At 42.0% G+C, this 111,781-nt stretch overlaps 2 protein-coding genes across 27 annotated transcripts in view; both read left to right on the top strand.

Moving 5' to 3' along the window:
* Positions 1-20,125, top strand: part of SRRM1 (serine and arginine repetitive matrix 1) — a 28,690-nt gene extending 8,565 nt beyond the window's left edge. For 5 of the 25 annotated variants that reach the window (XM_024107663.3, XM_065576809.1, XM_065576797.1 and 2 more), the window contains 15 exons: positions 10-180; positions 1,081-1,193; positions 1,875-2,075; positions 2,920-3,120; positions 3,805-3,924; positions 6,064-6,335; positions 7,568-7,648; positions 8,032-8,118; positions 9,131-9,269; positions 9,719-9,760; positions 11,857-11,961; positions 12,430-12,891; positions 14,027-14,219; positions 14,550-14,744; positions 19,160-20,125. In XM_024107663.3, the coding sequence (XP_023963431.1) occupies positions 10-180; positions 1,081-1,193; positions 1,875-2,075; positions 2,920-3,120; positions 3,805-3,924; positions 6,064-6,335; positions 7,568-7,648; positions 8,032-8,118; positions 9,131-9,269; positions 9,719-9,760; positions 11,857-11,961; positions 12,430-12,891; positions 14,027-14,219; positions 14,550-14,744; positions 19,160-19,264 (2,487 nt within the window). In that variant the 3' untranslated portion in view covers positions 19,265-20,125. The remainder of the gene's footprint in view (positions 1-9; positions 181-1,080; positions 1,194-1,874; positions 2,076-2,919; positions 3,121-3,804; positions 3,925-6,063; positions 6,336-7,567; positions 7,649-8,031; positions 8,119-9,130; positions 9,270-9,718; positions 9,761-11,856; positions 11,962-12,429; positions 12,892-14,026; positions 14,220-14,549; positions 14,745-19,159) is intronic. The other 20 variants (XM_008171002.4, XM_065576812.1, XM_065576804.1 and 17 more) reach the window with 13 other exon arrangements.
* Positions 20,126-50,954: 30,829 nt separating this feature from the next.
* CLIC4 (chloride intracellular channel 4) lies at positions 50,955-108,995 on the top strand. 2 transcript variants are annotated; one of them, XM_005302063.5, is made up of 6 exons: positions 50,955-51,165; positions 81,388-81,497; positions 90,789-90,914; positions 95,741-95,847; positions 103,836-104,017; positions 104,890-108,995. In XM_005302063.5, the coding sequence occupies exons 1-6, from the start codon at positions 51,094-51,096 to the stop codon at positions 105,052-105,054; spliced, it is 762 nt and encodes a 253-aa protein (XP_005302120.1). In that variant the 5' UTR covers positions 50,955-51,093; the 3' UTR covers positions 105,055-108,995. The 2 variants fall into 2 exon arrangements, with proteins under 2 accessions (XP_005302120.1, XP_042700634.1); XM_042844700.2 differs by lacking the exon at positions 50,955-51,165 and adding an exon at positions 80,354-80,470.
* Positions 108,996-111,781: the final 2,786 nt, after the last annotated feature.

Genomic DNA, 111,781 nt, shown 5'->3' with positions numbered 1-111,781 from the left:
TCTTTGCAGAATCCAGATTCCAAAATGATGCAAATCAACCTGACTGGGTTTTTGAATGGGAAAAATGCTAGAGAGTTCATGGGTGAACTGTGGCCACTGCTGCTAAGTGCACAAGAAAACATTGCTGGTATTCCCTCTGCTTTCCTGGAGCTCAAGAAAGAAGAAATAAAACAAAGACAGGTAGGATTTTAATATAGCTGTTTAAGAGAATCACAGGTAAATTACTTAGAGTGCTGTGTGGTTATTTACTAGCTGCAATCACAAGAAATGTGTGCTAAGGACTCTTCTAGTTGAGTGGGGAAATGTTCACTTCTGCCAGTTATGAAGGAGTTAGCTTTAGAGTGGGTGAAACAGATACTTGCATCAATCTTCATTAACTAGTTCTTGTAAATTGTGTGAAATGCTGACATAATTCATCCAGTTTTTAAAGTGAAATGTTTCGTCACAAACTGAAACCTCATTTTTTGTGGTTGAAAAATGAAGAGTTTATCACACTTTAGCCTGTACTTCAGGGTGGGTAGGGGAGAGATTGATACGGCTTAAGAATTGGAGTCTTGCAAAATATAAGTTAGTTATTTTACTTAGTGTCATTGTTATAGGAGTCATTTTTATGATGATTATTCCATTAGAGTAGCCTTCAAATTGGTTTTTTTTTTTTTTTTAAACTAGTTGGCATTAACGTAGATTTTGCAAATTTGGATGAAACTGTTATTGAGGTAAAGAGGAGATGATATAATTTTGACTTACTGCTAAAATGTAATAACTTTTGTTCAGACTTGCCTTCTGAACTGAGACACACAACAGATTTTTTTAAATTTTACAGCATAAAAAATTAAGTGGCTTTTAAAATGTGGTCCTTTTTTTTTTTTTTAAGTTAGGTGCATCTCAATAAATGGTCTCTTTTTTTTTTTTATTCCCTATTTTGACTACTCCGTTTTAATTCACACATGAAGTTGTGCTTGGATAAAGGTTTTAAAAAAATATGGCTTACGCTGGTTAAGGTTCTCGTCTTAAAAAATCTGTCAAACATTTATTGCTTTCTAGTTCTATAATTAATTTTAACAATGTACTGTATTTTAGATTGAGCAAGAAAAGTTGGCTTCTATGAAGAAACAAGATGAAGACAAGGACAAGAGAGACAAAGAGGACAAAGACAGCAGAGAAAAAAGGGACAGATCCAGAAGTCCAAGAAGGTATTACTAATATACTCTGAATATAAATATGTACTTACAATTCCTGTGGTCTTCGGGGCAATGGGGACATGGCAATGGAGATTTCTAAAGATTCAGCAAACTTTGGAATGGACCCTACAGAATTTTTTTAGGGGAAGACCAGTCTAGCTTGTTACTGAACATTAATGGCAGATAAACTAGTGGTATATAAGGGAACAGGCATTGCTTATAATGGTAAATATATTACATTGAGAGCACAAAAGATTTTCCAGAGATCCCAGCAGATTTTATTGAGATCCCCATAACTGAACTTCTGAGCTATCTTGTGAAAGTGTTTCTGCTAATATAGGCATTATTTTAGATTTAGTTTTGTTTGTGCAGCTATAACAGTTTAGTGTACAGGTGGTGGTGAATTTTAGTTTATCTAAGGCAAACATTAGGCTGAATTCCCAAACAACACAGTTTCCCTAGAATTGTTAATGACAGTCCTGAAGTCTGAAGCCAGTCTTGCTAACTGATGGATTCTTTTGAAAAATCTAAAATAGCTCTCTGTTTTTTACCTTTTCCAGTTAGCAGTGGGGAAAGAGGATGTCTGATTTTTTTTAGATGAAGTTTCTTAGCCGTAAATATACGTGGCTTAAGTTTTTTTTAATCTGCTCCTAACATAGTACATCATTTGAACAGAAATTCTCTCTTTCCTAGACGCAAGTCAAGGTCTCCTTCCCCTAGAAGGAGGTCATCTCCTGTCAGAAGAGAGAGAAAGCGTAGCCACTCTCGATCTCCTCGTCACAGAACCAAGAGCCGTAGTGTTACTCCTGCACCAGAAAAGAAAGAGGAGACTCCAGAGCCAGAGCCTTCAGTGCAAGCAAAGGAAACGTTGATACAAGAGGCAACATCAACTAGGCAAGTACCAGAGTTGACTCCTCCCCCCCCCCCCCCCCCCCGCGCCCTGAAATTAGCTTCTTATAAGGGATTATCATTCCCTTTAGTATAATGGAATTATTTTAATTCCTGGTGCTATTAGAGCTTTATAGAAAACAGCCCCACTTCCTTCTGAAAAAATGTGCTATTATTTTTTTGTCTGGCAGATCACTTTACATGTGTCACCATGGTCTTCAATAAAACATGTTTCCACGTGGAGAAATTAGAGTAAATCTTTGAGTGCATACGGCTGTTTCACTAATGCTTTTTTTTGTTGTATTACTCTAGTTAAGTCCTTTCCTTTGGCAGTGTTAAGTTTAGTTTCATTAAGAAATGCATATTAAGGCTAGTTTGGCTTGATTTTCCCTGTATTCGTTGAGAACTTTAGAAGCGCCACCTTCAGTTTCTGACTTCAGACGGGATAAAGGCAGAACACTTCCTAAAGTACTGATTCAGCACTTGGAACTGGACAGCCTCAGCATTATCTTAAATAATGGCAGCCTGGAACTTTTGACAAATCAATTTTTCACTGATCCTACTTGATTAATAACTTCCACTGTCCTGCATTGTCAGGTCAATCTATGGAAAGTTAACACGGGGCCTGTTAGTATACTTTTAATTATCTGTTACAGGAAGTTGAAGACCTAAATCTTCTTGACCATGAGTAGAATTTTAATAGGATTTGCAGCTATGAACACCTTAATTGGGTGTTACTCACCACAGTCTTTTTTTTAGTGAAAGCACGGTCATAGGTTCTTTCTAAAATATAATCCAGGTAGCTACAGATGGGATATGCTTATATTTTAAGGTTTGTTTATTTTAACAGTGATATCCTGAAAGTTCCCAAACCTGAACCTGTACCAGATACTAAAGAAACTTCCCCAGAACGAAATTCAAAGAAAGAGAGAGAGAAAGAAAAAGAGAAGACTCGTCAAAGATCACCATCCCGTTCGAAATCAAGGTCAAGGTCTCGCTCACATTCCCCTTCTCATTCTAGACCAAGAAGGCGCCATAGATCACGGTCAAGGTAAGAAGATGAGTTTTTACTTTATCTTGAGGATAAAGGCCAGGAACTGAATGATCTGCTCTGAAGTGGCCATTCAGAGCCATAAAACACTCAATTAGCTGTGTACATTGGAAATTCTGAAAAAAAAAAAACTAATTATATGATGTGAGATAAAGGCCAAGGCATTAATGCCACTCTGTACAGTAATAATTCTCCTCAGCCAGAGATGAGCCTGCAGTGGGTTAGGCCGAGTATGAGGGAGGGGAGAAGAAGAGTGGAAAACACCACCTAAGCATGTTCACTAATCTTCATCCTCTACCTCATCTGGGGAAAATGCTTGATATGAATGGCAGTTGGGCTGGGAGAAGGTACTGAATCCTGAATATGGTATTTGGCAGCTCCAAGTGATACCCCACAACCTCCTTTAAGAGCTAGGTTTGGTCCTGAAAACACTTAGAAATTTAGGTTTAATCCTTTTGTGTGTGTGTGTGTGTATTAGTACAGAGGTTTTGGTTGATTTGAAATCTTGTTTGCTTGTAGCTTAATGGTAACACGTTCCAGTAAAACAGAAATGCTGATTTAGTGTGATATACTTGCGACAAAGCAGCTTTTCACTTGGTTTCTGGTGTCTAAATCTACCTCCATCCTGTGAAATTTAGGAGGTCGCTGTTCATTCTTCGAATTTTCATTGATTGATTGTGACAGGTCTTACTCCCCTAGAAGGCGGCCAAGCCCAAGACGACGACCATCTCCTAGGAGAAGGAGTCCTCCAAGGCGCATGCCTCCCCCGCCCAGACACAGAAGAAGTAGATCCCCTCTGAGGCGGTAAGATTCCTTTATGGTAAATTTGAAACTGCTGATATTTGAAAGACATCACAAGGTTTTAAAAACTTTTAAAGTTAGCTTGAAAAATAGTTATGAAGAGTGATTGTAGTATCAAAGGTAACTTAACCACAGGTGACTTTGATAGTGTATAGTATACAAACTAAGGGCAGGTCTACACTACAGCGGGGATCGACACTTTGAGATCGATCTACTGGTGGTCGATTTAGCGGGTCTAATAAAGACCCACCAAATTGATTGCAGATCGCTCTCCAGTCGACTCCTCCACTCTACCCCGATGAGAAGAGCAAGGTAAGTCGACAGCAGATTTTCTCCTGTCGGCCTCCCACGGTGTAGACCCTGCGATAACTCGACCTAACGTACGTTGATGCCAGCTATGTTATTGACTTAGCTGGAGTTGCGTAGCGTGGGTCGATTTACCGTGGCAGTGTAGACATAGCCTAAGTAATTTAAAAGTTGCTCTGTCTTGGTTCATGCCTATGTCCCTTAAGAGCAGGGAAACAAAGCCCTTTGGATTGGTGGGAGTATTGCAATATTACTTAACGCTTTCTTTTTGAAGCTAATAACTTCTGTTCCAGAATCCAGGTGTCTGATATACTATCAAAAGGTCATAAAATGTTTTAAAGTACCTCTAATGCATGTTTTCTAACATTCATAAATGGTGATGGTTTGTGTTAACTGCTCAGTTTGTTATTCTGATACTTTCTTTAGTGGATAGTGGTGGCATTGGTTATGTCATGACTTTACAAATTAAGACTGGCTTTTTAAACTTTGTTTTAGAAGTCTGTCCTTTTGTGGTGGTTTTTGCTTGGGGACTTACAGCTTTGCCATAATTTAAACAATTTTGGTGGCAGAGGAGCAAGTTGTTCCAGCTGCTTTGAAGTCAGAGACCATGTGACTTCAGTGCACTGTTGAAATAGGAAACTTGGAACAGCTTTCACAAGAAAAAGGGGCTATAATCAGTGGCGTAGCCAGATGGAGGGAACAGGGGGAGCATAAAAAAAAAGGGCACCACCCCCTGTGGCGCTTTTACTGACGGGGCGGTGCTTTTACTCACCTGGCGGTGCTCCGGGTCTTCGGCGGCGGGGCCTTCACTCGCTCCGCGGGTCTTCGGCGGCATTTCCTTCGTTGCCGCCGAAGACACCCGCTCTAGAGCGAGTGAGGGCCCGCTGCCAAAGTGCCGCCGAAGACCCAGAGCACCGCCGGTGAGTTAAAATTTAAAAAGGCGCCAAGATGCCCTGTGGGGGAGCGGCTGCTGCCCCGCTCTCTCTCTTCTCTCCCCCCCCCCCTCCCCCCAGATACGCTACTGGCTATAATAATTTTGGGTGCTTGAGGCTTACTATAACTGGATGGTGACTATTTTTTGAGGTTTGTAAAGATTTGTTCATTTTTGAGACAAAATACTGTGAAAAGTATCAAGTGTATTTTGGCAAGATATGTAAGAATTCCCTTTTAGCAAATATTTATCTCACTCAAGGTAGGGTTTCTTTTTTCCAGGTTCTCAGGAATTCTGCAGCCAAAGGTGGATTCTGCAGGTACACAATTGCAACAGAACTTACCACAAATTTTGCCGCAGAATTCTAGAGGCCCTCTTTTAAGTTTATAAAGTAAAGACAAGCTTCAAAATAAATCTTACAAAATATTGCTAAGATGTATTCAGAATGGTTACATGTCTGATATTTGTGCAGTTTTCAGCCTCCTGGTATAAAATTTTTGTTCCTTAAAGGCTCATTTCTGCCCACCAGTCTTTAATAGATCCTTTTTGAGGTTCAGTAAACAAGGTGCTGTAGAGTGAAAAATTCTCTTAACCATCTAAATACTAAACAACTCAAAATCACACACACACACACGCCATTTTCTTGGATCCTTTAGGGTTAGTAATATTTTGTTTTCCTTCTGTTTTAGATTATAAAAGGTTTCAGACAAATTGTTCGGTTACAGTTTGAAAATAATTGAAACATTAATTTGTGTTAGTCTCCTCTTGTATGAAATGCTAAAGCATTTGAGGCTAACATATGCCAGTTTTTTGGAAGTGCTACTGTATGTGGCTGTATAGATATGCTTGCAGATGAGTCAACTGTGCTTAATCAGACCCAATTAATGTTAACTTTGTATCTACAGGAGAAGACGGTCTTCGGCATCTTTATCTGGAAGTAGCTCTTCTTCCTCCTCTTCACGCTCTCGATCACCGCCAAAAAAACCCCCTAAAAGAATTGTATCCAGTCCTCCTCGCAAAACACGTAAACTGTCTCCTTCTGCAAGCCCTCCTAGGCGGAGGCACAGGCCTTCCCCACCAGCAAGTCCACCTCCAAAGCCACGCAGGTCTCCAACGCCTCAGCAGTCAAATCGTGGAAGAAAAGTCCGTGGCTCTATTTCTCCAAGCAGAGCCTCAGGTATAGTCAGCCAAATGTGTGCTTTCCCCCAATCGCTTTATCCATTTGAACCTTTACAGTCTCATAGTTCTGTACTCTTTGCTAGCCAACGGCAGGACTGCCTCAAAACCAAAGTTGTTTAATAGACATTTTATTGAACCTGGTCTTAAATATTAACAATATAGAGATTCATAGTACAAAACACTTAAATGTCAGCAACAAAAAATAAAGATTATAGTGGTAGACATTTAAAAAAACAAACAAACAAACCATAGTGCTGAGTTGACCTCCCTGCAATATTTCATTGTAAGAATAGGAAGATCTTAGTTATGAAATCTAATACTTTAAGGCAAACACTAATTGGTAACAACCAGTGTAAGAATTTTTCTGCAATGTTTTGAGGCTTGTTTCTAAATCAGTTTATTTCCAACTCTGTGAAGACCTAGATGTGATTTCATGTTTGCGTTTGAGGCAGTCGGCAAGGTTTTTAATTTTGTCACTGCATATTTCTCTTGCACTCAGTTTTACTTAAATCACTTTAAAGAATCAAGCTGCAGTTTTCTCTTTTCAAGTGGTTGTGGTATCAAATTTCTATTCCAGAGAGATGGTACAGTTGTGGGTTGGGATATCAAACACTTCTCAGACATAGGAAAAAGTTTAGGCAGTTAAAATATAATTCAAAAGTAAGTACGTCTCCAACTGTAGTCAGCCCTGAACTTTAGTCTCGGTTTTTAATACTGAAATTTTTAATAAATCATAAATCGCATGCTCTCACCTCTTTTCTGTAACTACGTTTCAGTTGTATCATAGTTGAATTGAATAGTTTATTAAAATAAGTTTATTAAATAAAATGTATGTTACTGGCTTTTCAGGAAACATGTACCTACATGGAATTAGTAGGAATTAAATTACCATATAATTTTAAGACTCTATTTTTCGTAACCTTGTGCAGTTTAAAAAAAAAAAAACCAAAATTTCTACTCCGTGTACATACTATAATTTCAAAGTAAAATAGCAGTATACCAGCCAAATGTTATCTAAAAGTGCAACATTCTTTTCTGTATAGAAAAATATGCTAGGAAGCTGAAGTCTAAAAAGTATACTACAAAAATTCATATGAAGGAGATGTAAACTGACATCATTCATGAAAAGCTTTCACTTATTTTGTATCGATAAGTGTGCAAGATCATATTAAATTTCATTTAAAATCATATTCAGCTTTTTCTTAGATTTGTCTAACTTTTGTCTTTTAGCACCTAAACATAAAAGTATTGAAAAAAGAGAGTCTCCCTCACCAGCGCCAAAACCTAGAAAAGTAGAATTGTCTGAATCAGGTAAGTTTGTCATTTACAATGCCTTTCCTTTAAATGGTATGAAAACAAACAAGGGGCACTCTTCTCCAGTGTGTTTCTTGAGATCCAGTGGCTTTGACAGCAGTATTGGAGGTATGGTTTGCAGAGAGATGTGCATAGAGAACATAAAGCATCCCATTCACATTAACTCTCCCTTATGCTTCTTTTGAAAACCCTAGCCAAAATGTACACTCCAAAGAAAGGATGCCTTTAATTAAAGATGTAGCACAAAAAAATTAAATAAAACACCTGATCAGTTTTAACACTGCTTCACAAACAAACTGTCTTTATTCATAAAGCAACATAAAATGACTGAAGATACAAAAGTAAAAATTAAATGTTCCTTAATTGTGCATATCTTTCAGAAGAAGACAAAGGTGGCAAAATGGCTGCAGCAGATTCTGTGCAACAGAGACGTCAGTACAGAAGGCAAAACCAGCAGTCTTCATCTGGTACAGTAATATTTTTGTAATTCTAATAAGATATTTTACTTAATTAAATATTTGTTTAGCATATTGGCTACTTTTGTACTGCTAAATTCAAATTGTGCTTAGTTTTACACATTTCATTAATGTATGCTACAATACTATTGCAAAATTAATCACACTTACCATAATGAAAATCTTTTATTCACTGACCAAAAAATACTCCAGGGGAGCAGGCAAGTAGAATTTTGCATCCTCGGGCATAACTAGCTAGCCCAGAATTGGCAACAGGTTTCATAGGAGCTGAAAAGGAATGTTGTAACATTCCTCTTCTCCTGACCAGTGCCTGTAGATTACTTGGAATATTTCTGCACATACTCAGTTTTGCTTCTGGTTTCATACTTCACCTTGTAAATTATTTTGCTGGTCAGAATTGCTTTTGCAGTTCTGCTGCTACATATAATTGATTCGGGGCTTTTATTAATGCTCTTGAAGTCAGTATCTTTCGGTTTGTCCTCTAGCTACTTTTGTTCGGTATTTTGCAGTTGCGTATCTTGAGAAGATTCTGCAACATGTACCTGAAATTCAGGCTTTATATGCACACAAACTTACACCAATTTAAAGTTGTGTTTTTTGAAGCAGTTGTTAAACCAGTTCAAGTTTGTGTATAGACTCTTATATCTGTTTAAGAAATAATCCACTCTTAAACAGAAATAAACATCTGCACACAAACATGGACAAGTGTAACAGTTGCATCAGAAACAAACTTTTAGTTAAACTGGTGCAATCATGTGTAAGCAAGGCTTAAAGTTGCTTCACACGTTAGAAGTTTGTCTTGAAATGTATCTAAACAAGTTAATCTAACTAATCGTGTTAATATAACTTGATTTACACTCTGTAAATATTTTTAAAAACAGAAATCACAACTTGCCAAAAGATGTCTTTTGCATGAAGACAGAGCAATATGACTCTCAATAATTGCACAAGAATACAGTGTCTGTATACCACTTTTCAGCAACTAATTATTTTGTATTTATAGACTCTGGTTCATCATCTTCCTCTGAAGAGGAACGACCAAAAAGATCAAATGTGAAGAATGGTGAAGTGGGTAGGCGCAGACGACACTCGCATAGTCCATCACCTTCTCCACGGAAACGACAAAAGGACTCTTCCCCTCGGTAATTACTTTCTTCAGTTCAGCACAACTGATGTATTTAACAGTGACAAAATATATAACTTGCAAATGGACTAACTTCTCATCTCTTGATTTGCATTACATTATTGCCTACAGGCCCCCAGCAAAACCAGTTGGGATTACCCTTGACCAAGTGCTATACAAATGCCATAGAAGATGGTCTGTGCACCAAAATTTAGATTTTAGAGGTGAAAGTGAACAACTTGATACCAGCACTAGATTTTTTTATTAATTCTATTGGGACTTTGGGACCAGGTCCTTACAGTTTATAACAGGAGGGTTTTTTTCAAGCTAATGCAAGGAGATTAATTTGGCTTCTGCTCAGGTGTTGAGAATTACTTCATGAATCTTGTGCAAACATGTGCATCTTTGCATCAAGTAAATCTTTAACAAATGGGATTTTTGACTTTGTTTTCTCTCCACTGCTGTCAGGATGCAGATTGGAAAGAGGTGGCAATCACCAATGATTAAAAGGTTGGTTAGAAATTAATCCGTTAATTAAGATTAAAATTAAAGTTCCTCTAGAAACACTATACTTTTGTAGTAGATCGTGAGCATGGGTGCCCTTTCTTCTGCTTCACCCACACAGAAGACAATTCAAATAGCAAGATAATGGGACAAGAAATCCAAATTGTTCATTTCATTGCCTTTTTTCTTCCAACGGTGAAATTGTTTCAGATCTGCCTTATGTCCATAGATAATGACAGTTTGGGTAACTGGTTGAAATAAAAACCTGATATTGTACCTTAGAAGCTTAACTGCATTACTGTATACAACACTTATCAAAATTATGCTCTCCAGGCAAGGTTTTGCTTGAGTGTTTTTATTTCTCAAATATAATTCTGAAACAGAGGTGAGCAGTATGTGAAGATATTTCACATTTGCCGACCAGCTGTTTTTGTGCTAGGAAAATAAAATGGGCTAATGGGGGAACTCAGTGTTCAAAAATCAAGCTATTTAACTCCTCAAATACCAAGAGGAGAGGGAGGTTCTAAAATTCCCATTCTGTCTTCTCTCCCTTTTACATACATATTCACTGTGTGTCCTGGAACAATCTGATTTAGTAGTGGGACTGAAGTTAACAGCTCCTGCAAACTTCACAGGCTGAGTGCTTCATCATTTTGTCACAAATCTTACCTTTCATAGGTAGCTTTATAGGCAGTTCCTTAGAAACTTGATTTTAGACTGAGCTTAATATAATGCAGAAAGCCATTGATGACTTGGCAAAGATATGGCCAGAATAGCAGATTCTATCATGGTCTCTGCCACTAGACTGCTCATTGAAGTCAGCTGAAAACAAGAGTAGGTGCCTCACTACTATTAGGAAAAGTGCTAATTTTAAACTTAAGAGGCTGGATCTATGAGATTAATCATTCAGACTTAATGACTGGTGTGAATAATCTATAATGATTAAAACCTAACCAGAACATAGGTGCCACATATGATTTGCTAAATTTGAGCCAGATGAAATGTGACTAACTTCCTCAGACTTTGAGCACATTTATTACTGAATTTGTCAGTCTTCAAAAAGTGGCATATAACAGTTGTTTTAATTGAATTTCAGGACAGCATACTTTACTTTACAAAAGAATAAATTCAGCTAAATCCTTCTATATCAATGTGTAACACATTTTCTCCTAGTCTGTTACCTTATTCATTTAATATGAAAACTATTATTACTGAATATTTTTAGTGGGTCTTATTGTGATATTTGAAGATGACCTGGTATTTTTTCAGCTCACAAAATCGTGTTTAGCTCTTGAGGAACAATCTTTAGCTGCAAATCTAGTTTCTTGCTATGGAAAAATATAGCAAGGCTATTTGGAATTAAATATTAATTAGCTGACTGTTTCTATTGACTAAAAGTGCAGGGCAGCCTTTAAAAAGCAAAAAAGATATTTAATCTTTTGTCACTAAGTTTTGTATATTGTCACTAAAAAGCTACATTTTTTTTCCCCCCTCACAGAATTTAAACCCGTTGAGCTTTTCAGAAGTTATGGGGAAACACATTAGGTCCAAATTTCCTTATATAAGTTAACTGCAAATTTTTGTCTTCGGTGGGAGTAGTGTCTGGACCCCCTGTGCTCTGAATATTTTAAATGCAGTATAGCAGTATCTTAGCACCAACTCTGGTTTTCTTAGCCTGTGCTCTCGGTGAAGTGTTAAAATCTACCAGTGGTAAAGAGTAAGTCTGCTTAGAATCAATTTCTGTTTGTCTACCTGAAGTCAGCAGCCATTAAGATATATCCCCACTAGGGTGATAAATATCTCCTTGGTCTAGTGAGCTTTAAGAATTTCTTTTCCTTGGAAAACTGAAATGTGGTAAGGTTGAAGACTCCTTATCGCTTCTATATCCCATACACTCAGAGAAAACAAACTTTGCTATATCTTTTTTGTCTCTTGGACATAATCACTGTCTGATAGTGTTTGCATCTAATGGAATCTCATTTGGAAGACGAAGTATCTGAACCAGCTTAGCTTTATGTAGTGGAGATGACATGGCAGAAAAAAATGTAAGCATTTGGCATGAGGTGTTTTTTTTAATAAAGCAACTCTTCTGTTTCCTCTAGTAGGAGGAGGAGGAGTCCATCACCACCACCTGCCAGAAGACGGCGCTCTCCTTCTCCTGCCCCTCCTCCAAGGCGGCGCAGATCGCCTTCATTGCCTCGCCGAAGGTAACTGTTTTATTCTATTGCTTTTTATTAATCCCTAAGGGCAGTTCTGCAAATCAAGAGTTGTAACACTGTCCAATAAAAAGCAAATGTCATGATTAATGGAACTGATGCCCTTTGCCAATAAGTCTCTTGTTGGGAAATCTTTTTTTTATTAATTAAAATCATAATTTTGTTTTCTGAAACGTTTTCGGTGGGGGATATGTTCAATTGTTGAACCATTGAAGGGCTGAGTGTAGCAAGCAATCCCCATTTCACTTATCTAATATTGAAATGGCTATTGGGCAGGGTATATGGTAATACTCTGCTGTAGTTCCTTGAGATTGCTGTAAGAATTTTAAAAGTGGAACACATCAGTGTAAAATCTTTCCTCTTTGCCAAAGTGCGTATCTTTAGCCATTGGCAGCTAACTAGTGTGAGAACTTTGTCCTGTATACATGACGTTTCAAATTCTTTCTGTTGGTTTTGTAGGTCTCCATCACCACCTCCACGCAGGCGCTCACCTACTCCCAGACGATATTCTCCTCCAATACAGAGACGATACTCTCCTTCCCCACCTCCTAAACGAAGAACAGCAACTCCCCCTCCTCCTCCAAAACGAAGGGCATCACCTTCTCCACAACCCAAGCGCAGAGTCTCGCATTCTCCCCCACCAAAACAAAGAAGTTCTCCCGTGGCAAAGAGGCGTTCCCCATCGATATCTTCCAAGCATAGGAAAAGTTCTCCTACCAGCAGGTCTAATCGTGAAACCCGATCTCCTCTACAAAACAAACGGCATTCACCATCTCCACGGCCTAGAGCTTCACATACTTCTGCAAGTCCACCGCCTCTGCGAAGGGGAACTTCATCTTCACCCAAACGGAGACAGTCTCCATCGCCAAGCAGTAGACCCATCAGGAGAGTGTCAAGGACCCCGGAACCCAAAAAGACAAAGTAAGGGACTTATTAACTTATAGCTACAGGCAAATGGGAATAGATAAAGCAAGGGTTTGCACTAAAATTAAAGGGTGTCAGTATTCTGCCTTCATGCCACCCTAGTTCCTGTGGGCCTGCTGACATGCTGCTTTCATTCTGCTAACTTCTATAACATGGCTTTTCAGAAATGACTGTTAGAGGCATTTCCTGTCATATGAAAATTCAAGATTGGGAATAGCTTCAGAGGCACTACAAAGGTTCATCTTGGACAAAGTGTGATAGTGAGAAGGCAGAATAGAGGCAAACTTCAAACACTGATAGTTGTGAAACAGATTACAAAATAAGACTTCAAAGGGATTTGTAGCTTTGTTTAGAGCCTAGTGAACTATGTGTCAAAGTTCACTATGGAACAGGGCTAACCCAAGACACATTCTTATTAAATGAATATTTGACAAGCTTTTAATATTGGGAGATGTACCTGAACATCTAGTGAAAGTATGGCAGTGCTGGCTTAATCCGCTCTTTCAGGAAAGGTAGGTAGCTGCATGCAATATCCTGTCTGAACTGATGATAAAACAGTAGCTGTGCCATGTTGAATTTTTATCAGATGTGAAGAGAAGACAGCCACTCATGAACAGGAGAACACTATTGTCTGTCCAAGATACTAATATGTAGTAAACCTATAGTATCTTTTTGGCTTGCCAATCTGCAGTGCGTAGTTAGATCTTGGCTTTTCCTTTTACTGTCATTCTTTTGAAGAAATTCCGGTCTAAATGTATAGAATTTAGCTCCATAGTAAAGGGATTAATATGAACAGATTTGTAGATCAGCAGGAACTCTAAGGGTACATCTGCACTGCAGTTAAACACCAGTGGCTGGCCTGTGTCGGCTGACTCAGGCTAAGGGGCTGTTTAATTGCAATGTAGACATTTGGGCTGGAGTCCAGGCTCTGGGACTCTGAGCCTAGACATCTGTACCTCAATTAAACAGCCCCTTAGCCAGAGTCAGTTGGTACAGGCCAGACACTGGTGTCTAATTGCAGTGTAGACCTACACTGTGACACCATGGTTAGTTACATAATAATAAAGTTACCTTGTTTGCACGTACTGTATAAGGCACAAGGAGTCCTAAATGTTAATCTTTTCTTTTTAAGGGCTTCCACACCAAGTCCACAGTCTGTGAGAAGGGTGTCTTCATCCAGGTCTGCATCAGGATCGCCTGAGCCAGCACCTAAGAAACACCAAGCACCTCCATCCCCTACTGGGTCTCGATCCCCCTCCACTAACTGGTCACCGCCACATGTGAAAAAGGCTCAAAGTCCTACGCAGAGTCCATCCCCTGCAAGGGTATGTTTTCTAATCCTAGTAGTACTTAATTGGAATATACCTACAGAACTTTCATCATGTGGCATATTGCTCTTACCTAGTTTTGCTTATGATGATCAAACAATTCTAGCTCATTTACTAGTGTATTTAAGTGCAATTCCTTTTAAATGATGGGATGGCAATAGCCGCTCCATAGGCAAACACACACACGGGTTATTCAGCAAATGTGCTTAACATCTAGGCCACGTGATCTTTGTAAGGAGAGAGGGTTTGTTTGTGCATCATCACCCTAGACACACATCTGGCCTACCTAGCTCCAACTGTGAAATAAGGAATTTCTTTTCATTACAGAATTCTGACCAGGAAGGTGGCGGGAAGAAGAAGAAGAAGAAGAAAGATAAGAAGCATAAAAAGGACAAAAAGCACAAGAAACACAAAAAACACAAGAAAGAGAAGGCTGCGGCTGCTGCAGCAGCGGCTGCTGCTACTTCAGCTGCTACTTCATCAGCCCAGGAAGACCCAGAAGCAGAGACCGAGCCCAAAAAGGTTGGCTAAATAAATCTGATTTCAAAAGCCAAAGAGTGAAATGAGAGAACATATTTGCAAGCGTAATTGATACTAATGTATGATTTTGAAAATATCTCCTCTAACTCCAATATATTTGAAGGCAGGGCTTGAATTGTGCTACAAGTGGGTAAATTGTAAAATGTAGTTCAAGTCGCCTCTGCGTGTTCCCTTCTTGGGGTGGCAGAGGCCACTGGAGTAACTCCAGTTAGAGGTTAGCTACCTCCATTTCTCTTCCTTTCCATCATCCCCCTCCCAAGAATCAGTTCTATTTTCTGCTTCTGAGAGGCTATTAATGAGCATTGTCTACATTGCCTTTCCATTTCTACAAAGTGGTAAATAGGTAACACTTTTGAGCAACAGTGTAAAAAAAAAAAAAAAAAAAAAAAAGCCCACTTTGTACAGTGAAATACATCCATGGCAAGCTAACATCAAGCTTTCATTTTATTTTAAATGTAACTATTAAATTGATCATATTTTTTTAAAGTGAAATATACAAAGAACTAAAAATCTACAGACCCATCGAGATTTTTCCATTAATGCTTTTACAACAGTATTCACTACAATTATAAATATTTCATGCCAAGTTTGCAACCCAGGTTTTGAAGTACTGAGATCCTGAATGCAGGATTGACTTGTCCACACTGAGAGAAAAATGGAAAGTACACAAATGGCATAAGTAGTGGGTATTTATAATTTTTTGTTTCAGCAACCTGACATGTTAAAATCATATTGTAAATATACAAACTTACGTTTGAATGTCCCTTTAAAAAATCCACACCAAATAGCAAATCTCATGGGGCAAATGAAATTGTATTTTTGCTAAAAATCTATTTTGTTGTATTTCAGCCTTCTGTATGATGTGACTGCTTGTTAGATACAGGCAGAAAACTAGAGACATTCTGTGCTATATTTGTATGAAGTTATAGTAGAAATGGTACCCAAGTGAAAAGTGTATATAACCTAGGTAAAATTTCTAATGTATAAAACCTCTGCTTTTGACATTTCTGAATGATCATCTCTAGTTCTTCAAGTATATGTACCTATTGGTACTCCACTACAGGATGTGCATGTGCTTGCACGCTCTTGATTGGGGATTGTAAAGCAGTGCTCACAGTCCTGCGCGGAACAACACCTTCTGCTCTGAACTAGGGGATATAGACAGGTGCGAACCCACCACCACTGAGTTCCTTCTCAGCTGCCTGTGGTTTGAGACGGTGTCCCCAAGGGAAGGTTGCTTTACTCATTAGTGAGTCATTACTGTCCCCTACATGTACACTGTGTCAAACGCCAACCACAGTTCCACCCACCTGTAAGAGATCTAACACAAAGTACTACATCCCATCAAAGAGGATGGAACGCTTCCCCTCCTCCCCCCAATCCATAACTCCATAGTGGTTTATGCAGCCAGTGGAAGGTGCCACAAGCTCAGTTTAGACCCTCTCCAATAGACAGGGAATCCAAGAGTCTGGACTTACTGGGCAGAAGAGCTGTTCATCAGCTGCTCTTCAGTTTTCTGTTGCTAATTATCAGGCCTTGATGGTGAATGACGCATTTACCGTGTATTCAGTATTTACACACTTAACTGAATATGTGCCACAAGATCAGAGAGACCAGTTTCAGTCCAGCATTGCAGGGGGGCAGTTGGTCCCAAAAACCTCCCTCCAAGCTGCCCTAGATGCTGCTGACAGAGTGTTAAGATTCATGGCAGTGATCGTGAGAAGAGTTTCCTGGCTCCAGCCCTTAGGTCTTCCAAGAGAAGTACAGTCCACAGTCGAGGATCTTCCCTTTGAAGGACTCAAGCTCTTCAGTGATCATATGGACTCCTCTCTCCACACTCTCAGGGATTCCAGGGCTACGCTGCATTCACTGGCATTCTCTGCGTGCCTGCAATAAAAAGACAACTTAGTTTACACAGCCTGTCCAGAGATCTAGGCCATTCCAGTACCATCAGCAGTCCACCCTCCCTATATCTGAGTAGGCCTTCAGGAGAAGGAGCAAGCTGAGAGAGACTACTGACCCCTTCTTCTTAATTGGCTCCCTCCTTCTAAAAAGCACTTTTGACACCTTGACTGAGGGCATAAATCATCCCAGTTCACTGGATTTCCCCATTGTGCAATTCTTCCTCCCCCCCCCCCCCCCCGCTTTATTTTTTTTAATTATTATTAAGATTGACTGTCCCACTATTTACCTGCATGGGAACTCCTTATCTCAGACAAGTGGATACTGGAAGTCCTTAGAGTGGATTACTCTGTCCACTTCCACTCTATTCCTCCCTATCCCTCTTCAGGGACCCCTCACACAAAAAGCTCTTAAGGCAAAAGGTTCTGTCCCCCCTCCTTCTTGGGCAGTACAGCGGGTTTCAACAGAGTTCATTGGGAAAGGATTCTATTCCAGCTACTTGGTTTCCAAGGGAAATGGAGGGTGGAGACTGACTGTCAACCTCAGGAACTTGAACTACTATTTTTTTTAGCAGAACACTTCAGAATGGTGACACGAGTTCAAATTCTCCCACCCTTTGATCCAGAAGACTGGTTTGTTACCCTTGACCAACAAGGCACCTACTTTCATATAGCCATCCACTCATCGCACAAGCATTTCCTGTGGTTTGTAATAGGAACAGACCACTATCAATACTGAGTTCTTCCTTTCAAACTCTCTATATCTCCAAGGGTGTTGGGAAAGGTCCTTTCGGTAGTGGCAGCTTCCGTCCGTCCATGGGAGATCTCCGTATCCCCAGATTTGGACAACATGTTGATCTGGGTGAATCATACTGAGGTCCACACAGCTACAACAAAGGCATTAAGCTTGTTCCAATTGCTAAGATAAACTTCACAGGAGCTGTTTTGGACTCTACAGTAGCAAAAGCCTACCTTCCCATTGAGCGATTTCACACCTTGTCTGGCCTAATCTCGGTGCTGCAGTTAGGCTCACGTATGACCATGACATACACGGCCACTCGGTCAGGGTAATGATGTACATCTCTGCCCTGTGGTCTAGCAAGTGCCAGAGCAGAGCAATAGCCTAGTCCTTGTGCACAGAGTATTTCCCATCGAAAAGCCACATCAGTGGTTGGTCTGTCATGGAGGAAATACGGGCATCTCTATCAAACTGCGGTCAGTTCCAGAATGTTGATCTGAAGCATCAGTTTTTGCAGAGACCATTTGTCCTGAGCTGTATTTCCCTGCAAATGAGCTCCCCTTCCTAACAGAAAAGCATCTGTTACAACTACAGACTTCCTGAGCAGACGCTTTCTGGCAAGATGGCGAATGGGAGCTCAAACTCTTGCAAACCTGGGGTCTACCACAAGTAAATCTCTTCAGCACCCTGACCAACTCCAAATGTCACCTGTTTTGCTCAAGGGGAGTTTATGGCCTCAGTTCTATGGGAGATGCACGGATATCTCCTTGGCCTCATGCCCTACTGTATGCTTTACCCACAGGTACCATTAATCTTCACAACTCTTCTCAAGCTACATATGGAAAGAATTAGAGCTATTCTTATAGCACTAGCCTGGCCAAGGCCGGTGCGGTACTCAAACCTCATCCACCTCTGAGGGGCACCTCTGTGACTTCCTACCACTGAGGACCGATTGAGATAGAACTTGGGGTCCCTCATCCACCCCAACCCTTCCTCTCTGAACCTCGGCGTAGCTGCTGAATGGCTCTCAACCGTGGAATTGGCCTGTTTAGATGCAGTTTAGTCAGTTCTTTAGTCCAGCTGAAAGCCCGTTTACCCACAAGACTTAACTCCAGAAGTGGAAATGCTTTCACTCTTGGTGCTTTTTTTCCATCTTCCCAAGCCTTGAAAGTTCCCCTTCTCAAGATAGTGGGCTAGATACTAAAATTAAAAGCGAGAGGTCTGTCAGTGAGCTCTTAGGGTACATTTGGCTACTATCACAGCTTTCCACTTACCCATGCAGGGGTTCTCGGTTTTTGCCCGCTTGTCACAGCCAGATTCCTCAAAGGTCTGTACAATTTGCATCCTCCTGTCTGACCCCCAACCCCCAGTGGGACCTAACGTTCTAAGGAGATCCCCCTTAGAACCGATGGTCACCTGTTCTCTTCTCCACCCTTCCTTTAAAACTTTGTTCCTAGTCGCCATCACTTCAGCAAGAAGAATGTGAAGCTGGGTGCACTCCTGGCCTACCCATCGTAAACCACCTTTTTTATAGGGACCACCCTTTTACTACACCCTCATGCCTGTTTTCTCCCACATGTCTCATCAGCATATCACATTAATCAAATATTTGCCTTCCTGTATTCTACCCTTCCAGAAATGTAGCAACTTTGCATCCCACGATTTTACATTTGCCATATTGCGGTATCAGAATGGCTATTACCTGGTCTAGCTCTTCATGCCTGCAGAAATAATCACTTCTGTATCTTTGTTTTAAGGAGACAGAGAGCGAAGCAGAAGATAACCTGGATGATTTAGAAAAACATCTGCGAGAGAAGGCACTGAGGTCGATGAGGAAGGCACAAGTGTCACCACCATCTTAGGCTGAAACCTTTGATATAATGTACATTTTATTTGGTTTGTACTCAGAATTCAATTTCAAATTGCTAAAATGTGTTTGAGCTTTAGAATATAACATTTGTTGTAATAATTGCTAGGTTGAGGTTCACCATGTAAAAAAGGCATGGATTTACATTACAAAAAACATCCACAGTGTACTAGTGACATTCTTTCATTGACAGTAGAGTGAAACTTTTTAGAAGCAGTAAGATGGGTCAAGGTTTTTAAAAATGACTGGCAACCTCAGTTTCTTTAAAATGTACCGAAACCTATACAATTTTTTACAAAGTTCTCATTTTTTTTTGTTTTTTTATCCACTTACATTGCTACTAACCTTTGTGATTTATAAGCTTGCCCAGAAATGAAACCACTTCAGTTGCAAGGGAAGTACATATGATATTTTAATGCCATAATCGCTCTATTGTTACCTGTGTAGTTGCCACTAAAGTGAATCAAAAACAGAAATCTAGAATGGTATGTAAATGAAAGCATGTCGTTTGCCAGGACACTGTGGGTTTATATTGATGTAATAAGATGATTTGGAACACTGGAATTTCATTTGTATTTTTGTTCTTTTTTTTAAAAGGGCAGTTTCCTTATCAGCAGTCCCAGAGAAGTTCCACACTTACATAAATTTTGTTTGTGAAAAGATGTTGTAGCCCCATTCATGATTCTTGTCTGGTTGCGGTTCTTCTTAATGGTATACGTAACTTTCAGAGATGATGTCTTTGAAAGCCCGAAGGACCTGAACTTTGGATATTGTCATGTTTTCACTGTTTTTCTGTTTTTTTAACTAAAGCTATATAAAGCTTGTGGATTAAACAAAATAAATTTCTAAATTTAAAGAGTTGTTGGCTATTGTTATATGAACACACTTGTTCAACCTTTTCTTCTCAAACAGGGTAAACAAATAACATAGATGTTAAAAACTGATGTCTAAAATGCTGGATTATGCAAAAGATTTTTTGTTGTTGTGTTTGTTTGTTTTTTTGTTAAAAATGACTTTCCCACTGGCAGAAGTAGCCCGGACTTTAATACAATGATGTTCCTGATGTGCTGTGCTAGCCTTGCAAAAATACCGGCCCAGGCATAAAATCCACCTGCTAGATGATGATTTGTTTTGCTTTGATGATTTTTAATGGAAAAAGTCTTCAGTTGCTTGTCATAATTCCTTGCTGCAGCAAATAGAATTTTGCAAGGTGCTGCTGTATTGTATGGTTACAAAACGGAGATTTGGCGGAAACTTATTTCGTTTCCTTATTTACCATTTATATGGGAGCGTTCAGTTAACCAAATACTGAGCTCAGGTAATGTGAACATACTGATGGGACAGGTTTGCCTTCAAAATAATATATTTTGAGACTGATTAGATTGCAGGCAAAATTTTCACAAGTGCCTAGTTCCATTTTTCAGAAGTGATTTAGGAACTAAAAAAAGGAACAAAAATCCAATGGGACTTAGACTAGGTGACTAAGATACTTTTGAAAAATTTGTTGTCCATCTTAACTGTGAAAAACACATCTACTTAGGTGTAAATATTTGATTAGACTGGAACATAAGAGGCTAATCAAGTCACTATTAAGATGAGTGCAGGATGTTCTGTATGCTGACTTGCATAATTGAATTCCTTTGTAGGTATCTTATAACTGAGATCACTTCATCTCCTTTGTTTGAGCCCAGGCTTGTCTGACCTATAATTCACAGCTCTGAATCCTCTTGCTTCCCCTCCAACCTCTACTCTTTAATCCATGGATTTGTAATGGTGCAGCGTTTTGTTCAAGAAGTGATCACTTGAAATATCTTGGCCCTGCCATTTCTTACCACTATATATGAGACTTGACCGCTCTGTATGTATTGAGTCTGACTGCAAACAGTGTGTGATTACGTGGGAATCTTGTTGATTAATGCTACCTTTCTGGAAAGGCAGATCAATTGATTTATATAAGCTTCAGTTGCTGGAGTAATCAGAATTCGTCACACACAAATCTATTCCAAGTTATATCGAATTCTGTTAGAATGAAAATGCACCCCTTGAGGGATGAAATGCAAGTCATCGGGAGTTAAATATTCTATTTAGCAGTTCAGACAACAGAAGGAAGGAGCAACGTTCTGTGCCAAAAGATAAGGTGGTAGCAGGTATGTTGGGGGGATGGCTTGAAACAAAGTAACTGGAGGGAAATCTTCAATAAACCTTATTGGTAGGAGTATTTTAAGTTCTAGCCTTGCAGCCTTAGACGCTTCTCCAGTATGTTCTTACACAGATCCAAGTTCTTGAGTTTGGCCACTGCCATGTTTAGATCTTTATTTCCTGAAGCTAATTTGTTAGGTACTTTGCTTTTTTGGACAAGAACTGCCCTACCCCTGCGTTTGGAACGTGTCTAGCACGCTTTGGGTGCTGCTGTAATCAAAATAACCACACCAATGCAGAGTTCTGTGCTCAAAGCCATTAGTATAAGATTTTTTGCACATTAAAACGTATTCTTAGTTCCACGTAGTTGCACACCAATCAGTCTGCTAAGCAGAGGCCCAGGACTGGAGTATCAGGGCTGATCTAGACTGTGATGGAGGGAGATGAGGACACTTGCACATCATCTGCCTGCAGTATGCCGCTCAAACTCCTGCTTCTTCACTTTCACAAACACCAAATTCACTCACATCTTGGATGTGGATTTTGTTACACTTCAATAGAGCTCCTTTTTACAAGACCGTTCCAGTGGGTCCATAGTAAACCTCCCTTTGATTTGAGTGGGAGCAGAGTGAGGTCAACACTGAGCATACTTGGAAAATTCCAGGTTCCCATTTCTAGCAATATGAGTTCACTTCCTTGCTTCAAAGCCCCATGTCCTGGGAGACCATCAGCACATCAATTCTGTAGTAGGTTCCCGTGTTGCTGAATTCTGTAGTGTAGTGAAATGGTTTGAAAAACATTGACATTAGGATTTCATTGAATTTAAAATGCATAGCAACGATCAATACCCAGTTGAAGTTGGTATCATATAGTTCATGCTGCTGCAATTAGTGCACACGGGATACAGCACTGGCAATACATAGTTGGTAATTTAGAAGACTGGGTGAGTGAGCTGGAGGCTTTAGCAGCTACATAAAGAATGTGGGGATTTTGCATATAGGCAAGTCCCTGTTTTGTGCATATGCTGAGTGGACTTTTGTCATTGGGTCAAGGTGTCAGACTTTGGACACATGTTTGGGGCTGTTGGTGCTTTTTGTGAGGAATGTTTTTTCTGCCTTGTTAAGGTTTTCTCTTATCTGACACTTCTCATTCCCCCGCATGCCTGTCCCCCTGTGAGAATAATGGAGAAGGCTTCTTTCCTGCAGGGATGAGTGTGCTGGCCAGTCAGTAGTGTAGTGCCTGTTCCTTCCCGATTCCAGTATCTTTCCTGCTATGAGGGGAGAGGCAAAAGCCTCCCTTTGCTCCTGCTCCATGCCCTGTATCTCTTGGGGTTGGCTGGAGAGAAACATGGCTTCTACAAATTCCCAGTATTTGAAATTAAGCTCTGTTCGGCTGGCTGTGTCTGTCTGTGTTTCCTGCTTAAACCCCAGGGCAGATTAAGGATTGGTGATTTCCTGAGGGCTGCTCATGTATTTGGTGACCATTCTTCAGCGGTGGAGTGTGTAATATAGATGGCTCATGTTGCCATGTTTAATAGCTTTGTCTTTTGTGGACAAGTTATAGTAATGGATGCAGAGCTGACGAGAGGGGGAGGAAAGCAGGGAAAATTGTACTGGGGCCTTGAGATCAGGGGCTCTCCAAATGTCTGTAACTGAAGTGAAATGGGAGGGAGTGGGGCCATAGCAAACATAATATACAGGGGCCCAAAATTTCTCTGGATGGGCCTTAATGGACGATGTCTCCTGTTGATAGCTTCGAAGAATGAGGTGAGAGTGTAACCAGTCACACTAGCCAAGATCTGTGGTAATACAGATTGCACTTGCAACTGAAATTCACCAGGTGGTGCAAAGAACTGAATAGTATAACTGATCCCATGAATATTCTTGATCTGTGCTCATTGTGGGAGCTAGAATTTAATTAAGGGCTAATGACAGGGTGGGTAAAAATAGACTTTATATATAAATAATGGGATTTTTATTTAAATCAGAGGTTTTGAATTCATTTAAATGCATTTTTCCTTTTAAAAATAAACCATAACTAAAATTTAACTTGAAATTGACCGCCTATGTTAAGGCCAAAACTTATTCAAATTATTTAAATAAATTATAGTAAAAAAATACTGAAACTAATCTGAGAAAACTAAAAGATGAATGAAATCAACCTGAATCTTTTAACGTGAGTGCAGTCAGTGCTCTGTTGATGCCTTTGTTAACCAAAGACTTAGATACTCCCGGAATAAAGAAAAATATTGAGATTGTAATATACTTCCCTAACAATCACTTTGCTTCAGTTTCACTAAAGAGAGAAGGGAGGTCAAATTTAAGGCTCAGTCTACACTTGAAAGTTATATGGGTGTATGGAAGAAATCACACCCCTGACTAGTGTAGTTATGCTGACGTAACCTCCAGCGTATACGCAGCTGTGCTGACAGAAGAGGGTTTCCATTGATGTCACTAATATTGTTTTGGGAGGGTTATTCCCACACCAATAGAAAAACTTCTTCTGTCGGTGTAAGCTCCAGCTACACTAGGGAGCTATTCCAATATAGCTCTGCTGGTATGGTCCCAGTAGTATAGATATACCCTAATTCTCCCCCAAGAAATAGGAAGAAATTCAGTGGCTGGCTCTGGAGCTAGTTACTAAAAACTGACCTATATTCCTGATGACTAGTAGGCCACCTATCACAGCTGAAGCATTCAACATCAAACTAAAGATAGCTGTTCTATTGCTGAGACTGCTAAAATTTGGAATGAACTTGAAATACACAACAATAAGCGTGTATTTCAGGCAGTGGAGAAGCAGATGGATAAAGCTCTTTGACATCTCATTTTCTTGCCAATATTCTCAACACACAGTACCACGGTAGATGCCTAACTGCTGAAGGGGAAGATGCTGCTATAATATGGGCGTATAATAATCATGCCAACCATAATTTACAGGGCTGAAGGTGAACCATTCAAGTGCAACGTTTGCTGCTGATGTTCTAAAGGCAAACCACTGAACTGGCTAAGCACCTGGCCCCAGAGTTTGTTGAAGTGCTAAACCAGCTTTCCATGTAGCAAGCTCTTTTGCAGGTGCAAAGAATACTTTCTTCATTTTGATTGAGTCATTTAAAGTTTAAATTGAGGTGAAAAAGCAGGAAAACTTGTTTTTCCTCTTCCAATCTCTGAATAAAAACAAGGTGGAAGAGGATGAGATCTACTAGTTATAAAAGCTTGGAAGGACCTGGTGACATGAAACAATCCATTTCATTCATTGTTGTTAATAGTTCCTTTGTTTAATAAATCAGTTTTAAATGTTTTGACAAACCTACTCTTTTCTTGTGTATTCAGCACATTTAAAGTCGTTTTATTGAACTGATCAGAATTATTTTAAAAATCTTTTTGGGAATTTTTAATTTAATTTCAATCTCCATCCAAATGCAGCTTGACACAAATCACAAAAAACTTTAATTGATAGAATATGAATTCTTAACATAAAAGTAGAAATTAATCTGAATAAATAGACAGATACAGTGCATCCTCTAGGTTGGCAAAGATGTACCAAATTTAGTGTAAAAGCTACGTTTAGTTGCAAATCAACATTTTAATGGTTATGCTAGTCAATGAGACTGAACCTTTAGGAAAATAAAAAGTACGAATGCTAAACAAGATTAAAATATTATTTAAACCATCAAAATAAATAACTTGTTTAAATTACTCCACCCTTTCTAATGATTAATACTGTGTCTAGTCTCATGCCTATACCTTGTTTCATCATGTGCAAGACCAGTGCCAGGAACTCTAGGGCCTTGACTACACTAGGAGGGGAGATTGATCTAAGTTATGCAACTTCAGCTATGTGAATAACGTACCTGAAATCAATGTACTTAGATCTACTTACTGCGGGGTCCGCCCTACGCTTTGTCGACTGGAGATGCTCGTTGATCCCCCAGTAAGTGTAGACAAGCCCATGGCCTCTTGCTTCAGGGTTTAAGCCAAACTCCTAATTTCTGGCGATTTTTAAAAGGTTTCTTACATCTTCCTCTGTAGCATCTGATGCTGGCCACTGTTGGAGACCAGATACTAAACTAGATGGACCAGAGATTTGATCCATTACGGCAATTGCAATGTTCCTAGTGCTATTGCAAGCTCTGACATGATCTCTGTCTGGGAGCCTGCAGTAGCCTTTGTACCTCCATTTATCAGCTAGAAATGAGATTGCCAGTACTTCATCAGGGTGTGAATGAAAATTATAAATCAATTTGAATGTGGAAAGCACTGCTTAAGGGAGAAGTACTGAGGTTTGTCACAGAGCAAGTAGTACAACTGCAGGGAAGCTATTTTCTTTTTCTCCATAATATTTAATTTAAAACCACCAACCGTGCAATGTGCTAGATGCAAAGTTTGCTGACGTGCTATATAAATCAGGGCTGTAGCCAAATAACAAATGCACATCATGCAGAGCCACAGAGAACATATTGTGGGGGAAAATGTTTTTCTCCAGCTGGGAATGCTGTACTTTTCTTTATAATGGAACATAACTGATTCCTGGGTGCAGATGGAATCATCTGGTTGACTAATCTGGCTGAGATGAAACTGGCATTACTGGGCATGATCACTCAAGCCAAAAGATCATAGAATAATAGCAATGTAGGGCTGGAACAGACCTTGAGAGGTCATTTAGTCCACCCCCCTGTACTAAAGCAAGACCAAGTAAATCTAGCCCTGTCCTGACAGCTGTTTGTCCACTCAATGAGGGGAATTCCACAACCTCCCTTAAAAGCCTATTCCAGTACTTAATTATCCTTTCTAGATAGACATTTTTTCCTGATATCTAATGTAAACCTCCCTTGTAGATTAATCTTACTATTTGTCCTTCCGTCTGTGGCAGTGGAGAGCAATTGATCACCATCCTGTCAATAAGAGCCCTTAACATATTTGAAGACTCTTTTCAGGTCCTTTCTCGGTCTTCTTTTCTCAAGAGTAAATATGCCCAGTTTTAACTTTTCCTGATAGGTCAGGTTTTCGAAACCTCTTCTCATTTTTGCTGATCTCCTCTGGACTCTCTCCAGCTTGTCCACGTGTTTCTTAGTGTGGTGCTGAGAATTGGACACGGTACTCCAGCTGAGGCCTCACCAGTGGCAAGTAGAAGTGAACAATTACCCTCTGTCTTACATGCAGCGCTCCTGTTAATACGCCCCAGAATGTCAGCCTTTTTTGCAACTGCATCACATTGTTGACTCTCAATTTGTGATCCCCCCGAATCCTTTTCGGCTGTACTGCCGCCTACCCAGTTATTCCCCATTTTGTATTTGTGGATTTGATTTTTTCCTTCCCAAGTGTAGCACTTTGCACTTGTCTGTATTGAATTTCATCCTGTTGATTTCGGACCAATTTTCAATTCGTCAAGGTTATTTTGAATTCAAATCTTGTCCTCCAAAGTGCATATAACATCTTCCAGCTTCCTTCCATTAATTAGGCCAGTAAGGCTGTCAGAAATTAGATAGGTTTGGCATCATTTTGTTTTGAGAAATCCATGTTGGCTATTGCTTGTAACTAAGGCTATGATTTTTTCCACAGAGGTTGTGGAAGTCACGGAATCCGTGACTTCTAGCAACCTCTGTGACTTCAGCCCATGGCAGCCGGGAGCTGCAGGGGTACCCCGCAGCCTAATGGGGATACCCTATAGTTCCCGGGCGGCGGGGCTTCCCTGGAGCTCCAAGCTGCTGCGGGGGCCTCCCTGGAGCTCCCGGCTGGCTGAGAGTGGCTGGGGGGCCCCCAGAGCTCCAAGCGGGCCTCCGCAGTTGCCTATCCACTGCAGGCACTGTGGGGACCCCACAGATGAGCTTCCCATTTTGTCATGGATATTTTTAGTAAAAGTCACCAACAGGTCATGGGCTCCCATGAGTTTTTCTTTATTGCCTGTGACCTCTAGGTGACTTTTAATAAAAATATCCGTGACAAAAGCTTAGCCTTACTTATAACCCTGTTATCCACTAGGTGCTTACAAATTAATTGCTTGACCATTTGTTCCAGTACCTTTCCAGGTATCGAAGTTAAGCTGTCTGATCAATAATTCCCTAGGTTCCATTTCTTCCCTTTTTTAAAGATAGGCATTATATTGCCCTTCTCCAGTCCTTTGGGACCTCACCTGATCTCGGAGTTCTTGGAGATAATTGCTAATGGTTCTGAGATTGCTTCAGCTAGTTGCTTAAATACCCTAGGGGAATTTTGTCAGGCCCTGCCAGTTTGAATATAACTTATCTAAATATTCTTTAACCTGTTCTTTCCCTATTTTGCCTTGTGTTCTTCCCTGGTTGTTAATATTATTTGTGTTAAGCATCTGGTCACAATTACCTTTTTTTAGTGAAGTCAGAAACAAACATTACCTATACCTATCTCATAGAACAGGAAGGGACCCCGAAAGGCCATTGAGTCCAGCCCCCTGCCTTCACTAGCAGGACCAAGTACTGATTTTGCCCCAGATCCCTAAGTGGCCCCATCAAGGATTAAACTCACAACCCTGGGTTTAGCAGGCCAATGCTCAAACCACTGAGCTATCCCCCCCCGTTAAACATGTCTGCCTTCTTTTTGTTGTCTGTTACTAGCCTTCTCCTTCTCTGCTAAGTAGTGGACCTATGCTTTCCTTTGTCTTTTGTTCCTAATTGTATTTATAAAACATTGTCTTTTTGCTTTTTATGTCCCTGGCTAGGTGTATCTCATTTTGTGCCTTAGCCTTTCTAACTTTGTGTCCACATCCTTGCACTACTCTTATGTACTCCTCTTTAGTCCATGTTTGCACTTTTTGTATGATTCCTTTTTGATTTTCAGGTCATAAAAGAACTCCGGATGCAGCCATATTGGGTTCTTGCTAATCTTCCTATCTTTCCTTCGCATTAGGATAGCGAAGATTCTGGGCCACACAGGTTTGTACAGCATCAGTTTGCTTTCAGTTTTCTATCATGTTTAGGTCTCTGTTCATCAAAAAGTCAGTGCTGCAGGCAAAAATCTCTGGTCCACATTCAGGATTCCGAGTCAGTGCTTGGGGGAGACAGTGTGAAAGCATCTCCCTACAAGTGCCAAACCAACTGAAATGACCATGAGCAAAGGGGTAGTCTGATATCAGTGCCGCTAATGCAGCGGTTCTCAAACTGGGGGTCGTGACCCCTCGGGGTCACAAAGTTATTACTAGGGGGATCGCGAGCTGTCAGCCTCCACCCCAAACTCTGCTTCGCCTCCAGCATTTATAATAGTGTTAAATATTAAAAAATGTGTTTTTTAATTTATAAGGGGGGGGGGGTCACACTCATATGCTTGCTGTGTGAAAGGGTTTACCAATACAAAAGTTGGAGAACCACTGCTCTAATGAATGTCCGTTGGAAGTTGATGTGTTTCTAGTCACCAAGTGATTATCTTTGGCGCACTTATTTTTGCAGATTCCTCAAGATTCAGGAGTTTCTCATCCAGAATGGAACTTTCTTCATGAGACTGCATCATATATGAACTTGCAGTGAGCAGTTATTTATAAGCTGATGTGAGTTAACTTGTAAGTTACTTTATGGTTTAGGAAGAGACTGCACAATAAGTGTGAATTAAAAACTATTACTGTTCTTCCCCCCCCTCCCCCCCCCGCCTTAGGACATCTTGGGATATACAGTATCACAAGCATTACGTGATAGAAGGGATATGTGGGACCACTGAGTCCATCTGTCTGCACAAATGCAGTGGAGTTCCTCAGATAGAGGGCGCATTGAGTATTCGTTACTGGCTAAATCATTCTTACCTTAGTGTGTGTAATGTGTTCCGTCAACTTGACGCAGCTGTACTTATCCAATAGTTGGACAGAGCACACTGCTTCTTCCCAGGCTGAGAAGAGAGAAATTAGCACAAGATCATTAAACAGTCATGGGGCTGGAGTCTTGAAGTAACAATGCAAAAAAATATATAGATCAGTTTGGAACAAGATCTTGCTGCTGTACTAAGGTAATAAAAAGGAGTGCCGAAGAGCTCAACTAGAAATTGAGAAGGGGATTTTCTCTGGATAACAAATCTTTGTATTTGATTAAAAAAACCCAATACTTTAATGTTGTGGAGGAAGGAATCCTGTAACAGTCCATCCTTCTGTAAAGCTTTATGTTAAAGGCCTACAGTCAGATTCTCAACTTGTGTCAATTGTCAGAACTCAATTGAAGTAACTGGAGCTGTGACAGTTTGCGCCAGCTCAGGATCTGATCCCCAGAGATTAGTTTCACCCTGTGCAGCAGACTTACTGAAACACAGGTATCACTGATCTGCTACTTTGGACATGGACTTCCGCTTACCGCCATTGTTTTGCGCTCCTGATTTTACAGTTGTGCATCCCCCACGTCAGTAGAAAAGCACAACCTCTGCGCACTCAGTGACATTTTACCAAAATCCACCCAGTTTTGCTAAAGCCATGTTACCGATTCCCTAGCATAACCTAGAGCACAGTCCAGATAGAGTTCTGCTTGGAAAGTGAAAGAAGGCTATTTTGTTATGTCCTTTGGCTGTTCCTAATAATCTTTTGGCTGTCATAATTGGTTTTATGCTTCCAGAGGCTACACGTGGCTCTGAGGTTATAATAACCATTTTTAAAACTTCAGATAATTTTCATGAATAATCTACACAGACACACACACACATCAGAAAGAGGAGTCAACTCCCATTAAAGACAGTCTGTCAGTTGGGTTGTAATTCAGAGAGCGAATTGACTGCTGATGTGAAAAAAATCACCTTTGTCACTGGGATGATTTTTTTTTAATGAGACAGAAATGGGTTTGGCACCTTTCCAGCTTATTAAAGTCTTTGTGAACCACCATGCACCAGCACAAGGAGACGAGAGACGAAAATTACATTAAGTGCATGATTGGCAAAACAAAATTGGGCTGGTTTTTATTTCTTTCTTTTATTGTCTTATGAGCATGTGAATGAATCCTTCCATTATTTATGCTAAAGAATAAAGGGGACTCTGTCCTCCCTGCTTCTGAAAAAATTGTCCATGGTTTTCAATTTTTCAGCTCCTTTCCAAACAGCAAAAGTGGACACCTCTCAGTTATACATAGTGGGGATGGGTGTTCAGGGGTCCGCAGGGAGTGGGTGAATGTAAGTGTAGCTATTTGAAAACAGAGGACTCTTAGCTCGTGTGTGTGTGCGCAAGAGATATTCTTGGGGGAACAGGTAAAGAGAGAGAGGCTAGAAATAATTGGAGTAGCTTTAGGACAAGGGTAACAGAACAGTCATGCTCAGAAACTTGGTTACTGTGGAATCCAAGGAATCCTGTAGGGGTAAAACTGGTCATGCCGCACCCTGAGAGAAGGACTTGCTCATTCATCCTCTCAAGGGCTAAGAAAAGGTTTAGACCCAGGCTTTCTGTGATTTAATTAACTATAGAATCAGTTACTCTGGACCCTCTAACACATCTTGCCATATCCATCAGCCTGAAATGGAATTGCTGGCACTTGTTCTTTAACTTCACAGCTTTGCTATGTAATGTACCTCATTTATGCTGCATGCACGGAACACCTTGTCTCAAGGTCAGAAGTGTGACTAACATGGAATTGGTCCTTTCACAGCCACTGCTTACTTGCCAATATCTCATAGACAGCATTAAATGCTTAGTAGTATGCTTTCAGTGCTGGGTGACATACTCAACTTGGAAAAATGTGGATCTAGCCTGCTATTCAGTTTCAGTCCTAAATGATTTTTTTTAGTTTACTAAGGAAGGGAGAGAGCCCTAAAAAAAACTATCCTAAGGTGCAGAACTGGGAGCCAGAAGATTTGGGACCTACTCCTGCCTCTTCCACTGATTCACTGTGTGAACCTGGGAAAGTCATTTCACCTCTGTCTGTTTTCCCATCTATAAAATGGGGATAATATCGTGTGGAGGTGACAATATTTGTAAAGCGCTTTGAAATCGGTGGAGGAGTTAGGATCCTTTTGCCATAACCAAGGAGACTCGAGAATAATTATTCTGTTTGCTTCGAGGGCAATTTTAGTTGCTACACAGATGGTAAAGTGCTTTGTGCTCTGACCTTCGCAAGCCAAAGTACTGCCAGCATTAGCTAATGAACAAGCGGCCTCTTGAGCATTCCTGATGAGGTTTCATTAGCGAGACAGGTCTTCAGGAACCATTCATGTCAACAAAGCTTTTCATAGTGTACGCAGTATAGAGCCCTGGAAAGCTGGTATATGGACCAATGAATCTGGATCTAATCCAAATTAACAAAAAATGGAGCTTCATATTCATTCAAGAGAAGGCGGCCTGGTGGTTAAGAGCGATCTACAAAGCAAATATTATATTGCTTTTGCTCTTTGCAGTGGAGAAAAGGAAATGTTGCTTGCTCTTTGACATGAGCAATAAAGTCACGCTTTGCTGCCGGTGCTTGGCTAGACCTCCAGCACACCTGACCTCCTGTCAGAGCTCATAGACTCGTAGACTTCAAGGTCAGAAGGGACCATTATGATCATCTAGTCTGACCCCCCCCCGCATGATGCAGGCCACAAAAGCTGACCCAACCCCTTTCCCTTGACTCAGCTGTTGAAGTCCCCAAAGTCTGTGATTTAAAGACTTCAAGTTGCAGAGAATCCTCCAACTAGCGACCCCTGCCCCATGCTGCGGAGGAAGGCGAAAAACCTCCAGGGCCTCTGCCAATCTACCCTGGAGGAAAATTCCTTCCCGACCCCAAATATGGTGATCAGTAGAACCCCAAGCATGTAGGCAAGACTCTCCAGCCAGACCCTCATTGGCCATTGATACTATTTACCAGCGATGGCACGCTGTTGATTTGACTAAAATCACGTTATCCCATTAAACCATTCCCTCCATAAACTTATCTAGTTTAATCTTAAAGCCTGAGCTGCAGCCTTCCCTCCCCTTAGTTGAGGAAAAGGGATGAACTTTGGGCCTTTCTGTTGTGACCTCAGTGGCTTGTTGTTGTAGGATGGTTGGTGAGTGCTGAACTGTGCTCCCTGGCTAGTCATAAGAGGATTGCGCGAATGTACTAGTTTACTGTAGGGTTGCTCAGGAACCCTTGTGTTGTGCACTCCAACGCGATTATTCATGGGTTGCTCACAAGCCCTAGGTTATGTATAGTAATTTGAGTCCTAGGTTGTTGCTTTGGCGTATTAACTGGATTACTGAAGTGTGGTGATTGACTTGTGTGTTGAGCCGTGTGCACTAGATTTATTTATAGGGCTGCTCTATTGTGACTGGATGGCTGCTGCTACAGATTTATTTTTAGGGGGTGGAATAAAGACTGTAAACATTGATTGGGGGGAAGTGTTAAAAATATACACAAAGGATAACAGGGATTGATGAACTGATATAGGTCAAACCTGAGACGTGTCCCTTTCTCTTCAAACTTTTGTTCACGTTCTCTCCGGTGTGCTGATTTCCATATTCAGTATTTGTCTTTAACATTTAAATCCCACATCTCACTGCCCTCCTCTGCCTTGGCTTTGTCTGCCAGCTCCTTGGTAATTGCTTACTGTAGGCCTGGCCTGTGACATTACGCTGCACTGCTCTGGTAAATACAACGACCTCCGCTTGTGAATGCAGCTATTGTGAGACCGGCCTAGTGGCGGGCTGGCAGTGAAAAGTCCCCACAAGAAATGTCTGCTCGGCTAGGATCAAGGGAGGGGAATTCCCAAGAACGTGCTGGTGGTGAACGACAATGGGGAAAGCAGAGGGATAGAACACGTACCTAGAAGCAACTCGCTCTCACTTTTGTGCTGTTACCCTGTTGAGGACACCAATGATCAGTGCAATCCTGGGCCCCTTTGAATTTTCCCTGTTTTGTATTGTAAAAGCAGTGGATTGGAAATAAATAAAGGCAATGTGTGCCTTGATCTGGGCTAGCCTGATCAAAGTAACCCACTAAGCAGGGGCAGCTTTATCGTCCCCACAACAGTTCATCGTGATTAGCAGCTTGTGAGCCAAGGCTGGCTGGCGTGGGGAATGGGTTATGTGGACTTTGTTGTGTAGGACCTGGGGCATTGCATGATTGTACTCTCCGTGGAATTCCACAGCCTCGTCATGCATGATGTACCCAGACACTCTGACTTAAAGCTACGCTAAGGGATTCCAGCATGCATCTCTGTCTTAGTGTAAGAGAACTAATAAGAGAGTCTGTTTCAGGCTCTTGCCTCAGGGCACAATATATTCGTTGCACTGAAAGTGTAGGCCAAATACCAAAATAAAGTCATTCCTCTGCCCAACATGGGCTACAGTCCCAGTGCTTTTCCCTCACCTCGCTGCCCTTCTGAGTCCTTGCTCTAAGCCAGATCCTCCTGTGGGAGTCACTTTCTACTCCCTGCAGTTCCCAACTCCCCAGGCCACCTGCGCTGGATTTGCCTAATAGCCAGGTTCTTTTCCCCGGCACATTTCCACCTCAGCTTGATCTGCTTGCTGGCCTTTATGAGGATCAGGTGCTCTGCAGGCCACCACGGGACTCTTAGCCCCCCCAGCCTCAGCTGATTAATCCCAGGTCAGACTGGGTCCATCTCCCCTTAAAGGGGCCAGTCACCCCGTGACCAGAACCTTAGTATAAAACATGCCTAATTGAATATCGCTCAGATCAGGGTTTCCACGCTGAATTAACTTGCAGTTTTCCAAGTGAAATCTCCCTTTGCTGTTCTCTGCCCATGCCCCTTAACCTCTCCATGTCCTTTGTATAAGCGCATTCCTGGCATGTGTTCCTAAACCCACCCAATTTAGCATCATCTTTTGATTTGATTTGAGTTGTGCTTTTGCTAGCTTGAAACTGGATATTTTGATAGCACTGTGTGGTTGGGGCTTGGACAGCGATGGCCTAAAGGGGAAAGAGTGATTGATGGATACTTGTTCCTTAAGTGGAATGTGGGACGTTACGGTAATTTGTAACCAAGCTAACAATTCTTTCTTTCTAGCAGTGACAGCAAATTGGAGAGGTCAAAGGTTCTAAAAGATTACAGGAGAGCATCTACCAGTGACAAATGTACGTTCATTGCAGCCGACACCCTGTCCTGCACCGTTGAATGCCAAGTTGTTATGCCTTGTAAGGCAAATATTGATTGCCTTGGGTTTCACTCTGATTATCATACATGAATAATGGAGCCCCCACCTTTAGGAATCATTGTTCTAGCCCTGTGATGAGTGTGTTACATGCGCCGGCTATCAATGGCAGTTAATTTTGTTGACGGCTTGAATTGCTGTTGCTGGAAGCTGGGTCCCTGACGGAAGAAAAATGTTCAAAGTTTGGTGTCAATAATGAGCGTATGTGTATGGCGTAACTTCCAAAGCACCTTACAGCTTTCACTGATGGATTTTCAGGTTGTGTATAGTTGTTGCCAGGGTGAGAAGCAGATAGACGAGACTCCCTGTGCTCACCACTTAGCAAACGTTCCCCTGTCTAAGTCCAGCAGATCCCTTCGATCCCTCTTCCACCCTGCCCTCCTTATCCCACTGATCGCTTTTCTCTGCAGTGTCAACGGCTCCTCCACTTTCCCCGGGTGCTCCGATTCTGCCCTTTTCCATGCCATTGAAATTCAAGGTAGCCAAGGCCTGGGTCCTGTGAACCCCTTTGTGGTTCTGGGCTTGTTCCTTCCTTGCATTCTGAGCGACTCTCTTCAGTTGAGTTTGTTAGCCTTTCAGATGAGCGGGTTAGGGACAGCGGGCTGCCAAACAGAACTAGCAGAGAGGCTGAATTCAGTCTCATAAGGGCTGACTTGCTTCTTTGCCCAAACTGCAGGAAAACCAGACACACATGGACAAATTCTCAATTGGCTTTTTTCAGTTTGCCGTTGGCCATGAATACAACTGCTGAGCCAGATTCTCTCCCCTGGGTCCAGCCCCTTTGCATTGCCTGAGGGGTGCAAAGGGGCCAGCACCTGGCCTTACTTTCCCAGCTGAGAATTCCCTGGGTTTGGGGGGGAGCAATCAGAGCTGGCTTCTAAGCCAATTGTTCCTTCCCAGGGGGCTTGATCATATGTTGGGGGGGAGGTAGAGGTAGGAAGTGGATTGTGCTGTCAATTCTCAGCTCAGGTCCAGTCCCTGATTATGATGTTTATTACAGTGGTGCCCAGGAACCAACCAAGAATGGGCCCCATTGCGATAAGCGTGGTACAGACACAGATAAGAAGCAGGGACTGTCTACGCGGGGACCACAGTCAGCTGTCAAGTTAGAGCAGCCTTGGGGTTCTGTAACTTACGTTGGGGTTGGAACCCCTGAAGCCTGAGAATCAGTGAGCTGGAGCCAGCAGGAAGGAAGCCAATTACATCTCCCCTCCCAGTGCAGCTGGAGAGAATCCGGCCCATTGTGGAAAATGGATGTGCAGATGCAATTGCAAACGTGGCCTCCATTGTCAGTCAGATTTAAAATAACACTGTGCAGCCATGGGGGTGTACTATGGCAGGCCTGTGTGCTGGCTAACCGTTTTTATGTTGCTCATCCAGCCAGTCTATCTGCATCTGACAAGGGCAGTGTGTTTATATGGCAGGTTGTCATAAGTCCTATAAGGTTTGCAGTTCACCCCAGCAGAAAGGGGCTGTCCCAAAGTCCTTTACACCACTTAAATCCTAGAATGGGTCTACCCTGGAAATCTGCAGCAGAACACGCACCCTGCGGGTCATGGAAGGGTTCTCCCGGCCAGTCCCAAATAGGCCAGTGCATGGCGGGAGGGAGGGTTCAGGGTAAGACTATGGGTCTGCATTTGCATGGAGCAAGAAACCCTACACAGTATTCTGACCTATAGATACTAATAGCATCCAGGAAAGGGTCTTGTTGCACTTCACCCGGTGAATTACATCCACCCACAATCCCTATGGACTCCCAGCACAAAGTCGTAAGTAATCATGTGTGCATGTGAATTTCACCCACAATCACAATAGCATCCGGGTAATGGAGATGGGGGCGGGGGGAAGAGGATGAGAGGGGCAGAGGTTATAGCTGAACCATGAAAGGTTCATAAAACATAACTGCATAACTCTAGGGCTGATGACCTGAACGGGGCCCAGCTTTCATAATGATATTTAACCAAGTGCATGATGTTCAGGGAGCCCTAACTCGCTAGTCTCCCAGGGACCAATCCTGTCTTAAATGAGCTCAGTGTAGTTGAATACACAAGCACCTAATCTGGACTTTGCACCTGGGGGAGCTGCAGCTCAGGTAGATTCTGTTCTTTGCCTGATGCTAATATGTGCGTTGTCACAGAATACACACATTCATTATTAATGAGCAAGCAATAGGTCATTTGAATTTAAATGGCATCACAGGTGCATACCTTCTAATTGCTCATTTACATAAACCAAATAATCTTTTAAGGTTAAAATCTGAGCCACAAAAACCTCCTGCATATCTACTTATGTAGATTTATGGGAAAGTACAAAGTGTTTTATCATCATCTGAGCAGTATTGAGCCAATGAAGTTTGTAAACAGCTGTACAGACTAATTTGTTGGAACACCTACCCGCTGTTTATAGCATTTAAACGAGGTACAAATTGTCTAGAAATATTGCGATTTACAGATTGAAAGTAACAACTTGCCAGGGGGAAAAACAACCCAAAGTATTAAAACCTTCTTCCAAACCTCTTTTCTAGATTCCCTTTCCTAGAGCGATAGCCAGAACCTGCCACTTTGTGCCAAGAGGGCCACACTGGTAGCTTACTACCAGCCTCACGACTGCCTTCTATGTATTATTACATGCACGACAACTACATTATTCATATTAAGGTTGCAAAGTCAAGCACTGGGAAGTTAGGAAATGGCAGAAGTAAGGGGGTCTGTGGCACCTTAAATCAGCCCCTTGGTATGTGTGCATTAAGATGATCCATGCTTCCCTCTTTCATGCTCTAGGAATAACTCACAGCATCCCTTCCACGGTGACTCAGATCGCAGGAAATAAAATCCACACTCTTAATTTAACCGTTCTTTAGTCCAACGTACAACTAAACCGTTAGTCCTGAGCCGGTTGGCTCTGAGAGGGGTGTTTGTTTAATGCCTTGTGTTAAACATATTTAACCTCAGACGTGACTTTATCGGAAGAACTGGCCGGAGAGCTCCATGGAAGTCAGTCGCCTCGTTTGTGGTGAACAGCGTCACCCTGGAGACTTGTGAGTGAGTAATGGAGGAAGTGAGGAGTTTCTGGAGCTGTTTGCAGAGCCAGCCCTGGAAAGTCATTTTGTGACAAATTATCACATTCTAGGATTTAAAAAAAAAAACACCTGTTTTATTTCTTCCTAACTTTAAATCCGCCATCCCCGCTTTCCCTCCCTCCGCTGGCAAAGCTGAATCCCTGGCCACCTCCCTGCTCTCACTGGAGATTTTGTACAGATGTGCCTTGGTGCTTGCAAACTGGCAGGCAGGGGGTCGGCACTAGAAGTGAAGCATGACTCTCCGGCGCTATTTCTCCAATAAGGGAAGTATCTAGACATCCCGTTGAAACTTGGACTGGGAACTTCTGAATCTATTTAAGCTGGGGGCAGATTCACTGGCTGGGGCAGGAAAACAAAGTCCCACCCACAAATGTTTTACGTCCTTGTGTTCAGGGCTCACTTTATTGTCAAGCAATAGGGCCCCAAAGCAAGATCAAGTAAACTCTAACTAGGGGTACCTAAGCACCCAAAGGCTTTCCAAGCTTTCAGCACCTGGAAAAGTATATTGTCTTGCCTCCCCTTTCAGTAGCCCTTCTGGCTACTATGGAGAGACCCTGTAAAAACACCCCTGATCCTGGGGCTACATTAAAATGCCACAGCTGCAATGCTTCAGCCTAGCCACTCACTACAGTGGGTTTCCTACTGGTTCCCTAGGGTTCACTACAGGTTTCCTAGGGTTCATCCTAGGTTCACTACTGGTTCCCCAGGATTCACTACAGAAGGGTTTCCCTATTGCTGTAATTAATCCACCTCCCTGAGAGGTGGCAGCGAGGTGGACGGAATAATTTTTCCATTGACCTAGCACTGCCTACGGTAGGGGTTAGGTCGACTTAACTATGTTTGTCGGGGTGTGGATTTTTCACACACCCCCGAGCGACGTAGCTGCGTCAACCTAACTTTTCAGTGTAGACCAGCTCTGAGTCTCTCCGGGCTGCTTCTCCTGCCTCAAAGTCAGGAAGTTTTATATCTGATTTCCTGTAGGGCCTGTTCTTGTGCCTAGTCTTGTGCTCAACAGCACCTAGTTTATAGGGCCCATGGGCCATACCAGGCACACTGCGATGTGCGCATATGCTCCAAGGCCAAGTGCCATGTTACAGACCCATCTGATACTTGGCATTTTACCTGCTGAGTTGCAGCAGAAGGCAGGTCAGAGGTTGTGATCATGGGATGAAAGAAGCAGCAGCAGAGAGATGGGGAGAAGCTTTGAATATAATTGTCACTGGCAGGAATAGCAGGAACTGTAAAGGCTACTGCACATTCTCCTGCCTGTAAGCAGGACTAGCAGCAATTAATCTGCTTGTCTCCTGCAGAACAAAGAGATTCCTCTCATTCTACTGCCAGCCGTATCAGTTGCTTTCCCTTATTACCCTGCCCAGTATACGGCAGCTCCTTGCACGTTCACCTTAAGGTCAATAGCACTGATAGCTGGAGACTTGGGGAGGGCCCCACTAATGCGTCATTGATTCTGAGTCATCCTCAGCCCCTGCCCCACTGCTGACTCATATACAGTGGTGAGGAGAACTGTTTCCTGGCACGAGTATGGAGTGGCTAGAGCTGGGGTTGTCGGATGGGGTCTTCACAAGGGGCTCAGGGGAGATAGACCCACAGCTCCCATTGAATGGCATTGGGCTCTTAACTCCCATAGGCACTTTTGAAAATCCCATCTTCCAAACCCCATAGTGAGCAGGCGAATGGACATTTAAGGAAGTATGAAGGGAGTCAAGTGGTGACTCAGCACCAGGGGTGGTCACCCTGATCTGACTGCTGCTTATGTTGAAGATATATTAGACACTCTGTGTGGGCGGAATAGATGGGTTAGAGATCACAGAGGACTCCCCTCATCCTTATGTGCCTTGGATATGACGTCTGTGGGGAAACGTGCACAGGGGAATGGTCATGTTTCCTGCAAGTGAGGGTGTGGCCAGTGTATCTGTGTGCTGCATAGATCCTCCCCATGACCAAAACCCCCATGTAGGAGCCAGATATGGGGCCAGAGCCAGATGTGGGGCCAGAGCCAAGAGATCAGACTAAAGCCCCATATCTGTTGCTTGCCCTCCTCACAACCAACAGCACTCTGAGACCCTCTGATGGAAGCTGCTATATTGCTGCTATTATTTGTACGTGGTAGCATCTAGAAGCCCCATTCAGGGATCAGGCCCCATTGTGTTAGGTACTGTACATGTATAATAATAAGAAGAAAAAGGCAATCCCAGCTTCAAAGAGCTTACAGTCTAACCAGGCTTAGAAATGCCAAGTATAATTAATTGTCCCTATTATTTTATCAGAGCTGCCAGTTATAATCACCAGCATCCAGATGTGGATAGGGGTTCATCCTCCTGGAAACAGCAGCTGTAGTGAGAGTTCTTATCAAAGCAGCGGCGTTCTGTAAGTCTGCCTAGCGAACAAAATCCATCAGGGTGTGGGACACAGACTGACTTGCCTCCCAGACGTGACAATACCTCAGCACCTTTGGGGATGGCTGTGTGATTTATAGCCTTGAAAGGCAGATCTTTGCTATACCAGCGGTAATCTGTCTGGCCTCGTGTGCTAAAACCGCAAAATAATCACGTTAATACCCAGCAATCCACTGGGCCTCGGGGGTCCAATACATTCAGAAAGACAATTTTGGTTCTGTATTTGCGTTAGGTGTCTGTCTAGGGATTTAGACTGCACTCATCTGACATTCCCTGGCTTAGTGTCACAGTAACGGTCATAAAACGCTGCTTGGGGAAACCCAGGGGGAGAACTGACTGGCCTGGTCTTGTCCTACTTACTAGTTGATTAAGACAGTAAAACATTTGTTCCAGTGGTTAGCAGCTCATGAGTTCATTTCTGCCTATCCAATAGGAATCAAAGGCATATATTTGATGCATAGATGGTTTTGGGGTTTATAGAATCATAGCGATGCTATATGGCAGCAAAACATGGTCACCGAGGAAGACTGAAGAACATCAACTGTCTGTCACACAGAGGGCGATGGAACGAACATTTTTGGGCATTTCGCTCCGCGATCGCATCCCCAATGAAATAATTAGGCAGCAGTCTGGAGTCCGAGATGTTGGTGTCAAAAGCAGGCTCAGCAAAATGCGTTGGGCGGGACACGTGACCCGACTCAGTGACAACAGATGGACCGCAGCTATATCGGAGTGGTATCCGCGAGAACTGAAACGGCCACGCGGTCGGCCTCCAAAGAGGTGGGATGATTTCTTAACAAGGAGATATGGACAAACATGGCGAAGGATGGCCAGAGCGAGAGAAGATTGGAAGACGTGTTGTGATCGGCTCAGTCTTAACTGATGAAGGACCGACAGTCTATGCAGAATCATAGACTATCAGGGGGTTGGAAGAGACCTCAGGAGGTCATCTAGTCCAACCCCCTGCTCAAAGCAGGACCAACACCAGTTAAATCAAGGGTTAAGGTGCTGGACTTGGGTTCAGCTCTAGGTGCAGTTCCTAGCTCTGCACACAGACTTTTTCTGTGCTCTTGCGTCAGTCACTGGAGCCTGAGTGAGGACAGCATGTGCTACCAGCCCTCTGAAGACTTAGGTGCTGTTCTGAGTAGGAGTCTGTTCCTGAATCAGCCTCTTTGGCCCAGATCCTCCACGGTATTTAGGTGTCTAGCTCCCATTGATGTAAATGGGAGGTAGGTGCCTAAATACGTGTGAGGCTCTGGGCCTATGTGCCTCAGTTCCCCATCTGTAAAATAGAGATCATAATCCTTCTGTTCTGTCTCTTCTCCATTTAGCCTGGGAGTTCTTCAGGGCAGGGACTGTCTCTTCCAATGTGTATCCAACACCCGGCACGACGGGGCCCCAAACTCAGCTGGGCACTCCAGGAGCTAGCATTATACAGCTCATAATAACACACCACAATGCAATTATGGTTATTTTAACCCCAAATTTGGACTGCCACAGAGTACTACCCATAATGGGCTAAATCCACACTCTACCTAAGTCAATGGAGTTCCGTTAGGAACGAATTCAGCGCAACGCCTCGATCTTTAAATGGGTCTTTTCCTCCACGTGTGCCTAGATTGTAAAAGGAAATGAAACTCAGAGGAAAGATGATCTTGTGCAGGGCGCTGGAAGATTTATGAGCCCTCTCACATTTAAAGGGCCAGATTCTGATCTCATTTATAACCTGCGTCATTGAGATCATAATTTCATGCTTTCCTGGTCACCTTGGTAAGTCACTTAACCTCTCTCAGCCATCATCTGTAAAAGGGAGATGAATGAATGTCAACTAAATTAATATGTTTAGCTGTCACTACTGTACAAAGTTAATCTTTCTTCTCCATGCTTCACTGATCCTGAGCTACTGTAACGCACCCTAGGCAGAAGTCTTTTCTAAGCTGCACCAGGGGAATAGACCAGTGCAGAGCAGCCCAGAACTGGGGAAGTGCAGTGGGCACCTTTATGAGCTGGGAGCGATTTGGCTGCAGCGTAAGGTCTGCACCTTTGGTCCAAATTCATGTTGTCAGTTACCAGCTGCAAAGCCATTGACTTCAGTGGGGTTGCACCTAGGTAAATACGAGCAGGAACAGGACCCAGCCCTATTTCTGTGCGATGCTCTTTCTGCTATGCCTGAAGCTTTGCTATGGTTGGGGTAAAGAACATGGGCGATAAAGCTGCTGAAGGCAACAGCATTGACTGGCACTTGTAATTTTAGACATGGCAGTCCTGTAATGAAGCCGGATGGCTTAGCCAGAGTCTGCGGTGGAGCTGTACAGTTTTGTATCAAGCAAGCATGGCTTCATGGGTCCCCGTCCCCCCCCCAGTGTTAGCTAACATCCTGGAGAGAAAATGTATTGATTCCCTGCCATTACTCTAATTGGATTGATCCTCTCCAGATGCCGTTAGCATGCTGATGAAAGAGGGCAAGTGGGACTGCGTTTCCACATTCTGGTCACATACAATAGAGAGCATGGTACAAGATGGGTTGATGTTAGTGTGTGTATTTGTATTCTGCACAGGACCATCCTCCGGGGCCTTTTACAGAACTCGGAGGCTATTAAAAGGCAACATCAAACAGCGTTTCTTCAATTTAGACGTCGAGCCAGAAACTGGTCCATGGAAGCTGCTCCCCTGAGAGCTGCTTAGACTTTACGTAAAGTGCTCATTAGGGAAGCCATTGGTCTAACAGCATCTTTCAGCTATTTCCTGTGGCTCCAAAGAGGGTAGAAAAATAAGAGGAACGCTCTTGTTCATGGTGTTTGATTTGTTGTACTTCCGTGTACGGTAACTGACACATCTCAGTCAAGTTCAAATCGTTCATTGGGTTTAAACAAGTCCATTTTCAATATTTCTTTTTCTCTTTTGGAAGAGCACTGTGAGTCTGTTTTAGCACCGTTTTGTCACCAGGTCCCGTGTTTGCATTTTAGTGTTAAACTCACTGGATTTAAGTAAAACAAAAAACAGCTCGTGAGATTGATGTGGATCTAACAGTTGCTAACTTTCAAATGACACTATTTGCATAAAAATAGATGGAGAAATAGCAGAGCCTTTCACTGGAAATTCATTAACTAATTTACTCAGACATACCCGGGAAACACTATTTTAGATATAAGGAACAAAAAAGCATACAATAGATTTTGGATTATTCTTAGAGCCCTTTCTAGTGGTAGCTCCTCTCCATAGAAGCATCAAAGGGATGTGTCTTGTAATAGAGTCCACACCAAAGCCTTGCATCTCTCCCTCCTTCAGGCTGTGGGGTGGGGTTTAAAATCAAAACCCAAATCTGTGTATGGTCCCTGTCGGTACAAAGGGTGCAGCTGAGACCTGTGATCTGAATGCTCCCCACTGTGGCCTATTCAAATGGCAGACTTTGTAAGCTCGGGCCAATCTCTGATCTTAAGGGAAGTAAGAAGGGCAGCGTCTGCAAGGGGTGCAGAAATGCACCCCTCTCCCAATTGTTGCTGCCCGTTTTTCTACTAACACAAAAGTATCTCCAGCAGGGGTGGCCAACCTCTGGCTCCGGAGCCACATGCGGCTCTTCAGAAGTTAATATGCGGCTCCTTGTGTAGGCACCGACTCCGGGGCTGGAGCTACAGGCGCCAACTTTCCAATGTGCCGGGGGGTGTTCACTGCTCAACCCCTGGCTCTGCCACAGATCCTGGCCCCAGTTCACCCCTTCCCGCCCCCTCCCCTGAGCCTCCTGAATGCCACGAAACAGCTGCTCGGGAAGTGCGGGGAGGGAGGTGGAGGTGCTGATGGGCGGGGCTGCCGGTGGGCAGGAGGTGCTGGGAGCAGTGGAGGGGGAAGCTGATGGGGGGCTGCTGACATATTACTGTGGCTCTTTGGCAATGTACCTGTACATTGGTAAATTCTGGCTCCTTCTCAGGCTGGCCACCCCTGACCTATCCAGCATTAAGAGCTGCAAGGCCCCAAGCTGCCAGAAGGGGAGAATCAGGCAATGAATTAACTGCCCCATGGAGAGGAGGTGATACTGGGGAGGATCTGACAGCAAGTTGCCCACTCAACCTTCCACTCCTGTTGCCCATGAGATACAGGGCCTCTGAATGAGTGGGGATTCTTCCCAGGTGGATATTTGTGCTGTTTAAAGGCAGCCTGCCCCTCCACCCCCTTCTACATCCTCCAAACGACTGAAGTTTCCAAATCAATTGCAGGGCCTAGACTGGCTTTTGCAGTGTTTCATCCGCACAGAGATGGAAGCAAGGTGAAAACTGGAGCCCGGTCTTCATTCCTGCAGGCCTGAGCCATACTGTGCCTTTATTTAGGGACCTAACACAGGAGAGAGAACCTGCAGACAATCCATGCTTTGTTTGTGTCTCTGAACCCTGGGCACAAACAGAGGCTGAGCCCAAACATTTAACTACTAAATGCATTAATTACCATCTCTGGGGTAGGCAACACATGCCAGTAACCATGTTGCTACTTGGAAACGACATGGATTGTTAAATGATCCTTAAATTGCAATTGCTGCTACTCGACGTTGCTGATTTCAATTTCCTAGAAATATTTGTCCTTGAAGCTCTACTTGAAGAGTGTTAACTTGAGATGTGCAAGCTAAGCAGCTGCACAGGGGCACAAAAATTATGAACTGAAGTCCGCTTCAGCATGAATTAATATTATAGGCTAGATGCTCATTAGCTCCATGGACTAAATCACTAGCTCCATGGACTTCAGCCAAGCTATGCTGATGGACATTTTCAGCAGTATCAGGTGCTAACGTTGGCCCCAATTCTGCACGGTGCAGACTGCCCTCAGCTCCTTTAACTTCAGCACCTCATAGGATCAGGCCCCTTCAGAACTTGAAGTTAATGCTAAAGTCTGGCATTCATTCACTCCCGATGAAAATAAGCTATCTAGGAACAGCTGGTTGTGAGCTGTAGCAAATGCAAACCCATTTGTCCCAAACAAAAGGTTGATTTTTCCCTGCACCACCCGTAAAACTGACAGGCTAACATCCTCTGATGAGATTTCATAAACAAATATACTGCTTGACAAGGGGGTAATAAAATAATAAAGAGCAATATCATTGTAGCAAAATACTAGATGATAGATAGGAGGTAATAGATAGGATCTAGCTGAGCTCCATTCAGTTTAGCAAACATGCCTGGGTGGGAATTTCTAGGGCTACATTCCTGAAGGGGGGGGATTTTAAATGATAAGGAGGAAACCACTGGAACAGGATGGAAGGGCACAAGGATTTAACCTGAGCTTTCCCTTCCTTTTGGACAGATTCTCACAGGAAGGACCCTTGAAGTACCAAGGTCCAGCTGGGATGTGTTAAGCTCAGACCGAGAGCCCCAAGTCTGAATTTCCCTGTATGTAGCAGTTGAGTAAGAATGTTAATAGTTTTTGATCATGAGAGGCTGTGTGGTTCAGTGCAGGGGATTGTGAGTCAGGGTCCTGGCTCCCTTTCCCATCTCTACCTTTCTGGATGGCCTTGGGCAAGTTACTCTGTCTCTCTTGCTCTCTCTGCTTCAGTATGCTCTAGTTTAAAGTGGATCTAAGAATCCTTGCCTAGTTTCCAGGAATGCTATGATATTGTAGGAACGTAAAAAGTGCCACACCAGACCAGATCGGTGAGCCAGCATTTCCTCTTCATGTAGAAGAAGATGCAAAAAAACCTTTGCAAATAAGCAGTTACGGAACAATGTGGCCATAGAGTCTCTTTGCCAGTTAGTGGTTGGCTTATACCGTGAAGCATGAGGTTTGTAGCCCTGCCAACCTTTTGTTTGATAGGATTAAAAAGAAAACACATTCTTGGATAGTCTCATTATCCACAAAGGCAGGGATTTTCAAAGGAGTCTAAGCACGCACATCCTATTTAATTTCAGTGAGATTGAGTTCCTAATTCCTATAAGTGCCTCTGAAAAGTCCATCCATAAATACTGATCCTTTTGGAATCTTTGGCTCAGGGGCATCATGGGGCAATGAGTTCCAGAGGCTAATTGTACAAGGGGAGGGGAAAAGAATTTCTTTTTATAAGTAATGTACTGCCTTTCATTTTCAAAAGCATTTTAAGATTTGGGGGTGAAAAGTGGCTGCACAAATACCAAGATGCTAGAAATGCAAAATCATAATATATTGCATAACTGTTCTGTAGAATGGAAGCCATGAATGCAATACAATACAATTAACAGAAAGAGCATAGCTTCGTGTTCTGAGCATAGGAGAGAGAGAGGCAGGAATCCCTGTGTTCTAATTCCCTAGCTCTGATACCAGTTCCCTCTTTAGCTTTGGACATACCACTTAACTTTTCTGACTCATTTCCAACCAGTGCAAAATGTGGACAATGCTTATTCCTCCATAAAGGTGCCATGAGGATTGGTTATTTATTTTGCAAAGCATTTAGAATTTAAGTACTAAGTATTAATTATTATGATTATGGAAACCTTCCAAAATAGCACATCTCTCAATCACAGAAATAGGAAACATCTGAAAGCTTTCACCATTCAAAACCACTGTGAACCTCATTAAAGAAAGAAACTTCCTTCAAATGGAAAAGATGAGAGGTCAAGAAGGAGTCCATTGAACTAGAGGAAAAGGTCACCCACAAGTGAAAGAGCTTAAAGAATGTTAGAAAGTAGGCAAGGCTAACGCAGCTGGCTAGAAATAAACTGGTCATTAACTACCCTGCAAGCCAACACCATATGCTGCCTTTTAATAGAGAAGAAACTCAGGGGTGATTAATGGTAATAGACTTGGCACACTTTGGAGCTCATTTATATTGCCGATAAAAATGTAACATAGCACAAAGGGGACTGCAGCCCAGAACCAGTGGCTGAGCATCCGCACCTCTCAGCTTCCAAAATGTGGACATCAGCGTAGAGCTGTGCAGGCCAACTGTTTCTGTACATGAGAAATATTGCCCTCTCCTGCTGTGCTCCTTGAGGGAGAAGTGGGCATCACCTTGTTTACCAGTAAGGTAAGTTTCACAGTAGTTTTGACTTTTACAGAAATCTGCAATTTTAACATCTTCGCCTGTTGAAAGATGGTGAATTTATATACCCAAAGGCTTCTGAAATCCAAATACTGGAAGCTGAAGCTAGACAAATTCAGAGTGGAAATAAGATGTAGTATTTTAACAGTGAAGGTGATTAAGCATTGGAACAATGTACCAAGAGTTGTGGTGGATTCTCCATCCCGGCAATTTTAAAATCAAGACTGGATGCTTCTCTAAAAGATGCTCTAGTTCAAACAGGAATTATTCTGGGGAAGTTCTGTGGCCTCCGTTATGCAGGAGGTCGGACACTGGTCTCCTCTGGCCTTGGAATCTATGAAGCTATTTAGTCAACGAATAGGTACAACAGGGGCAGTAGGAGCTTTCTGTGCGCTCCCCTTCGCAGTGTGTCCTAGTCCTGATTCAGAGGAACCACCTCTGGAATGAGAGTTTGTCAGTCCTTGGCCTCTGAGCTGAAGCCACCAATAGAGATGGTGGTTTTGTGACGTGGGTGAGTTTGCCAACTCAGTTCACCGGGGGCCACCACGCGGTCAGCAGATGGTAATGACGTTCAGCCACTACCAACCTGGGATTCACATGAAGTGCAAGGAAAGGCTCCAAATCCTGTTACCAAGTCCCTGACTCCCCTTGTCCTCCACTGGTTAGTGGCATGAATCACTTGCTCAGCGTTATTGTTGAAGTGTTAGTTCATAAAGATATAGCTTTGTAAACTGGCAATGCTGGTGTGTCTCAGTTCCAATCTTCACGAGGGGAGTAAACTTTGTCCCCCCTCAACATCTGCCTACAGGGTCTATTGCAGTATAGGGAGATGAGAAGTGATTGCAGTTAACACAAAAGAGAACATAAGAACGGCCATACTAGCTCAGACCAAAGGTCCATCCAGCCCAGTATGCTTCTACTGACAGTGGCCAATGCCAGGTGCCCCAGAGGGGGTGAATCTAACAGGTAATGATCAAGTGATCTCTCTCCTGCCATCCACCTCCACCCTCTGACAACCAGAGGCTAGGGACACCATTCCTTACCCATCCTGGCTAATAGCCATTAATGGACTTAACCTCCATGAATTTATCTAGTTCTCTTTTAAATCCTGTTATAGTCCTAGCCTTCACAACCTCCTCAGGCAAGGAGTTCCACAGGTTGACTGTGTGCTGTGTGAAGAACAACTTCCTTTTATTTGTTTTAAACCTGCTGCCCATTCTTCACTGAGGCCCCTAGACACAGCTAGACCCTGTGGTTCCCTCTAGCTGCCAGACTGACAATACACACAAGATGTGCTGTCTAGGGGGTTTCTGTATAGGGCCTCTCCACATTCTTGCCTGGACTAGGCAGCCACACAAGAGCCAGTTGATTACCCTAAACCAGGGGTGGCCAACCTGTGGCTCCGCAGCCGATGTGGCTCTTCAGTAGTTAATATGTGGCTCCTTGCAAAGGTGCTGACTCTGGGGCTGGAGCTACAGGTGCCAACTTTCCACTGCTCGACCACAGGCCCTGCCCCCACTCCACTCCTTACCCCAAGGCCCCTCCCCTGAGCCTGCTCCACCCTTGCTTTTCCCCCCTCCATCCCAGAGCCTGCTGTACACTGCGAAACAGCTGATTCTACTGACTCTAATGGGAATTAATTAGTTAAGAAGGGCTGCAGAGGACCCATAGAAATCAATTTGAAAAGACCCTTTCAGGTCAACTCCCCAGCCCTGCTACCACTGCATCAAATTACTTGTAGATAAGGGCAGACAGATTGCCTACAATGGCATGCAGCCCATCAGTGACTGCCAGTAACAAAAATCCCCAACTGTTGGAGATGGGCCACTAGATGGGTAGGGTTCTGAGTTACTACAGAGAATTCTTTCCCAGGTATCTGCCTGGTAGGTCTTGCCCATATGCTCAGGGTCTAACCGATCGCCATATTTGGAGTCGGGAAGGAATTCCGTCCCCGAGTCAGACTGGCAGAGACACTGGGGGTTTTTCACCTTCCTCTGCAGCATGGTTTAAACTAGTACAAATAGTGAATTATCTGTAACGTGAAGTGTTTAAACCATGATGTGAGGATTTCAGCAACTTGGCCAGAGGTTAGGGGTGTGTTTCAGGAGTGGGTGAGGTTCTGGGGCCTGCTGTGTGCAGGTCAGACTAGATGATCATGCTGGTCCCTTCTGCCTTAAAGTCTGAGTCTATGAAAACACCACTTGCTGCTTTCCCCCTCTCAGTGAAAATTTGGTCAAGTACGTTTAAAAAGGAAAAACATTTTTTTACGATGACACATTTTGCTCAACTCAGAAATGCCTGCTGGGAAGGGAGGCTATTAAATTTACACTACACACTCTGTTCATAATACTCTTCCTCTGATCAGTGTCCGGCTGCATGAACCCTCTTGAGTACAAATTGGCAAGGTTGTATGACAGCATGTACAGGTCACATAAGGGGGCCACACTGCTCTGCTGCCCCCCATCCCAGGGATGTCCCAAGGGGACAGCGTCACTGAGTGGAGGTAATTTGGTATAGCTGTGCCTAGTTAGGTTCTGACTCTTTAAAAGGGTTTGGGCTACTGAAAATGCAAGGGGTAGGGTGAAGGTATAAAAAGCTACTCTATTCATAATTGGTTGGGAAACTACACACTGTTCAGTTGCATGGAGAGAGTGTGATCAGAGGCTGGGCTATTTTGGTTGTACACAAGCCTTGCAAATAACCTGGAAAAAGCAGAGGGTGTGGTTTTATTTTGTTGCTTAAGCTAGATCTGCTGTGAACTTTCCTTCTGGCTAGTCAGACCCTGGCCCTGCTATGGGGGAGAAATCAAGACAAAAAATCTCCACATTTCTTTCCTGACTAGGTAATGTGTATTTCTCTCTCCTCCTCCAGATGTTTCTTGTGTGGTGAAAGAAGCCTGGCTCCTAGCTGACTGGCATGTAGACAGATGTTCCCTGGGCTGGGCAGTCATTGAACACTTAGAGCCAGTTACAGAAGAGGGGAGTTTCCAAGGCTTCACCGGACAGATAAATTGTGGATGGCCAGGCTGCCGCCTAGCTCCTAGTGAGCTGGGTTTCACCTCACAGGCCATAACAGCAGCTCTTCAGTCTGGGGCAGGAGGAGGAGGGTGCTGGTTTCCTGCCCCTTCTTTGCCAAGCACAGCCCCATGAGGTGGCTGCTCCCAGACATTAGGTCATCGGGCAGCGCACCAGCAGCAGCGGGCTCTGCAGTGCCCCCCTCCCCAGAACCTTAGGCAAAAATAACAATCCAGAATTAGACCAGGGTGTGGTGGAAGCATTTCTCATGGAAGGAGTGTGTGTGTGAGAGAGAGAATGTGCCGCCCGGGTGGGCATCACCCCCAGTGATCTCTTTCCATCCCCTCCCTCCCCCCCCTCCTCCTCCTCCAGGGCGGCCTCCCTCTCCCCCCCTGCTCCCCCCCCCGGCGGTCTCCCTCTCCTCCCCCTCTCCCCAGGGCGGTCTCCACCCCCCCACGGTCTCCCTCTCCTCCCCCTCTCCCCAGGGCGGTCTCCACCCTATTCCCCCACCCCCGGCGGTCTCCCTCTCCTCCAACTGCCCCCGGGCAGCCTCCCTCTCCCTCATTCCCCCAGGGCAGCCTCCTCTCTATCCCACCCCCAGGGCGGTCTCCCTCCCCAGGGCAGCCTCCCCCTCTCCCTCATTCCCCAGGGCAGCCTCCCTCTCCAGGGCAAGTACAGATCCACTCTCCCCGAGCAGCGTCTTTCTCCCCTCGCCCAGCCTGGCTCCCTTCCCGCCCCTGTGCCAGCCGGAGCTCGGAGGAGCGGGCCTCCCGGCGCAGCTGCACCACAAGCCCCACCCCTCGGAGCTGCGGGCCGAGGCCCACTCAAGTCCGGCAGCCATAGGCCACGCCCCCTCCCATTGGGACCCCCAGAGTCTGCCCGGCCGGGGCACCCGTTTGTCCCAGCCCCGCCCACATCCCCACAGACCACGCCCCTCCCATAGAGACTCATTGGCCCGGCCCCGCCCCCCGAGGCCCCGCCCCCTCTGGCGCCCCGGCAGCCGCTGGCGGAGGCTGTAGCGCGGGGCAGGCAGTCAGTCGCTCTCAGGGCGGGTGCGGGGAGCGGCGGCGTCTCTCGGTCCGGGCGAGGGGGGAAGGAGCGAGCCGGCGCTGCCGGCCGGGCAGGGGGAGCATGGCGCTGTCGATGCCGGTGAACGGGCTGAAGGACGGTGACAAGGAGCCGCTCATCGAACTCTTCGTCAAGGTACGGGCGGCTGGGGAGGCTCGTACCCCCCCCCCCCGGGTCCCCCCCGTCAGCTCCCTCCGCCCCGGGGAGACCGACCGGCCTCGCGGGACCCGTCCTCAGCCCCCCCCGGGACCCCCCGTCAGCTCCCTCCGCCCCGGGGAGACCGGCCGGCCTCGCGGGACCCGTCCTCAGCCCCCCCCGGGACCCCCCGTCAGCTCCCTCCGCCCCGGGGAGACCGACCGGCCCCCCGGGACCCGTCCTCAGCCCCCCCCCCGGGACCCCCCGTCAGCTCCCTCCGCTCCGGGGAGACCGGCCGGCCTCAGCCACCCCGGGACCCCCCCCCCGGGACCCCCCGTCAGCTCCCTCCGCCCCGGGGAGACCGGCCGGCCTCAGCCACCCCGGGACCCGTCCTCAGCTCTCTCCGGAACCCCCCTCAGTTCTCTCCGGGGTCTCCCCTCCTCAACTACCTCCACCCCGGGGAGACCGGCCGGCCCCGCGGGACCCCCCCTCAGTTCCCTCCATCCCGGGGAGACCGGCCGCCCCCTGGAACTCGCCCCCGCCCTCAACTCCCTCCATCTCGGGGAGACCGGCCCGCCCGCTCCCCCCCCCCCCCCCCGAGCTCCAAGTCTGAATCCATCCCCGCCCCCGCAGTACTCAGCCTTGGGGGCGATTCCCCCCCCGTCTGATAGCCCTTCCCCCCCCCCCTTGAGGGAGCCCCCGCGGCTTCCCCCTCTCCGGGATCCGGCCTCCGTGGCCAGCCCCGGTGAGTCCCCTCCGCTCACTCATCCCTGGGCGGCTCCCTCCGAGCAGCGCTAGGTCCCTCCGAGCAGGGAGTTCCCCCGCGTCCCGCCTTGGGGCGAGGCCTCCCCCTCCCCGTGGGTTTTCCCGCTGCCGCCTCTTTCTCCTCTTCCCCCCCCAACATCATCATCCTTCGTGCAGGGTCTCCCTCGCCATTAGGGTGACCAGATGTCCCAACTTTATAGGGACAGTCCTGATTTTGGGGTCTTGTTCTTATATAGGCTCCAATTACCCCCCACCCTCTGTCCCGATTTTTCACATTTGCTGTCTGGTCACCCTACTCGCCATGCCGGCCGGCCGGGGTCCGGGCTGGTGCGGGATGCACACGGGATCGCTGTATAAGGGGATCGGAGTTTGGAGGGGGAAAGTTTTTTTGTTTTTTGATGAAACTCTCTGGAGTGGGAGAGAGGAAACTGCCCCAAGAAGAGAGAGCTTCACTCTTTTGAAGTCATTGTTAGTCCCTCCCTCCCCCCCGCCATTGTTTCAAATGTAACTTTATTTTGTGGGTTTCATGGACCTCCTCCCCCCAGAGTTAATAATCAAATTAGTTCTAGCCCAGCCCCTTATTTAAGCGGTACAGAGAAGAGATGTCTTCAGCTGAGATTTGAAAAAAGAGATGGAGAGTCGATGAGGCAGAACGCTAGGGCGTCTGAAGTCATGCTGTGGTGAAATCATTCTGTCATGCAGACAGTGAATAATCTGTTACTCACCCGATCTTGGTGTGAAAAGTGGCACGTGAATTTCTTTGTTGTGGTGTTTCCAAAACCTTTTCTTAGATCTGCAAAATGCTTTTTCCCTCAGTGGCTGTAGGTAATGCCCACCTTCCTGCTGCAGTTGAGGGGGCAAATACATACAGGGCTGGAGACAACTCGAGACAGGGCACCCTATGCAGTCTTCAACTAGAAAAGAGGAAGTGGAAGCTACCTAAAGGTCTTGAAGCTGTGACCTACAGTAAATATGTACATATAGTTAGCAAATGATAATACAAACCACAGAAATATTTGAAGAAAGATACTAAGAATATGTACGTACTTTACAGAAAAATTGTCCAAACAGGAAAGAGAGCAGCTGTTGCTATTATAATTTCTTCATAGCAGACAATGTGCTCAGTTTTGAAATGGCAAGGAATAGCTTCTAGTCTCCATACCTCAGTACCTCACAAATGCACCACAGTTCACCTCCCTACAATGTGTGTGCATGCAGTTGGAGATATCCAGGAACATTAATAATCTTTTGTTCCGCTGCAACAATTTAACTATTTTGATTGAAACATAATAGGCCTTTAAATACGCAACCAATTTTTCTTCCAGACAAGGAGAGAAGTGTGTGGTGTTGCACTGTATTTGCATTTCTCATAAAATAATGCAAATACCATATGCTTCTCAAATGTTTTGTATTTGTATGATGTAAAATTTTGGTTACTCTGGGGCTCTTTGATGATGCATCATCATCACTTCTGCTTCAAAGTGGGGGAAGAAGATTGTGGGGAATAAGTAGCAATTTTTTTGTTTGCCCATAGGTTAAATTCATCAAGGAAAAATACCTTGGGGGACTCACTTTTTTAAAAAACTGTTTTTAACCCTTCAAATGAGGTTTCTGTCCAGTGCCATGAGAGGATAATACAAGTTTCTTAATCTCTTTTTTGGAAACTGCTCATTATACCAATCACAGGGGTAGAGTTGAATAGTTAAAGCTTCCACCAAGACCTTTTTGAGTTTGCGCTGAAGTTAAGTGGCCCACTTTAAAAAAAAAAAAAAAAAAAAAAAAAAAAGCTAAAATCTTTCCATTATTTAAAAGGTTGTATCAAGTCTCTACCAGAGGATATACTAGTAACCACCTAGAGAAGTCACTACAACAGAGGATTCCTGTTTTATTTGCCCTTTTTTTTTCCAAAATATTTTATATCATAGAAGCACAGTACACATGGTGACAATAAAACAGTAAAATATAGGTTATTCCTATTTGAAATGTTAGTCACAATTGTCTGTAATGCTTATTTAATATTAGAATAGCACCCAGAGATCTCAAGGAGGATTTGAGCCCTATTGTGCTAGGTAAACCTAGGGTGATATTTTCAATGATTTCATAAGTCACTGAGATGCTTTTGAAAATTCCACCCGATAGTGTAGGGCTGGGCAAACTTTTTTGCCTGAGGGCCTCAGCAGGGTTGCAAAACTGCATGAAGGGCCAGGTAGGGAAGGCTGTGCCTCCCCAAACAGCCTGGCCCCCACCCCTATCTGACCCCTTCCACTTCCTGCCCCCTGACTGCCCCCCTCAGAACCCCCCCATCCCCCCTCGGTCCTTATCCCCTGACTGTCCCCTCCCAGAACCCCCCACCCCTAACCGCCTCCCCAGGACCCCACTCCCTATCCAACCCTCCCTGTCCCCTGACTGCCCCAACCCCTAGCCATGCCCCCACCCCAACAGATCCCTTGGGTGTCCCATGCCTATCCAACCCCCCCTGTTCCCTATCCCCTGACCCCCCCCATGAGCCTCCACCCCATCCAACTGCTCCCTGTCCCCTGACTGCCCCCTGGGACTCCCTGTCTTTTATCCAACCCCCCGGACCCCTTACCATTCTGCTCAGAGCAGCATGTCTGGCAACTGCGCCGCCCGGCCGGAGCCAGACACACTGCTGCGTTGCCCTGCAGGGGCGTGCATTCCTGCTGCCCAAAGCCCTGCCTGCATGGCAGCGTGGCTGCGGGGGAGGGAGGACAGCGGGGGAGGGGCCGGGGGCTAGCCTCCCCAGCCGGGAGTTCAAGGACCGGGCAGGACGGTCCCGCGGGCCGTAGTTTGCCCACCTCTGCAATGGTGTCTGTCCTGAAGAACTTCAACAATCGAAGACAAGTGGCATATGAAAAGTGTTGGAAGAGGGATAAAGCCAAATATATACATATCTGTGTATTTATTTCTTGAGATTTATATCGTTGCATCCATCTGCTACTCTGGGTGACTTTGACAAATAACAATACAACAGAAATAGCAGTAAATTTCCATAAAAATCCCCAGTGAAACTTCATCTCCATCATGACCCAATAGATGGGCCTCTTCCTACCAAATATGTGTCAACTATAAACGGTTGCCTTTAACAGTCCCAACCACATCAGACCTGTCTTTGCATTTTTTCTGATAATTTTATAAATATGTAATGGGCTAATTTATCTTTATGTACCCTACTCTCCATTATTAATTGTCTGGTTTCTTATAGACTTCAGGGCAGAGATGGGTCTTGAGGTGGGATTTGAAGGAGAAGAGGGAAGTGGCCTTGCGGATCAGGTTAAGGAGGGCACCCCATGCATAAGGGTTTATGAAAGAAGGCACAGAAATGTTTGCATGAAGGACATGGTGGTGGTTCTATAATCAGGTACCAAGAAGGATGCTGGAACGCTTGAGGGAACTTACTGTTCCTCTTTCATTGTCCTATTCCATTCCAGAGTGTTACATGTATATGGAATACATGTGTGCTATTTCACAGTTTTTTGGCATGAATTTGGAATGACCATATCCAGGGCTATAAGTGAGTATTGCCTACCACTAGGAATCTATCCATCCCAATTTTATGAAAATACCATATCACAACTCCCAGCTGTGGGTATAATATCTGCCTTTAAAGTCAGGTCCTCAGACCTGAAGAAGAGCTCTGTGTTGCTCCAAATCTTGTGTGTGTCTCCAACAGAAGTTGGTCAAATAAAAGAAATTACTTCATCCACCGTGTCATTTTAAAGTCAAGATCAGGTTTTTATTTATTTATTTATTTTTAAACAAACAAATAAAAAGGCTCGTAACTGGTCCAGGGCATTATCTTGCCCTTCCTGATGCTTAGGTCAGGGAAATCTTAGAGGAAGATTCCCACATTTGTAGGGAGAGAAGGAAAAGTTTTTTCTGGCAACTTGATTAAAAAGCCATTTCCACTTCCAATGCTCTGTAACCTATCCCGCATTGTGCTTAAATCTTTCTGGGAACAATAGTCTGTCATGCAGTTATTGTTCAGTGGGGAGCCAGCTGGGTAGAAAATAGCAGGACTATTAAGATGGTCATTTCCATACAAGCTAATGTCAAATAAAATAGAACGTTTAAAATAAGACACCTATTAGTTTTTAGCTTAACTTTAATGGCAAGCTAATTTGGTGTTGTTGTCAGGCATTATGTTCCATAACCAGGGAGAACAATGTATATGTTCCAGTTAATCAGAAGATGTAGCCCCATGTGTGTGGAATAGATTAAAAAACATTAAGACGTTGTCTGTGGTTACTTAATGAATGTAAAACCAAAAGATTTGCATGGAATAGGGAACCTAAGTAATCTGTTTCCAAAGTGAATACTACAATCTTTTGCTCAACCTGTGCACAGTGAAGCTTTTAATATGGAGGTAATGTAATGGAAAGACTCTGACCAAGCAAGAAGTCTGGTTCATGAAGTCTGTGCCAAATGACCCATGTATACAGGATTGCAGCAGTCAGGCTGAAATAAAATACAGGTATGGATTAAAATTTCAGAAGTAAATCTATGAAGCATTAGTCAGTCTGGCTATATTCCCAAAATTTTGGTCTTAAAACCATCATATTGGATTGTGATCAGTGACAGAACTGTCTAGAGAAAAATGTGCACACATGGTTAGCTTTCAGTCATGTACAACTGTAAAAAGCTGTTAGGAACCCTCAAATTGTTTTGATTATTCTCTCAAGACAATATTTATACTGGGGGCTGTTGTAATTCATATTTGTCTTTTCTGTGCTGAGGCATATTTGAAAAGTAAGCACTAGATGTAGAGATAGCAAAACAGTTTCTGTAGTACAAAGCTATTGATGTGCTGTGCGAAGAGTAACGTATGGTGTCGCTCGTGGAATTTATACTGGTGGTCTCTGGTAATGAATAATTTTAGTATTTGTATAATTTGTCTTTCATTAACCTCACTGATGGGCTGCCTGCAGCCCATTTTAACTTACAAATGCTAAGTCTTTCTTTACGAACTGATTAGGAGGAATTAGTGATGTATCTCATTCCCCATGTGCTTTCAGTGTAGCTTCCTAGCATGTTCACATGTATTATTGATAAGGAAGGCCTGGTTCCATTGTCTAACTGGAATGTTTTTAAAAGACCCAAGTGGCATCTTATAGTAATGAAGACTGAAATGTAATGAGCATGAGGTATCACGTGTAGCAACTCAGGCAATATACTTTGATTAGAGCTCTTATAAAGCAACCTATGGTAATTGCTCTTCAGTTTGTCTTGTCTGGATTTTGCGTTTTTTTTTTTTTTTTTAAGTGTTGGGTTAATGTTTCTTTAGTCAAATAGAAGCACTCATCTATGAAACCTGACGATAGAGTACACAAAACTGCTTGTAGGGTTTGTTTAAGATGGCATGCAAAAGAGCTGTGGATGACGGATGCCCAACATTCAACAACCCCCGCCCCCGTTCTAGAGGGCAGCTTGAATGCTCTCTAACAGCAGGGTGAAAATAGAGCACATCAGTATTCCCAGACAGTTTACGAAAGGAGGGGAATGCCGTATTACACTGAAACTACAGGGAGCATTTGAGAAGGTAAATTATAGTTCGCCAGATTGGGGCTAACATCCATACTCCTGCAAAAAGTGCTATGGTATCTTTAACTACAAGTGCCAAAAACTTTGGTTTTGTCATATGTGTAAGAGCACCTCTAGCAGCAAGTTCCCTATGACACCATGCTGAAGCACTGGTTCAGGGCTGAGTGAGAGGAAGGAATACACTGAATTGCCAGTGTTCAGTGTTCTTTGGTTTTCTAGTCACATTTTGACAAGGCCCATCCCTAGTTAGAAATCTTGCATCTCATGGGTGGTATGATAGCTGTATATTGTAACAGGTCACCCTTCAAACTGCGTCATTGCCATAATTGTTTGCTTTGACAGCAAAACCATGCAATCAAAACAAGACCCAGTCAGTAAATAAGCAATGTTACTTATTTCCAGCATTGTCCTAAGAAGATAATCTTGTCAGGAGGTGGCTCGTCACTAGGTAATCTCATTAGACACAGTCTTTTCTCTAGGTACAGTATTCTCAGCAAAGGATAATCTTGTAATAACCTCTGCACCTGGGAATTTTCTCACCCTACATCTGAAATAACATTTGGTGTAAAGATAAACATTGTTTTATGGGTAACAGACATCTTGTTATTCCTCTCCACCTGGTGATCCTTTTCTTTGTCTACTTTTCTTTGTGGGGCGGGGGAGGGGGGAGTTGGTTTCCCAGTGTTGGAGAGCAAATATTGGCAAAACGTAAGTGATTCTTTATACACTGAGGATTAAATGTCATGCATGTCCTTGTCATTGATTATAATGAATCATACGTTAGAAACTGGCATTGGACGACTTCATCTTCTTTGATGAGGCAACTCATATTTCTTTAAAAACTGCCATTTGCTTTGGAGGAGGCATTAGTGCTCATAACCATAAACCCCATTGTTTTCTCATCTGCATCTGTTTTCTAATATATTTTTTTAACAACAAAAAAAAGCAGAGCTATGATACTATATTCAGCTTTTTTCAAAAAATTTCAACATTCAGTTCTGTCTAATGTTTAACCAGTAGAAAACAGGAATAAAAACTTGGAACAATTAACCATTATTAATGTTTACACATGTGAATGATCTTCTCTTAGACTGGAGGTCGCTTGCAACATTTTGCTGAATTTCTGTTGTACTGGTTTTAACCAATAATTCTATTTCTGGCAGGTAGTCCCCTTTAATGCTATAATTAATGTTTAGGCAGTTCCATGTATGAACATCTTAGCTTTTTCAAGTTTAAAATCGGCATTTAGTTTCTCAAGGGAGCCTCTGTTTTACTTCGCAACTGGAAGATGTCTGACAGTGCACTGATCTCCCCCCTCCTGCCCCCCCAGTGCTGTGAGCATTGGCTGAGTGTCTTCTGGCCCAAAATCAAGTGCTACAAATAGGATTATGCTGATATCTACGGTATATCTTGTGAGGGAAACAGACTTTTGCTCTGTTTGCACCATAAACACTTTATATGAACATGGCGACTGCCAAGAAAACACTCTTCAAATGGGAAGTATTGGGGGCTTTATTAGTACTGTATAAGCAATAAAGGGGGGAAAAATCAAGCTTTTGTGTACACAATGCTTGTGACTGTTTTGAGACACAGTAGAACAAAGAGTTTCAGCACGTCAACCTAATAGAGATCAGCAAACAAAAAAGCACATCAAAGGCTGTGGCAGATTGAATCCTGTCATATGCTCCATTGATGTTTGCGATGCATTTTTTATTATCATTGTCCCTAATCACGTGTATATTAGGGAATGCACAGAATCATGGGAAGATAGTACTTATGAACGTGACATCAGAGGTCACATGTAAGTATTTGAGAAGGTGACGCTAGCTGACTGCTGGAAAGTAGCACACTTGTGAGGAATGTTTATGTAAACTCACTAGTTACCCATATAAGCGAGTGGGAGAGTCTATAGTTTCAGATATAGACGTCTTGCATAAGTCGAATTTTGCGTACCTTGGGAACATATACCCGATAATTCTTCCCCCTCTCTCCCCCCCCCCCCCCCAAAAAAAAAAAAGCTTACGGGACTTTTTCTGTAAGTCCGGATTTGCGTAAGTCGGGTTTGCGTAACCCAGGGAGCGTCTGTAATCTTTCAGTGGCAGCACCGTGAAGACCGTATTAGCATCCTAAGAAGTTAGGCTGCAAGGGTAATGATTACCTGAAGTGACTTCAAGATCACTGTCGAGTACAGCAGAGGTTCTCAACCTTTTTCTTTCGGAGGCCCCCCCCAACATGCTATAAAAACTCCACAGCCCACCTGTGCCACAACTACTATTTATCTGCATATAAAAGCTAGGACTAGCATTAGGGGATAGCAAGCAGGGTGATTGCCTGGGGCCCCACGCCACAGGGGGCCCCGTGAAGCTAAGTTGCTTTGGCTTCAGCCCTGGTGGCAGGGTTCTGGGCCCCAGGCTTCAGACATATGCAGTGGGGCTTCGGCTTTCTGCCCTGGGCACCAGCATGTTTAATGCCAGCCCTGCTTGGTGGACCCCCAGAAACTTGCGGTCCCCCCAGGGATCCCTGGACCGCTGGTTGAGAACCACTGCAGTATAGGATAGCAAGCATAAACTAACTTGTGGAAGAGGCAGTCAGACTACCTCATGGAAGAAACAGTTCTTCTTATAAGATTAGTTGGAATGACCGCGATTCCTTTTTTTCCTTTGCATGCTTATCCCCAGAGTGGACAGAGAGGAAAATTCCCTGTTCTCTACAGCTAGCTTTTCACGTCTCCACTGCAGTCCCTTCTTGGTGTTTTGTCCCCAATGTGTCTGACCTTGTTCAGAGACTGGAAGTAGCTTATGGCAGACAGCTATATGAATCGAGTATACTAGCCATGCATAGGCTGAGTTGGTATGAACTAGCAAAGAGAGTTCTACTACAACAAAGGGAGGATGGAGAACCCAATTTCTTTACCTAGACCCAGTAGCTGAGTGCTTCTCATTCTCCAGAGAAGGAGTGAGCTTTGAGTTGCATTTCATTACAACATCTGTGTGTGTTAGTGCAGCTGCTAGTTAAATAGTGAGTTCTGTGCTTCTGAGACAGAATGACTTTTGTACTCCACGAGGTTGCATATTTGTTTGAAAGGTTTAACTCCTTCAAAAGGGGCAATGCGGGACTTGAATTCATGTTAACATTTCTTGTTTGGCTTATGAGAATTTACTCATGGATCCATAGTCATTTTTACAATCAGGACGACAATTATGATCACCTAGCGCGGGGGTTCTCAAACTGGGGGTCGGGACCCCTCAGGCGGTTGCAAGGTTCTTATGTGGGGGTCGTGAGCTGTCAGCCTCCACCCCAAATCCTGCTTTGCCTCCAGCATTTATAATGGTGTTAAATAGATAAAAAAAAAACATATGTAATGGGGGGAAGGGGGGTCACACTGAGAGGCTTGCTATGTGAAAGGGGTCACCATTTTAAAAAAAAGTTTGAGAATCCCTGACCTAGCTTGACATGCATAACACAAGCCATAGAATTTCACCTAATGATTCCTGCATCAAGCCCATAAATCCTGATTGAGCTAAACATTGTTTAGAAGGGCATTTAATCTTAAAATGAAGTCTGAGTGGAACTTGTATACCTGTCAGTAACTGGTACGTTTTTTTGGGTAGAGGTTCTCTATATCAGTCAGTCTCCTGAAATTGATGGTGGCTGCATGCAACTTTTTCTGGAGGTGGTTGGCCTTTTGTCCTGGATTATCCAAAGAGGGTCACTTAAGCAATGTAGGGACGGTGTTCTGGGCCAAAGCATACGTTGGACTGGGGAGTGAAGGACAGCTTGGACCAAGGATTTAGGTCAGGGTTCTCAAACTGGGGGTTGGGACCCCGCGGGGGGGTTGCAAGGTTATTACGGCCGGGGGGGGGGTCGCAAGCTGTCAGCCACCACCCCACACCGAGCTTTGCTTTCGGCATTTCTAATGGTGTTAAATATATTTAAAAGTGTTTTTAATTTATAAGGGGGGTTGCACTCAGAGGCTTGCTATGTGAAAGGGGTCACCAGTACAAAAGTTTGAGAACCATTGATTTAGGTGAAACTAAACTGAGTTAGTAACTTTGCTTTGGATGCCCTACTGCAGCAAGATCTCTGTAGGGGGACAGTTTGCACAGAAAACTGATGTAAATCTGTATTTGTAACAAAACCCAACTTATTTGTAAAGCACTTTGACGATGGGAAAACTTTATATAAAGTGATCTTTATTAATAGACAGGTTTTATTTACGAAGTTTTTCTTGCAGCTACTTCTCAAACTGTGGGTAGGTCTACACTTACCGCCGGGTCCGGCGGTAAGCAATCGATCTTCTGGGATCGATTTATCGCGTCTTGTCTAGACGTGATAAATCTATCCCAGATCGATCCCGGAAGTGCTCGCCGTTGACGCCGGTACTCCAGCTCGGTGAGAGGAGTACGCGGCATCGACGGGGGAGCCTATCTGCCGTGTCTGGACCCGCGGTAAGTTCGAACTAAGGTACTTCGAATTCAGCTACGTTATTAATGTAGCTGAATTTGCATACCTTAGTTCGAAGTGGGGGGTTAGTGTGGACCAGGCCTGTGAATAAACTTAATTTGTAAAATTGCTCTGATTTGATCTATTCCACCCTTGAAACACTTAATACCCAAAAAGGCAGTCCCCTTATACTGTGCTCATCACGGTGGGTATCTGAGTGCCTGAACATATTCTCTATCTTCAGGAAACTTCCTGATTAACTTTCATACTTCTGTGATTTTTAGGCAGAAATTTAGTCTTTGGTTCTGTTAAGTCCTTTAGTGGCCTTTTGCTAAAGAGGAGAGTAGCTATAAAACTTAGGTTGAATATCTTCCATTTCAAATAAAAATTTGCTGTAGTGGCACAGTCTGATTTCAGTGTGTAGAATGCTGCATTTGCTTATATTAAAGCTTAAAACATAAACCAAACTCCCCATTAATTACAAGGCTATTTGTGTTGCAGTGTTCTAAAGAGACCATACTTAATCTTTGTATTGTTGGCTAGACAAAGGGCCAAGGGGCTTTCTTTATGCAAGGAAAGGAAATGGCTTTCAGTTCTGTAGTTTTAAATGTCCATATTAGGTATAAACTAAATATAGGAGTGTAACCCAGGAGTGAAGTCACATCTGTATAATTTCATGAGGAGACCTAATGAGATCAGTCAGTGCTACTGGATCGGCTTCAGATTCCTCCCCCTTTTATATTTTTGGCTCTGTTAAAATATTACCAGATTGGCAAGAGCCTGTTGGTCTGCCCTTTGAGTTTTCTTTAAATAAAGGAAATAGTTTCTACAAAGAATCGGTTTGGCTATAAATAAGTTCAACAAATGCAAATGTTTTGATAAACGTTCAGAGCTAGGATATATTTCTCTCTAGCAGAATAGGCCATACAGACAATTGTACTATAGTTTTAATGTTATGGGAAAGTGGGTTTGAGGAGTATTAGCTCCCAGTAAATGAGAAATAGGTTTGCCATAATCTGTTCTACTGCATGCAGATGCTGGAGATGTGATTGCAGATTTCCATTTTGAAAAGATGACTCCAAATGAATCTACTAGTTTGCCTGTTGTTTAAAAAAGAGCTTTGTAAACTAAGATGCTGCTGTTTTCCTTCTATAGATATGGAAAACTCCAGAGCATGTGCAGCTTCAGTGTATAATCCTTCATTTTGATTGGCTTTAACAGCTTGAATTATTTTTTTCCACATCCACATTCCAGATATGAAGCATAAGGCAACTGTGAAACTTTGGAATCCTATTGTTTTAGTCATATTCTTCTGGCTTTATTGGAATATCAAACCCCTCGACTTTCTACTTTTGTCACTTGAGCGCTCCCCATTGCCTCTAATTCTCCTAATCCACGAGGATTATAATTATAAAAAATTAAGTTAACATGACAACTTGAATGACTTGAACTTATATTTTGTTTGAACAAAAATTGCTTTTTCCAAGAGTTTGTCTTCTGTTCTTTGTTTTTATCATTCCACTCCACTAATTTACCCAACTTTTCCCCTTTAGTTTATAAATTAGATTGCAAAATACTCAGAACTAGGACCTTATTAATTTTTTTGCATTACTCTGCACACCTATGGCATTATAAATCTTTAACTGTCAAGAGTCAGAACTTTATTCATGTTTCTGAAGAACAGTGGCTGGGGATATGATTCCTTCTACTACAGTTTTATGAGCCATTGCTGTATTTTGCGAGGAGGCCAGGCCAAAGCTAGGGAGTAGGTCTCTTGTGTTGTAGCCAGAGCACATGCTGTACTCTACCAAACTTAAGTGGGGCGGGGGGGGGGGGGGGGGGGGAAGCTCTCACAATAGCTTCTTCCAAGCTCTTGTGCTAAGTATGCAACTTTGAGTTCCAAGCACTTTGTTTGAACAAACTCACCAGAGTGCAGTTAACTTTGTACTTAGATTTCCACTAAAATATTGCAACGTTTTATGTCCAGCTATTACACACAGTGGATGTTAGTCAATTTTGTCACATATTACTTTATTCTTTTGTAACAGAAGCCTAGCTCATTTTATCAGAGAATTTGCCCTCAACAAGTAGAGATTGCAGCCGAGAGACACCAGTGGAATATCTGATGTGCCAGTTTTTATGCCGTTACTTCATAGGTGTTGTGCCAAGGCAGGAAAACTTCTTGCATGTGGAATATTCCACACAATCTAAGCTTTTATTCATGTGGTTACATTCCTTTGTCCACTGAAGGACTCTGACCTGTATGTAATGCAGATTTTGACCTGACCACTTAGCTGATTCCCATAAAGATGAATTCCTGATGAATAACAAAATAAGAACAAGTTATGTATTTTAATATCCTGCCATGAAAACCCAAGACTTCTTTACAGAATTGCACTTTGAGAATTGGGTAATGGCAAACATAATTCTTCTGGAACCATAAAAATGACTTTTCCTTTCTTATAGAGCTCTTAGATACTAAAGACCGTAATCGCATCATCAATTCTGGTTCATTTTTCTTGCATTGTGGTGGCTTATTTGAAAAGTGTAATGTTGGATTTAAGGTGGAGATTCCTATCCCTGCATTGGTGATAGTCAAGTACAGAGAAGGAGGGGTAGTTCACTCCATTCTTTTCTTTGCTTTTGAGGTTACACAGAAGAATACCAACTGGTGTGGCCAGGGATTAATTAAAAAGATTGCCAACTAATTTCATATAGGACCACCGGATGTCATCAGGCAGCAATAATCTTTTCAGTCTCTTCTTATCTGGGCCAGATTTCAGCTAATAACCTGCAAGAGAAATGTTCCATATCCTGTTGTCAATCTTTTGAGCCTTTCGGTCCCTCGACTTCCCTTCCAGCTTTACTGAATCAATACAAAATTCTGCTAGAGTCTGGTTAATCTACTTTTATTACCTCTTCTGCTGCTGACTATAACTTCTGGTTATCAGATTTGTCCATTTTTTGTTTTCATTTTTATAGGCCTGCCTAAAAAGTCTCTGGATATTTAAGAGACTTGCCCAAAGTTACTTTTGATGATCTTTGCTATATAGATAAGAATTCTCACTTTTGAGATTGAAGAATGCCTTGTATCAATTTAGCTTAAGGCAATAAGGAATTAACTTAAGCTAATTCCATATAAGTGAGTCTTAAATTGACTTAAGTGCCCAAACAAGAGGGTTGCTCTGACTTAACTAAATTGATGTAAGTTTTGTGTGTAGAGGAGGCTATAGTCTAGCTCAGGGGTCTGCAACCTTTCAGAAGGGGTGTGCCGAGTCTTCATTTATTCACTCTAATTTAAGGTTTCATGTGCCAGTAATACATTTTAAGGTTTTTAAAAGGTCTTTCTATAAGTCTCTAATATATAACTAAACTGTTGTTGTATGTAAAGTAAATAAGGTTTTTAAAATGTTTAAGAAGTTTCATTTAAAATTAAATTAAAATGCAGAGTCCCCCCAGACTGGTGGCCAGGACCTGGGCAGTGTGAGTGCCACTGAAAATCAGCTCGCATGCCGCCTTCGGCGTGCTTGCCATAGGTTGCCTACCCCTGCTCTGGCTGCTGTAGATTCATTCATTACTTCTTTAGTGGTGTTTCCTCTGAAGTTGCAGGAGGAGAAAGCTATAGAAGTGACTGTAAATGTGCTAGTTCTCCTATTTGGAAACTCTTGAACTAATTGTGTATTTCCCTTCACTCTTGTAAGGGTTTTTGGGGTAAAATTGGCCTGAGAATAATACATACCTGTAGTTACTAATTTTGTCCTTTATATATAAATTAGATTGCAATTTTGGAAATATTTCGTTTTCTGAATACTAAACCAATTTGTGTTCCTCAGTAACTGGTAAGGTAGGGTGGGTTTAGTGTCTAATTATACTGCTCTGGTTCTTTTAATAGAAAATTGGACTATTGAGGAAATGGCATAACATAGTGGCACTGCCCTTCCTGTGTTGGCAGTAGTCTGTAATATGTTCTGGGTGTGTCTGCCCAGGAAAGGAATATGGTGGGCAGAGGTAAATTTGAAGAATTAGGTATTTAAAGCTCTCACACAGTAAGTTATTTTACACAACTTCCAGAGTTTAATATTAGGCATGATTTTATATATGGTACCTTATCAGCATTATGAAAGTGTATGAGTTAAATTTTCAGCACAATGCAAAGGTAGTTGGATGCATAAATTATTGGGTGTTTCATGCCTAATCTATGCTTATGACTGAATTTGTAGCAATTTACTGTTCTGTTTATGTAAAAGGCAGTTCAGTAGGATGTTTCCAAACATCTATATACTCAGACCTTTTTTTTTTTGGTTGGTTGGTTGGTTCTTTTTCAAATAGCTGCTATGTGGCAAAGGAAGACAAGAAACCTGGACCTGCGATGTGAATCTGAGAGCTCAATTTTTGCCCTCAACTTGTTAGTTATAACTGTACTCTGTGCTTAGAACTCGGTGGATTGAGCTGAGAATACGTATAAACCTTTCTGCACTAAATATGGGAAACAGACCTGCGTGTGCTTAGACACAGTCCCACTAAATATTTATATAAGCACAAATCTCCCGTGGTTTTTCTTGATTTCTGCTTAATGTTTAGTTAATCAAACTGTCTTCTATTTTTTTATGCTTTTATAGAAGTTTTCAGATATTCCACAGCATGAACCTGTTTGAGATTTGCTTTTGTTTGGTCTGATTTGGCTGAGTCTCCCCCGTTGGTTAATTTGCCCTCAAGAGATAAACAACTTTGGTCCTAAGCAGTTGCTGAATGTGTCTTATCTATGGACAAAAGATATCAGAGGAATGAGTTTTGGATCTCAAATAAGCATGACAGACATGTACTGCAGGAAACTTCCCAGACCGGAACAAAGAAACTTAAATAGTGTAAACTAGTTAGTGAATGTTTTCTTTTTTACCAAGGCTTAGCTCTAATACCCTGCCACACAAAATGCTGGCTTAGAGGGAAATGTTCTGAAATGTGTTCTGTTCTATCCCCACATGATTGGTGGTTGTAGATACATTACTTTCTTCTTCATGCTAAGATCCACATAGCTCTTTCAGTGAATAATACTTCAGCCTGCTTGCAGCTTGGGAGCAGAACTAGACCTGTCAATCATGGTCAGTAGCTGAGGGACCTGTTCTCTCCCCATCCTACCCTTATCTGCCTCCACAGCAGTGGGCCAGTTCAACCAGACCTCCTGCTAAAGAGCATTTTTGAGGAAAAATTCCAAATTCCAGTTCAAATTTCTGACATTTTTTGGCTCAATAGGTCTAATTCCTAGCTGTCTCTCTGGGCTACGTTTGCTTTTTGGACAGACTTTCCCCTGAGTTCTGCTTCCCCTTCAGAGATGTTTCCATGGGTAGTGCCCCTGCAGGCTTCAAGGAAAGAGTTAGGTTGAGAAAAGCCAGAGGCAAAAGGAAGCGTCTGTCTCCTGTTTCACCCCTCTATCAACTGCCTCATTGGGGAGCTTGGCTGGGTGTGGGGGAAGATTGCAGTAATTCTCCCCCCGGTAGCCCCTAGTTGGTGAAGGGTCTCTTTGGCCCTGCTCCTGAAGGCAGGCAGGATGTTGCCAATGACTATTCTCTAACTAGAGCACAGTCCCTCTCTGAAAAAGAAATTAATTACAAAGGCCTTAAAAGTGGGGAGGGCTGTTCTGAAATGAATGTGGATGGGAAGTTAATATTACACTGTAGGGGCCATCGTTACAAAGGTGCAGTGGTGGGATCCTCAGAAGGTGGTTGGTGCACAGATACTGAAATGCAACAGGCTCACTCCAAAGTAATTCCTTTAGAGAGTTTTGCTCATTAGCAATTGATTTAACTACAAAGAATCACACTGCCGTTTGTTAATCGTTTGCCTGCAGTTGGCTTCTCTAGCTCTTTGTTACACCCATACATATAAGAAACAGTACATCTGAGATGGAGGGAGGTGAGTGGAAAACTGGCTAACTGCTTTAGGTAAAGTGGATCTAAAATAGACCGCTTCAATTTTAGAACTTGAATGACTCAGTTGTTCCATTTCAGTGCATTTTGGAGAGACAGCTTAGATATTTTGAGTTCTTATATTCTAGCACAGGGGTCAGCAACCTTTCAGAAGGGGTGTGCCGAGTCTTCATTTATTCACTCTAATTTAAGGTTTCGCGTGCCAGTAATACATTTTAACGTTTTTAGAAGGTCTCTTTCTATAAGTCTCTAATATATAACTAAACTATTGTATGTAAAGTAAATAAGGTTTTTAAAATGTTTAAGAAGCTTCATTTAAAATTAAATTAAAATGCAGAGCCCCCCGGACCGGTGGGCAGGACCCGGGCAGTGTGAGTGCAACTGAAAATCAGCTTGTGTGCTGCCTTCGGCACACGTGCCATAGGTTGCCTACCCCAGTTCTAGCAGTACCTGCGGCTACCACTATTGTTAAGGGCTTGTCAGTTTTCTGATTGCCAGTTCAGTAACTAATATAGGTTCACAGTAACTCTGTAGCAAAGCATATTTGCTCTAGGCTGAAACTTGGCAAGAGGATCTTTCTGGCATTCCAAGAAGTCTCTGCCTTGTGAAATGAAGTCTTGCTGGCTGTTCGCTCTGTGTGTGGACTAGGCCTCTTTGTTGTCCTGACCTTCAGTTTTTCTCTCACATATTATGGCAAAGAATTCTTTCAGGCTCTCAGCAATATCAGCCTCATCTGTCACTAACTTTCCACTCTTGCCCTTTAAAGGTCCCTCTAATTCTTCACCTGGCTAGTTGTATGTGGGAGAGGGCAGTAGAGTCAGAAACAAAAAGTGTCACTTAAGCAAGGACACAGTCTATCCCTACAAGCCTGGGGCAGCAAGATGGAAAAGGAAATTAAGTGGAAATTCTTACTTTGCCGTCATAGGACATCAGAATAAAGCTGGCCCTAACATTGTTGGTCATTAGCATCAAAGTGCAGAGTCCCAAAGAAAATCCTGGAGGTATGCAAGTTATCTGAGCAAGTGGGAGCATTGCATATTGGATTCAGAATACATTTTGCTTTCCTGAACTGCCACTGTAATATTTGGACACTTGGGTTTTCTGGATGAGACTTCATTAATATTTTAGACAAAGCATCTTTCATCTTGAAGGGTTCCAAAATGCCTTGCAAACTATTCACAGTGCATATAATGTCACTGAGATTCAGCCATTTCTTGGGCAGAGAACAACAAATAACTGATACACAGCATGCTGCTCAACAGTAGGGACATTTTGGTCAGTGCTATAGCAAACGCTTAATCTTGTAGTTCTTGCATGGACTTTAGTTTTTACGTCTTATCTGAAAGACTCACATGGTTAACTGTCTGGAACTCTATTTATACAATGATAAGATAAAGATCCAAGCTGGATTTGAACCTGTAGTACTGGACAGTTTTAGGTATTTGTGTATGGGCCTCTAAACCACTCTTTCATCTCTCTGTGGGATTTTCGAATAGCTGCATACGTTTTCCCTCTGATCACTTCATGAATCACCTCACTAATCCATCTAAAACTGCTCCTCCATCTATAATCCTATGTGGATCAGTGATTTATTTAACGTTTTTGTGGGTAAACTTACTGCTCATGAAGTATCAAGCTAACTCTGCTAGCATGCCCGGTACCTGACGCATCTTGCTGGTTTCCTCATAACTTCTCCAGTATACACCTCTACCCCAATATAACGCGACCCGATGTAACACGAATTCAGATACAACGTGGTAAAGCAGTGCTTGTGAGCGGGGCTGCGCACTCTGGTGGATTAAAGCAAGTTCGATATAACGTGGTTTCACCTATAATGCGGTAAGATTTTTTTGGCTCCTGAGGACAGTGTTATATCGAGGTAGAGGTGTATTTCTATCCTGACTGGCAACATCTCTGCTGTCCCAGTATTGCAAAGCCCAGCTTTTCTTCCTAATCTATTTAGTCATTTGTGTGAAAACAATCTCCAGAGGTGAAACCTGTTGAATCCTCAAAGCCATTTAAATTTTGTATTCAAGGGGCAGGGAGTTCTCTTACTAATGTATCCAACAGCCTCGTTATTTTTCTTCTTTCACAATAGGCTACTCAGAGATTTTTACTATTTTGCACCCCTACTCCTGCCCCGCTTCTTCCAAACCGCACTTTCTCTGCTCTCTGGCATATCAAATCTGGGAAAGTTTCCCTTGCTAGTTACTAATGAATTAGGAAATAATCCTGTGCAAGGTCTTCCAACATTCTGCCCTTTGCCTCAATTTTATTTACAGAACCAGAGACTGGGATATATTAAATATCCCACTGCATGCACTTTGACCTTATTATTTCTGCCTCATAGTGTGTTCCTGTTACTGATTTGCTATTTGAAACAATCCTACCTCGAGTCCAGAATTATACCCCAAATTTAATGATACTCTGGTTCATAAGTTCCTCATTATGTTACATGGACTTCAAACTCCTCCTACATATTTCCACACTGCTCTTTTATATTCCAGTTCCTGTCCTGCTAATCTGAAGAACCACATGCTATCCAGTTGTGTATAGATATATTAAAAAAGAAAAAGGGGGGGGGGGAATGGATATGAAGGGGAAAAATAAATCTAACATGTTTCACAACTGAACATAAGCAAGCTATAGTGGATCAGGTCAATGGTCCATCTAGCCCAGTATCCTGTCTCTCTCAGTGGCTTGTGCCAGATGCCTCAGAGGGAATGAACAGAACAGGGAAATTTCAGGTGACCCATCCCGTCATCCAGTCCTAGCTTCTGGGCCAGCTGTCAGTGGGGTGGTGTCGTACCCCCCCCACCCCCCCCAGCCAGCACACCCTCTCATTTGGGCCAAACTCTTTGACAGGGGAGCAGTCAGTAATTTTAAAAAATGAAGCTGTGGGCTGTGATAGTTCTGGTTCTCATTGCCCTATTAATAAAGATTGCTGATATTTTTGCCCAATCACTAAAGTGTTTCTCTAGTCCCCCCCCCCCTTTTTTTTTTTTTTTTTTGGTGTGTGTGGGGGGAAAACTCTCCCTACTGTTTCCATTCTTTGGGTCTCTTGCTTCTCCTTCCTTCTATAAAATGCTATAAACAAAAAAATATATTGCAGAGGTGGTTATAAAGACTTCGGCTATGATGTTTGAATACCCGTCCCTTGCTACCGGTACTAAAATGTTACATACCATGTAGTATTTGAATATACTTGTCAGTTAAGTATAAAGCAGTTGAGCCCGTTTTGCCATCTTTTTCTAAACACTGTTACATTAGCACAGAAGCAACTTGGAGGAAGCATAAACATTTCTCTTCATAGAACTGCGCATCATCTACCATAATGAATCTGCCGTAGCTTGAAAAGTTTCTAGCTTAGCGTCCAGGCTATTGTCAGTGTCACCTCTCCAACTGGGCATGACTACGTTGTAGTTCAGGGGCAAGGTTACACTTCGGGTGTCAGCCGTGTACCTTCCTTGAGCAAACAGAAGGCAAGTTTTGTCGGAGCTAGTGATCCCTTAATCTTTAATGAGTAAAATATTCACTTGCAGGTGAAAAATGTCATGTTATCTGCACAACATGGGAGTGAAAAGATAACCCCTGCCTCTAATCTCTCACTGTACAAATGAAATGCCAAGGTGTGGTTACTCAGATTAATGGGTGAGTGGAAAGAGTGCTGCAAGTATGAAGTGCTCCTAACCCTTTGTTAAAATTATTTGTGCGAAGTTGCGTCTGATTTGAAAGAAACCCGTATTTGTCCACTATAAATACAAACCCTACAATTGATGACACTGGCATGATTTAGTGATATCAATTAGAAATAGCCCTACACCATGGTTTTACATTTATTACACCTCTACCTCGATATAACGCTGTCCTCGGGAGCCAAAAAATCTTACCGCGCTATATTGAACTTGCTTTGATCCACTGGAGTGCGCAGCCCTGGCTTCCTCCCCCCTCCCGGAACACTGCTTTACCGCATTGTATCCGAATTCGTGTTGTATCGGGTCGCATTATAGCGAGGTAGAAGTGTACGTACTTGATGATTCTGAGAGAGACTTTACTAAAATTAGTTTTATGTTTGCCAGTTAAGGGACAAGGCATTAAATAAAAGCTCAGATCTGTGCTAAATGATTCCAAGCAGATTATTATTCCTCCATTGCCTCTATATAAATCCATAGTATTCACATCTTGAATACTGCATGCAGATGTGCTCGCTCCATCTCAAAAATAAATAAATAGTGGAAATGGTTCAGAAAAGGGCAACAAAAATGATTAGGGGATGGAATGACTTCCATATGATGAGAGATTAATAAGACTGGGACTTTCCAGCTTGGAAAAGAGACAACTAAGGGGGGATATGTTAGAGGTATATAAAAATTATGACGCGTGGAGAAAGTAAATAAAAAATTATTTACTTCTCAACACAAGAACTAGGGGGTCACCAAATGAAATTAATAGGCAGCGAGTTTAAAACAAAAGGAAGTTTTTTTTTTTTTTTTTTCACACAACACAGTCAACCTGTGGAACTCCTTGCCAGAGGGTGTTGTGTAGGCCAAGACTATAACAGGGTTCAAAAAGAACTAGATAAATTCATGGAGGATCGGTCCATCAATTGCTATTAGCCAGGATGGGCAGGGATGGTGTCCCTAGCCTCTGTTTGCTAGAAGCTGGGAATGGGTGACAGGATGGATCACTTGATGATTATCTGTTCTGTTTATTCCCTCTGATGCACCTGGCATTGGCCACTGTTGGAAGACAGAATACTGAGCTAGATGGACTTTGTCTGACCCAGCATGGCCATTTTATGTGATTCAGCACAGAAATAAAACAACACTTAATATTTTCCTCCCTAATATGAAGTGAATTGGTGGTACTTGGCTCACTGGAGATGCTACAGAATGTTGCAGCGTGATCTCAGATACCAGATATGCGTAATTTCATGGTTTCTTCAGCAAGCTAGTAAGTGTCATTGCATTTTATGGAGGTGGGAAGCAGAGGGCTTGATTTCAGATGTTAACTGATTTATGTGCTGAAATTCCTCTTTCCCTTATTTTTCCTTCCTCCCCACAAAATATAGTCTGGTGGAGCAAAACTAGGGCATCTAGGCTTAACGCTATTAGTTAATTTAGCATTGCAATTCCCTGTTTGAACAGGGAGGGAATATAGCCAAATGGTTAGAGCCACAGGGCTGGGAGCTGAATTCTGGTCTCTTCCTGGCTCTGCCGCTGATTTGCTATGTGACTAGTCATTTAACCTTGCTGTGCCTCAATTTACCCATGTATAAAAATACCCAGCTCACAGCTTTGAGACTTAACTCTTCTGTTATTTGAAGTCCATAGGTGAGGTGCTAGAGAATTCCAAAGTACTAGTACATTGTTTCCCAGGATTTTTGTTGTATTGTCAGCACAACATCCTGTTGCAGTGGAGACAATCGATACTCATTTATCTTTTACCCAGGGATTCTCAACCTTTTTCTTTCTGAGACACCCCTCCTTCCCCGCCACCCAACATGCTATAAAAACTCCGCGGCCCAGCTGTACCACAACTGTTTTTCTGCATATAAAAGCCAGGGCCAGTGTTAGGGGTTAGCAAGCAGGGCAATTGCTTGGGACCCCATACCGGAGGGGGGCCCTTCGATACTAAGTTGCTCAAGCTTCAGCTTTAGCCCTGGGTGGTGGGGCTTGGTGCCCTGGGCTGCAATTCTGTGCAGTGGGGCTTTGGCTTTCTGCGCTGGGCCCTAGCAAGTCTAACACTGGTCATTCTTGGTGGAATCTGAAACCTGCTCGCAGCTCCCCAGGGTGCCTCAGACCTCTTGTTGAGAACCACTGATTTATACACCATATTTTTCAGGGCACTACAGAACATTTGCTTTGAGCACACGTATCAATATGCAGTTCTAATGTAACTGTTTGAGGACTTTGACAACTGTTTGAAAAATGTTGGTAGGAGAGTTCTGGGTGGAGCTGGTTTGACTTTCAGAATTGTTTACTTGCTTTGTTTTAATTATTGAAAGAAAAACAAACTAAAATTCAGATCTGTCTCAAAGTTTTGTCTTCAAAATACTGCTTATTAGTTGTTCCTCATTTTTCTCATTGTAACAAATCGCACATGCCGCACCCCCAAAATATATCAAACATCAGGCCTATGTAAAAATGGACCTCTCATGCAAACAGTCACATAGCAGAATTCCTCAGCTCAACAGGACTGAAGCCAAAAGTTCCTTGGCATTCTCACTACATTCTTTCATTTTCCAGAATGTGCTCAGAATTTTTACTCTCAAAATGTCCCAAGATTTTTAGTGTGTAGACAAAAACATACATTCAATTTATAGCTCCTCCACTGCAGATTTTTAAAAAAATGGATCTAGGTTTTATTTAAATCACAGGACATTGTTTAATGGACTGTAATATTTCTCATCTGATTTGAGTCATACAGAAAACAGACAGGCTAAGTGAAAGCAGATGCTATTGGAGTTTTTATTTATTTGAAAACTGCACTCTGGGTGGGAGAGGAAAGTGACTAATAGAAGAAGTTAAAACTGTATTTCTAATCTATTTCACCTTTTTTGAGGGGGAGCATCCTCGTAAGTTATATATTATACACTGCGATATCGTAGTAGCTATTAAATGTAACACTACCCAGAATGTTGCATCTGCTTTCAAAGAGCATGCTTATGAGTAAATATTTGAAATAATGATTGGAATAGTTTCAAATGTCTGATTTGTTTTGGTGCACTTCAGTGGTTTTTAACTAAGATCCTGACAGTTTCGGACCTGTGAGCTAGATATAAAAGCAGTCCTGCTTTGGGTTCCAAACTGACTAATCTTAGTTCCCTCCCAATGGTGATCTTATTAAACAAAATTATTTGCTGCACTTGAGATTTGTCTATTCCAGTTGCAGCTCTTGTAATCTTTCACTATCGATGCATGAAATTCTACAGTGGAATTAAAACTGAAGTGATGGAAGACGTGGCCTTCCATCCAGCACTGTGCTTCTTTTGAACAGTTCCAGTTTCACAGCTGATAAATTTTAGAGATTGTGAGATATGAAATGCTTTACATCTGCAAGTCATTAACATTAAAATTCTTTTCTGCACCCTCAGTACATCATTTTGGAGCTGAATGTTACTACTCCTTTCTATCAGGCTGACAGGCAGCAGAGACTGCCAAGGCTAATGGTTTCTTGGCACCTTTTCTTGAGCTGTAACTTCTCGCACAGATTGACATTTTCATAGCCAATCCTTTGAATTTTTTTTTTTAAATTACAAAATCTCTTTGCTGTAAATTTTTTTTTTTTTGCAGTTTTAAATTATCAGTTTTCAAACCTGGCCATTCTAGTTTGGTACACTCAGCAAACTGTGGCTTTTTCATCTGATTTCAAAGCACTTTACAAATCTTCTCAGCACATCTATGAGATAAACCTTACATTTTTGGCACAGAGGGGGAGTGACCTTGTCCGAAGTCACAAGTTGTATGGCACACAAATGAGCCTACGAGCCCTTACTCAGTCCCCGGGGTCTTGTAGTCACTAGACTATATCCCTTCCTTATGTGAAGTGAGACTTAATTTTTTATGATCACCAAGTTGACTTGTGAAATAAAGTCCTGTACAGATGCCTGCGTGTTACGCATCAGAACTGTTTCTGCATCCTCAGAATGCCAATTTGGAGCAATGGGATTTAACAAGCAATCCTATATCTTGGACATCCTTGACGAAACTGCCAGTAGATAGTGGATTCAGTTACCTACACTGGGACTAGTATTCAGGCTGGGAATATACTTCATCTGGTGGGAGGGATCTTCCATGCATTTAAGGCATGTAGGAAAGTCCAAGTGATTGTCTCCTCTACTAGAGCCCAAGGTAAAGCTGTGTAATTGAAGGGTTTTCTCAGTCCACATATAGAGAAGGCTTTTGGCCAAACATGCTACATGAAACAGTTTCTCTACTAGTCGAAGGAAGATTGGGACCCTCTGCAAAAAGTGAAGAGGAAGGAATATTACCAGCTTTTCAGTGAATTGGGAATAGTTCTAGACCATTGGAATCTTGAAAGGGAGACTGCTGTAAGTAAAAACTAGCCCAAATGCTGCTATGCTGGGTAAACTGTAACATGTTTGATCCTGCAACTCCTTTGAGTTATTGACATGGTAAAAGACTCGTGTAGTTGGATACAAATGGAAGGAACTATTTCTAGTAGTAGTTCTGGCTGTTCACACCAGGGACGAGTCTCTTGGGCTCCTTGGAGGTATCCATGGTGCTGTGGTCATGGGGTCTCCGCCAAGTATGGCATGCAGCCCTTTAAAAAAGCAGCAGGTCTACGGTTCGGTACCAGATTGATTGTTGGCCTCTCTGGTTCTGATGTGCTGCCACAGTTCCTTTGCTTTCACGTGGCACTGCTCTGTCATATCCTTTCTCCTGCATCCCCCATGCAACCTGCTCATAGATGTCCACATTTCTACAGCTGGTCCATAGCTGTGCTTGGGCAGCCTCTTCTCCCTGCAGGCCCCGGAGATCCAATATCTTCTATCTACTCAAGGCCAGAGCGCATCTGGAGCATGTAGCCTGCATGGTGGGCTGGGCAGTTGCACAAAGCAAGGGAGGGCTGCTAGATGTGCTTGCCCAGGCGGATGATGAGAAAAAGGCATTTCAAAAATGTGCAGCGGCTTCCAGACTCCACAACCCCTGGACAATGGAGTTCACAGTTGTGACCAGAGTGATCAGTGTCAAGCATAGTGGGACAGCTGCTGGCAGACTGCTAGGGTCGACATAGGTAACAGTGTCTGAACTCGTGCTGCTTTGACCATGGCTCAGTGCTACTTGGGAAGGTTGTGTTACTTTGTCAGCGTAAAGAGGCATTTACATTGGTGGGAAACAAATTGAAGTATAGACACATGCACAGCTAGGTTGACGCAAGGCAGCTTCTGTCGGCCTAACTTTGTAGTCTAGACCAGGCATACTTTTTTGCACCAGTACAGCTATGTGTAAAGTCTACGCTGGTGTGCATCTACAGTAGAGGTTTGGCCCATTGCAACTGCATTCATGTAGCTATATCGGTGCAAAAGCCACCGGTAGAAACAAGGCATAAGACATGAATTTAACTGCCACGGTGATAACATGTGTTAGAGATCCCTCTATCCATAAAGAAGCACTCTAGTCTGAAATTGGCTAAAGAGTATAGTGAGTGCTGATCCTGGGGGCACAATCATTCTCTGTCAAACTTACCCACCAGTATGTTATGATATAGGAACATCTTTATATAACTTCATCAGTGAAGGTCATTTGATGGAATGTTGAACAATTTTTACATGTACACAGTAGAATAGCTCTGTGGATTTGTTTAGTATTTTGGCATAGTTTGATTATATGGGCCTTCTGCTTAGTCCATTCTCCTCCTATCAAAGGGGCCTGAGAAATCAAACAGTTAAACTAGTGCAGTGAGACCTACAGAAACTAATACTTTTAAATGAAAATGTTAGTGGTGAGAAGCTAGTTTGCAGTATTCTCTGACCAAAGTATATTGTTCATTCCCTTAGGAGTAGCTCTTTGCTGTTTACTGTCATGGGAGGAGGTGAGCTGTTTACAGAGACTTTTAATGTTTCAGTATCATAGGAGTTACATTCCCACTGGCATACAGTAAAATCTAGTCTCTCCAGTGTACTGATTACTTACTTTGAGCTATTCTAAGGAGGCACAATCTGCAGTTCTTTAGCCTGGGTTTTGTCTTTATCTCTTCCTTGAAATCCTACATGATGATGGTAAAATGGTGACTAAAACAGGTTTATCTATCCCTTCTGTAGCAAATAATTCAAAAGGATGGGGCAGCCTGACAAAAGGGATATTTGTGGTAACGAGACTAGTGTTTGAGGAGAAATGCTGAGAAAAGGGGATGTTGAAGTTGGGTATCATTACTGCGCTCTGATGACGGAGTCCTAGTACAAGCTTTGCAGTTAAGGCTGTAGCTAGGTCTCCATTATAAACCAGATTTGTGACTCCTTTCTAGCTTTGTGTGTGTTAAAGTACAATAAACTAACTCCACCTGAAATTTCTAGAGGCCTTCTTCCAGAAGCTCCTGTGGTACTTCTGATTTTTAAAACGTTCATAAGTATTTTACTAGTTGCAGAATGTTCTGGTCTCTCTTGCAACATCCTGTCTGAAAAGTGGCTTGGTCTGCAGATTCCAAACTCTGTTTGTTCAAGTGTCCTTATTTGGGGGTTTGTGCCTCTGAGGAGTTTTGGAATGTTTGAATGATTACTGATACTTCTGCAGTTGTTTACTGACTTGTGAACTCTATGAACTTCATGCTGTTTGCAGGCTGGGAGTGATGCAGGCATTCAGTTTTACAGGATCAGAACCACTGAGTCCAAGAACCACTGTTTCTGTAGAGCAGAAGTGCTGCAGCTTGTCAGTACCCAGTGGGTCTTTCGGGTACCAGTTCTTACCACATATTTGGGTCTTTAGTGTTCATAAGAGCTCCCAGAGTGAGGATACTTTTCTGAGCTTATAAACATCATTGAAGTGGATCTATATTAAGAAACTCCGCCCAGTGCAATGACTGAACATTACAGTAGCAAAGCTTTTTGCAAAACTTCCATCTGGGAATAAGCTACAGTAGAAAGTCCTCCCCAGGGAGCTTTTCCTCCATGTAGGAAAGGCTCCCTGGGGAGGACTTTCTACTGTAGCCTATTCCCAGATGGCAGATACACCATGACCACTATAGAGTGTTAAAAATCAAGAGTCCCTCAAAATCATAAGATTAGTTTATCGTGAGGTTTTAAAAAAACATTTTGTTTTCAATTGTTTTCTAGTCTTCGAGCTGGTCTACAGAACTCTCGGCTAGAAACTTACATTTTAAAATAAAAACTGAGATTCTTGTATAGCCTTGTGTCCAGGAGCTGGGACTTCAAGAAAAACTCCAAATCTAGCTGGACTTGTGATAGTCATGAGTTGGCAACAGTTCAATGATACTTTATTTTTGTTAGATGACTTATAGAGGTAGGTAGGATAAAACTTTTTCAAATTTAAAAAACGAATACTTCTAATGGTGAACTTTAGATGTACTTCTGTTTCTTACCTTACAAATAAAGGAATTTAGTGACCAGAAATCCCTAAGATTGATAATGAAACCTTAAAATTACTTCTAGACTTTTTAACACTTAGGGTTTTCTTTCTTGTACTTCTGGTCCAGTGTTCTAATTACCTGACTTTTCAATGTTTAACTACAAAGTTCAAATGTTTTAATAGATTTGTTTCTAACCTTGTCTCTCTTGTCTGGGAATTTTTCTAGAGACCACTAAAAATGTAACATTACTTAAGCTGTATGTATGTGCATAAATTCATTGTCCTAGCAAAGCAATCATGAGACGAAATCATTGCATGCTGCTGTGGAGTGCCTTATTGTGATCATGCAATGGATCCTTGTTGTGCTAAAATACTGTCTGTATGAAAATTGTTCCTGTGATGTATGGATGAAGATAGTCTTACCATGATGTCACTTATGACTGCAGATAGTGAGTCTTGCCTTTCCTCAGAAGATCCACAGTATAATCGAGATGCACAGTCACTAGTTGAAATTGGCTGACTGCAGTACTACTCACTCGATGAGGGGTAGCAGAAATGGGGTAGAACATTACTATAGCAATTCACCCCAAAAGAAGGGAAATAAGTGGAAAGGTCAACATAGAATTATCTGTTGGAATGTTGCCATCAAAAGATGTGTTCCCGAGAAGAAGTTTAGTTGCCACTTAATGTTAAAAAGCTCTTGAATCATCTAAAACTTGAAAGATGAGCTATTTTTATGTACATCAAAAACTGTTTAAAAATATCCATACACAGTCATTGAAGGAAATGAGAAGCAAATAGGTTAGTCAGTTTTATAAGTATGCAAAACCTCAGTATAATTCACATCTCTACTAAAATGCCAGTCCTGCCTTTGTTGCAAAGAATCATTGTACATTGGTCACAACAACTGACCAATAAAAAGCAACTTGGCAACAAACAAAGCAGATGCAGGCATCCAAGTTTATACTCCCAGAGGAGGCATGCATTTCATACCTCTTCTTAATGATCCCTCGCTGCTTATTTCATTTGAGTCATTGGGAGCACAACAAACCAGTGCCCGGGCAAGAGCTAGGATTTTAAGAGTTATAGCTGCAGCTTTTCCCATTGTTGGCATCTTATTTAGGATGGAGATGTGTGTGGCAAGTGAATCTCTCATGCTCCTTTTTAATGCACACTATCCTCTTACACTCCTGAATGTATTTATAAGTCACATCACCAGCATATGGGAGAGCAGAGGTTTGCATGGTGCTGCCCTGCCAGATGGGAGGGAGAGTAGAAAGTCTTGTATACCCTTGTGAGATTAAAATGCATATATTGCTTAAGCAGCAGCAATGCAATTTCTCCTCCCTGCCCTGTTTGTTCCTCACTGTGACTTCTGGGGCGAGAGGGTTCAACGTCAATGGCTTATACAGTTCTCTTCTCTTCTCTCCCCCCCCCCTTTGAGGAAGTCAGTTGGGGTTCCATTTGTTCTGATGGTTTTGTGAGATAAACATCTGTCCTTTGTAAATGAGACTGAGACCATCACCCCCCAACGTGGTTTTATGCAGGCGACTGACCAGCCATCAGGTGATAACTTTCAATCGCTACCAGTCTGTGTTGGATTCAAACTGAAACCTTGTGTTTGAGACAGCCTTTCACATGGAAACTGACTCATAAAGCAACTCCCTTATCGTCAATATCTGTTTCTACCATGGCCCCTGTGAGAAATTAAACTACTAACCTTGGTGAGTTAGAGGGGAAGCTGGGAAGCAGAATATATCATTTTGATGGTATGGCTTATCCCTCTATTCCCATCCTTCATATGTTGCTTATCTTAGATGGCAAGCTCCTTGGAACAGGAATTTTGCCTTACCTGTGTGGACAGCACCTAACACTCTGTAGGATATTCTTGAATACAAATAATACTTCAGCGTGTACATTCAATCCCCAATGTAGCCAATCTAGAAGTTCTACCACTAGCCATTTAAGTGCAATAGGATTGGGAGTGCTCCCTGCCACAGAGGGTTAAAGGATAAAATGAAAGACCGATGTCTAATAGAAATATTTTTAATACCGTTTTTAAATCTGTTTTTCATGCACTATACTAAGAAGGATGGTAAACTCAACAATTATAGAAATTTTCATTTAAAACATGCTGAGGAATCCCCTCTGTTGGGGATTGTATGGTAATAGCCTGAAGATATCCATCCAGGTACCTGAGCAGGACTTTGGAACAGCCAAAGGACTGCTCCCAGAGAATCCTTCGCAGCCTTTACTCTGAACCCAGTGCTAGTCAGGATGAGACTCTGGGAGTTGAGTGCTGTGTAATACCGCCATGGGGCCGACATGATGAGTAAAACTTAGTCATAGACCTTACTACTGAGTCTCTGCTTTTATTTCAGGAGCTTCCAGTAATGGTGTGTTTGTGTGTGTGTGTGAGACCTAGAATGGATGGTGCACCTACTGGTACCCTTTGATATTAATGACCTGTTTCTCTTTCACAGGCTGGCAGTGATGGTGAAAGCATAGGGAACTGTCCCTTTTCCCAGAGACTCTTCATGATTCTGTGGCTCAAGGGAGTAGTGTTTAGTGTCACAACCGTTGACTTGAAGAGGTAAGAAACATTGTTTCTCTGCCAAATGTACAGTAGTTTCATTTCTCAATCCGATGTGTGTAGGTCTAAGGCTTCCAAATTTTACTTAGGTACATCTTATTTCAAACATGACTGACTTCTTACTGCAATCACCGGGCCACGGGTATATTCTCTAAAGCACTTACGGTCGAATACTTATTTGACGGTGTGTGTCACTGCATGATGGTTGCAAGGTCTTGCCCGATTTGAGTTCTCACATCTGTTTAAAGCTGGCTTTCAATAATGTAATGTCCAGTGATGGCTTCTGTAAAGCTAACTCATGGGAAGACATGTTAGTGGATGCTGCCTTAACTGGACAAGTAACATAGGACACTGATTTAAACAGGGACTATAGATAACTGGCTTATAATCCAGACACAGTTTGAGAAGCAGATTCAATCTCTTGCCGTTATGAACAAATTCCTATATTTACTGACCTTTCTGAGATGTGGAGATTGGTCTCAACACCCCAGTAACTTCCGTATTTTATTTTTAATGTGCTATGTTTGCTTGATTATTTATCTGGAAAACTTTTGCCATGCACAAAGGCTTAGATGATCAATGCTTCATTAACAGGCCAACCGTATTCCTGTGTGAGACACTGAATTGTATGTGTATGACTAAATTATCACACATGACACACACAAAATGTAGCTCTTGGCAAATTTTCAGCAAAGTTTCCTTTTTTTGCAGCTTCATCCCCGGTTGAGTTAATATCTTTAATGCCCTGAACCTCAAAGGCATTGTCCTTTTAGTATGAGTGGCTCAACGCAATTCTGGTTAGAGTGAGACGAAACGCAGGACAGTAACCTAGAATCAAATATTGTATCTGTGAGCTAGGAGAGAAATATGCACTTGCTTGCCAAAAGTCATCTGTAGTGTATGCTGTAAATAGGATACAAAATAAAGTATATTATGTCACACAGATCACTTTATATATTCCTGGCTCTTATTAACAAGGGGTGAATGGAGTATATCTTAGTGGGAATTATATGATCAATGACACACACAAGAATAAATGGACACAAATCGGACATCAGGAATGGTAACATACAAAAGCCAGTAGGAGAAAACTTCAATCTCCCTGGAGGTTCTATAACAGATTTAAAAGTAGCTATACTTGAACAAAAAAACTTCAGAAACAGACTTCAAAGAGAAACAGCAGAACTAAAATTCATTTGCAACTTTAACACCATTAATTTGGGCTTGAATAGGGACTGGGAGTGGCTGTCTCATTACAAAAGCAGCTTTGCCTCTCCTGGAATTGACACCTCATTTATTATTGGGAGTGGACTACATCCACCCTGATCGAATTTGCCCTGTCAACACTGGCTCTCCACTTGTGAGGTAACTCCCTTCTCTTCATGTGTCATTATATAATGCCTGCATCTGTAATTTTCACGCCATGAATCTGAAGAAGTGAGGTTTTTTACCCACGAAAGCTTATACACAAATAAATCTGTTTGTCTTTAAGGTGCCACCGGACTCCTTGTTGTTTTTGTGGATACAGAATAACACGGCTACCCCCGATACACAATCAATGTGGTTATAGCTTCCTTAGATTTCCAGCATACCTGAACATTTGTATTGGGTGACCGTGAAAGTTGGAAGGGCTTTCTATACATACCACACAGGAAATCACTCAGTATAATTAAAAAATATTTTGTCACCAGGTACACACCCTTAATATTTCCTAGAACAGATGAATTTTTCCTATCCAGTTTCTTTAAAGAACATACTAATAAGTTAGTCTCTTACAATACTCACTTTCAATGGCTAATTGTATTGTGGGATAATAAATATGCAGCACAATCAGTAATGAAAGATTATGAAAATCTATAATTCAGAAAAAGAAGCCAGTATGGAATGGCCCTTGCACTTGGATTGTGTCTGGTTGTTAATGATTTTATAATGTACTCTTACTGCATAACTTAGTTGTTTACATATGGTGTTGTACAAATAAGAATTGCTTCATAATTCATTGCAAAGGAATTTTGCCAAATGAAGAATCATTGGATGGATCCTAAAGATTATCTGACCTACAGGCAAACTACCCATGAGTTTTGGGTAATTGCAGATTGTGGGGGACAACTTTGAATCCTCCTTTTCAGATCTCTAAGATAAGCCTTGCTATCATCACATAATAAAAACAAAGATGGCATTTTTCACAAACTTGCATTGGTAGGAGAAACACTTTCCCAATAGGAGAATGAGTAGAAATCCAATGTAATATAGTCTTCTCTTATATAGCACTTTACAAATATCAGGGCTATATCAATCTATGCCCATTTATAGATGGAGAAACTATAGTGCAGAAATGAAATTACTAGCTCAAAGGACATGCAGAACCAAATGATGGCAGAGCCAGAAACAAAACCAGGTATCCTGATTTCCCAGGCCTTGGCTCTGACCACTGGGTTACCTAATGTTAAGTTCAGTAGAGCTTTGTTTTAGTATGTGGCACAAAGTAAGTTTTGTCATAAAAACTAATCTGAGTTGAAAACAAATGTTTATTAATTTGGCTAACTTTGAAGTGGCAGAAGAAGGGAAAGCCTATGGCATTCTAGACTTTAATATTAATTACAGACTTAATTTTTTCTATTGGGAGTAAAGAACATAATATATTGTTTGCCTAAAAGTAAAACCAAAGAAATACATGGATATTGCTGTCAGAGCTTTTTAAAAAAGTCTGGCAAAAGGAGGCCAGCATGAGACATCCTGAACTTTATTTCTAATAACCAACTAGTTTGCTTTGGCTTTTGTTAATATTGCCAGAATTGGAACAGAAACCTTTTAGCACCACAGATTGAGGTTAACTCCATACTGGTAATCCAGTGTAGGTATTCACTTTCCTCTATGCAGCCATGAGACAGGACACATTTAAAAGAAAAGTCATTTGTAGCAATGTTATAAAGTTCTTTGGGCTGGATAGGATTTCTTTGGAAACATGGGTGTTGCTTCCAACTCACACAAACTTGTACTGAATCTTCCATTTAATTTTGTGTGGCTTGCAGACCCTCCAAAACAGACCATAGACTTCTACAGGGTTTTAGCTCTGGGTTCCCATTGCTTTTATTGATTGCATACTTTAAAAACCCAGTGCAACTTCTGGGGGAAAAAAATTAGAGGACCGTGTTAATAGAATCATTATGTATTTATAAGCATCTGGGTCACTTCTACTCATGTCAGATGCGTAATTAGAAATGCAAAAGATTTCTGTTCAGATTGCATTGTTTTTCTATACCCTTCACATCTGGGCATTAATGGAAAGAAATTTCCGGTTTAACTTGATTGCAAGAGGTTTAAAGTATTCTGTCTCCATCCTAATAAGTCTTTCCTTCTAGTTCTCTAGGTTTTGATTTAGGGGAAAAAATGTGAAGTAGATTCAAAACTGAGAAATAGGATTAGAGTAAAGCAGCTGGAATTTTGTTTTGTACCTGACCTTATAGTGATGGATGTGTGCTCTGTGATAGAGGGACACATCTGCAGTCACTACAAGTAATTAAAATCTTGAATAGAGGTGGGCTATCAAGTTAAACCTTTGCGTTAAAAAAATGTTCAAAATAAGGCTACAGAAATGCATATTTTGCTGTTAACTTGTTGATCTGTGTGCCTGGATTACCAAATGCCTAGCAGTAGTGCCACATGGCACATAAGAGTAGTTGAATGTTTTGATTAAATTGTAGCCTTATTTACATGGAAGTTTTCTACCATTTACCAAGATAAGAATGGGTGCTTGCATTTGTCTCCATATTCATAATAGTGCCATTAGGAATGGCTTCCAGGAATACAGCATTCAATGACTATCATATGCTCTTTTATACTCTTCCCCCCCCCCCCCCCCAAGTTTAACATGCTGTACATATTCTTAAGCTTCACTTTCCAAACTTTGCTACCCCTGTTTTGTCCCATTATGGAGAGCCACAAACTTGTTGTGAAAGTTAGGTGCTAAGAACTTTTCACTCATTAATTTATCTCACTAACCTAGAAATTGTGGGTATACTTGCAAACCATCCTCTTGCTTGGCAGTACAATACAATTTGTGTACAATAGCAGGCCTAGTTTGCAGTAACTAATTTTTGACACTGTAAGGTCAGTGTTTGGCCTTAAATGAAAGATCTACGGGAGCTCTAATTCAATTCTGTGGTTGTCTTAGCAGGTCATGGTTTGGTACAAAAGTTCACAAACAAGTAACTTTGGGACACACCAGAAAAACTGTCTTTCATTTGATTTACTTTGTATGATGTGTATTTTCCTTTCCTAAATTGTGTTAAATATAGTACTGTTCAAACAAAAGAATATTTGGCAGTTCTCAGTTCAACTATTAGTTACTAGGGGCACAAGAGAAAATATGCACACAGACTGAATTAAATGAGACATGCCAGCATTTCAGTGAGGCCATACATTTCTTTCTTCTGTGCAAAGACAGAGGCTCTATTCTTTCCCTTTTCAGTAACACAACTTTTTATGTGCAGAAATTTAATTTGTTCTGATGACTGGAGCATGGCTGCAGTGTAAAAACTGTTAATCTTGTAATAAAATTCAAGGCAAGCATGTGTTCAATTTCATTTAGAAATCCTGTTTGGGAGCATTCGTTTATACCTTTGAGATTCGATTTTTAAACTGTTCTTCAAATTTATAAAACTGACACCCAATCCATAATTAACCTCCACCCCTAAACATTCAAGGACTGCCCATACATAAAATAACGCCTTCAATAGCCTGTGTAAGGTGGGGGAAGGTTTCCTTTTTACTAATGTATTTATACCAGTGCTGCTTGGAGATTTGCTTCAGCATGTGTCAGACAAACACTACTCAATCATGCTAACCCACTGCCCCGGCCTTTACTATGCTATTCAACTTTAAGGGCTTGTATACACAGAGAGTTGTTCCTGATTAACTCCGTGTGTGGACAGTTATTCTGAAGCAAGAGTTCTGGAATAAGTGTCTACACGTAGGCTAGGTCTACACTGGAGGGCGGGGGGGGGGGGGATTGATTTAAGATACGCAAATTCAGCTATGCGAATAGCGTAGCTGAATTCGACATATCCGAGCCGCCTTACCCCCCTGTGAGGACAGCGGCAAATCGACTGCTGCGGCTCCCCCATCAATGGCGCTTACTCCTACCTGCGCTGGTGGAGTACGCGCATCGATTCGGGGATCGATTGTCACATCCTGATGAGACGCGATAATTCGATCCCTGAGAGATCGATTTCTACCCGCCGATCCAGATGGGTAGTGAAGACAAGCCCTTGAACACGATTAGGAGCCGTTTTTGTGCTTTAAATTCACACCTACCGTAGTCCATGTTAACCTTCGAGTGCAGACAAGGTTACTTTCCTAAAGTGTGGTAAATAGCCAGACTTGATTTCAGTTGTTGTCACCAGATAATTAAATGGACAAATTGCTCTTAATAAGGGCTTGTCTACGCTGTGCTTTAGTCTGCACCAGCTGGGGTGTAAATTCTAATTGGCCCACGTGGACCCTGCTAGTGCATGCTAAAAGTTTGCTTATGCGCATTAATGTAGTCCTGTTTCAAACACATGGGCCAGTTAGTGTGCAACACATTGGTGCTCATTAGAAGTTGCATCCCAGCTGGTGCAGAGTAAGGCTCCATATAGACAAGCTCTAACATAGATCTGAGCTGTAAACTTCATATAGCCCACACCTGCAAATCAAAGTAGAAATCAATATGGTGACTTTTTAGAAGCTCAATGAAAGAGACAAAATAATTTTTTAAAGGTTTCTGTTGCAGCCCCTAGGCACAATATATACTAAACCAATTTTCATATAAGGGCTAATACTAGGCCACCTTGCTATCCAGTCAAGCCATTTATAACCAAACTGTTTTCTGTCATTTCTGGGATACAGCTTTTTAAGCACACCATTGACCTCTTATTCTGAACATCAAAGGAGTGAAGGCAGGCCATGTGGCCTGAGAAGAGTCTGATAGTTCTTTTAAGGACATGCCACTGCTTTCATAGGGTACCTCTAGTTGCAGCTGGGAAGGTGCTTCCCAGCTCAGGTAGACAGACCTGCCATCTCTGCTCAAGCGAGTGCACTGAAAACAGTGCAGCCAGGTATAGCACAGACAGCAGCACCAGTGAGTTGCCGGAGTACAAACTTGCCTAGAACACCAGGTACAGTTAGCCTGAGCCACTACCCATACTGCACCCAGCTACCCTGCTCTCTTAGGCGCACTAGCTCAAGCAGAGCTAGTGCATGTCTGTCTGCCCGAGCTGGGAAGCATGCTGTCAGCTGCAGTGTTAGACGTACCCAGAGATAATCAAATAGTGTTTGAGGTTGTGGCTTGTAAGATAAGCATGAACTAATGGTTAGCATAGCAAACTGGGGGTCATAACTCCTGCATTCGATTCCCGGATCTGTGCTGGCTAACTTGGACCTTAAACTCGTTGCCTGTTACCTCGTTTGTAAAATGGAAGGAGGCAAACATCACAGCATTTGAGGTTTTATTTGTAAAGTGCTTTGAGCACCTTGGGTGTAACGTGCTTTGTTGAGCCAATATTCTATACTGCACAGGTGTCTATACATTATTCCACATATGCTTTTGTTTTCATGTCAGTTTTAAGGACACAGTGCAGCTAATAAACTAATGTCATTTGAAATCATGTAGAAACCTTCCCCTTTGATATTTCATTAGTGTGAAGCCTTGTCTGTTTCTGACATTAAACCTTCTCCTTGATAGCATTATTGCAAGCACTGTGGTTTTGGCTGCATTTGTTTAAAATAGAAATTCCCGAAAAGGAATGTTATCTAGTCGATGTGCAAAATTGGAAGGGAGCCGTGATGACTTCCCGCAGTTGTTGCGGGTGTACAGAGCTGTATTTTAATACAAGGTTAAGGTATGAACTGACTCGCAGAGCCCTCTGGCATAGAACAATGGGGGGGCAAAGGGCAAATATTAATGGCACTCTGCAATGAGTGAGAACTACTTGGAAAATGAAAATTGCCACACTTGCCTCAATATCTGACTTCTGCCATCTTTACTAAACCGCCACCAGACTCAAAGTGGGTGTTAATCTTAACACTGAGGTGCTTGAGGACTGACAATGAAGTTTAGTTTTGCATGTAATTTTAGCTGCATGTAATTCATAGGGATGCTTATAGCACAAGGCCAAATGATTCTGTGTACGTCTGCCAAAGCATTAGAGCCTTTTTATTGCTATTGCTACTTCCTCTGTTAAAGGGTTTGTGCGGTAGCCAGGGAATGAAATCCTAGCATGTCTTTTTAATTCTGTAGGAATTTACAGTCTCAGATTGCTGCAGTACTAACTGGTAACTATAGGTATGCTTGATTAACTAAATTTAAAGGTGTTATCTATGCACCTCTGTGCTTCTCCACACCAGTTTGAAACAATCTTCTTTCCACTTACTGCTGCTAGCATAGTTTCACTGATCAGTATGGACAAGGGTTTTAATTTGAGAATCATGCTATAGATTGCACCCTAAAATCATCTAGAGCATGAATATAACCTCAAATTCCTATTTATGCTTGCCAAAGAAACTATTGTGGACCATAAAGAATCACTGGCTTCAGTCCAGGATTTAACTTCCGCTAGAAGACTGATGAAGAGTTGACACATAGTATGGAAATTCCTGTTTGAGTTAAGACTGTCACACCAGCATGCAAGTATTGAATTCAATGGGTGTTTCTTATAGGAGAGAATTTGAAGGGAGCTATTTTTAGATAACACTTTGGATTCAGAGCCTGCATCCTTTATTCCCATCCCCTGCCTGAACTTCTCAACTTCTGCACTCAAACATTAAATGTCCCTCTGCTTCCCTATGTCTGATGCTACAAATGAAATAGCAGATGTGCAAACACACCTTGTGTTGAAAGGAATAAATTACGCAAGTCAGAATGAATGTGAGTGGGCGGATGCACGTGTAGCTGGCACATAGCTTTTAGATGCGTGCCTGCAATGTCGCATGCTGTCACCAGTACACCACTACCAACTAAGGGAAAAGGAGCAGCAGCCAAGTGCCCATAAAATAGACTAGGCTTGACAAGAAATACGGCATGAAAGACATTGTGGGTAGACACCCCAGAAAGCAAGAGGTGTCACCAAATGTCTTTTTATAAAGACTTAATTTAGAGACATTGAAGCATTTAACTTGATGCCTTGCTCATCCCTATAGAATCCAAGTACTTACGACTGTGCCAGTCAGTGATATCCTCCTCTTCTCACCCCATGTCCATGGTTCTTTCCAGGAAAATCTTATTTTCCTCAATATTTACTTGGAGAAAAAAATCACCTCCTATTCTTAGATTGATAGTAGGGCACATTTTTCTCCTTACTGCATGGCTTTTTTGCTGGCAAAGAATGGCATGTGTGGTGTTTTAATTTATTTCTGGTTTAATTTATATCCATTAGGAAAAATTTGGATGTGGAGAAGTAGAGGTATTAGGGATGCAGACAGGTTCTATGCAGGTTGCCCCATGTACCAACATACATTGAGGGTAAAACAGATCTGAAGGTGAGGAAAGAAATTACAACCCTAAACATCTCAAAACAACTATATATAGTAGAACCTCAGAGTTAAACATCAGAGTTACGAACTGACCAGTCAACCACCCACCTCATTTGGAACCGGAAGTACGCAATCAGGCAGCAGCAGAGACCCAAAAACAAACAAAAACCGAAACTGCAAATACAGTACAGTACTGTATTAAGCGTAAACTACTAAAAATATGAAGGGAAAGTTTAAAAAAAATGATAAGGTAAGGAAACTGTTCTTGTGCTCGTTTCATTTAAATTAGAATGGTTAAAAGCAGCATTTTTCTTCTGCACAGTAAAGTTTCAAAGCTGTATTAAGTGAATGTTTTGTTGTAAACTTTTGAAACAACCACCATAATGGTTTGTTCCGAGTTACAAACATTTCATTCCTGAGGTGCTCATAACTCTGAGGTTCTACTGTATTCTACTATTCCTACAAAGGAGATCTGAAAACAGCTAATTAGGAATTAAAGCACATTTTGAAGTACCACAAATACATTGAGATTAAAAACTTTACTAGTGTAATTCTCATGAAATTGCAAGGCATTGAACTCCCTTTCATATGCTGTTGCTTACTGAAAGCACTGTTGCACCACTTGTTAACTCTACTGGGGGGGCAGAGCTGGCACGCGGAGCTTGGCCTCAGGCAGTACCTCTGTGATCAGAGGTAGCATTGATAGCTGGGATCATGGCTGTACTGTGCTCGCTTGTTCCTTTTAAAATTGTTTTGTATCACATTTGCATTGCACCATAGGAAACCAGCAGACCTTCAGAACTTGGCTCCAGGGACTCATCCACCCTTTATTACCTACAATGGTGAAGTGAAAACAGATGTGAACAAGATTGAAGAGTTCCTTGAAGATGTCTTGTGTCCACCCAAGTAAGTGTTGTGGGGAAAATGTATTTGGAAACAGCTTATTTGGCAACAGTAGAGTGGTGTCTGGCCTCAGGGCTGTTGGTGTTGCTTTGTTTAAATTCCTGTTTATGGAGAAGCTACCTGCAATAAATAGTGCACGTATTAGTGCTAACCAAGTTTAAGATGCTTTCCATATCAACAAACTAAAGTCTGAATCTTTGTAATATGGATTGAGGCCTTAAATATTTTGGCTAAAAACCATATTTTTTATAAATACCCATTTGTTTAGGAAGAAATCAACATGGAAATAGACTAGAGATTATCATTATCGTTTTATAAATGCATATTGGAGCCTGAATATTTTTCATTTTTGGTGGTTGAGGGTGGGGCTGTGTGCTAGAAAGGAGGCAAGATACGAAGGCCATGCTAATAAGATTGTACTCGTGTAACTGAAAATGGGGCCCCGCTTCACAGAACTAGATACCAATTCATTAACATTAAATCTTTAGGAAAACCTATTTCCCGGTGATCTGCCTATGGTCTTTGCAAGATTTGCATTTGCAGGCATTCTTCTAGAAGTAAATGACATGGCATTCAGCCTTTTGGTTCAAATGAAATGTTCATTTCAAGTAAGGATGGTAAATGTCAGTGACTTGCATATTTTCCATTAGAAAGTCTTTCCTCATTCCTTCCTAGTTTATTGAATAAGAAAAAGGATAATCTTGTATAATCATTGCAGAATCAATCATATTGCTGTGCAAGTTGGCAGTAGCTGATTTTTCAAGACTTTCTGTGGCTTGGGCCTGTCTTGCCACACACAATGATATGCTCCCCACTTCTAAATGTGCATGTGAGGCTAAGGTTGAGCCTTAAGCCTGTCAAAATTGTGATGGAAAGATGTGAATACATGTTCTATTCATTAGGTTATATAGTGCAAGAGCAGGAAACTGTATCAAATACCCTTTAAACTCCAACTGGCAGGCTATGGTGTTGATCAGACATGGGTAGTCTCTTGCTATCTGAGCGCGCGCTCTCTCTCTCTCTCTCTCTCTCTCTCTCTCTCTCTCTCTCTCTCTCCTCTGAGCCTTCAGGAAAAGGAAGGATTTCTGGAACATCATAGTTTTTTTTCTTCCCTTGTTAGGAATCTTGAGGTCAATGACCACTTATCTTCTGGGACAGATGGTTTTTAAGTTACATGTTTTTAAAAATGTCTCCTTTCCCTTGGGCTGGCAGGACTAACGGAGCAAAGCAGACTGTGTATGGCTGCCTATAGTTATTCTACTGTGTATAGAGCCCAACTTTCCATTCACTGAGCACTGGATTGCAGTGATAAGGGGGGCAGCTTTCCACTGTAACCCCCCTTCTATTATGTTAAAAGCACCATGTGCTTGATTTTATATGCTTGCTCCAGAAAGCAGAAATATGTAATTATAGTCTCTACCCCAGGGGGGTTTAAGAGAATCTGAAGCAGGACTTGTCCAGTTCTCTACAAGTAAAAAATACATTTGGACAGCTAATGTACTTGACTGTCCATAAGGCAAGTCTTCTCTCTTCCAAACACACACTTCACTTTTAAGCGTGTTTTGAATTGAATTAACATCTGCAAGCATTTTAATATCTCTGTGGGGCGACAGGCACTATGTAGATGTAAAAGTAAATGAACTGAGGTATTTTTATCCCACATAGGAAAGGGTCAGAAAGTTAAGGTTACAAAAAGTCTGTTTCTTTAAGCTGAGAACTATTAACATCAAACATACCAGTCCACCTTAAGCTGTTCTTGGAATAGAAAAGAGCCATTGTGTCTATTCAGTCATCTGAAAAAAGGAAGGTCAAAAGGGATTGATCGATTACCAGTGAGGTTGTTTTACTGTACACTAATAAAGCGGTCTCTTGCTGATCAGAAAGCAACTTTATTTTTTAATCTAATTTTGTTTTCTGGTTGGATTTTATGTTGTAAACCACTCTTGAGTCTTGACCACCTTTTTTTGTGCAAAATACTGTAAGTGCTCTCCTTACCTACGGTGTGAACCCTATGTATAATCTGCAGGGTTTTGTACCGATTTTGGAGGAGTCATGGGAGAGTTAGTGGTCTCCAGTTAAAGGTGGGCTTGAGTAAAACCCAGGATCTCAACCGTCAACGCTGAGGGTGTTCAAAGTCTGGGTTACACTTCTGTGAATGGCCTCTCTGTACATAATGGGTTAAATCAGAAACTGGGATCCAAACTTTGAGGTAGATGACATCAGAGCTCGGTTGAGCTCATCCTTAGGGTATGTCTACATTGCAATGAGAGATGTGACTGCAGCACATGTAGACATTGAGATAGCTTTGAACTAGCTTTAGCTCAGACAACAATAGCAATAACGCCTCTGCAACCCCACCCAGGCCGTGGGTATGTACTGAAGTGGCTTACTTGTGCTGCTCTCCATGCTGCCATGACTTCATCGCTATTGTTTTTTGAACTAGTTAGATCAAAACTAGTTTTGATCTATGTCTGCATTTGCTGCAGTCACACTTCTTATTGCAGTGTAGACATACCCTTGGTCTTTGTCTACACTAGCACTTTTGTCAGCAAAACTTGTTGATCAGGGGTGTGAAAAAACAGCCACCCTCCTCTCCCGACCGACATAAGTTTCACCGACAAAAGCGGCATGGAGAGGCTACATGAGATCTTTCAGCACCAGAGCTGCAGTGGTACAACTGTCCTGCTGTAAGGTTCGTAGTGTAGACGTACCCTTAGGATAGCCCATGAGAGGGAGGGACCTAGGAATTAAAAATTGCTATTAAAATCCCTTATTTTGATATTAAGTGACTAGTAGGGGAATCCTCTGGGGGAAAGCAACAAGTGAGTGGGTGGTGGTATTGTGGACAACACTACTGATTTTTGGCCCTGTGCTCATAGCACTGTTGGAAGGGTTCCAAAGCTCACTTCAAACATAGTTCTCATTTAAACTAGTTGATTAACACTAGACAGTGACAAATTCTCTTCAAAACGCTTCCCACACATCAGTATTACTGTTTACTTTGCACAGAGATATTTGATAAAAAAAATATGCCTAATTGCTTAACGTGGTTTTCATAAACCATTTTCAAATTCGTTTTGATTCTCCTGATCAAATTACATTACAACAGAGCTTAGTAAGGTTTTTTTTAATACAAGACTGTAGTCATTTGCTCTGTCTTGTGGCTATTGGTTTGGGAGATGAAAGTTGAAAAGAAACTAGATATATGGCAATTTTTTAAACCAACTGAATCTCCGTTGAGTAGCCAGTATCATTTGGGAAGAGAAACATGGAAAACATTTTTAGTGTTATAAATGTAATTTAGATCTAGTCTCACTATAGGCAGCAGTCAAGTAATACAGAATAGGAACACATTTGGTTCATATTTTAGGGAAAAAAATAAAAGGGCACTAATACCTAAAATGAGAAATATTAAATATCACTTCAGTAGAAAGCTAGTCAAAATGTACATATTTCAACACATTGACTGAATATTCCAATTTTCATGTTTAGGAAAAGGATCAGTGCAGTCTTGACTTAAATAAGTACATGTTTGCCTGTCATTAACTAGACAAGAATGAGCCACTATTCTTCAGTGTAACTGACAGCAATATTCAGGGCCAGCCTGGGGGGGAGGGGGGGGGCGGGCAATCAGGGTGGCTGCCACATTGTTCCACCACTCAACCCCTTTTTCCCCCACTCATGGCACTCTAAACATCCTAGAGCGGGCCCTGACAATATTGTTTGTATCGATCAAGAGATTCCAGTTACATAGTGACAAGGAACCTTTTAAAAAGATCACTGCTTCACAGAAAAGAGCAACAGGACAGATCTCCGTATTCAAAAGAGCAGTGTGTTTCCCTTTGCACCGGGTTGTGCATTAACATTTTTGTTTGTAAAGCTTAGCTGGGCATTTTATAGTCTCCTGATCTTTACAAATATGTAAAGAACATAAAATTTTAAAGGTTCTGCTGGTGAACACGTAACTAAAACCCACAGCCAGCTCAGAAATCCTAGCTTTGTGACCCTCAATGTAACTGGATACCCATTTTACATGCTGTATATAGGTTTTTTTCATATTTTCCAGTGGAATTGGCATGTCCTCTGGTAATCCTTATCGCAGAAATAAGCACTGAAGTTCTTCAGAATTCCAGGTCCTGACTCATGTTATAGATAGATAAGTCACGTTGAGACAAGTCTAAAGAACATTTTAAAGGGGCACTTGGGTTAAACATAATTTTTTTTTAAATTCCTTGCATGTTGTTGATACCAATTTAAGTTAATAAAATTGAGTTTCCCTTTCACTGTTTATGCTGTTCAGTATTTGCAGATCATTGAGGTTTACAGTGAAAGTAGAAGAGCCAGTTTCACATTTGGCAGTCAGTTTCATCTCCAGATTCTGATTGCACTGCTTCAGTGCAACATTGCAAATGTTTAAATCAACACAGTTTGTTGATATTTGTTTTAAAAAACACTAAACATTTCCATTTGGATCTTGTAAACTTAAATTTTGGGCCTGAAAATGACTACATTTTTTTAATAAAGATGCGCATAATATAGAACAATGGTTTTCAACCTTTTTTTCATTTGTGGACCCCTGTGAAATTTTGAATGGAGGTAATGACTTCTTTGGAAATCTTAGACGTAGTCTGCGTACCCCACGGGTCCACTGATCACCAGTCGGAATCCACTGATATAATGTGTTAAAAACCTAAGTAGAGTGTACACATTTCTTTGCCTGCTTACTGCTAATAAATACATGGCTGACTGGTCATAGTGTTTCTGCTGAATATTGCAGTAGAACTGCTATTGGAATATTTGCCCACAAACTATTGCATCTTTCTGCTTAGGTACTTAAAGCTTTCACCAAAGCACCCAGAATCAAACACCGCTGGAATGGACATCTTTGCCAAATTTTCTGCATTTATCAAGAATTCCAGACCAGAGGCCAATGAAGGTAGGAGACCTCAGTCCTGTAATCTCTAGTGCCTGGTATTTCATTGGGTTGTGGGTTTGGCAAGAGCAGCTGTCGTTCTTTCTCTTTCGTATTCGTTCTCTTTTGTTTTTTTCTTTTGTTTTCTCTTTCTCTTTTCTTTTGTTTCTCTTTTGTTTTGTTCATTCTTTTCTTTTTTGTTTCTCTTTTGTTTTCTTTCTATTGTTTTGTACTATTTCCCCTTCTACAAGGTAGAACATGGTATGGTAGAGGTTGTGTCCAGACAGCACTGCTGATGTCCACAAATAACTTCCCTGAACTAGACATCCCTTGAATCTGATTTTGCTCCCAGAAAGTCCAGGGCTACCCAGATCACCTCTTTGATGGGTGTGTTTAAACTACATAAAGACACTATTTCAGGGCAAACTAAGGTATTGTTGGCAGTTCTGAGGGCTACACATGTAACATGGGACAGCACTAATTTCACTCTCTGTCCTCATCACACAACACTTAACCTCACTTCCTTTTTCCTCCTAGGGGCAGCTGATGTCAGTTACTAATTCTGGACTAATTTGATGGTCCTATTAATTGAGGGGTTTATGTCTTGCAATTCATTTGTTACTATTGGTACCATTAGTGGACCTGCCCCTTAATTACTGGTGCATTTTAAGGGTGTAAAACACACAAACAAGCTATTTTAGTTTGTAATGGCTGACTGTAAATCTTAAATCATATTAATCAAAATCTCCATGATTGGGTAGGTGGCTATTAGTCTTTTGAGTTAATGATCTCTGAACCAGTGACTCCGAATCTGCCTTGAGAGAACCAGACCAGTTAGGCTGTCTAGTCAAACTGACTGTCTAGACTGTTGTAAATACCCATTTGGGGAATTTAACCATGAGATGCAACTTCTTTGAAATGTGCCGTGATGCTCAACTTGCCCCCATGCAGCCTCCCTGTGACATGCTGTAAACTGACTCTGTAGATAATGCGTTTCAACATCTGAATTTTTAGCCAGATGTACACTAAACTTATGGGCGTCTTGGTCACCTGGTCACGCTTTTAAACTGACAGTGTTCCTTTATAGTTAATCACATTTACTTTGAAATATTCTGTGTATTTAGAGACTACTTCTACCCTGGAAGCTTACTTTGGGTTCCCCATTGGCAACTAGTGGCCTAACATTCAGAAATGCTAAATATCCACAATTCCTGTTGATTTCATTTGAGGCTGTTGGTGTTCAGCACTTCTGAAACTCCAACCCAAGATGGGTAGAAGCAGACTTCGGCTCTTAAACTGTGCACAAAAATTCATTAGAAACTGACCTGGACAGCATTAGTAATTCTTAGTAATTTATTGAAAAGCAGAGATGTGAAATGCATTGATTTGCTGTCCATGATAAAGTTAAGGACTTGTGTGTAAAACCGGGGTTTTAATTAACCTTTAACTCTGAGAATGAGTGTACTTTCCGATAAACTAGTGCTGAAAGTGTTCAATGCCTTCCTGCAGTCGCCTGAAGGCCTCACTCCCTCCCATCTTCAGAATCCACCTTCACTCCCTTCCCCCACTGCTATAAGTTTCCAGTTTGAGTGCTGTGCCACTGGAAACTGGGTAGCATTTTAACTCTTAAAGTGATCATAGGCTCATTAATTTCATGATTGAGAAAAGTCGCAGGGAATATTAAAGTATCAGTTTAATATTAAACATCTGTAAATTCACATTTCTCTTCCTTTCTGTCTTGTATCTTGCTGCTGCTTGTTTCAACCTTTGGTTTCTCTGAGCAGCTCTTCCCTAGAGCTAACTCTGGTCTAGATCCTTTGTCTAGCAAATACAAGCTGCTGTCATCCCAATTGGTATCCTGCTGTTCAAAGGTCAGTTGCAATCTTTACATCATCCAGGTAGCCTCTGCTAGCTGGAGGCTTGTAAATCTAATTTGCATACTCTGCCACTGTGGCAGAGTTTTCCTGGGTTATATTTTTACGTGAAGACGGCAGACCTATCAGAAGCCACAAAGGGTAAATAAAATGCAAATACCAGTTACAAAAGAGCAAGAAATTAGGCTGGATAAGTAAACAGTCTTGTTCACACACTTGCTACCAATCCATATGCCAGCGCATTAATGAGCAGATGTCTGATAACCCCTTACAATTATTGATACTCTAGTGCACTTACTTTGCTGTATCTGGACTATCAGTGTGATCTGTAATCAGTTGCATACACTTGAGTTTGAAATATTTTTTTACCCTTATAAAATAGATGTTAATTTTTAGGGTATGTTTTCAAACTTGTTGGATAATGGCATAATACTAGCTCATGACTTCTGTTACTACACACGTGGTGGCGCCTGTTTATTGGGGTTGTCATCCAAAGAATTCTTTTTTTTACAAGAGACACCAAATCCTGGTTAAAATGAAGCTGCTAAGGAACTGTATTGATAACAAGGATGGTCACTCATCATCCATTCCAGCAGACTCTGACCAGATTTGAACGTGTGTATTAGAGTAATTTATTTACTATTAAACTAGAAGCTATCTGGTCCTCTGACTGCTTTAACTTTGAGTGGTGCTCAACCATAATTTTAAGTAAAACTATGTCTCATACTTTTTCTCTTGCTTTGTTGCTGCTAGGAATAACCATCTAACCTCAAAATGACATAGCCAATCCAGACTAAAGGCACAATGGGTTGTTCAGTTTGCAACATGTAGACCTTAGATTAAATTACTTATTGGTAAATAAAGAACTCCCAGTTGCCAAGCAACCTTCTGCCCCAGGGATCTATTATAGCAGCTGTGTTCAAGAAAACAATATTCAGAACAATTCTGCTCTGTAGTATCTCCCTGATGGATTTTGTTGTTGTAGGGCTATGGACTCTTAGCTGTTACTTTAAAATATCATTTAATTCAAGATACAGGATTTGACAAAAGGATGTCAGCATTTCTAAAGAGAGAATCCTAGTTAGGCAATGCTGCGTTCAAGCAGCATTCAATTGAAACACACCCATGATTTCTTAAAACTCCAATAAAATTTGGATTTGGGGTTTTATTACTTTAAACTGTCCCCTGCAGCATAGCATATGTAACCAGAGCATCCCTGTGTTAACATGAGTGTTGTATACAATTGACACTGACCAATCTATGTACGGTTTGCACTGCACTCTGTGAAACAAAGGTAGCATAAATATCTTGAAGTAAATAAGGTTTCTAAAATCTGTTCCAACAGCCGAAGGAACTACTTTTAACAAGTAAGGATACAGTTTTAAAATTATTTTTACTTTGAAACCATGAAGAGGTGGGTCACAGGGCTCGCTGCATTTCTGACTCCTTGGACTCTCTCAGTGCACCCCCTCGGGTGTCAGTCCCAATGCCTTTACCTATCCTGGGTAGAATTCCACAATTATCCCACTCCTAGATAGGGCTTTGCACTACAGTACCCTGTGTATTGAGAGTGCTTACTCAACAGGTCGGACTAAATTCTGACATCTACTGTTCTTCCTGATCAAACAGCTTCTGAAAACCAAAGTATAGTTTGTTTTTAACAGTAGGAACAAAGCATTTAGAGAAAAAGGGAGTTTAAAAATTTAACCATGTCTCTATCTTATCTTAAGTCTTATTGTCTTCTGATGGTAAACTAGGTAGCCCTACTTTCTTCAGACATCCCCGGCATGTGTCTGCATGTCAATCTGATTGCCCCAGCTCCCCACGTCTCCTGAGAGGGAGACTTTTCAAACTGCTATAATCCTTTTGATCATCTGGTTCCCAGGCTTTTCCTGTAATGGCATTGTCTCTTAACCCTCCAGGGCTTGTGGAGAAGTGGCTTATCTTGAGTCATTGTTTCCTTCCTAGTTGTTTTCCTACAGCTACCCATTAAACTAAACCAATGTATTCATATAGTAAACATTCCAATAACTAGGTCAATATATAGTAGTAATAAACTAGAACAGAGCAATTCCATTTCTTCTATGAAAAGCTTATCAGCATTATAAATACTGTCTCGGGGGAGAGGTTGGTTGTAAACTTGCGCAGACTTCAAACTTGCCTATAAAACGTATAGAAGTTTTAGCCGTGTGAAAGGGGGAGGGGGCGGAATCTTGTTAAATATCTATTTATACTAATCACCTGAACACACAGTACCAAATTTCACATAGAACTTAGTGTTCTTTAAAGATTTTTCAGCTGCTTTGGACTGGTGGTGGGAGTGTGCTGCAAACTTCATATCTGAAGTATCCCAGCATTCAGGATGTTCAGATCCAAGGTTTTGATTTACTCATTTCATTGGCTTGCATATTTTTTAAAAGGTATAAAGCTTTAACCTTGTCATGTGAAGAGTAAATAGCAATATTTGAGAAGCGCTACTGCTTTCTGATAACACCCCAAATTTTGAGACTGACAGGCCATGAGCAATGCAGGATTGGACCCTTGAATCATCAGAGGAATCTTATTTTATTCCTAAATGGTGGTTGCAGTTGAATATAAGTAAAACACACAATCCTACTATTTTTCTGCAGTGTTTACATTTAGAAAAGAGAAAATTCTTCCAATATAACCAGTGTTGTAGAATTAGGTTTGTATGTGTTTTATGGGCTCTACTGCCCTCTGCTGTTGTCTTTGATTAATTTGATTTATCAAGAGTTCAGACTTATCTGCATGCATAGTTGCAACAAATTTAACATGTCCTTTCAAAACTGAGAGTACCCTGGCTTAACCAGGAGATCTTCAGCGACTTGAAACTCAAAAAAAAAAAAAAAAAAAAAAACCATACAAAAAGTGGAAGCAAGGTCAAATTATGAAGGATGAATATAAAAATACACAAGTGTGTGGGGACAAAATTAAAAAGGCCAAGGCAAAAAAAAGATCAAACTAGCTAGGGTCAGAAAGGGTAACAAGAAAACATTTTACAAATACATTAAAAGCCAGAGGAAGACCAAGGACATGATGGGCCCATTACTCAATGAAGAGGGAAAGACAATAACAGAAAATGCAGCAATGGATGAAATGTTAAATGCCTTTCTGGTGTCAGTTTTCACAAAAAAAAAAAAAAAAAAGTAGCAGTGATTGGATAATTAATATAGTGACCATCAGTGTAAATGGGATATGATCTGAGGCTAAAATGGGAAAAGAATAAGTTAAGAATTATGGAGACAAGGTAGGTGTCTTCAAGTTGGCGGGACCTGATGAAGTGCATCCTAGAATACTTAAGGAACGGGCTGAAGAGATGTCTGAGCCATTTGCAGTTCTCTTTGAGAACTTGTGGAGTCTGGGAAAAGGGCAAGTATAGCGTCCCTCTATAAAAAAGAATAAAGATAACCTCGGGAATTATAGACCACTCAACTTAACTTCAGTACCTGGAAAGATAATGGAGCAAATAATCAAGCAGTCAGTTTGTAAGCACCTCGAAGATAATAGGGTGATAAATAAATCAACATGGATTTGTCAGGAACAAATTATGTCAAACCAACTTAATATCCTTCTTTGACAAGGTAACACGCCTTGTGGCTAGGGAGGAAGTAGTAGAAGTGATATATCTCTACTTTATTAAAGCTTTTGATACTGTTTCACATGACCGTCTCAAACAAATTAGGGAAGTACAGCCTAGATGCACTGGGTGGACAACTGGTTGGAAAAGCATAGTCAGAAAGTAGTTATCCATGGTTCACAATCAAGCTGGAAGGGCATATTGAGTGGGTCCTGCAGGCATCTGTCCTGGGTCTGGTTCTATTCAATATCTTCATAAATGGTTTGGATAATGGCATAGAGAGTAGATGTATAAAGTTTGCAGACAATACCAAGCTTGGAGGGGTTGCAAGCACTTCAGAGGACAGGATTAGAATTCAAAATGATCTTGACAAACTGAAGAAGTGGCCTGAGGTAAATAAGAAAAAATTCAATAAGGACAAATGCAAAGTACCACACTTAAGAAAAAACGATCTGTTGCACAAATACACAATGGGAAATGTCTGTCTGGGACCGAGTATTACAGAAAAGGATCTTGGGGTTATAGTAGATCACAAACCAAATGAGTCACCAATGTAACGCTGTTGCAAAGAAAGTGAACATCATTCTGGCCTGTATGAGTAGGAGGAGTTATAAGCAAGACCTGAGAAATAATTCTACTCTTCTCAGTGCTGATAGGACCTCAACTGGAGTATTGTGTCCAGTTCTGGACACCACGCTTCAGAGAAGATGTGGACAAATTGGAGGAAGTCCAGAGGGGAGAAAAAAAAATGATTAAAGGTCTAGAAAACATGACCTATGAAGAAAGTGGAAAAAATTGGATTTCTTTAGTCTGGAGAAGAGAAGAGTGGTGGTGATGGGGGACATGAAAATAATCGTCAAATACATAAAATCTTGTTATAAAGAGGATGCTGATAAATGTTCTTCTTAACTACTGAGAGGACAGGACAAGAAGTAATGGCCTTAAATTGCATCAAGGGAGATTTAGGTTGGACATTAGGAAAAACTTCCTAATGCTAAGGGTAGTTAAGAACTGCAACAAATCACTTAGGGAAGTTGTGGAATCTCCTTCAGTGGAGGTTTTAAAGAACAGATTAGTCAGACATCTGCCAGGGATGGTCTAGATTATACTTAGTCCTGCCTCAGTTCAGGGGACTGGACTAGATGACCTATTGAGGTCCCTTCCAGTCCTATGTTTGTATGATTCTGTTTTAGTTAAATCAGAGCAAATCTTGTGACTTATTTCGGTTAGGAACAGATTTAAGATAAAATGACATAAGCCATTCTTAAATGGCAAATAAGTGCCCACCTAGGGTTTTGCAGTGATTTAACTAAACTGGTGCAAGCTTGTATTTAGACCAGACCTTAGATAGCAATAAACCCTTACAGGGTATATTTTAATGACTTTAAGTTATGTCAAGCTGACAAAATAAGGAAGAGCTAAGAGTTTGTCTACATGGAAACGGGCACTGGAATAACTAAATCAACTGTTAATTTACACCTTCAGTTACTTGAGTGTATATCTGTGTGGATGCACTTGTTCTGGAATAGAGAGCCCTATTCTGAGGGTACATCTACACTACAGGGGGGAGTCGATTTAAGATACGCAAATTCAGCTACGTGAATAGCGTAGCTGAATTCGACGTATCGCAGCCGACTTACCCCGTTGTGAGGACGGCGGCAAAATCGACTTCTGCGGCTTTTTGTCGGCGGCGCTTACTACCACCTCCGCTGGTGGAGTTAGAGCGCCGATTCGGGGATCGATTGTCGCGTCCCATCGGGACGCAATAAATCGATCCCCGAGAGGTCGATTTCTACCCGCCGATTCAGGCAGGTAGTATAGACCTAGCCTGACATAGGGGTTGTCTTATTCCAGAATAAGTGCATCCACACAGACATGTGCTGAAGGTGTGAATTACAGCTGATTTAGTTATTTCTGTGCCTGTTTCCACGTAGACAAGACCTAAGATTAAACTTCAGTTTGTCCAGTTTTGGTAGGTAGCACAGATTTCAATTCAGTGTATAATGCTACTAGCTACCACTAAAGCTGTTTTTAGAGTGACTTTGCCATAATAGCTATGGCAAAGGAGACCGAATGTCGCTTTCAGTGTTTTGGCACTGCCATGGGTATCCCAGCAATGCAAATTCATGTAAGCAGACTTAGTGGTATGTAGGGCTACATGTGTGCCAAGTAACTGTTATAAAGTGCATCTGATGTACTACAATAGGTAAAAGGAGATGAATAAAAAACAAAAATCTGGAGATAGATTGGAATTTTGTAGACACACTTCTTTCCACTTAATATACAAGTCCTGAATTCATACTTTTCTTAAAACGTGAATTGTAAAAAACAGATGGTCTATAAACTAATCCCTTCTCGGTGCTTTAAGCTTAGCCAATTTTCTTGCATTACATTGCATCAGGAAGAGGATGCAAGAACCAGACATGCTTCCTGTATAGATATCTATAGTGAATAGATTGATAACTCTTTGAAAACTGCTTTGTGGCTTTCTTTCCTTCCTCTTTATTGTTCTCGCTTAAAACTGTATTCCTTTCCTGCAGCTTTGGAACGTAGCCTCTTGAAAACTCTGCAGAAACTGGATGAGTACCTGAATACTCCTCTCCCTGATGAGATAGATGAGAACAGCATGGAGGATATCCCAGTTTCTGTCCGCAAGTTTCTGGATGGCAATGAGATGACTTTAGCAGACTGCAATCTGCTACCTAAATTACACATTGTCAAGGTAAATGATTTTATTGGGAGGGACCACAGTCATTTCAGTTAATTTCTTACAGTGGATATAATATACTACAAAATAATAAAAGTAAAAGTTAGAAAAAACGTACAAGATCCTGGATCCCATCCTATTGCAATGAACTTGGTAAATAAGGCTCAATACATATGTCCTCGTTAAGTATTAACAGCATTGCATAATAATTTAATGAAAGATTCTTGAAATGTCTGTGAAACTTCTGTGCCTACCCTAGTTACAGTGAGACCTAACAGATAACTAGGAAACAAGGATTTATGGCCCAAGTCAAGCCAGGTTTTAATGCACTGTAGAAACAAGGAAGTCATGAGACTTTTTAAGAAGAAAACAACCATGACTACAGTTTTTCCCCGTTTCATTAAGCACATGTTTTTTCTATCTGTATAGAAAATGGCCTTAGTAATACAAGTAAATCGCACAATTCCAAATATAGGTCCAGAGGACAAGTTAGACACACCTGAAAGATCTGGGAGATGGGAGAGCATAACTCTGCAGAAATGAAGATTTTTCTTTATTACCATGGTCTGACTTCTGTTCCCTTCTCTTGCACTGTTCTAGGCAGTCTCACACTGCAGATGGAGCCCCAGGTTAAAGTTATATGCCTGGTTGTAGCAATAGTTAATCTGTAGTACTAGTTTGCTCATTGTCTTCAGATAAACTGAAGCATATAGTGTACCACCAGGTCCACATACATACCAGAAGGGCAAGATCTACTGATTTTGATCTTTAATGGAAGTTACATTGCAGGGTTTATACTCTGTGGGTTTAGTGTGACAAAGAATGCAAGAATTGATGTAACGTAAAGGATGTGAAGTAGTCATTGCATTTTTCTTTTTTTGTTCTAGGTGGTTGCCAAAAAATATCGCAATTTTGATATTCCCAAGCAAATGGCAGGGATTTGGAGATACCTGACCAATGCCTACAGCAGGGATGAATTCACCAATACTTGTCCCGGAGACAAAGAGATTGAAATAGCTTACAGCGATGTAGCGAAGAGACTCACTAACTAAACAGCACTTGCAAAAGAGATGACTTCTCACATATTCCATAACAGAATGCTTCTCCTAACAGACTGCTCTTTTGCATATAAAATAACAATTTATTTTGCATGAATTTGCAGTTATTCAATGTTACGTTGGATAGAGCAGGTACAGTAATTACCTAAAATTTGCAAAACAGGAGTAATGAGGCTTGTTTTTCTTTACCTTCTTTAGCAGCAAATATGAAGATTATCATTAATTCAGTTTGTTTAATGTTGCATTGGGGTACCCTAAACACCCCAGCATAAAGGGTTATTTTCCTCCACTCCTTTTCTTTATCTATTAACTATAGCTAAACTTGCAAACATTTGGTCCATTTCTGTGTAGACACGCTTTTGAAATTCACTAATTGGTCCACAATATTCTCTTGGTATATGGTACAAGAAATATTTATGTATTTTGGAATTTACTACTACTTAAAGGTTTGCATATAGGATAAAATAGTTATCTACAACATACTGATCTGTACCTGCTTGTCTATCCCAGTCATATACCAAAGGATCTTATTTCCAAAAAAGCCTTTTGCAGAATACTTGGCAATATATATATATATTAAAAAAAAAAAAAGACAAAAAAATACTGTTAAATAACTGTTGGATTACAAACAATCCCCCCCCTCCCCCCCGAAATATGGCCATCACAGACCCAGATATGAATGCCCCAAACTGCAGGAGTTGGGATCTTGGTCTGAATTTTGTTTAGGGGCTTCTCAGAGACTGTGTTTAGGTCTGGGCCTTCTGGAGCCCAATGAGCGCTAGTAATGGTTGGTGCTGTCTGAACTGAGTTTTGGGTCACACCAGATAAACAGGTCATTTTGATGGCGCATCATGAAGAAACCAAAAGAGCTAGACACCCACCATTGGTTCATTTTAAGAACTGCAAGTGGCTGCTTTTTTGGTAGTAAAGAGCCTTTGTTCTGTGTAGGTCGTCTTAGTAACATTTATTTAGGAAAACTGTGCTGTCGTCAACAATGTACATGTAAACTTTAGGGTTCTAGTTGACAAATAGCTACTGTATATGATAGCTAGGAGTGCAATGATTAGCAATGCAAGACTGACACACACACACACACACACACACACACAGCAGCTAGAGTAGAAATCTTGCTGAGAATTTTTTAAAGATTTTTTTTTCTGAAGCATGTGTAAGTGACCTTTAAAAGAGAATATTTGCCTTAACATACAATATGCATTTTTCTAAACGAAAAGCCCTCTCTTGTTTTCTCTTTAAAAGTAATGCTCTGTGAAGTGCCAGCCTTTCTAGGAATTAATTTATCCCCTGACTATCACTTGTCTACATACCTGGACGGCAATTTTGCATATCCGTAATCATTGCACTACTCTACATTTAGGTTTTCTGCAGCAACACTGAGGAATAGCACTGCAATTTTCTAAAAAGCAATTTTCAAATATTTCTAAACCAGGGAATGGTTTTCTTTTTTAATACAAAAAGGCAAGGTTTTGATGCATGAAATAAATTACTAGGTTATTTTAGAGGCCATCAAACCCTACTCCAAAGAGCATTAACCTATTTTTTGTGGTGATACTTTTTTATATTTAACTGATTTTAGAAGTCTGGAAAGTGCTATTCCTTGTAGGTTGTTTTTCTGATATTAAACCTACTGCAATAACACGAAAATGCTCACAGAAACACACTTTTTTACACTAACATTTTGGTAAGCACTAGTTTTATGAAAAACAGCATGACTTTCTAAGCATCCTGCTTTTGCTACTTCACGTATCCATAAAGTTAGCTTTAAATAAGTAATAGAGTACTCCATCTTTGTATACGTGGCTTGCGGTGCCTTTGTCTTGCCTTCTTAGGTCTAGAATTCCATTATTGTAACAACTCTCAATTGTTACTTGTCTTGTCAAAGACAGCGATCGATACACTTAAAATCAAACCCTATTATGATTTATTGCAGAGGTGTTCAGGAGCTGAAAGGAAAATCTAGAGCAGCCGGGTTAAAAATGATCTGTAGCCTTTTTATATTCACTGTATCCTAAAGGCCCATTCACACCATGAATAAAGTTTGTCTAGCAGTAAAAATCTTCTTTAGGGGTTTAATACTTGCCAGTGCTACATCCAGAGAGCAATTATTTCATTTTTTGTCAGATTAAAACGTGGTTTTGTTTAGTTGTTAATAACACGAGGAGGGTAACAATGGAAGTTTATTGGCTTGGTGCTTTTTGCCTTTGTATAGCTTAAAATGCTCAACTAAAAATGGAATATAGGAATCAGTTTAATTTTGGGTATGACTTAATCAATTGAAATTCATAATCTATATTAAATTTAGATCAGGATGGCCCTTTGGAGTTGTTTTTTAATTAGTGATCAGGCCCGATTTTTTTTTGTAAACAAATTAGGCACCCTGTATGCACACAGCTTGTGTGTGTGCTGTAACTGGATGCGCATGATCATAATTAACCATTTGTATATACAGTGACCACAGTTGAGTGTACAAACTTGGTAACTGCCCACAAAAAAGCAGGCATATACACACTTACCTTGTTAAAATATCAGGCCTGTAGTCTAGTATAAACCATAGATGCTTTGTAATTTCCCTTCAATCATCTCTTAACTATCATCCTCAAAACATGGATGTTGAATAGAATATGCTACAACTAAGTAATTTTAATGGCTGACACGGTTAAAAGCTTGGGAACCAAGTTAAAGCTCTTGCTGTCTCTGACACCCATTGATGTATTTCTTGTCTCAATACGATGAGTGTCAGAGATTGGACGGCAACTAAAAGAACGCGCTTTTCCCTTCTAGTCAAAGCTCAAATGAGGCTCTGGTTGGTTCGTAACTGAAAGGGGATATGCCATGTGGTGGCCGCTTGCTGACCTCTGTGAAATGCGTTGCTGTCTTTCTGATTTCCTAGGGGATGGGTATCTGGGTTGCAAAGCATCACTATTGCTGTCCCACTTGTTGGCATCCAAAGCAGAGAGGCCAAGAACTTAGTAGAGACTGAACAGCTTTCGCCTCTACAGGTCGTCCCTGCAGGTCAGACCCGCAGGGCTTTGGCAGGGTGATGTGTGGTGGGATTAGCCAGCTGTGCTATATGTATACTATGGAAAGAGGACTTCAGTCTGACCCCAATGACCAACACTTACAGTAACCCTTATTAATGGGAAACTCCCTGTCCCCATTCCCTCCCGCGTTGACTGGAGAACGAGGTATATACGTGAATTTGGTTTTTAAACAAAGTTTTCCTTTCTGGAAAAGACTTCCTACATGTGCAAACCTGTTTGAGCGGGATGCATGTGAACCCTTGAAATGATTTCATGCACTCCAAACATTTCCTATGTGTCTGTTTTTCTCTGGCACTCAGTCCCACATGGACGACTGCAGCCGTGTAGTTGCATAATTCTATTTTCCCCATAAAATTGGTAATTTTCTGGAGCAGGTCTGTCTAAACTGATTGAAAAGACTTGTGTGCAGTTCCTTGATCAGAAAAAAGACTAAATCAACTTTCTATGCTAAGGAAGCAAATTAGTGTTTCATATCAAAGGAACAGACCCATGAAAAAAACCGACTGTGTTGAGCCAAGCCATGATATCGATCTCCATAGAACACAGTGGCTAAGAACAGCAAAATGTACTCTGCCATTCAGATAATGATTTGAACGCGTTAAACGAGAATCTTTGGAACAAAACTTTCTCTCCCAAGTCAGCCCACTTATCTTGTGACACTAATTCTTGCCTTTTGTATGTGGGTGGGATGAAGTGGGGTGAGATGCGAACTCCCGGAACTGAACATCTGGAATTGGAGCGTGGTATGCAGAAATACTTGACAAGTCCATACAGTTTATTGTAGTATGCTTATGTCTGTCACTCTCTGGATCATCTTTTACAGATATACCAGTATATTGCTGGCAGCTAAAAATAAAATTATATTTTCACTACCAAGCAGATCTTGATGTTTTTGTGTATGCACTTATCCGACTATTCAAGAGGGTGTGTTGTGATGCACTACTGTATACACTATTTTTATTGTCTGACAGTTAAAGCCAGCTTTAGGGCATACAAGTCCCAGTTTTGCCATTGGCCTTGTGACCTCTAGTTGCATTTAACCTCGGTCTATCTTTCTGTAACTAGGTATAATATTTACGCACTCTGGAGGAGTGTTGACTAGAACGAGTTTAAAAATGCCAATTTTTTTCACACAACTTTTTAAAATGATCATTTTTCAATCTTTCCAATGGAAAATCTCTTTTGATAGAAAACTTTTTAAAAATTTGGGGGTTTGGTTTTTTTAAATAACTTTGGTTTTCAAAAATTGAAGACCAAACATTTTACCAAAAAAGAAACTTTCACTTTGCAGTTTTCTTTTTTTTAAGTCAAATTTCCCATGAAAATGGTTGTTTTTTGTTGAAAAGCCATTTTTCATCATGTTCCAATAAAAAATTTCCATCTCAACTGTGGAGGGCTTAACTGATACTTTGTTACAGAAAAGAGTTTGGGTCCCGAGCTGGGATACTTCGGTTCTGAGTTTCAACCACACACCTCTCAGGACTTCTGCTTAGCAATGTTTCAGCCTGAAAACTTCCATCTTTGCTCTAACCTGTCAATACCTAGTTAAGTCGTCAATTTCCATAGGAAGGTTCTAAGAATATCCAGGGGGTTGCTAAGCCAGCCATTCATCATCTTGTTCACCATGGGGGTGTGAAGTAGATCTCACATTTGATTTACAAGGAGATTTGTGTTCTGGAGAATGTGCTTCAGGATGCAGTCACCTACACTCAACATGCCAAATGAAAGACCGTTACAGCCTTGGATGATGATGTTTGCATTCTAAAATACCAAGGCTGCCCTCTGAAAGAATTTGGAGCCTAAACCCATGCTAAGACTACATCAACACTCATCCACTTCACTGTGGATAGGTGGACTGATTGCAGGTCTAGAATGTGGTCATCCAGAAAAGAGTTTACTGCCTGTGTTGTTTTGAGGCATCCAGAAAAGGATGCAGTTCCTCCCATCAGAATGTGAACTAACTCCAGATCCTTTGGCGTTTGTGGGAGATCAGAGAGAGCCTGATTTTTGCCATAAAGAGATCCACAGTCATCTTGTACATTACCAAATTCCAGCACTTTCTTGAAATCTAAGCGGGACATATGCTGCCTTGCAAATCTGGAGAGCGGAATGAAGGGAAACAACAAGCAATCGGGGGGGTAGAACAGAAGACTTCTGCCCACACCAAGCAATATGTAAAGGATAGGTGATGAGCTTGTTTGCTTAGTGCTCTTTGCTGCAGTAAGTCTGAACTGCTCTTTATTTATTTATTTATCCTGTGTTTCTCTAAACTCTGCTTTTAAGATGCTTTAAAAATGGGTGCCTAGATTGTTAGTGCATGTAATCCCGGCTGGGTGTCCCAGCTGGAAGAAACTGGCTGGGTGGCCTCAGATGCTGTGGAGACCACTCCCCAAACAGTGCCATGAAGATGCTGGCTATGGTCAGTGTGGGCAGGGAAAGCTTAAAATCTTGAAGGGTGTAGGTGTAGTTACAAAGACACATCATGAATGTGTCACATGACCCCGACCACAGCATTCACCCTACGTTGGTTTCAGTGATGGTCCTGATCCAACATCTTTGAACTTCGGACAAGTCTGGGTCCGAACTTTGCAACTCAGACTAGTCTCGAAGGATGCGGCCCTGCTCCCAGTGAAGTCAGTTGGAGTTTTGCCAATGATGATTGCATTTGCCAGTGGGAAGGGCCAGGACTGAAGGATGCTTGAATTGCCCTCTTCTCATTTCTCTCTTTTCTACTTCAGCCTGTTCATAATGACCCATGCTGAGCCAGCCGCTAGCCATTGGTATTCGGCCAAGGAGAGATCTGGTTCTGTTGGAATATTGGTTCCCCTTGAAGTTGCACACAATGGCTGGGCTTGTATTGGCACTAGCCTTGAAAGCCAGCCTCTTGTGTGGAAATATTCTTTTGGGGGCTAATCAACTTATTTATGTGATATTTTTGCTGAACGGTGTTAGTTTATTTCTATGAACTGTTAAAATGGTTTCATTTTTACCTAGGGCTACTACATTTTTATATATATGGATTTTTAAAATCCGGAGTTGTCTTGGTTCATTCCTTTAGCAATTAGTACATTTAATGGGGCTCCAGGTTTTTATTGCCGAGAGGTTAAAAGATACTAATAGCCAAAAGCTGCTGTAATAATTGGGCTATGGAAATTCCAGAAACAATTCCCTAATTACTTCCTCCTTCACTGAACTCCCTTATAAGCGGCAGTAAAATAGTCACAAACTGGGCCAGGACACCCTGCCAATGTCTGCAAGCTGTGCCCTGGTGGAAGACTAAGGTACCTACTTTCTAAGCTAGTTTGCCTCATTTGCTCAGAGGGTGGCCAAGAATGGGTCAGGAAGAGAGTTTTTTGTGTTCCATTTTTGAGTTTTATTTCAATATTCAGGTCAGTCATAAAATCAATGGATGTAGGTGGGTCCAAAGGCTCTAGGACGGTGATGCGCAATCAGTGCTGCAAGAGGCTATCTTCTCCAGCTCCTGAAAGGCATCACGTATCCTGAGCACCCTGGCTGCCCTTAAGGGTAGGTAAAAATCTATGCCTAACAAAGGGGATGGTTTAGATGTCCGAAGTAACAGGCTTGAAATGCTCTCTGGAACCAGAGGATGGGAGCTTGGCCTGACTAACACAGCCCCACTTTCCAAGTGACATAAAACTTGG

The sequence above is a fragment of the Chrysemys picta genome, chromosome 23 (assembly GCF_011386835.1).
Source record: "Chrysemys picta bellii isolate R12L10 chromosome 23, ASM1138683v2, whole genome shotgun sequence".
NCBI classification, from domain to species: domain Eukaryota; kingdom Metazoa; phylum Chordata; order Testudines; family Emydidae; genus Chrysemys; species Chrysemys picta.
The sequence above is the reverse complement of the archived record's forward strand: the minus strand, read 5'-3'. Positions and strand labels throughout refer to the sequence as shown.

What these genes read in the sequence shown, in the direction of transcription:
- CLIC4 (XM_005302063.5), top strand. Translation starts at nt 51,094, where the DNA reads ATGGCGCTGTCGATGCCGGTGAACGGGCTGAAGGACGGTGACAAGGAG. An exon ending in GATGTCTTGTGTCCACCCAA is followed by an intron (nt 90,915 to 95,740) that starts GTAAGTGTTGTG and finishes CTTTCTGCTTAG; the next exon opens with GTACTTAAAGCTTTCACCAA. An exon ending in CAGACCAGAGGCCAATGAAG is followed by an intron (nt 95,848 to 103,835) that starts GTAGGAGACCTC and finishes CCTTTCCTGCAG; the next exon opens with CTTTGGAACGTAGCCTCTTG.